General features: G+C 40.1%; 3 protein-coding genes across 13 annotated transcripts; 1 reads left to right on the forward strand and 2 right to left on the reverse strand.

Annotated features, from left to right (window-relative positions):
- Positions 1-44,392: 44,392 nt before the first annotated feature.
- On the reverse strand, positions 44,393-77,047 carry ANAPC10 (anaphase promoting complex subunit 10). Of its 5 annotated transcripts, none has more exons than XM_058802937.1 (5): positions 76,872-77,047; positions 70,585-70,701; positions 69,194-69,284; positions 68,335-68,455; positions 44,393-44,771 (listed from the first exon to the last, which is right to left on the reverse strand). In XM_058802937.1, the coding sequence occupies exons 2-5, from the start codon at positions 70,697-70,699 to the stop codon at positions 44,541-44,543; spliced, it is 558 nt and encodes a 185-aa protein (XP_058658920.1). In that variant the 5' UTR covers positions 70,700-70,701; positions 76,872-77,047; the 3' UTR covers positions 44,393-44,540. The 5 variants fall into 5 exon arrangements, with proteins under 5 accessions (XP_058658920.1, XP_058658921.1, XP_058658923.1 ...); XM_058802938.1 differs by lacking the exon at positions 76,872-77,047 and adding an exon at positions 76,313-76,373; XM_058802940.1 differs by lacking the exon at positions 76,872-77,047 and adding an exon at positions 76,079-76,312 and having other exon boundaries at positions 44,393-44,768.
- A 231-nt stretch (positions 77,048-77,278) lies between these two features.
- Positions 77,279-94,331, forward strand: ABCE1 (ATP binding cassette subfamily E member 1). The gene is made up of 18 exons (XM_058802935.1): positions 77,279-77,456; positions 83,452-83,619; positions 83,930-84,015; positions 84,526-84,623; positions 85,014-85,131; positions 86,981-87,118; positions 87,263-87,332; positions 88,398-88,494; positions 89,467-89,556; positions 90,149-90,270; positions 90,915-91,136; positions 91,545-91,604; positions 91,688-91,746; positions 91,916-92,026; positions 92,116-92,258; positions 92,355-92,477; positions 93,439-93,550; positions 93,798-94,331. The coding sequence occupies exons 2-18, from the start codon at positions 83,517-83,519 to the stop codon at positions 93,843-93,845; spliced, it is 1,800 nt and encodes a 599-aa protein (XP_058658918.1). The 5' UTR covers positions 77,279-77,456; positions 83,452-83,516; the 3' UTR covers positions 93,846-94,331.
- Positions 94,332-95,973: 1,642 nt separating this feature from the next.
- Positions 95,974-121,221, reverse strand: OTUD4 (OTU deubiquitinase 4). 7 transcript variants are annotated; one of them, XM_058803691.1, is made up of 22 exons: positions 121,027-121,221; positions 119,410-119,493; positions 116,474-116,524; positions 116,122-116,168; positions 114,339-114,411; positions 113,801-113,882; positions 113,429-113,573; positions 111,516-111,573; positions 111,012-111,129; positions 110,720-110,784; positions 108,928-109,028; positions 107,389-107,513; positions 107,092-107,272; positions 106,172-106,340; positions 105,259-105,379; positions 103,561-103,616; positions 102,931-103,014; positions 102,218-102,356; positions 101,165-101,244; positions 100,975-101,089; positions 100,240-100,280; positions 95,974-98,599 (listed from the first exon to the last, which is right to left on the reverse strand). In XM_058803691.1, the coding sequence occupies exons 1-22, from the start codon at positions 121,189-121,191 to the stop codon at positions 97,382-97,384; spliced, it is 3,318 nt and encodes a 1,105-aa protein (XP_058659674.1). In that variant the 5' UTR covers positions 121,192-121,221; the 3' UTR covers positions 95,974-97,381. The 7 variants fall into 7 exon arrangements, with proteins under 7 accessions (XP_058659674.1, XP_058659672.1, XP_058659673.1 ...); XM_058803689.1 differs by having other exon boundaries at positions 102,856-103,014; XM_058803690.1 differs by having other exon boundaries at positions 100,975-101,244; positions 102,931-103,011.
- Between the last annotated feature and the right edge of the window lie 8,191 nt (positions 121,222-129,412).

Here is a 129,412-nt window from a genome sequence, read left to right on the forward strand (position 1 = left end):
AGCCTGGCCTTGAACACTCCAAGGATGGATTGTTCACACACCCACAGCTTCTCTGGGCAACCTGTGCCAGTGCCTCACCAACCTCACAGCAAATAATTTCTTCCTATTATCTAATCTAAACCTGCCCTGTTTCAGTTTGAAGCCATTGCCCCTCTCTCTGTCGTTCCATGCCCTTTTCAAAAGTCCCTCTCCAGCTCTCTTGCAGCCTCCTTTAGGTGTTGGAAGCTGCACTCAGGTCCCTCCAGAGCCTTCTCTTCTCCAGGCTTAATAGCCCCAGTTCTTACCATTAATTTAACTATATATCTCTTATTTAACTACATTAATTGAATTAAACATATAAAAATATTTAATGACTCACTCCAACCTCTTGAGAATATCTTAAATCTTCAGAATTACTTTGAACTCGCTCACAAAGAGAGAAAAAGTGATGCACATCAAATTAAATATCCCACAAGAAGAATTAATTTAGCAACGGTCAAGGTATGTTGCAACTTCCTCAGTTTAGATTGCATTCCTGCCCCGAGTTAACATTACATCAATTCTGGATCAATTCCTGCCTTGCAAGATAATCTGACACAAGAGTTCTTGTCTTTGCTAGAGGTGTGCCACCAATGCTTTATCCTGATCTGTCTCAGCCTTTCCAGACTGTTCTCTATTGCAGGAAAGGCATTTGGCAAAGCAAGAAATGTTTCTTGTTAGATAAATATTTAAGAAAGCAATAATTGTGAAACAAAAGTACTCCAAACCTCACACAATACTCACCACACTTGGATGCTTTTTTCCCCCAGCAATATCCAGATTTATCGCATTTCAAGTCTAAGAATAAAATTCCAATTTTCTTGATGCCTGGCTAACAATCTTCACTAAACTGCTGAACCCTGTAGGCCTCTTTTTGTACTAAAGCTACAATTTTTTAAGAATTCATTAGACCCAAGCATGATGGTACATCTGCGGTCAATCATTTCAGCTAAAGGTGGACCCAAACCCACTAGTGAATTAGTTACTTAATCCCAGGCTCTGTAAAAACTTGGATCCATCATGAAAACAACTGGTAGAACAAATCAAGAATACATACACTTCAGGAAAACATTAAACTGAAAATTTTGTCCACAAGAATGACAATTACAGAAACTGGCTGCAGCCTTAGCCTTGCAAATCAGGAACCACTGATGGTTTCAAGCTGAAAGAGAGGGCAGGTTTAGATTAGATATTAGGAAAGCATTCTTGACTGTGAGGGTGGTGAGGCACTGGATAAGATTGCCAGAGAAGCTGTGGCTGCTCCATCCCTGAAAGTGCTCAAAGCCACCTTGGATGGGGCTTTGAACAACCTGGTCGAGTGGAAGATGTCCCTGCCCAAGGCAGGGGGTTGGAAGTGGATGGTCTTTAAGGTCCCTTCCAATCCAAGCCATTCTACGATTGATTCTGTGTTCTATTCCATTCCAAATGATACTGAAGGATTTTGAAGGCTTAGATTCCTTTTAATGTTTTAAAAACATTAAGATTTATATGCTTTATGAGACACTTATCAAATTACTCACATAAGAAATAATGCAAGAGCTATTCTGAGCCAGGTTTCCCTCTCAAAAGTTCACTGATACATGGAGAATGAAATCTACAGCTGGAATTTTGTCTTTCCACAGTCTTTATGCTTCCCCTGCAGCAAAATAATGTTCTGGTTCGAAAAATATACACTAAAATATGTGATCAACAGATGTGGAAAAAACATGATTTGTATTATCCAACAGCTCCTTCTTTCTCTGCATTGTCTCAATCATTACTCTGTCCTCAGTTCTGTATGAACATCCATCCCTCCCAGACATATTTTGTGGCACAACCTCTCTTTACCTGAAAACAAACCCTGCTCTTTGCAGAAGCCTGTCTCGCTCCCCTCTGCAGATTCCCCTGAGCACAAATGCATGACTTACAGAAATGAGATATTTATTCACTTGTGCTGCACACCTGACCACACTTCTCAGTAAGTTTAATACAAAACCCCAGGTGAAGCAGAAGGCTTTTCTAAACATGTGGGAGTCTGTCATACCCATGCCCACAAACTATTTGCCCGTTGAGATATCCAAAATCTGTCACGGTCTTTAAAAAGTCAGCCTCTCCTGAAACAGAATCCTTCTCTAAACAGAGTGGGAGGTTAACTGATTTCATTCTATCTGCTTCTATTCTTTGATTTTATCTTTTAATATTAATATCCTTGAGACCACCCATCAGCTAACCTGCTTAACAAAACTTACTGCCCAGTTATCTGATCAACAATTGCAGTGAGGCAGAACTCCCTAAAAAGATCCATAAGGTAATTATTTAATTACATTCTTATATCATGGATAATTCAATTTAATTTTTTTATCTAAATATTCAAAACAATGTAGTGGATATAGGTTGATATTTAATATGGTGGGACACTTTAGCACTGAGATTTGATTCAACAAGAATCTTACTTAAGCCAAGTAGTTCTACTCAGATTAGTTTGCAAATAGTAAGCCCCAAATTTCTTACCTTTAGAACTTAGTAAAAAAAATTCATTCTCTTTAAATTTTGAAAACTTGATGTTTGTGATATAAATATAATTCCCATGCAATATACAAGATTTACTGAATGACCTAAAGTTAAAGGAGAATGAGAGGACTATTTTTGGTGGACTTGGTAGTGTTGATGTTTGAGCTTGATGATCCTAAGGGTCCTTTCCAATCTAAATGGTTCCATGATGCTATTTTTAAAAACTCTAAGGGGAAAACAAACCAAGAACCATTGTTGTATCTCTTTCTCCTATATTGCATATGCCATTTGTTTCAAACAGATTCTAAATGAAGGAAAGCTAAAATGGAGCATTGCTAAAGTTCTATGAAGCCTCATAATATTGTAAAGCAAAGGAGGCTTACATTACAGACATTAAAATAGCTGACTTTTCCATTTGGAGAGCATATTACAGTCCAAAGCATAGGAACACGTTCTGAATGCATGTCTGCTCTGGAAATGCAGCTCGGTTGCAGGGCAGGAAATATGGGACTAATCATGTTTGCTTCGAGAGCAGGATTTATGGCTTGTAAAAGCACAGAATACATGCTATATATTGATTAAAGAAAAAAAGGCCCATCTAGTTGCATTGATGTGTTGTCAACACCCATGTCACCAAGTCCAGAAAACGTGCCACCTAGTGGAGCCTGTGCCCACCTCCTGCAATCCAGGGGCAGCCAGATCTGCTCTGGTGCCTCCTGCTACCTTGCCTGGGAGAACTGCTCTGCATTTTCCATTCCTCTCACTGCAAAGCATCCATCCTCCTCTGCCCTCCCTGCAAAACTTGCTCTGCTTACAATTTAACCAGAAGATTTCTAGGATATCTACTACTCGTGACTAAAAACACCTAAATAAACCCTGAACCAATACCAAAATTTAGCGGAGCACAGAAAATTGCAAACAGGAAAAATCAAACACAGCACTCTCTCTGCTGTCTGCCTAAGAGTGGAATCTGCATGAGACATTATTCTAGTATAAGAAAATTTTTTCAGTATAAGATATTCCTGATTCTTTTCCCCTAACCAGAAGTAAAGGATTGAGATGATGAGGAAAGAGCCTTTCACTGCTAAACAGGAAAACAGACACATAATTCACATGCCTGGGGAAACAGCTGGGAAAATTAACCCGGAGGCTGAAGAAGGCAGATGAGACCAAATAACATCCAACTTCAGCTACCTAGAAGAGAGTAACTTCTGAGTCTAAATTCTACACTAATATGCAATATTCCACAGGATGACCTTATTTTCCAAAGATCCCAAGCATTTCTGATGGCAATACTATAATTGCTCCTATAAATTTATAGCACAAAACCAATCACCTCCATCTTTCACCAAAAGCTGATTGATTTTTTTTCCTGAATTTGAATACCAAAATATGTGGATTCTTTCAATCTTATGTTAAAATTAAAGAGTGGAATTGTTTTTTTATTAAGCATAATTGTATTAGTTATAGGAATAGTCCATGACAGAAGGCACTATGTCAGGGCCCTAGCTTGTAGATTGGAAAGGTAAAATGCTTGCACCTTAGGCAGGTGCAAAGATTAATAAATTATTCTATGATATCATGGAAACAAAAATTTCATTACTTCAAAAATATGCAAGTTAGGAGTTGTATACAATATTCAGTTAAATGTATGAAGTTCTCGGCGCTGAATTTCTCATGGAAGAATAATACTAGACATGTTCATAGATCCTAAAATACTCTGAAAGTTGTTTGGCGCCCTTTTCTCTAATTGCAGGAAACCATGAGGGTACTAAAATAACAAATAACTGACAGTGAGGGGTCATTTCACTGCACATTTGTCTTGTGCATGAAATTTCCTGAGTTTAAGGATCTTTGCTTCATGTAGTGGAAGGTACAGTAGGCAATAAACATAAGAAATGTCAGTAGAAATAGAAAAATGTCCAGAGAAATACAAAATACATTTACATACTGAGATTCTCTGACAGCTGCACCAACGTGCATTTCTAACAAGACCAGACCCACACAGATCTTAGAAGAATCACCTACAGACCATTTTCCCTTTATTCTTCAAAATTAGTTGTAAGTAAATACAACAGTGAGGAAGCAAAGGAACATAACCCAGCCCCCAGATAGCTCTGCATGGAACCATTGGGACTCTGGTCCAACGCACTACAAGCACAATTATGTGTTTCTGAAAAATGTGTAAGTATAGGCATTGCTTTAGCAGTCAGGGATTTATGGCAGTGCACAGGTTTCTAACACAGATCCAGCCAGGGCTCTGTTAAACTCTCTGTTTGTGCTTGGAGAAGGAGCAGTGTGTCCAGAGGAAACAGACTGGGTTTGGTGATAACAGGGGAATGCAGGCATTTCAGAAAACATCCATGAGTTAAGATCACAGGGATGGATATTAAGCATCTGCTCAGGAAAATGAACATCAGCTAGATTTTTATCATGTTGCCCTCTATGCTATGGTAAGGCCCAAATGCTCCACTTGAGTTGCAGCTGCTTTATTTGAGCAAACAAAAAATCAACCAAAGGTAAATTCCTGCCATGTATCCAGTCTGAAAAACTCAATGGGACAAGAAGCTACAGAATGCTTTCACATTCTGAAATAAGAAAAAAAACCTGGAAAAGAAGGTTGGTTTTCTTAGGTGAGACACAAAGACACACCTCCTCACCCCAAGATACAGCATGTTCTGGGGAACAAAAATAGGCTATATTTGTCATTTCTAGTAAAAAATAATTTCAGGTGGTTATTTTTTTCCCCTGCTGTCCCCAAGCCTACGTGCTTCTGCTGCCAGGACCCTAGCTTGCAGATTGTAAAGGTAAAATGCTTTCACCTTAGGCAGGTGCAACGATTAATAAGTTATTCTATAATATTGGCAGCTGCAAATTGCCCAACTAGTCTAGTGAAGATTAATTTCCTTTGCTCCCACATTGTCAAATGGTGATTTCCTCTTCTTGTAAGAATATTTGTTGTTCTGGTCAAAGTATAAGCAGAGCCACATTATTTCAGACTTTTGTGCAACTCAGTTTTCTCTCATGAGAAATGACAGATTCCTCAAGTTTGTGTCAGCTGAGAAAAAAAAATCTAATCTAAAATGAAGAGCCTATTTCAAGGAGAAAGAATAAGCAAATTAGTTATCACACCTCTAATGTTTCCCCACAGATGTATTCCCTGTGCTGCCCAGCACTGCCCATGCTCACAGCCAGCCTGTGCTGACACACAGAGCTCCAGCAGCGAGCCTGGACCAGAGCATCCATCAGGAATTAACGAGGGATGAGAAAAGCAACTGGTAACAGTTAAAGCAAGTGTTCACAGGCTGCTTTGAATGGGTTGCTCTGCATTCTTTTGCAATGAACAGGGAAAGCTGTGATTGGCTCCATATGACTGGCAAAGGTGATGATTACATGACTTATGAGCAACCTGCCACAAAAAGCATTTATCTTGCAACATATGAGGTGTGTAGGAGGAAAGATGCTCCTCTAGAGGCACATCACACAGTAGTTACACACACAATTTAGTGAGGTGATTTTATAATCACCTCAATACTCATGTAAGCAAAGAACTTTTGCAGCCACAAGGCCATTGCAGGTATCAGAACTGCGGAGAAAGTAATGGATTTTATACTCAATTCCTGCTTTTAGAAACAAATTCCTATTAAATAATCTCACACCTTGGAACCAGCACAACGTGCCCAACTAATGACACAGGGATCCCACTTAGAGAAAGTGACAGAACTTTCCAAGTCAAAAGGAACAATCATGTTTGCTTCCTGCTGTGTGACACATTACCACAAAGGTCTCCTCTTGGCTTCTTCTGCTCTTTTCCAATCTATTGTAGTCTGGATTCCCTCTTACATTACAATTTTGGTTGTTTCCTCTTTCAAGTTAGGTTTCCAGATGTTGCTTACCCAATTTTTCCCTGCCACACAGCATCCTTTGCCTGAACTTCTCCACCATTCCCATCTGTATTTCCCCCCACTATTCAACTCACAATCTAAGTCAAGATTTTGAAACATGTTGTAAATTACATTAATTGGCAGTCCTTTCCTGCAGCTGTGTGCATTTCTTAAGACCACATACTTACAGGGCTTGGGGGCTGGTTCTTTTTTACCTTCTTTGGACACATTTTATACTAAACCAAATTGCACCTGGTTCCAGCACCACCTGAATAATCACACTGGTACCTTTCAGGGGTCCTAGCAGGGACAATTTTATAATAATTTTGTTCAGTATACAAATGGGAGAGAGTTGGATCAGAAACTTATGAGGAAAACTGGATTATGCAGAACAGACTTGAATACTTCATGTTATCATAGGTAACTCATCTATTTTTTCCTATGTGCTAAATACAAAAATACATTAATGAATAAAGAGCTTAAAAAAGGTGAGTTATGAGGTTCCCTGGTAAAAAAGTGAGGCTGCATGAGTATAGGCAAAGAGTTTTATTAGCCCTGCTAATAAGGAAAGTTTCTATTTTTATTTAGAATCAATTTAACCCACATAGCTTAGAAAATAATTATTTAGAAAATAATTTAGGTTAGCTTAAAATTATAATATTAATTTCAACAGTTCATTTTATAATACAGCCTCATAAATTAAAAGGAAAATCCTGAAATTATTCAAAGAAAATATGAATAAAACCTACAAGTCAGACCACAGCACTGTAGCATGCCAAAATAACACCCTGAATCTGTGCAATATCTTTGAGTCCTAAAACAAATCATTCAAGAAAAGATATAGTTTCTTTGCATATGCACTAGAAAAGAAAAGATATTGTGTCTTTGCATATGCCCTAGAAAATCAGTAAGGAAAAAGTAACTAGGAAGAGAAAATTAGAGGGAAACATGTTTGAGTTCAGGTATTATTGAGACTTTTCCATTTAAAACCAGGGGAAAAAAATCCCCTAGCTCTGTTGAAAAAATGAAAGAGTGCCATCTATATATGTGATTTATAGACATATCTGAACCAGAAAGCTCAAAGCCACTGTGGCAGAATACCTGTCACCAGTAAGGTTGTCTGCAGAAGACACATTTACTCTGACCTCCAACACCTCTTTCCCAGTACAGTTGAGTCTAAAATCTTGATTGCAAATCCAAGACACACCTGGAGTCACACAGGGAAACCAAAATTGCCTCCATCAGACATATCTGAGCTCCAGCAGTGATGCATCCTCCCCTGTTCAGTGATCAGTGCTGCAAATGAAGCCTGCTCATTCCCAGCTCTGTGTCCCTGTCCCTGCTGCCCTTTCCCTACACTCTGTAGTACCCTGGCTCTCCCCTGTACCCTTTTTCCTCTTTCCTTCATCACTTTCTTCTCACCAAATAATACAAATAATGACAACTGAGCTCAAACAAATGCTGTTCCTTCAAGGAGAGTAACTGCATGGTGGTCTCCATGCAGTTACCAATCTCCCCAATGATTGGAGGAACAAGGTATCCCTCAAATCTCTCTCCTCCTGCCAAACAGATTTTAAATTAGTCAGTGTTTTAAAAAATATCACATGTCAAATTGTGAGTAGAGTGGAAAATGTAGTAAGTAATGCCTGTCTTCATGCATAGAAAAATAAATTTCAAATACTTGGTGGCTGCATTTCAATTTCTGTTGGCCGTACTGGACACTGGAGGGTAAAGAGGTTGACAAACAGCTTTCTTTTCATGTCTAGTAGAAAAATGATGCCACCTACTCCAAATCCTACAGCTTTTTGAGCTGTGAGACTCTATGGGCAACTTTTGAATGGCAGCATACTGACCAATTTACAGATGAATACTTGAATTCATGAAAAATAAAATAAGTTAATCTTATTTGTTTTCATCTGTTTTAGCAACAGATTTTGTTCACTTTTCCTCCAAGAATATACATTATTAAATCAGGTCTACAACTGCACTATCAAAAGAAGTACACGTCACTGATTTAAATTTTCCTACATATTTTTCTGTATCTTGCTGTGCTGCCAGGTTTCTAATACAGAGTTTCTGAAAACAAGGAGCTTGGTCAAGGTTTAAATTGATGAATATTTGAATGCAGTGAAGCTCCACAGCATTAGACCAGCAGGTCTGGTGATGTTGTGCACAAAGTAATGTTCTCTAGAAGTAACCCTGTTACAATTAAATTAACATGTAATCATACAGAAATTACATGCATTTTTTAGGATTACATACAAAACCCTGACAAGCCAAACTTATCTGAGGTTTGTCAGTGCCCCAACATGGCTTTACAGTGATTCACCAGCCTGCTGGCCAATCTATAATGAATTAAGAGAGCTTCAGCTGCATCCAGGGGTCAAAACCACTTGGGTTCAATTATCATCCAATCAACTAATAAAAATATAAATATTTTTATTTTAAAAAACAAACTTGCACTATCGATTGGGCTGTGTGGTTTAAATCAGCTATGGAATTTGGACAAACAAGAACCATTTTACATAGCCAGCTGCACATCAAAAGTAATTTTGCAACACAAAAATTTTCTGGCCAGACCTGCCTTTCAGACAGTTATAGATCCCAGTGGAGGCATGGGAAGACCAGAGTTCAAATTCAGTTTACTATGGCAGTTCTCCCAGCTCTGAATCTCAGCCATGTGACTGGCAATGCTTACTGTCACCACAGGGGAGTCTTAAAAGGGAAAAGTGGTAGCTCTGACATTCAAAGAAAAAGCAAATACTACCACACAAAACTCGTGTAAGAGTAGAATGCTTCTCAGCAGAATTTCAAGCTGTTTCTCAGCATTGCGCTGGTATCTCATTGTTGCTTGAGAATGACTGCAGACATAGAATAAATTCTATTAACCCAGAAAAGTGCATTTGCCACCTTATCTGCCTCACTGAGCACACCCTGAATAAAGTGGATACACCATGAGGAGAAGGTAGGAGACACAATAACTGCATGTACATCAGCAAGCAGTGGTACTGAAGTCACTGCCCTGCTGACAGAGCAGTTACTACACTGGCAGCCTGGGGAACCAGACATGCTTGTACAAATACACTTCTTGAGACTTTCTCCTTCAGAATTGCTTTAGCTTGGGGCTGTGGATAGAACAGCAGTAGAGTATGGAGCATGCACTCCTGAAGTACAAGTTTCTCTTGGGAGGAATCCAGGTTTTGTCCTCAGGGACTTCACTGTGACACAAACCAAAAAGGCAGCAAGTGGAGACTACTGTGAGGTTTGTTTCAAAAGCACACCCATGATCTGTAATAAACATATACCTGAGGTTTAAAAGCATGGAAAAGTGTTTCAGGGGAAACAAAACAGTGCCTATTATGATCATCCTCAAATCAAAAATATTATCATCACAGCAACATATCCAGGCAATGGATTTAATACTTCTGTGCCTATCTTAGTGCAAATGCAATATTTGGAATGAATAGGTGGCATTTAAAATTTTGTTTTGCAAACTTTTCAAGTCCCTTCTTCCCAAATCCAACATTATACCTGTCTACCAATCACTATTCTTTTGTATTTTTCACATTAATGGGGGTTGGAAGGGACCTCTGGAGATCATCCAGTCCAACCCCCCTGCCAAGGCAGAGGCACCTGGAACAGGTGACACAGGAACACATGCAGGTAGCTTTGAAATGGCTCTATAGAGGCAGACTCCACAACCTCCCTGGGCAACCTCCCTGTTCCAGTGGTCTGCCACCCACAATATAAAGAGGTTCTTCCTCAGGTTTAGGTGGAACTTGTCGTGTTTTGGTTTGTGGCCATTGCTCCTTGTCCTGTCACTGGGCAGCACTGAAAATCACCATCCTCTTGGCACCTGCCTTTGAGATATTGATGTGCATGGTGAGATCCCCTTCAGCCTTCTCCAGACCAAACAGGCCCAGCTCCCACAGTCTCTCCTCATGAGAGAGAAGCTCCAGCCCCCATCATCTTTGTGGCCCTTCAGTGGAGCCTCTGCAGGAGCCCCTGGCCTTTCTTGTGCTGAGGGGCCCAGACACAGCACTGCAGGTGTGACCTCCCTAGGGCCGAGCAGAGGGGCAGGATCACCTCCCCCAGCTGCTGGCCATGGTCTTCCTGATGCTCCCCAGGACAGCAGGATCCCTCCTGGCTGCAAGGACACACTGCCAGCTCCTGGTCAGCTTGTCATCCATCAGGACTCCCAGATCCTTTCCTGCAGAAATGCTCTCTTCTTATTTTCTTCTTCTTCTGTTAGTTTCTTTCAGTGAATTATTTATACTGAGTTCAGCACCATGAACTTAAGCACACAAACTACATGTTTATATCAATATAACTTGAGTATTGTTAATCAATCTGGAGACAAATAAGAAAAGGGAGCCCAGGCATTGTAACTTACACCTACAAAACATTTCTTATATCCCTATACACCCAGAAGCAACTGTAACACAGAGACTGAGAATTTTAAGGGACCAGGCACAGACACAGCATCTCTTCACTACTGAGAAGTATCAGAGATGAGAAGTGACAGTAAATCTAAATTCGGGATACTGACATTTTTCAAACTGTGCTGCTTGTTTGTGACATCAGCTAGACTATGTAAATAGAGTACCTAATTCTGGCCAGTGCACAATAATAGCCAAGATGTGTATAAATGCTATTATCATAGAAGCTTGTTGAGAAATCAAAATACAGCATAATAACGCAAACAGTGTAGCTTGTGAGGAAAACCTACGCAACTGTGTAGTTGATTTATATTTCAATATTTGAACTAAGTGTCCAGCTTTCTATGCCAAAAGCACATCAAATATGATCAGATTGACAAGATACTTATTTTGGGGAGCAGTTTTGGAGAGCAGTCACCAGTACTGACACAAACAACCTCTCCTTAGAGGCCTTGGTTTTACTCATTTGTATAACTGGCAGTAATGACCTCCTCTCAGTTGTAGCATAATGGTGATTAAGCATTTAATCCAAACCTCTGGCAAGCTAATAAGCATTGCTAATCACAGACTGGAGGAACTGAGGAACAGGCTGACCCTGCAAAAAGAAACATTGTGTTTTACCTCTTCTGTCACTTCTGAAAATCTGTAAACTCATAAATGCAAAGTCATAAACTATAAAAGAAGATTACTGTTAGCGAACAAGAAAGATCCTTTCCATCCAAAATATTATTAAGATTTTGTGCAGGTCTTCTCGTTGCCAATTTTTCTCTGGGTAATTTAAAAGCAACTGGAAATAATGTTGTCATATAGCTGCCAATTTATACAGCATACACACAGATTTGAAAAACTTTCCCTGCAACTATCTTCAGCTTTGTCATTTTTCAATAATTCAGCATCATTCTCCACCAACAATAAAAATGCCACTGACACATCTTTTTGTAAAATGTGTCCCCAACTCTGTATTATAGAGACAGTGACAGCTATGACAATATGGCTTTGGCATTTAAACCATTTGGCATGGTTTTGCTATCAAAAGTGCATAGTGGAACAAAATGGTTCAAGAGTATCAAACAATACAGGAATTTTTCATCTTTAGATCATGTGTGACCTCCAGCCAGGCCATCCCTAGCTGGTGTGACAGTGACTCCCATAGAACAGACTGGTGTTTTAACAGTAACTATCACATAATCAACCATATCAATAGAATTACTGCAATAGTTGCAAACTTCTCTGAAAAAGCCAATCAAGAGTTCAAAAACCACATGGGCATTAAAAACCTACCAGACATTTGTACTCTTTTCAAATTACTTTCATAATTTCTTTTCAATCTTACCTGCTGACAGCACTACAGCTTAAGGATAAGAACATTTAAACTTGTTTCAACAAGCTAACTCCAGGAGGAGAAACAATTCTGTGGAGGTATCAGCAAGATTAATTTGGTTAATTATCCTGCCAAAAAGCCAAGTGATTAGCTTAGCTAAGTGCCAAATGCAGGGAACATTGCACAAACACTGCTATGTGTGCTGAGCCTGTGCTGTACAATCACCAGATTGCCGGGCTGAACTGGGTTTGGGTGGCAAGGCTTTGGCACAGGGGTGCCTTCTGTGAGGAGCTGCTGTGTGATGCAGCCCATGCCAGCCTGGCTTTGGGATGACCCAGCTGCTGGCCAAGGCTGCCATGGTGGTAATGCCTCTGGGAGAATGCATTTGAGAAGGGGAAGGAGCCACTGAGCAGAAGCAAACAGCAGCCAGGAGAGAGGAGTGAGAATATGTGAGAGGAGCAGGCCTGCAGACAGCCAGGCCAGGGCAGAAGGAGGGGCAGGAGGTGCTCCAGGTGCCAGAGCTGAGGTTCCCCTGCAGCTCCTGGTGCAGCCCATGGTGAGGCAGCTGTGCTCCTGCAGGACCATGGTGGAGCAGAGATCCACCTGCAGCCCATGGAGAAACCCAACTGGAGCAGGTGGGTGCCTGAAGGAAGATGTGACTCTGGGACAAGGCTGCACTGGAGCAGGCTCCTGGCAGGTCCTGTGCACAGAGGAGCCCACCTGGAGCAGGTTTGCTGGCAGGGGGGACCCACACTGGAGCAGTTCTTGAACAACTGCAGCTTGTAAGAAGGATTCAAGCTGGAAAACCACCCTCTGTGGGAGGAACCCCACACTGAAGCAGAGGAGTAGGAGTCCATCCCTGATCAGGAAGCAGTGGCAGAGACAACAGCCTGCAATGCCCCTTTCCTGTCCCTCTACGCTGCTGGATGGAGGGGAAGTTGGGAATCGGGAATCAAGTTAAGCCCAAGACAGAAGGAAGGTTGGGTTGAAGGTGTTTCTAAGATTTTATTTATCCTACTCTGATTTGCTTGGCAATAAATTGAATTAACTTGGCAGTTAATTAACCCAGGCCTTGTCTGTTTTGTCTGTGACAGCAGTGGGTGAGCAACCTCTCCCTGTCCTGATCACCACTCACGAAGCTTTTGTTATATTTTCTGTCCCCTGTCCTGCTGATGGAGTGGCTTTGGTGGGCATCTGGCATCCAGCCAGGGTCAACCCACCACAAGAGCCTAAATTCAAATGCCAAATGCTGGAAAACTGGTCTACACAAGATATGTGCACAGAACAAAATAATGAAATGAAGGACATAATTCAATTGCTGAGTCAAACTTGTAGTCATACTTTTTAAAATCATTTAGGAGATATATTTCTGATACATAGCTTATAGCTAAAATAATTATTAAGTTATTGCTCTCTCTGCATTATTGTCAGTTATTTTTAAAACAGCTGCAGAATTTCTTTTCAAAGAGAAAAGCAGTGTGCCATTTTTACCCTTCAGATTGGCAAAGTTCTGAAGAATACTACAAACATATCAAATGGTTTCTTTGCATGTTTTTCATCTAAATGAAATTTTCAACATACAAAAATTGCAAAATTTAGAAGGCGGTAGTTCACTTGAAGGCTTCTTCAAGTGCTTCCTAGCTCCAGCTACTTGGATTCCATGCAGTACCAATTTTTATCTCTGACAAGACTGTATTTCAATGATAAAGCCTAGCAACTGCACATAGAAAAAACAATAAAGATAAGAATATATGTCACAAGATGTAGCCCTCAGAAGGAATGGGACTATTATTCTACCATAAGTAGACAACTACCAATCTGATTGCAAAATAAAGTATTTCTGTTATGTTGAACAAATCAAAAATGGCCCACTGCAAGTGATTTTTTTTAACTTTCTTGTTAGAGTATGTAAAGAAAAAAATTATATATAGAGAAAAGACATTTTCATTCACAAGCTATAAAGAGTATCTCATTCTCCACATTATTTTAAATTTTGTTTTTAATGGGCAAAAAAATAGCTTGTATAGAGTGTACTTAATACTCTTTTAAATTAGGAAAGTCCTTCCTTGGAAAAGGGTCTTCCTAGTACAATTGCAACAGTCAAGCTGAGCCTCCATGGGAGCAATCAGGCTCACCAAGTTATTCATAAAGGCAGGAAAGACAAACTTGTTAAAAGGCTAACAAAGTTATGAGGAGGAGAACATGTTCTGATTCATGGCCCTGGCTGCAGTACAGCCAAAGGCACTGCTGTCCTCATGGGGAGAGTCAAAAGACACCAGGCTTTTAAAAGCCCAGAGGGCTAAAAGCGGATAACAACCAAAAGTAATGGCTTGAAGCCATCAGTACATTTCCTTCATTTGCAAAAAGGACTTCAATATGTGCTTGAAATGCTTTGTTTTAATTTGTTAGCTGTTCTGCAAAGGTCTCTTGATAATACAGAATTTTTCCACAATAAATGTTGGCCAGAACAAGTTTACTCTAGAGTTTTACTCTATCATTGAGCATTTACAAAATAAAATAAATTTAAATAAGTCAGGTTGGCCAAATGCAAACCACAAATCAAAAAAAACCACCAAGTAGGACCATCCTCCCTGCCAAAGCTTAATGTGACCTAATGGGAGAGCTGTAAGAGGTTAGAGTTGGTTTTTTATGTAGCTTCATGTAATATTTGGCAAACCAAACGGGCTGGGTCAGGACTCCTGATCCTTAAGCAAACATTTGATGTAATTTTTTTTCACTTTTTCACTATAATAATACTCTGCATTCTGCCCTCCTATGACCTCAGCCCCTTTTCCCCAGGGTGGGTCAGATTTAGAACCTCCTTCTTCACTTACGAGTGCCATTTGAATCAGTCCCTTCCAGATGTGCTTCACCTCCACCCACAGCAGGGCCTGCAGGTCCAGCAAAGTGCAGAGAGGGAAGGGAGCACAGGGAGCAGGAGCTGTGCCCTGGCAGCACATCAGTTGGCTCCCAGCTTCTGCCTGAGTTTATTATTCATAGCACTGGTGGGAGGGCAGGGGGCAGGGTGACTCACACAACATCTTGTCTAAATTGAAAACCAACACCAACCCACACCCCTGCAGCCGAGCTGTGGTGGGTCACTGTGGTCAGCTCTGCTTCCAGGGGGTGTCTGGGCCCCAGGGATTTTCTGCTCCAGGCTGAGCAGGTCACTCAATATCACTGAAATGGGAGAGGACAGCAAGTTTCCCTTTCCCTCCAACCCCTCCAGAGAAGTGACCTCCACTGCCTGTTCTCTCTGAGAGAAGTTACTTAACGCTTGTGACAAAAGTCAGCGTGAAGTTATTCAAAATATTTTATAACTTGCAGGAAATAGATAGGGGACAGTATAAAGACCCACCCCAGCACTCCAACTTAGTGCTACCCTAAAAATATATAAAATTAAATAACCATATTAACCAGAGTCCATCCAAGTAGAAAAAGGAATGTTATTTAGCCTGAACTCCACAATATTTCAAATACAAGTGGACGAGAAAATTATGATCCTAACTACAGATTGAAAGAGTAATGTAGCATGGCAGAAGTAAAGAGCTGTGTTCTGTCAGGCACTGCTGTTGAGAAAACAATAGTTCAGCTGTGTAGGATTCAATAGCAACGTGTTTGCCTAGCAAAGAAAAAGTTAACATGTGTTCCAATGATATTTTAAACCAAAAATTCCAGTGTTTCTGCCACCATGAGATAACTACCTAAGGATATGTGTGTATCTTCAACAATGACAATATGACTTCTCTCACTTGCACTGCTGCCCAGGATTTCACTGTTTAACAGTTCTCTATCATCTCACCTTCTGCTTGCCTCTTTGTGCTATTTTTGATGACCAAATGCCTAATCCTGTTGTCAACACACCCTGCCCTGGAGAGGGTAAGGGCAAAGTGAAAAACCACAAAACCCCAGCACCTGGAACAGGTGCTCCCAATGAACAGGGAGCTGGGATGGGGATCCATCAGCACTAGCCCGGGGCTGCCAGGGACCTGTTCACTTGAGGAGTGATAGGAAGCTCCTGGGATGCTCGGGGTTGTTTCAGCACCTGGAGAGAAGCAAAGGCAGTGAGGACAATAGGGAATGTCCTGCCTGTGTGCTGCTGCAACCTCTACCTCCCAAGAGCTCCTTCTGCCTAGGATCCAACAGGGAGGAGATGCCCCATGTTTCCTGCTCAAGAGGGCCACAGTGGCCCCAAGTGGTAAGCAAGGAAAACTTCAAGCAGGAACCTGCAGGTCTTCCCACGGCGGAGCCAAGTCCAGAATTGAAGGAATGTGTGACAAAGCTGCCAAAAGTGTGACACTTGGCAGCTCTCCCAGCTGCCTTCCACTACTTCGCTTCTAGCCCCCAAAGTATCTGTGATGTGAGTAAGGGGCACTCTTAAGTAGCTGTTGGCCCTTTCCCACTGCAACTGCTTGGAAGGACTCTCGGCTTCTTCAGGCGTCACTGGGTTAAGGTGGAGAATGTGGCTCCTGGGCCCTCTGCCCACTCCTATTCAGATGGTGGAAAGCAGCACAGGAGATGGCTGGCCCCTCCTGAATTGAGGAAAGCTCATAGCAAAATTAGGCTCCCTTCTCCTCAAAGCTGCACAGAAGAAAATAAGGCAACAGCCAAAAATCTCTGCCCTCTCTTTCTCTGAACCCCGATGTCAATTGGAGTTAACTCCCACTGAGCTATGTTCCAGCTAAGGAGGGGAATAGTTCACTCTGTTCCACGAGCCAGTGTCCCCCCTGAGGTACAGACTGTGCCCTCACAATCTTCTTTCAGTACCTTCAATCCTGGCACCTTGGAAGTGAGAAACGTTGGCTTTAGCCCTTTTCCTTGTAGGTAGGATACTTGCACTCCAATGAAGTCACAAAAGCCATAACTATAGAAAAATCTCTCTCACCCTTGCTTATAAACTCTTTTCCTCTGGCTAAAATTAAATTTAAATTATTTCTTCTCAGTTTGTATTGATATTTCTAATATTTCATCTCCAGAGGGGGTAAAAACCCATCAAATTACCAAAGTGTTTCATATTAGGTTACGCTCTCCATTGAACTGAACAGCTCATTCACTCCTATCCATGTAAGGATAATTTTGTTTCACTGGTTAACATTAAAAAGTAATTATGTGTCATCTTTTACCCCAGAAGTTGAGCTTTGTACAAATATGCAGGTATTCAACCAACACAGCTAGCTACAAACCAAGGGAAAAGGACTGTTTGCATGCACTCAAAAGAACTCACAGAGGAGCAGAATAAAAATGGAAATATACTACACCTAGGTTATCACAAGAATAATTTAATTATTCAAATTATAATTTCAGTTGGCACAGATATATACACAATATTTATGAAATGTTTGAAATGTGTGAGCAACACTTTCATATCTCACTGATAATTTGGAGGGCACAGGCATGCAATTAATTATGCAATTATCCAGAGGAAAAAGCAGCACTGCATTGTTTCAAGTGAACTCTTGCAGTTCTTTGGAACATTCCATCCTGCTACCCATCTGACATTACTGAGTTGAAATTGAGATATCTGACAAACAAGGTACATGCCACAGCTGGCTATTTTGTCATTTCTTTACAGCCCAAAAGATACAGCCTGATGCAGGGATTTATGTTCTTAGCCCTCCTGAGTCATTGGCTAATTGTGTGAAATCAGCAAAGTCTATTAATCCCTGTAGTAATCCCTGCTGGTAAAAAACTACCTTTTGTGATCTCTGAATGAAATGTAAGATATTGCCATTGCTTAGCTGACATGCGGAATTTAAAAGTAAGTTTTAAAACTGACAGGGCTATGTTAGGAAAACAACTTATATTTCCAAACTATAGACAGGTATTAATATAGAAGATATAGATGAAATATATTGAGGCCCAAATCCCTTCTCTGATTATCCCTCAGGAAGCTGTAGGCCAAAGTAAGACCATTTGTTTTACATGACCAATGTCTGACATTTGGACACTTCAAATTTAAATGTGTTCCCATATGGAATTTTTAATTGCATCTTGTCAGTGTGCTTTTAGTAGAAGTTGTCTTAACAGGGAACCATGAGGAATTTAGTTTAGTATGGAAGATAGTAATTTCTGCTGGAAAGCCCATGTAAGAATAACTGTGAAAAACCATACCTTTCCTTTTCTAGAATTCTGGGGTTGCATTTGGGCCTGAATGCCAGAAACCTAATGTTCCTTTTCCTACTGTCATCCCTAAAGAAGCAATCATATATATTAAAAAAAAAGTACAGAATTTTTATATTCCCACAATTTCTGTAAATGCAGCCACTTTCCATCTTCCTAAATTGAAAAACTTCACTCAAAAGTTAAGACTGCTCTTTTTTAAGATCCTTTCTCCATATTTATCTCCCTCTCAGCAGCACAAGTTCCTCAGGAGCATAACTCCACTCAAACACTCAAGCTCTATTTTCTCATCTGCTTCTGCATCTCAGGAGCCATTTCCTTCTGAGAGGAATTTCAAAATGGAAAATTGATTTTTTCAGTCAAGATCTGATGACTGAACCCTCCGTACAGTGTTCAGAGCATGGCAGGAAGTTGCCTTGCTTGAACTGGAAACTGTAAAGAGGGAATAATTTTCTTTAAATGTGCATCTCTTCCCTTGGTTCTCTTTGAGTTACTTAAAAATAATCTGTGTAAACAGATGGCAATTTTAAGTTAAGTATAGGGTTGAGGTTTTTGTCTTTCACAAATTTAATTTCCCCCATTTTAAAAAGAACTAGAATTTTTTTTTGAAGGAATGGGCTACTTGAGCACTGCCTTAATGTACAGGGAAGACTCCACTGGCCTGTTCTTATGTCTCTCATGAGTTTGTGTTTGATATTCAGTGGTCTCCAATAGAAACTTTATTGTATGGGTGAAAAGTAGCATGTCAGCACACAGCAGAGATGCTGCCCAAGAATTCAGTTTGCTTCAGAGCCCTGAAAAACACCACAGTGATTTTCAAGAAGTTGCTACTTTCACCACAAATCAAGGAGGTGATCCCAAGGGAGTATGGAAGCTCTGGTCATCATTCCACAGCCTGCTATTGTATCACAGGAGATAGGGACACAGAACAGTAATTCTTAACAAGTGTACAGAACTTCCAAATCTGCTTAAACACAGGGATTTTGTAGAACAGGATTAGTGAACTAAACCTGCTGTTCTAAACATCCAAACAAAAGTAGTTCAGCAACACAGTGGTACCATAATTGCATCAGGGGGCCTGTCAGAAAATTATTGAATAGCTGAAGCATTAGGTATTTTAAAATTTATTATATTTTGTGACCAAACTGGCAACTGCAGAGGGGTTGGGACTATATTACAGCGCAATAAAAACCTCATAAAACATTTAAACAAACTCACACATCTGCAGAGAGATGGGAGGTATTATGTAATGCAAGTCATTGCTAAAGTCACCTCTCACCCTATGAGCTGCTGCAGGAGCAATGCTCAGTATAAAGTACCTCTGTGGTTTCTCACTCTGTCTCACTCTCTCCAGCCCCCAAAACACACTCAAACATTCTTCTGCATGGATATTATTTACAAAAAGGACACCTTGGGTTTTTGAAAATTACAATTTTAAAAAAAAGTTGAAAATAAAAACTGAAAAAATCTGGAATTATTTTAGTTTAAAACAAACAAGTGTAGAGGCAGAGGAGATCCAAATCTCATTTCATCTTAATCCCCATACTAAGGAGGTCTTGGATACAGGTCTTTCCTTTAACTCATATCTAACAACCTCCAGAGGATTTCACTGGATTTAATAAAGAATATTCCGTGGACAAATTCTTGACCTACTTCCTAGGCTGGCATTCCTATTGTGTTTGTTCTTAGAAAATTTAACAAGAGCTCTACAGCATTCCTTTTGCAGATTGCCAGAGAGCTTATGTCTCAATTATATGCAAATGCAGATGATAATGTGTGAGGTAGGATCCACAATTTCACTCAGGGGACTACCTCAAAACCATTCCAACAATCAACAATACTCCATCCAAACCACAAAAGACAATGAGAGATGAGTGCTTGGAATGTTTTAAAAAATTATGGCCGCCAAATTGTTTGAAGGCAGTCAGGAATGTATACTGAGTTCTCATTAGAGTTCCTCCCTGGCTGCTCTCTTCACTGCAACATATTCAGATCAGCTCCCCAAAGACCCTTGATGAAATATTAAGTTACTGAGCTGGAAAAAACAAATATCTTCAAAGTTTCATTTCTTTCATTCTTGATTTTGTACTGACCTACTCTGAGACATGACCCAACATGGGATAAGAACACTCTGCAATGCAAAACAGCATAACCACCACCTTTCCTACTATTGAAAATAGCATTCTTTTTGCCAGCTGGAAGCTGAGAAGAAGCTTTGTAAAATGCTGAAATCCTTTGTAGCCTGGTGGTTTATATGAACAGATATTATCATAGAATACTGAAAACTTCCATCCACTTTGTTGTTAGCTTGTTTCTTTTCAGCTTTTATTTTCTAACTTAAAAATCACATTTTCACATATAAAGGTGCAGACCAACAGCATCTATAACCCAAACTGTTAGCAGTAAAACCACTATAAGTAGCATGATATGCTTTATCTTTCTCTAGTCATTAGTAAGAATATTCCAACACAGGATAAAGGAATGAATAAGTGGGAAAAAATTCTACTTATAATGATGATTTCTAGGCTGTTAAATTGTTCCCAAAGAACAACTCAAGCACAACAATCTCTTTCCAGTTTTAAAAACATTTTTCAGAGCTATCATGAGCTAAAACATACTTCAAAAAAAGCTGCCAAAGTCTGCTAAACTCTAAATAACTTTAGAACATCTCTCCTATATATTATTTGAATTATATATCAAAAGGTAAATTTACACAGTGTCTCTTGTTTACCAACCTACCATAAAATCATGCTGTGATCATGGATTGGAGAAGTTTTGAACTTTTTAATATTTTGGGAGAGACCTTGAAAGAGTTCCAGCTTTACCATCTTATCTGACGAAACCAGCTTAGCTCTCCTATGAGACTCTTCCTCTCAAATCCCATACAGGGTAATGGAAAGCTGTTCAGTGAAGCACAGAACCCACCTGGCTTTGGGAAAAGCAATCTATAGGGGATATTCGGGTTGTAATGCCTCCATGACACCACAGAGTGGTGGGTGCAACAGTGTTTAAGCAGGAGAGGCATTCACTACCCAACCTACTTTTGGACTTCTGACTCAAGACTTTTCAAAGTCTGTGATTGGTAAAGCTCAAATTCTCCTCCAGTGGTTTTGAAAGATCAACATTACCCTGTAAGACCTCATAAAACAAGCTCCTGGTCTTACAGTTTTGGGAGCTAGCCTAGCTGGACTCTGTAGGGAATGGGTTATCTCTGCTTAATCCTTCAGGCAGATCACTGCCAGCATGGTTCCCGCAAGAATTTAAAATAGTTCAGGACTAGTCATAGTTTATAAGGGCATTCAGGAACCACTGTGCTGGTTTGGGAGTGCAAAAGCTCAGCACTACTGTTGCTATCTTTCCTAACCATCTCTTGGTATGGCTGCTAACAGAGTGCTTTGTGTCAGTATTTTATGACTGTCTTTCGGCAGTCCTGCAGCTCCAAATTAGGCTTCTGGCCAAAAGGAAGGCTATGTGTTCAAAACAAAAACATTTAAATTACCTTTGCTGACATGAAAAAATCTGGAATGCCAGTGATGACTTAGATACATTCTAGGGTCCATGCAATTTTTGAACTGAAAACTTTAAATATGGATATAGATGCATGTTCTATAGCTCAGTATCAGAAAGTAGTTGTGATGAATGTTTATGGAGAAAGAGAAATAAGAAACATGCAAGCATAAACGACACTTCCATTGTCCCACATCTAGCCATGTGTGAATTAAGAAAGTTTCTGGGCTATTCATGTTATCCTTCATCCTCTGAATTCAGCAGAGATCATGAAATTATGATGGTCCCAAAAAGGAAATATATTGAAACTAAATAAAGTTTTAAAAATTGAGAAGTATAGCTCCAAATTTTCAATCCACAACAACTTAATCTAGAATCTACTGTCTAGAAGTGTGTTAGCTTCAGTGTGAGACAGAGCAGGCCCTAAGTTTGCGTAGCCAATGCACAACACAAATGTTACAGCTTAATTATTCTACAGTAATGTATGTTCAAGTTATCTCAAAGAATTGCTGACATTCCTAATAGACAACAATCGTGGTATGTTACTTATCAATGAATAAACTCATATCATTAAAATGAAGTTAACTGCTCCTTGACTTCCACTTTCTGTTGGAAAAGGGACTTTTTAAAACCTTCAGTGCAACCTCAGTAAGTTCTTCATATCCCAAGTAAGTAAAATGGCATCTTTACTAAAGTTGCTCTTGTTGTCTTATATATCAATGTTGTCTTCTATATCAAGAGCTCTATTACCATTATAGTGCAAGGATTCCACATCACCAGAGTTTGGTACCTCCTCGATGTTTCTCACAGGCAGCTCCTCTAAGCACTGACTGTCACTGGTCCTTGCAGCAGCCATCTGACTCCAGATCCCACCAATCCACTCTTTTATAACACTGTTCTTATTGGCTACAGGTGTGGCCTGTTAACATCAGGCCTGCTCCTGATCTTTAGTGATTGGTTCAGCTGCAACTCATTTGGGGATAAGATTACATTCCATACCACCTTCATTTACCCATACCCATGCATCCCCCTATATCCTCTGATGGAACTGTTCCTATATTTTTCTAATGTAGAAACAAATCCTAACTTAAAATTCTCCCAAGAGTGCAAAAGCACAAGTCATTTGATATTTGTGTACATTCTAAAATATGATTAACAAATATTTATCAATAAAAATTGAGTTTGTTTTCCTAGGACAGACTATCAAGGAGTTAGTTGCATCTTAGAGCAATGCACAGTCCAAAGTTTCACAGTAGCACAGTATTGAAAAATGTATAAATAGCACTTGTTAATCATGAAACATCAGTGGAACTGCCAGAATGAAAAAACCCCAACCCTGAGAAGTAAAATGACATCACATATTAAAAAAATACATAGATATTCAAGGAAAATGCACTTTTCTTTAAGGAGCTTAATCTCCATTAAGTGAGGGATTTTGCAGCTTATTAAGACTGCAGAACTCCTAAATACAGAGCACAGACTAGCTGCAGCTTTCTTTCAAACTAAGTAACACAAGCTGCATATAGAAAATTGGTCAGCCATGGTTTTTATTGTGCACTGAAGAACAGAGAGAATTCAAGCTCAAATAACAGTGTCTTACTGTTAAAGCAAATGCCATTTACAAGACTGTGTTTTACTAAGTGTAGAAATCACAAAATGTAGTTTAAAGGCTATTTTACAGTATTCCTGGAGGAAATAAATCACTGTTCTCAGTAACCAGTCTTATTCCTGTGATGTGCAATAAGCAGCAGGACAATGCAAGACTGCTGTACCTGATGTCCTTGGCTGCTGCAAATGACAGTAATTCTGGGTCAGTCAGTGAAGACTCTTCCATTGATATAACAGTGTAAATCTAGCATCAACTATGAGAAGTTTAGTCTAGCTTAATATTCCTTCAACTACGTATGAACTGATAACTAAATTAGTACATATAAAATAGTACATATAAATTTAATTTAATTTAATTTATTTTTTATTATAAATATTTAATTTAAATTATATTTTATTATAAATAACATTTTATTTAATTTAATTTTTAATTTAAATTAGTACATATAAAATTAATATACTTCTATAGGCATATATAAGAAGGAAGTATAGACATGATGACTTAAAGTGTCATCAATCCTGTATCTCTATCATCACCTCTCAAAAAAAAAAAAGTTTTCATGACTGTGATTGTCAAATGAAATGTAACAATGTTAGTTTGTTTGTGAATCAGCAGTATAGAGGAAAAATAGGAATAAATTGAATTATGAATTCTAATTTTTGGTCTGCTTGTTTGAGAACTGGGCAATTGGAAGGATGCTACAAAAATATTTTTGAAATTATCTGGAGACTGATATTCCTTCAGAGTATGGAAGGAAAGTAAGTATCCCATAGAATAATATACTAATCTATTCCATTTTACAGCTTGAAAAAACTTTAAAATACTAGATATTTCTATTGAAATGGTTTGTTGGATTTTTTTAAATCACTTTCTTCCTTCATTTTCGACGCAGTAGAAAGTCTAGAAATTCTAGACTTAATGACAGTATGTCAGAGGACACGCCCTCTTGGGAGAAAATGAGCTCTGGAGGCATCACCAGCTAAGTCTTACACTTTCAACAAGTGCTCATTACTACAGTTCATCCAGATCCTGAATTCTGACCTGCCAGAGAACAGCACATCACACATCTGAGGAGGAGATGAACATTCAGTTTTAAATACAAAGAATTCAGTCTCAGCCCATGTGCCAGCAGTAACTGGAGCTGTTTCACACAGCAGCTAGTGGCTGCTGAGCCTGTGTCCCCACACCATCTCAGTTTTCACAAATCTTACTGAAATTCAAGCAGAAGTGAGGCAGGGGCCACTCTGGTACACACACAGGAGGAATTAACTTCTATCTGGCTTTTATGCCTGCACCAATATGCCACAGTAGTGCCTGGCAGCTTATCAGCAGGCCTAGCGCCTGCTGAGTGTGTAAGGAAAGTAACACCTGGAAATTCTCCAGCTATTCGTAATATTGCTCCTCTGTCAGAGGAGGCCTGACTAAAGATTTGGAACAATTGTCTTGAAAGTGGACATGAGAAAAGTCTGCAACCAGAGACACTTGTCCAAATGACAATTATGATTCAAATATCATTAATATTAGATACACTCATAAATGAAGAAAATCTAAGTCCACATTCTGACTTCTTCATTCCTGTCAATTAGACTAAGAAGTATCAACACACCAAATTCTGGGTGAGTGATGTGGCTAAATCCCCACTGACTCCAGCCTTATCATCTCAGTCAGCCTGGTCTCCTGGAGCAAGAAAGTGTGATTTTTTAATTATTGAGAGACTTGTTCTATTTGTACATAAAAGATACAGGACAGATGATAAGTTGGTAAGTACAGGCTTATTGAGCCCATTTGGTCCAAGAAAAACCCATCTGCACAAAAAACTCTTCTAACAAGGGACTTTAAAACTCTTAGTTGTGGATTAAATGGCTAACTGTATTCCCATTGCCCTTTAGAAGCATGAGAAATCCAGGAAAAGAGGGTGGAGTAAGCTGAAAAGAAGTTAGTTACTCAAGAACAGTTTACGCCAATTCAAAAGAAAAATCAGAATTCTTTCCAAAAACTGAGAGTTTAAGTGAAAGTCACAATCTGTGTTTAGACCATTTGTGTGGGATTTCATATTGAGGAATGTATTTGTTTACTTTTCAGGAGAAGCAGCCATACTTACTGTAATCCCACAAATATATGAACTCTGTTAAAACACATTTCAGTAGCACAGTCCAGGAATTACCACTCCACAGTGCAATTTTTTACAGAGCCACATTATAATGGGGCTTTCCTTCTTCTCTTTGAACATTTCTTTCTCCTACAAGGAGGGCTGTGGGCACCATCCCCAAGATCCATCCTTGAGAAGGGTTTTCTGTGCTTAGGCTTCTGTTCATTTATAGATGACATCTCACTTGTCACTTTAATAATGTCATGGCTCTAAATAAAGAAAGGGTCCAAACATTCAAATTTGTTCTCCCTTTCCCAGAGAGGGAATATCTTACCATTTGCAAGATAATAACATTGAGCTTGAGTCTCAATAAACATAAAGATGTTGCCACAGAGAATCAGCACTATATCACAGAAGGTATTCCCTGAAACAGCTCCCAAAGATTTGCTGTTTTGCCAGCCAGTGGAAACCAGAGTTCCAGGCTGGCTCAGCTCCCTTGGCAGTGTTTGGTGAGAGACTCCAGGAAAGAGTCCTCAAAGGGAACAAGTTGAGCATGGAGCCATGTAAGACTCATCTACAGCAAATGTCTTGGAGATGGATTTGCTTTACAACTGGAGTGTGTTAACATGACACAAATGGAATTACACCACAAATAGAATTGCAGCCAGTAAACCTACACCAGCAATGTGTGTGCTGTGATTTCCAGCAGGGATACCTCAGGACTGGGGTGCAGACACAGCCAGCCCAGAGTCTGAGATGGTGGTGTAGACGTGCACCTAAACACCTCCCTCTGCACTATGGAGGAAAGAGGAATTCCCTCACCCTCACCCACCCATGTGCAGGGCCAGAGCTCACCAGCCTTTCTGATCCCGTGGTTTCAACCCACATCTTCAGAAAGGATGCAAGAATGAAGGAAATTAAAAAGAGGAAAACATTTTATTGATTTTTCATGTTAAGCTGATCCACTTGAAGGGAATGTTCATCAGGCCAGCAGAGGGAAGAGAACACAATTTTTCCTAATTCCTAGAGACGTGCCGAAACAACCAGACCAGAGTATTTTCCTCTGCTGGTTCATAAACACACACACCAGTGACTCATAACTCCTAATTAAAATCAGATGTGGGTGATTCCATAGATAGCCAGAGGAAATGAAGCAGTGAAAACACAGGTCCTATGGTTTTCTGGCATAGTCAGATAACAAAGTGGGCATTTGGAGATTTAAAAACTGTATTAAGAAACGAAAGATGGCTTTTATTTAAGCCTTTAAAAGATGACTTTGTGACCTAGGCCAGAGCTGACATAGACACAGGAATACATGAAATTCCTGGGGCTGCTCAGGACTCAGAGGAGCCCAGGGGAAAGACCACTGCAAGTTTTCTGGTGCAGGTATCTCTTGGGATTTTGCACAGCTAAAGTCCATTCCAAAAGATGGAGAAATTTATCCTTATTGTTACACCTACTTCATACAACATTTCTGCCAAGCTCTAAATTATCACAGGGGAAGAGAAAGCTTCAACTAAAGTGCCTGAAGTGCCATCAAAAATGTAGCAAAACAGAGCATTTTTCTGGAGTTCTTAGGTTCACCTCCCATGCACAAATACACCTAAAAAAGCATCTCTGATCAATTGAACAAAATCAATGTGACATTAATAGAAACTCAGCTTTTTCCCATCTTCTGGAGGCAAAAGAGCATTGTCCCCTCTCTTCAAGACAAACTGTCATAAACTAGACTGGCAATGGCAGGGCCTTCAGAGTATAAACGTTTAAGTATTTATGTTAAATATGTCAATATTGCTTTTATCACTAATTATATTTTTGTATTGCAGATCTTTTCTTTTTCTCTCAGATTCTTATTTCCCATAAATAACTTTAAGTTAAAAGCTTCGTATATGCTAACTAACAGAACAATGGGTGACTCACTCCTTTTCTGTCACTAGATTACAACAGATTCAGCATTTCATGTCAGGAGAGGAGTTGATTTAGTGCAATTTGACAGCATCAATCTCTTTTCTTACTTGGAGTTTGCTATCATAGTCCCTGCCTCACCTTGTACCTTGAGATCTGGGATATAGCAGGTAGAAGAGAAGGTATCATTTGTTAGCTTTCTGCCACACAGGGAATATTTTTTCCCCATGAAAACTCCTACTCCTAAGTGCTCTTGATACTGAAAACCTCCTCAGCAGGACGGAAAATACAGACTCAGGTTTTGCTACAGATTTGTTTCTTCAAATTTTGACTGTACATCAGTTTTGATTGTCCATAAATGTCAAAACTAAGCACCTGTAACTTTCTGCACGTTTTATACTCTCTGAACATTTTTACTTCAGAAAATCTGACACCATTTTATGACATATAATAGTTATTTCCAGAGCAATAAAAAGAATTTTATACTCAATAGCCACCTCTGACGCATGGAATAAGCCTTGAGCAAAATTAGGTCTCTGATGTGTCAATACAATATATTAAGTAGAGATTAATGAGCTTCATCTTAGTCCTTAAGTTAAATAATTGATGCACTTGTAACAGTCCTTTGAGACAGCTCTGACAAATATTGTATTTTATTCAATGTTAATTTTAGTTGCACTACTGACTTTTAGGAGATTGATTCTGCTAAACATATATGAGAAACAAAAAGTGCAAACTGTCATTATTTAGATTAGTGTGCCAAGACTAAGCTGTTTTAAGCATAAACTGAAGCATTCAGTATCACAATGCCTTCTGCATGGTCCTGCAAAGTTCTTTGGAAGAATTAGACACAAAACAATCACACAAATCCCAAAGTTGTAATTTGTGATTAGAAGCAAAGTGCTACAAAAACAGGAGTCTGTTTGATTTTGCCTCCCTATAATAAGAGGAAATGTGTGTGTTTAGGGAAGATTAAAAACTAAAGGTCTGCTGAGTTTCTTCAGCAGTCACAAAGGTATTTCAACAACTATTTCAACTTTCTATTATTTTATATTACATTATAAATAACCTAAAAAAACACTGTGTTTGGAGTTTTAATGAATAAACCACTGTAGAAAGTGCTGTTCATCATCAAACATAATTTTCACTACGCACATCTCTTGTAACTTCCTGTGTCTCAGCCAGCATATCCCTTTACTACTATTCACACTGAATTTTTTGAGAATGATAAAGTACAATGGTATCATGCTGCCTCATCCACTCATAGAGTTAAGAAAATGTTAATGTTGTAGCAGTTTTAAAAAAACCCAAGCTTTGGTCCTAACCCTTTGAGTGGAAGTATCCTCAAGCACACTGTCATTGACAAAACCCCCTGATTTTCAAAGTTATTTTTCTCTCGTTAGCAAAGTATAGCCTAACAGTGCCTTTACTGTAGTCTTGCATAAATAATAATCATTTTTCTGTACTTTTCCTATGACAAATTTATTTTCCTATATGCTTTTACTGGCTGGTGCAGTTGGCATGGCTTGACTGACAATGAGCCAGAAAGATGTTGAGTGTAGGGAAAACTCACAGCTCTCTCAGCTGCCGGCACAGGGGAGGGGAAGAGCACAGCAGAAGTGATGCATTCAAGCACAGCCCTGTGAGTTAGCATTCCCTGCCTGCCAGCTTGGGAACACTGCTGCCAGTGCATGCGAATGCAGATTATCCACACCCCTGTAAAATAAGAGAAGGTGTTGGAAACTAACTGCACAGAAAAACACAGCAAAATGTTTTAAATATTCATCAATTGTATGAGCAAGTGAGTGCTGTTATTTGAGCCCAGGATTTTAAGAGGTGAAGCTGATTTGCAAACTAAAATGTGCTATCATGCTTAAAACAAAACCTGCTAAGGATGTTTACAGCACCTGTCATGTTTTACTGTGGTTTATTGCCAGAACAGAATTATAGCCCTATTAGGGCACCAATCTGATGTATTCTTATCCTTTATGAGAACACCACTGCATCACAACACTGTAGTTGAGTATTAGGGAGAGCACCTTAATAATTCTATGTGGTGAGTCTATCAGGTGATACAATGCCAAAGGAACCAGTGAAGTTGGTGGTACTGAAAAATAAATTTGTATGGCAACAACTCATTAAATCTCCAGAGTCCCAATTCACTACAAGCTGGGCATGAATGATTTGAAGGTATCACTATCTATGATTTCAGTTTTAAGATAACATTCAAATAAATTTTATGAATTTTCATCTGCACATATGAAGAGGAAACACCAAAATATCTCTCTGGTAAACAGGTTCCTCTGATTTTTAAACAAATCCTAGTTACGCACGTGCCTTCAGAAAAGTAAATTAGAAAAAGTTCAGGAAGTGACAAGAATTAAAGAATTTACACACACACATATTAAAGAATTATTATCATGCTTTGCAAAAAACAGAGGAAAATCCCATTGTCAGATGAGAAAAAAATAGTTCTGAATCAGTGACGTTGAATAATAATGAACACGTGGTTTTTCTGATCTAAGAAAGTTCAGCAGACCTAATAAAGACACAAGACAACATTATAGGTGATAACACAAACATACAAGCAAGATGAGCTAATAATCCAGTCTCACAAATGCCCATAAATTCTTTTTCTTCTTAACTTCCGTGGAGCTCAATAAGCTATGAAATCCAGGAGAAAAACAAAAGCATACTCTAATGAGAAGCAGATGCCAATTAAAAAAGAGTTTATCTCAATAAATTCTAAAACAGACATGGACAAAAGAACACATACATTAGGAGCTAAAGCACTTTCTTTCTGAAATCTGTGATGGCAGAAACCAAGATGAATATGACACTCTCTGACTGGCCTAGGTTTACTTGTAAGCAGTGTTGACCAAAAAGTGCATCTCATAGAGTACAGCTAAGATCCAGTTCTGCATATGTTTGAAAAGGAATGGCAGGGAGGAATACAAAGAGATTTTCTGCAAACACAATCAAGTAGATACCAGAGCTAGAAGTGGAAAAGCTTTAGAAGCTAGAGTACTTGATATTTTTGAGAAGCAGGAAATGACAAGTTCTGTAGCAAGGAGTTTATTTTAGTGGAACAGCAGTAAAAGGAATGACACAGTGGAAGCGTTTTGTGTGGTCTGTTCATATTTTCACTGGATGGACAGAGTGCTGATTCCACCATAAGCTTTTATTAACAGCCAAATCCGACAAGATGTGATTTTAAGCTAAAATATATACATATATAAATTGTTTATTATTTAAATTTCAAAACAAGCCTAGCATTCAGACTAAGAACTAAGCTCTTGCCAATTTTGTAGTACATAACACTACAGAGGTTATGTATCAGTCTAAACATTTTCTCAGTGTACTGTGATGAGAAAACAGTTAGGGTCTTTTTCCTCCTCCTTTCTTAAACATACTCCTCCTCAAAATTTTGCTTTTTCCTGTTACTGAAATGCAATATTTAATTATCAAATCATAATGTTTCTACTCTCAGTTGGCTTTACATTCTACACAAGTTTTGCCAACAGCAAAATGCTGAAGGACTTAATAACTGAAAAATGTACAAATGGCAGCAAGAAATAAATCCATAAGGTCCATTTGATTCAACAACCTGTCCCTGACAGGAGCCCAGGGAAGTATCCACTGGGTTATTTGATATTTTCAAGCACTTTCTAGTGCTATGGAGGCTACTCTGAACAGCAGAGAAAAATCTTCACCTTTGAACCTAACACACACACATTCCTTTTCCCACATTTGTTGTTCCCTGTAGTCACTTTGTTTCTCCAAATTCTTGTTTCCCTTATCCTTTTCCAAGCAAAAGTTGTTTGTTCTTGTTAGGACTTGACACCATCCTGCTCCTAGAAAGGCACTGGGGTATTCCAATGCCAGCAAGCAATTCCCAAGGGAACAGTGTAAGAGGACAAGCATGTAATGGTATTTCACACAATACTCCAGAAATCTCTAACAATTTATGGTCTTTCTTTTGGATTTCATAATCTTCAAAGGATTCTTCTTCCATGAATTTGTTCAGTCCTGTCTAGAAACTATGAAGAAGCTTAAAATGTCTCCAACCTGCTTAACAGATTTAAGCCACCCAGCTTAAATACAGCTTTAAGAACAATATGCTTTTATTTATTTTGAACTTCTGCTGACATAACCTGATATCCTCTCATTTATGTACTGAAAAGTCACAGGGAGTGGGAATCAAATCAATCTCTACTCACTCCACAGCATTCATGATTTTAATCAGTTCATTTGACAGTGCTCAGTTTTTAGCAGGCTGCTTTTGAACAGGTGTGTGAAACAAGGAATTACATTCAGAGAATGGATTTGTTTTGAGTAGCAGCACTCCTTTCTACCCCAATTCACCCACCCTGATGGTAATAGGAGCTACCATGAATTATGTGGGGAAAGACTTTGTATGCCTTAATTATCTACCAGGATGAACAGACTGGCTTGGGTTGGTTTTTTTCTTTGGCTTAGGTTGTTTTTTCCTTTGGCTGCTCTTATTTTGGGTTGAGTGCTTCAGGACCACCAGAGCACAAAAAGGCTCCATATGATCCAAATTGTCTTTGTCAAGTACTTTCTTGCCCTCAGCAGAGCTTTTGCATTTAGGAGGTGGAGATTAGAAACTCCTGGTAGCCCAGATGTGCCCTGGTATTTCAAGGCCAGTACTTTGAGACAGTAAAGATGCTTGAAAGGTCTATCTAGCAAAGAGAAGCTTGCATGACAGAAAATACTGGCTTTTGAACACTTTTTAATAGATTGGGCATGTTACAGCCTCACACCAGGAATCAGTGTGCCCAAAGAGCCCAAAAAAGCCTGCAGTAATGAAAGTGTGCCTGGGTGGAAACCCAGTGCAAATCTAAGGGGAAGGGGGAAAGAAAGAAGGAAAGTTTAATAATGCCAGAGCTTGAAAAACAAGAGTGTGAATAAGCCTGGCTCACAGGAGCAGTTCAGGAGAACTGGGCAGGAGGAGTTACTCTGCTCCTTTTATTACCATACAGATGCAGGCTGGGGAAGATTCACAGCAGGGGCCTGCAGACAGTGCCGGGTTAAAACCCTCTCAGAGCTCACCCTGGGACACTGCTTCTCCAGAACAAATTCCCCCTGGAAGCTATGAAAAAGGACAAAAGAACAGAGATATTTGCAGTACAAATACCCTTGGCAGGCTAGACCTATACAGAAAGATACTTCAACTACACTGGGGAAGCAAATAAATTATGTTAAAAACTCTGAATCTATAAACTCCAAATAAAAATAGCTATTCTAATATACTGAAGCTTAGCTAGTTTCTGTAGAGAATGAATTTTATACCAAGTGGGAAGGTCCACACAAAGTGACAAAGCACACTGCCCAGAAGATGCTATTTGGTGAAATGTGAAACATTACCCAGGGTTCACCCCCTCACAAATCTCTTCCGAGTTTCTCAAAACTTAGCCAAATTGCAACTCTGTTAGCTGAAATTTCCCATACCAGCTGTCTGCCTCAGGCTGAATTTATTTTTGAAAACTCCAGCCAAAACTATTCAGCCATTTCAGAGAAATGCTCTCACAATCTTTTATTTGGAAACCTTTAGCACTCAAATGCTTTAGAGATTCTGAAATTAGATGGGAACAGAGAGAGAGTAGGAGATGTACACAGAACCATTTATGAAAGTCTGCTCAATTTTGGCCAAGCCTAAAAAGGCAAACCCCACAGAACAATCCTGAACATGATCTGGTGTGAAGCTGCAGGGCAAAGTCAACCTTTTGCTGTAATAGCTGCTTTCAGGTACTGTATCCTTGGGCTGAGTATTATAACCAAAACCAGGAAAGTTTCTCCCCTGTGCTCTCAGTAATCTCATCATCTGTGACTTCAGCAGGATGGGAAGAGAGCTGACAGGCAGAATATGCATTATGCAATGTGGGAAGGAAGCATGTGGTATTAGTTGGGACTAGCTGGGAAAGAGAGGAAAATTTGCAGGATTAGTGGAGGGAAAATGGAAAATTAGGGGATTCGGGGGGAATATCGAGAAAATGAGTAGTGGGTGAGAAAATGTATGACTAAATAGGATACAAAAGGCTGCCACAGTGACTGAGAAAGGGACAGAGAGTTCAGGGGAAGGAAAATGGGGGTGAGGGTAAAACTAAAAAAGCACTCTGACTTGGAGATGAGACTGGGGCCAGTTTGAAGACTGGGTAGGAGGCAAGCACTGCAAATTAACAAAGCAGGGTCCAGACACAATGATTTCTAGAGGAAAAAAAATAAGGGCCATCAGAAACCGGAGAAATCAACTAATTGAATGCAAACTTTTGTCCCCAATAAGTGAATGACATTGTTTTTAATGGAAAGATTTTTTTTTTCAGGTTATCTCTTGAGCTGAAAAGAATGAATGATGCAAGCAAGCCTCTGCCCTCAGTGACATCTGAGAATGCCAGGTATTTTCACTAATACTTCAGAAAATCTGAACCAGATCTCTCAGAGTAAATCCTCCAAGAAACAGACAATGAGTGATCACCTATGAAAATATTCAAGTGACTTTGTTAGAGTCATTGTGTGGGAAAATAAAGATGGAGTCCAACTTTCCAAACAGCAATTTGTCTTAATCAAAAAACCATGTCCTCCCTTTCTGCAAGACTTCACCTCATTCACTCCTTACTTTTCAAATTTCCAGAAGTAATGGACTCCTTCCTCTATGTTATTTTGATTCACTGCTAAAATAAGGTGGGGAAAAAGAACACACAATCATATAAAAAAGACAGCATAAATTATGGGAACAGGACAATTGTACAAACTATTAACATAGATAAACCTGTCATTGCAAACTTCCTAAGACATGTATATCAATCTTTTTCCATTTAGTGTGCAAGAACTGACTCTCTCCTGACTTGCACTGGTTTAATGAAGTTGCCTTTGCTTCATGTTAACAAGAGAACACAGTTATTAATTCTTCTATCTAGAAGAAATGAAAACTGCAGTATCTGGAGAAAAGCAGTCTAAATAGCCATTTATATACTGAAAAAATATTTCTGAGAGATCCAGGGATGACACAAACACTTTGTTGGTAAATATAATAGACATATAATTTCCTGTTTTTTCAGGTATATTCAGATGAACTTATCTCCTTTTAGAAGTAAAACTACTTGATAAAAAACCTTCATAAAATATGAAAATGAAAGAAATAAAAAAAAAAAAAACTCATCACACATAGGGAAGAATTAAAAGTAAATTGTTACTGCAGGTAGAAAAATTAGGCTAAGGAAGAATTAAAAAAAAAGACCAGAAAACGAAAAGAAACAATATTTTTTATTACCTACCTCACTGCTTTACTGTAAGGCCTTAAAAAACTACACTGAATAATCAGAGGATATAAATACAGTAGGATTGGGAATGTGGGATACAGCAACATCAGAGCACAGGTACTCCCACTGAGATTTACATCTCTACCTACGAGGAAGGTTTAGAAAACTTGGGACTTAGCTGAGAAGAGACAAGAACATAGACTGGTTTTTCTATAAATCAATGAAAAAAATCCAACAGAATGAAGATACACATAACTTGTACTGAGAAGGATAGACTGCTAGAAGATTAACAATAGCCTGGAAGCTTTCAGTAAGATTTCAGTTTAAACCTTTACCTCACTAGCATTCCCACTGGTTTTCCAAAGGAAAAATGCACCTCTAGAAAGTGCTGTAATTGTCCCCTCTCAACTGCCAAATAATGGGAAATAGTAGAAGACAGAACAGATAAAGAAGAATAACATCTGAAATACTTAAGAGTAGTCTCAACTAAAACTAGAATAAGCTTTAATACTGAGTACAAGAGGTCACAAGATCCTGGCCTATATTAAAAATCACACTGATAAAGATAAAAACACTGTAAAAAACCAAAAATCACACCAAAGAAAACATGAGGATTCAATTAAATACAATTGAAATATTAGATTGTATGAGTTTATTTGTTCCTAATAGAAATTCTCTTCAGAGATGTGTGCCCCAGATTAAAGATTCTACTCTGAAGTGCCAGAATGAACACTTTATTTTATACCAATTTCAATGGCAACAGGAGAGCAAACTGAAGTAGTTGTGTAGACAAGCAGGTAAAATCTTGGCAAGAGATAGTAAGCTCACCTTTTACTTGAAATTTCTAATCAGTTTAAGCAAAGAGAGAAACACAACTTTAAAGGAAACGGACAAATACAGAGAACAAGAAAATTCCTGTCCTGAGGTGTTTTCTAATTAAACTGCCCAGACATTACTTTGTCATAAATTATTTGCTTGTCATGGCAGTATTTTTGTAGGGTGAATGAGACTTGTTTATAGAAGCTTTCCTCTCTGTTGCTTCACACCACAGATTATATACCAGTACAAAAATATGGTAAATACAGAAATGAAACAGCCATTGGGAATTTTGTTTAGATCATTCTGCAAGCTAGACATTGTCACCTGCACAATATCAGTCATATACTCAAGAACATTAAATATTCCAAAAGTGAAGTGTTACAGAGCAACACTGATGCTTTCATCTTATACACGGATTTTTTACCTTCTAATTGTAAAAGATTTCCATAAATTACATGTTCATGCTACATTGCATGTGTATGGAATTTACTCCTAATTTTGTATATTGAAAGAAGCATCTGAGAAAGAAACTTCCAAAACTGCTCCAGGTTTGCCTCTTTTTATCCATATAACTGGGGAGTCACTGATCCCACTTAATTTCCTTAAATTAGAGTATTAAATATTGGCTAAACTGTTCCCCTACAGTTATTTCTAATTATTATTATAATCATATAGTTATTTATAATTAACAGCAGTAATTCAGTTCATTGGGATCAGAGTTCAGGTATTTAATGTTTCCAACAATCCCAAACTTACTTTCTCACTTCATATATAATTACATCTGGATTATATCTTCTAGATGCATCAAGCATTAGCATAATTTTCATTACCTGGGCTTTGGGGTTGGGGATTTTTTTTTTCCATTCTTCCATTAAACTAAACCATGCTAATACTGTTGACTGCTGCAAGAGAGGTTTATTCTTTGGTGCAAATGGAGAAACTGTCACAGGCAATTGTTAGGCTGACGTAAAACAGCTCGTTGAAATGTCAGCCTGGAGTTACAGCAAGTATGGCACATGAAGGATGACTTTCAATTTGCTTCCATGAACAATGTGTAATGATGCTTTATGCAGCTTTATAAAAGCACCTTAACACCTTTCTGATCTAAACCAGAACACTTAAGTATTCCAAACCAACAGCAGACCACCCAATACCTTTGCCTGGAAGCCTCAGCAATCCCATCTTTAGAGGGATATACTCTTAATATTATGAACATTTTAATTGCATTTCGATTTTTATCTCATGCTCCAGCAAAAAACTACTGCATTTAATTAAATAAGTAATGTGGTAGTTAAATAGTAAATAAACATCTATTTTTGTGTATACATACAAAGGAATGCAAAGCATTTTTGTAATCAATGCATCAATGTTAATTAACCATTAACACAGAGCGACAAAACTTAGGAATAAGAGCACAAAGGTTACCAGGAATTAAACAAGTCAGGCTCTGAAAGCACAGCACTGCACTGCTTGTCAAAACCATGGGCTCTTCAGAGCCCAAACCTCCACTTCCCCCATGCAGGCAAGCACATGCTGAGGTCAGTCTGGGTGATCCAGTGATCCCAAAGAATTCAGATAGATTCTCCTAATGCTGCAGAGCTTACTAGTAAATTCCATAAAAATATCCACTAAAAATCATCTCCATAATTCATTTACACAGCAAAACACAGTAATACTATGATGAGCATTTATGCTTTCATTTAGGCCTGGCAGAGCAATGAACTCTTCTTTTGTGTATTACTAAGCAGACCCATCCTGAAAATACAGTTTATATACACTCACCCTTTTTGAAGCAAAGACACATATTTATGGTTGACAAATGGCTGAAGTGTTTGGAGCTTCCTGAGAAGTTTACTAGAGCAGCTTCTGACTCTCCTCCTTTCTTTACAGGATGTTGTACAATTCAGCTCTAATTACAAGGTCCAGTCTTATCACCCTGACTCACTTCAGCTGACATGAATTGCCTGAGCACCTGTTTCACTTGCAGTTTTTGAGTCCAGGCAATTACAATTACTGCTGCCTACTGCTGTGTGAAAGGTGGGGATTTTTCAAGCAATGACCTAATGCCTGGAGCTCTGGCTTGCCCTATGAGGTGAGGCAACAATTTGCCTTCCCAGTACACGGCAGCTCTCCATGGTCCTTCAGTCTCTTCCATCACTTCATCCATTATGCCCAAATTCATGAGGTTTTGCTAATCAGTACTGGCAATCTCAGTATCTGTCTCTCTCTAACTTGTAAACAGATTTCAAACCTAAATAATGTTTCATCTTAAACTATTTTAACACAGGTGAAGAAAAACAACTACCAACAGTAAGACTCACTTCAGGGAGGTAAGAACAAGCACCAAGGCTCAGCTGAAGAGTTTCAGCGGTGCATCTGTAGTCAGAGTGCTGGCAAAAGGACTACAGACTAAACCAGAACAGTGAAACCCAAAATACAGTTTAAACTTTTAAATAGAATCACATACAGAAATTGCATTACTGAAAACTTTGTCTTGGAAGCAGGATCATTATCTGAAAATCAGCTTCACAGTGAAAGGAGAAGATAGTGATGATATGGCTTCAACATCCAGCTCTGCCAGAGATTCCCTATGTGAATTTAAACAAAACAGAAATGTTTTGCTGTTCTCCATTTTAGAAACCAGGAGCAGCAAATACCTCTTTCCTCCCTCTCCTGCCATCTGCCTTTTTTATTTACACAGTGGTGCTAAGAAGACACACAGACACCACTTAGTCAAAACACAGGTATAGTCCTTCATTTCAACAGGAGTTCAAGATCTGGTGACTCAGTCACCTCCCTCTCTTAGCATCCCCAAAGGAAATAAGCTAAAGCTGAATTAAAAGGAAAGTTTTTACACTTACACTGGGAACCAAATTTGTTTTCTGTGAGGCAAAAAGGCCTAGTGACCTTCCAAGAAAAGGTTTTAAAACCCCTAAATTACTACTATTTGAAGTGATGAGTCAGATCACTGCCAAGTCATGATTTTTCAGGACAAATACATCTTCCATTTCATCTGTCATTTATTCCAGTATTACTTGTACTACTCGATATTCATCAGGCGCTTCTTATACAAGAGAAAAGAAGAAAGTGATAAGATTCCAGGCAAGTGCATGCCTGAAAACAGTGAGCAAGGAAAAGAAGCAGCAGCTAAACACAATGTATGTGTAAGTAACTTCCTGAATGACTTGGCAGCCCAGTTTGTTTATCCCAATTCAAATACTAAGTACCATATTCATACACAAAAGGCAGCAACTTGCTGTATTTTCAGACACACTGATCTAGGATCTCATCACTTAAAAATCAGCAGCCTTATGTGACCAAGTGCCAAAAGTGTTAAAAACCAAATGTACTTCTATTACAGCGACCTGAGTGGGCCGCTGCTGGTGAGAGAGAGACGGTGAATCTTGTATCTTGATCAGAAGGCTTGATTTATTAATATATGATATAATACATTATAGTTATACTAAAAAGAATATAGAGAGAGGTTTGCAGAGCAGCTAGCTAAGCTAAGAAGAGATAGAAAAGAACCCACAACAAAGTTGTGGCCAAGGACTCAGTCCCCTGGCTTGAACTGATGATTGGCCCTTAATTATAAACATAGAAAATGAGCCAATCAAGGTGAATCCTATTGCATTCCACAGCAGCTGATAATAATTGTTTACCTTCTCTTCGGGGGCCCCTGGCCTCCCGAAGATGGAGAAATCCAAAAGGAAGGATTTCTGTGGAGAAATGTCTGCGACATCTCACCTTTCTAAATTGTATAAAAATAAAAGAAAAATGCTGATGTGGAATGAACAGGAAATTCCTTCACCTATAAAATATAAAATACTAATAATTCACTAAAACAATCCTACAGTATAAGAAAATTGCAAGAAACAATGCAAAGAGAATTCAAGTCCATGCAGCTGAGTTTCAGGAACAGTCCATCAGCTGAAGTTGTTTCTTTTGGACATCTGAGAGTCCTTTTTGGTCCTGAAACAGCATAACACAATTTTAAACAATTTGAAACAATTTGAACAATTTTTAGAATGTCCTTTTCTGGCCCTTCAGTGCTTCAGCACTTCAGAGCTGCTGCCCGCCTATTTTCAATCTTTTTTATTTAATTTTTAAATTTTTTTTTTTTTTTTTTTTTTTTTTTTTTGATTGAAAAGCAAAAGAGCAGCAGCCAAGCAAAGCAATGCCAGAGAAAGAAAAGGCCCTGGGGGCCCTGGCCCATACTGGACCAGGAACCCCAAAACTGGCTCACACAGGGGGACCCGGACCGGTAGGACAAACCAGAACCCCTAGAAACATCAAGAGGCCTCGCAGCGGGCCCGGCCCAGGAATTTCCTGAGCCCAGCATCCCAGGCCAAACCCATGAGGAAGGCTCTGCATTCCTACGGGCCTGAGCCTTGCTGCCAGCACAATGGCAGCACGGGTAGTGAGACGCTTCCTTTTCCCTAAACCACTGAGGCATGCCAGCAGCAGGGAAATAGAAGCTGCCCCGAGAATCTTCATCTCGGGTCTGGGAATGTTTGTTTCCCACAGCAAACCAGCTATGGTCTCCTCCAACTGTGCCCTCTCCCTCTGCAATACATCGGGTTTGTCTCTCATCCGCCCCCTGGCTTCATCCCCATCCCCTCCGGGCTGGGGATCAGAGGCAGAACTCTCTGGATGCACCTGCCCCCCCATGCCACTAGGACACAAGAGAGGCGGTGGCCTCCATGGGACAATCCCCGAAAAACCACCCCCCAAACCGCCGAGAATGCTGATCTTAAAAACAGGCAGCTGGACTGCCACAACAGTGAGCTGGCGGGCAGCCCCCGCTCCACGGAAGGAGAGACCCCCTGCCGGAGCGACTGCTGGGACGTCCGGTGGAAGCATCGGGGAGGGAGCCGAAACTGGGGAGGGAATCGCGCTGAGAGTGGGATCCGCCGCGGGCTGCTCCGAGGGTCCCGCGGGCTCAACTCCGTTTTCTGCTGCTGACTCTGGGGTCTGCTGTGGAGGCGGCGGGGACACGCGGGAACACGCTGGTGCTGCGTCCTTGGGCTCTGAAAACGGCGGCGGGCACGGCACGGGCACCAGCGGATCCTGGAGAAGCGGCGGAGCGTCGCCGTTGCTTAGCAACAGGTCAATCGCCGGAAGTGCTGTCTCTTCGGCCTTCTCCGACACAGGCTCTGGCGGGGGCAGGGAGGCCGGTGCAACCGCGGGCGGGACCTCCTGGAGAGGCGGAGACGGGATCTCCTGGAGTGACGGCTCTAGCAGGGCCGTGGAGGAAACCTCGGAGACCGGTGCCGCCCCCGTTTCTGAAGGCGGAGTCTGAGAGGCCGGCGCTGGCTTGAGCGGCCGCTCCCATCCCCCTGGAGAGAGAGAAGGGGGGGAAGGAGGAGGCTCCATCTGAGCATGCTCCGGAGCAAGAGTAAAAAAAACTTCTTCGCGCCGCGAAGTTTCGCCCCCCCCCGCCGTGAAGCAGGGGGGGGAAAAAAACCCAAAGTCGTCCCCCATCGGGTCTTCTGCCAAGGGCGGTGGAAACGGAGCCTGGCCATAACAGTTAGAAATCCATTGAAAACAAGCTGCTCTGCGCTTCAGGACTGGGAAAAGCTTTATAAATGCTGGGTAGATGGAAGGCAACACGCGTCCCTCCAGGTAGACGCACTGGATAATCGAGTCCATGCACTCCCAGACAAAAACATCCAAAGCATACAGAATATCAGCAAAGAACCCAAAAAGCTTTGCCCATCGAAAGAACCCATAGATACCTGTTTTTGACAAAAAGCAACCATCTTCTCTGCACCAATGTTTCCAGAGGGCTATGATTTTTTCCTCTGCAGGAGAGAATGGAATCTCTTCTGGCAAGGCATGGGTCTGCCATACGAACAGCCACAAGCTACGAAGGGCTGGTTCATCAGGGATAGAAAAGTGAACAGTACCTTTTGAAAGAGTCCAGCTTGCTCTGGCCAGCTCCACAGGTCTGCTGCTCTTTTCCATCATCTTTCCTGATGGTTTTCCAGAAGAAAGATTCTCTTTGTGGTCAGCCTTGGCTGTGAACTCTGTCCAAATCAGGATCTTCGGTTCTTTAGCTCCTGGCTTGAATCCACTTTCTGAGGTCACTTCAAAGCAACCCTCAAATGCTACACATACAGGATTTTTACCCAGTGCAGCAATTTTGCTCCTCTGGTCTTATCAGATTAATTTTTGCTCTGACACGAGGGGTCACCAGATATTACAGCGACCTGAGTGGGCCGCTGCTGGTGAGAGAGAGACGGTGAATCTTGTATCTTGATCAGAAGGCTTGATTTATTAATATATGATATAATACATTATAGTTATACTAAAAAGAATATAGAGAGAGGTTTGCAGAGCAGCTAGCTAAGCTAAGAAGAGATAGAAAAGAACCCACAACAAAGTTGTGGCCAAGGACTCAGTCCCCTGGCTTGAACTGATGATTGGCCCTTAATTATAAACATAGAAAATGAGCCAATCAAGGTGAATCCTATTGCATTCCACAGCAGCTGATAATAATTGTTTACCTTCTCTTCGGGGGCCCCTGGCCTCCCGAAGATGCAGAAATCCAAAAGGAAGGATTTCTGTGGAGAAATGTCTGCGACATACTTCCACAGATGTTAAACACCAGTGCAATGCAATGTATCTACAATTGCTACAAAGCAACACAGAAAAGATTTCATTTGGATTCAGAATGGCCACTGCACTTGTTTCCAAGTGAGTACAGATTCCTTCTCCAACAGTAAAGCTTGACATAACCCAGCTTACCATGGGTATCATGGATTCTTAAAACCACTTGAACACAATCTGTCATTTCAGAAGAGCAAGATAAGTAGTCAAGCTATATTTCAGCTTATTCAACGACACTGCCAGAAATAACAATTCCAAATTTTTGACACAAATGTTGGCCACTATCCTGCATGAGCATCCATGTCCTGAAAAAAAGTCAATAAAAGCTAGAATACCTCTCTAAAGATCCAAAAATTATGGCTACTGATGGAAGGACAGAAATAAGAACAAGGCTGTGCTGACTGGCTTGTTCCTAGCTTACTGGATAATGTTTGGCACAGAGCAGTATTAGTCTAGATATAACATTTGCAGAGTGACATGTATGAAAACATAAATGTTACTGACCAAAGCATAAAATTACCAGAGAATTATCTGTGGTAGAATCCTTAATCAGGAAACAGTGGCTTGACAAGGCAAAGCTAGGATGGATAACTGCCATCCTAACTTCTGGGAGAAAACCAGGGAAATTCCATGCAAAACAATCCATAACTTAGCAAAAGTAACTAGATAAATCCAGGAGAGGTATATTGTTGTTTTTTTAAGCAGAAGACTATGAAGTGGACATCAAAAGTACATAATTTGCTTTAATTAAGTGAATAGGAATGCACAGCTCTCTGACATAAGAAAATCCATAGAAGTGACAGACTTGGTGAAAGGCACAAGTTCAGCCAGCTTCTGCTGAACAGGAATTCTGCACTTGATCCATCCTCTAAAGGGAAAGGTAAAGTTCCATTAAGGTCCTTCTGAAATGATTGAATCCACATTTAAATAGAACCCCAAACTAGTCATGCACTTCTCTACAAGATTCCCTACCAAGAAATGCCCTGCTTAATGACTCTCCTAACTACTGTGGAATTCTGCCACAAATAAAACTTTTCAATAAACAACAACTTCATCAAGTATATAAAACAAATTTCAATGGTTAAATCTTCCTCCTTCTTCAACAACCTTCCCATTTTGCCCTATTTCACCTCCTTTCTCCTCTGCAGGATGATGCACAATTGTTTGATGAGTCTCCACTATTATTAGCCTTTCCTTGCTCACAAATAAGAAGAGTGACAAAAGTTTTCCTTGGCTGAGATTAGTCTAGATTGACCATCAACTTTCCTGGTGCTATGAGGAAGAATGGGTTTGATCAGTACCAAACCCTTTAAAGGAAACCTTTGTACTTCAACAACGCCTCTTTCTAAATCTACCCACTTTTTAAAAAGCTTAAATTACTAATGATTAGATTATGAGACATTAGTAGAGGTGCTAAATATTCCTAGTTACAGCAAGCAGACAGAGCACACATTTTCCTTGCAATGCCCTTTATTTAAAACACACATTAAAAGAATTCTGTGCTCTGAACATGAGATTACTTGTGTTACACTCAAGTTCCCAGTACTTTAGAAGGTGCATTGAACCACCAGATTTATTCCTACATAGCTGTAGGATGCCAGAGCATGCCTAAATCACCTATTTTCAACAGCTATCATGTTCTAGATGACCTACACTCAATGGATCTATATTAATGCATGTACTAAGTTGAATAATTTGGAAAGGTTTGGTTTTCTCCATATCATTGTCATCCTCACTGCATTATCAGTCACTAGAACAGACTCCCCAGGAAAATGGTTATGACACCATGCCTGTTACAGTTCAGGGAGCATCTGGACAACATTTAGTCATATGGATTAGTTTTAGGTAGTCCTGCAAGAAGCAGCAAATTAGACTCTATGATCTTTCTACGTCCCTCCCAGATATTCTGCAATTCTATCATTTACTTTGTAGTTACAAGAAGGCTAAATCCATGCACACAGCCACTGACAGAAACAACCCTCTAAAGAAAAGGATACAACAAATTAGCATAAGCAATACTGGGAAAATACTACTGGTAATGTCTTTAGATCATGGCTGTTCAAGAAGAGGAGCAACTTTTTAAAGAGTTCATTTTTAGGTAAAGGAATGAACTATTTCCATGCATGATCATTAGGGGAAGAAATCCTCCCCCAAAATTATATCAAATAAATTATTGATTCCTACCCAGTCAAACACATTCTTTAAAGAGTGCCTGGATTGTTTTTTCTCTCTCAGAGAGTACAAGAGCACTCAGACTCCTAGAAAAAGAAATAAAATTACAGATTCCAGCATACTGTAACACAAGATTATCTTTATTTCAAAACTGTACAAAGTATAAACAAAAAGATATAATTACACTGAAGTAAACTCTGCTCTTTAAGTATCTGAATACTTCAGCAATGATATGGTCATGAAAAAATACCTTTATTGTTCCTCATGAGGAAATTTTATCTGATGGAGCGATACATCATGAAATCTATTGTGGTACATCTGGGGAATTTCCCAATGGAGCTCTCCTCCACAGGGGTGTACACTTTGATTTGCCTCATGTGAGTGTCTCTCCCATTCTGGTGGTTTGCCAGAACGGCAATCTGGATCATAAAGGTGCGAATGGGCTTCTTGTGGGTGTCTGTCAGAGGAACATGGATCCAGCCACTGGGTTCCACTAATTCCAGCTGCTGCCAAAAAACAAGACAGAAGAGCAAAACATTCAGAAACAGTTCACATACTTCATATAAATCACCACATATTAAACCCATTTAATAAAGTAATCTTGTTAATGACATTTTAGTTAATTTTCAAAATAATTTGAAGTAACAGAGTTGAATACTCATAGCGGATTTACTGCTCATGTAAATGTATACAAATTAATTTGGTTGTCTGCAGTTGTGTTTGCTTTTGCCTTTCAGAATCTGCTCCTCATTTTGTGCCCTAATCCTAAAATAAAAATCAATATAAAAGAATACAGAGTTCAGTATAAATTTAAGAAAGTAAAAGTGTAGCATTTGGACCTTCTTACTGAAGAACAATGCTCAAACATGACAAAATATGCATTTAAAATTGTTTTATCTAGGCACTCTGAAGTACAATTGAGTGACTTATGTAGGAAACTAAATGAACACAAAGTTCTGGATTATCAGAAATTCCTTAGATTATTAGGAGGACTGGGGCAGAGGAAAAGGAAGGTGACAGAGGAAAAAATAGAGGATACCTCAAACTTCATCTAATGTATCATGACCAATTAATGATTGCTGCACATTTAACTTGCCTTTTATACAACATACCCAGTGTGACATGATGATTTTATCTTTGTCCATTTTAATCCTACACAAACCAATGTTAAGGCAAGTAAAGAACAGCATTTTTTTAACTCTAAACCACATCACTGACACAACAGATTGTTGAAACAAACTGGATGCTACACAGAGCATGGCAACAGCTTTTGTTTAAAACTAGCTGCACAACTTCAAAGCACAGCTCAAAACACACATGGAAGAGCACACAAGTAAATAAAAGTCCTGGGGGGGAAAGAAAACAAAACACAAAACAATTGTCCACCAGCAAGTGGATTCACACAGCTAAGCAAATAAGAGTGCTGTTCTTAGCAGCTGAGTTCCCCTAAGGAAGATGTATGTGCTTTGAGCTGCTCAAAATTCCCATCTTTCTCCCAAAAATACTGCATGACACAAGCTGTCAAATGCCTTGTTTATGCTGAAGCTTTCACAAGACCCATCTGAGAGCTACTGGTTCAGAGCAAACATCTTGAGAAAACAACCCAAGAAACAAGTAAAAAAGTTTGATGAGCACTTCAGTTTAAAGTAGCAGACAAAAAAATCTTCTACACCTCCACCTTAAAAGTAAGAACAAGGAAAAAAACCCAACAAATAACCGCAATCCAAAACTCTCCACTGCTGCAGACTCTCCAACAAATTATTTCCAAAGCATTAAATTCACTAAACCTTAGCAGCAAATCATTTCACTCTGGGAGCTAGACATTTCCACAAACACAGTCACTTATTTGCTGTAGCACTGTCCCTTTCAAAAAAGTTGATTTTTTTTTCCACAGGAAACTTCAGGTCATGGCTGACTTTACAAGGGGATTAAAAAAAAAGATGTCTTGCTGAAGCAGCTTTACAAAGGAGAAATTTATCATGGTGAGGTGGCAGCAAACAGCTTAAACAAGGATGCTTTCCATCTTCATAGAAAACAGAGGAGGAGGATCCTCCTAAGACTTTATTCAACTACTACTAAGGTAAAGTGACTGTGATTTTGAAGAGAATTACAAGGCTACTGCTAATTAAACTTGCATTTTAATATTATCCTCAGCGTTTACAAATTTTGACTGCTAATTCAAAGTAGAAAATTTGAGTTCAAGAGCTAAGATACTGAGATTTTTATGCTTAGGTCAGTATGAAACAGATTAGTTAACACTAAGTAACTTTAAAAAAAAAGGTAGGAAAGCTAAAAGTATGGCATACTTCCCAATGCTTTGTTTCATCCCTGATCAAGGGAGGTAGTTCTATGTTCTATTCACAGCATGTTATTTTCCAGTGCTGCTACAAAGGCAACCAGTTTGTCCCCAAGTCTTTCTACAGGGATGGGACAAGTCATTCCTTCACGTGTAAAACTGGCAACTGAGGCGTTAGGCTAATCAGACTAAAAGGTTCCCTGGCTCCAGGTGTCAAACTTCACGTACTCTGAGCTGGTTTTTACTGTTGTGAGTGGAATACAAGATTTTACAGGAGGTTTAGCTCCCACTGAGCTCACTTGCAGTTCTGCATTTCTGCAAATAGATACAAGTTCTCAAGCTAGCTACAACACAGAGTCTGAGCAGCCCCCTAGGAGCAGCCACTTGAGTGCCTCTTGTAGAAACACCAAGACTGAGCACAGACAGCACACAATTCATCAAGCACCACTGATCTGTCTTGGCCACAAAGACTTTTTTTTATTTCCCCAAATCTCAGCTTCCCTTACTCCACATTTCTCAACTTTCCTAACAGATGAATACACAACCTTTACTTGTACAAATCCTGGACTCATCCTCAGAATAGGCCCCTTTCCCCATTCCAGTCAAACAGTTGCCTCTTGGACAAAACACACAACACTTGTGATGAAGTTGAAGGCTAGAGTGTAATAAATGCAAATGTCAGACTTCAATGGTTGAAAAAAGTAAGCTCTTGATTTCTGCCCTCTAACATTGCTGTACTGACATTTGAGACTAACTTTTTTTTTTTAATTGATGCTCACATAGCTCATTAAAACCCTGATACCCGCTCAACTACTGAGGTTCAAATGCAACAAAACCAAACTAAACACTCAGTAGAAAAGGAAGTATTGTTTTGCCAATATGATACACACATTTTTTGTGACCAAAGGAATGGTATAAACCAGACACACACACTCTCCCAAATTCTTCTCCTCCACATCTGTCATGCTCTTTCAGATGAGTGAAACATTTTGTGTTTCCAGAGGGCCCAGGTCCGTCACCAGGGAGAAGGAGCAGGACATGGGAAGAGGCAGGGGTGATACAAGACACAAACTGCCCACTCCTAGCTCCATGTCAGCACCCAGACCCAGCCACCACAACTCAGAGCAGAAGTGGGATGAAATATGTGGCTCTACTCTGCCTGGAGCATTCCCAGTGTGAACAGAATCTAAAGGAAGCTTACTGTGAAGTTTTAAGAAATTCCTATTAAGCCCATGCAAATGGCAATCTTTCAAAGCCTTGTAAACTGGTCTGGAAATTTGGGTGGATTTTTACAGGGAGGCAAAAGGCACATCCTCAACACAAAGGCTGAACTATTGCCAAATTTCAAATCCTTGCTTTAGAGCTTGGGGGCACTGGAGCATCAAAGAAGGACACCAGAATATTCTCACACAAGCAAAACAGCATACTTTTCACTAGCCTTGTTCTTGGAACAGAACTGCCTTGGCTGAAACTTTCCAAAAAATTCAACCCAAAGCAGCTATCTCACAAGGAAAAATCTGTCTGAACTGAACTTTGGCAAAAGTCAAAGTAACCAAGAGTTAAGCCTTAAAATGGAAAAGGTCACACAACCTTAAGTACAGGTGGTATTGGCAGCTCCACTCAAAATAAAATACTATACTTGAAATCCATTTCAGTTGACTTTGCTCAAAGTCAAGGTTGTTCTTTAAAAGCACAGACCACTGTATGTACATACAGACACACACATATACAGATATATTTACATTTCACCTCAACTCTATAGCATCAGTCCACTACAAGCAAATACTATATTATGTTGCCTCCTGTATTTTTAATCTTATGCAGATCATTAAGACTCAATCATAGTAAAAAACTGTCTTCCAAGAATTTTTTTAAAATCAGCTTTATTACTAATCATCTGAGCAAAATTAAAAATTCAAAATTTCTTTCTGTTGTGTTTTTCTAGAAAAGTCTTTTTTTCAAAAAAAAAAGAAAATGTAGGAATGAATCAGTGCAAGCTAAGTATTGGTAACTCAGGACACTTCCTGCAGCTCTAGACTAATCTTGCTGTACAATATACTAAAAGCCCAGGGTTTGTGGCTTTTTTATATTTGCTTCTAACACTATAAATTTTGTGACAATTGGAAAACAAGAAGACCATGAAAGTCAAAATAAAAGAACAAAGGGATAAAAATTGAAAAGGAAAAATCACTCACTTGTCCTCGCTGCTGTTATACTCTAGCTCTTCTCCTGCTTTCTCTCCATTGCTTTCTTATTTTTCCTGTCCTCTGCATGCTACAGCTTCACCTTGGGACATATATTCCCAACTCCAGGAATCCACATTATTTGGAAAGCCAAAGGAAAATTAATGTTCCCATTGGAATTCTCCTCTCCAGCCACTTTAACAGCCCTTTTTCTTCATTTTATTGTACAGTCCAGAGGTTCTACAGAATTCCATACATATTTGGCAAGGCTACTATTGCAACTAATGGGTGCCCTACCATAGAAGAGGCAAACCACACAACAAAATAAAAATTAAAAAAAGAAAATAAGACCAAGGCAACTTGAGGATACTCTTCAGAGAGATGACTGAACACAAGACCAGAGCTTTTAGGAGGAAACTTCTTCTATAGTCACTAGCCTCCTTTTAGGCTATGAAGTTACTTACCCAAAGAATACTTTTCTATAGTATTCTATACTTTATACTAATACTTTTCTATAGTATTAATCCTACCTAAATTGAATATTGACCTCTTTTCCATACTCAGTGATATTCTGTTTATATTCTGTGGTGTCTCCAAATAGCATATAACTTTAACTGCTATTCCTACTAGGGTTACAAATGCAACCCAAGTTTTTGGCTATATTTACAATAGGCTAACATCCTTGAAATGAGACTTGTTTTTTCGTGCCCTTTAAGGGTATCTTTTGTGAAAATATATAGAGAAAAAACTCACTGTAAGTAGTTTTACATTTAGTGTAATTACAAACCCATCCCAGATGTACGCTAGACAGGGCTCCCAGCTCAGGGGAACAGGAAGAAAAAGCAGCTCATTTTTTCCCCCTGGGCAGTGTGTGCAGATGTACTGACAGAGAGCTGAGAATTCTTCCTGCCATCACAGCTTTAGCATGAAACATTATTCTGAGATGTTTGTACCTCATCAAATTTCCATTTCATCAACTTTACTACTAGATTCAAATGGCTGTTAAATCAAACAGCATTTAATTTTACTCCTCCTACTTTTCTCATAAAACTGTTAAAGCTGCTTTTTGTTTTAGTGACTCAGCCAACTATGAAATTAAAAGTAGTGGCTAGACTCTTCACACATATAATTTTGTCTATGTGCATAGCTAGCTCTTACAATACAGTTATTATAAAAACCTAAGCTTTTCAAAGCAGGTGTTCTCAATAAATAATGTATTCTTCCAAGCAGCAGATTATAAAACTAAGTTTCAGGGAAAAGAAACGCTATGTTCAGAAATTAAATATTTATCGGTACATGAACTTTCCCATGTAGGAAAAGGCTTTTTCCTGTTTAGCCATTGTTTTGTACAGCTATCCAAATATGTTTTCACAACAACTGGCAAGGAGAAAGAAGGCTGGCTTAACTTCCAAAATCCTGTTTCCATAACGGCCATGTCCTACCATTTAGTTACCAGGACTGAGAATCTGTGTGTTTCTGCATAATTCCAAGTATTGGAACTGTCAACACACGAAGTAGCAGAGCTTGGGCTTCAGCCATCACTTCACTTAGGAAGGAAGAGAACCAGTTAATAGCAGTGATGCCCCAGTTCCAGCAGAAAAAATGAAGCATGTCCAAAAGAAACTTGGTGAGTTCCAAGTGAGCCAAAGGAGGGACACCACATTAGCAACTTAACAGGGAACACAGCAACAGGCTCAAAGGACCCACTGTGAACAGCACGCTTGTGTGCTCGGATGAAGCAACGACCACCTAGGGAGGTGCTCTGTGGTCTTAATCAGCCACCTCCTTAAACAGTCAAGAAATCTCATTTCAGTCCATTAGGCAAGAGAAGTTTTCCATTCTTTTAAACAGCAGTTCCTGAAGAGGCTAAAGGAGCACAGCCCATCCCCTCAGGAAGAGTCAGCTGTGGACTTGGGTAGACACAAGATCAGTTGCAGAATAAGCTATATTAGAGAGTGAAACCTGCAAAGTTCTTATCTTTTAGTATCCTATAAGCTCTTTGTTCAAATAAAGTGAAAGAAATTACCTTTGGGAAGATTGGGAAAGTTGAAAAAGGTCCAGATGATCCTTGCAAGAAGTTTTATAGAACCTCCTTCAGACTATTTTGCTACAGATTAAAACACTAATAATTAATCAATGCCCAGGTGTTAGAAAGTTGTATGCAATAAAGACAAATAAACACTCAAACCAAGCTATAAAGAATATGTAGGAAAGTAAGAAAAGTAAATCTAGAAAAGCAAATCTTTGGTGGGTCAAGGATTAGTATTCACAATGCTCAAATACAGATTGTTATAGTGCCTTTCTAAATTTCCTGTTTGGATTACTTGAGCAGCACAAATATGTTGGACAACATCAGTGGGTTGTGCCACATTGCTGCTTTCCGAAGGGAGCAGATGATGTCAATTGAGCCATGTATGATGCAACCTAAACTTCATTTGGCAGAATGACTCACCAGCAAATTCATGAAATGGCCTTAGTGACTGGTCCATTTTGATATTCTTTAGAATTGGGTGCCCTGATTATCATTTCCCCATACAGTTAAAAAGGAACCCTTTATTTGGTTCTGCTGAGAAACCAATGCAATATCTTCCAAGACGCACACAGTTGATGCAGGCAGAATTTCAATATTACACCAGGAATAAAGTTAGGAAGAGCTGAAATTTAATCCATGGAACGGTTAACAGGGAAAGTCAGCTTTATGAATGTCCTTATGGTCTGTCTTTGAATTCTGCTGAAGGCAGATGAAGAACACATAAGAGGACAACAGCTAAGTCTCAGACACGATAGAGAGCCTCTGGTGAGGAAGCATGCACATAAGCCTCCTGTCCAATGGAGGAAAGGGGTACAGTGGCACTCGCTGTGGAACACCAAGAGCTTTGGGACATGGATTCACAGAAAAACAGCTCTTTCAAAAGCTCCAAGTGACAAAGAATCCCAAATAATGATGCCTGTAAAGGGTGAAGTCTGTGCTGAAGTGCCCACATACAAAGCTCCTGACAGATGAAGTCATGGATGGTCGGGACACGTGTGGAGGAGCCCCTGTCCGTGGTACTTAAACAACCACCACCCTCCCATCAGTCCCACCTCTGCATCTGCTCACAGCACTTGCACAGTCAGGTACATCCAGCCTGACAGACAAATAAATAACCTGCCAAATGCTCAACCTCTGTGAAATTGTCAGCCACAACTGTCTGACTCGACTGTAATTTCAGAAAATATTGTCTGCTTAACTCTGGGTGGCAGGAAAAAAAAAAAAAGGAAAGGGGAAAAAAATTTACAACAGTCTTTGAATACTTCATTCTCTAGAATGGGGCGGAAAACAGCTCTTCATTCTAGAAAATTTACCTGCAGAAACCATCAGGAATTTGTCACAAACTGTTTACTAGGAAAGTCTCTGGAAGAACGAAACACTGTTCTCCCATTTGCTGTGCAATATGCACTTTTTTTTAATATGTTCTACTGTGAAGAACGAGAGGCAGCTCAACATTCATTACAAAAATACATACTTCAAGAGGTATATACTGCTTCAGAGGACAAAAATGTTGAATAGTCTTGGACAGTTTGCTTTTTAGTCTTACCTTTTTGAAGTCCTATTTTTAAGTGAGGTCATTTGAACTTTCACATAACACTTTATGCTGGACACATCCATAAATTAAAACTCGTTAGAGAAGGATTGCTAGGCTGTGTATGCTTTAAGTGGCAACCATCCACTGGAACTTCAGAAAAAAATAAAACCCTTCTCCCTGTCCCTTTGAAAAGCAGAATGATCCAACCAGCAAATAGAGAATGACAATGCAGTCTAGAATGGAGTTTCATATGTGCAAGTATGGGATTAAGGCCTAAAACTCCAACACAAACCTTCTACCCACAGCAGGAAGCTACCTAAGTTTAGTTTGGTATCAGCTTAAAGAGATTCCATCTTAACAGGAATCTGTTGCTCCAGAAGGAATACTGCCTCCAATTGAAATCAACCATAACAGCTGTAAAATTTTGGATCTCTGATTTAAGAAAAACTTAATGAAAAGTTAAAAACTTAAAGAAAAGCTTTCATAACTCATTTAAGAAGCAGTCAAGAGTAGAAAAAGGGAAGGCAAACACACTCGAAGTGCAGCAGTACTCTCCTGCAGGGACCTAATCTCACTGCACAGCTGTCACAAGCCCCAGGAATGCCATACCTTTGCAAGGCCACTGCAACACTGAGAAGATTCCTGGTATACGGGGAATTCCTTCACACCTACAGGAACGTGACTCCAGTGTGAACCTGTTACTTCCCCTGAGCTTGGCACACAGTACACTGAAGATGAAAAACCTACAAAAATATTCTTGGCTGACAGTATCAAAAAACAGGTAATGCAGCCCAAAACAAGCTTTCTGCCTCAGTTTGTCTATTTCTGGTAGCTAAGATGGATAAAATTTTAGTTGCAGACATACTGGAACAGACTACATTTGGACAGTCTGGCCTTAAAAATGAATGGCAGAAAATCCACGGTTTGCTGCAAGTATTTTTGAAATTCCAGCACTTTGAAAGAAGAATGGGGGACTTTTAAAATGTTTTTTTTTTTTTTTAAATCAGGGTACTTAACAATTCAAATTATCAGTAGCTTCAACTACTGATAATTATTATAGATGCAGATGTGAGAAAAGAAACAGTACATTTAAAAAACCAACCAAAAAGTTACTATAAAATAAATGGCCAACGCTGCCCATAGCATATTTAGAAAGAACTGCAAATCTCCTTTAGTAAAAACAAATGTTTTCTATCTTTAGGGAAGCACTTCAAATTGAAGGTTACCTCACTGCAATATTGTCACAGACATGTTTTATGAAAAATCTTTTTGCTAGGATGTTTTCTCCTGAGAAGCTGAGAGGCCTCAGGAACAAAATGTAAACAATGATTATCTGCTGCTGTGGAATGCAGCAGGTGGATCTGTGATTGGTCTCATGTGGTTGTTTCTATTAATGGCCAATCACAGCCCAGCTGTCCGGACTGTCTCTGTCAGTCACAAGCCTTTGTTATCATTCCTTTTCTATTCTTAGCTAGCCTTCTGACGAAATCCTTTCTTCTATTCTTTTAGTATAGTTTTAATATAATATTATCATAAAATAATAAATCAAGCATTCTGAAACATGGAGTCAACATTCTCGTCTCTTCCCTCATCCTAAGAGCCCTGCGAACACAACCACACAATATTTCTTTTTTTTATGGACAAGTAAGTAACTAAGGAGAAGTCCCCATGAGTACAAGGTAACTGTGTAGGGATCCTTCTAAGTAGGAATCTGGCAGATGATGACCAACCTGCTTTTGAAAACCCTCAGTAACTTTTACCTGATCAGAAGCTTGGGAAAAAACCCAACTATCAAACATAACAAAAGCCACTACAACTTCCCATGCTCACTCAAACAAATAGTACCATCTGCATTCAAAAGTTTGTAGTTGTAACACAAAATAGTGACAAAAGTATAAAACAAAATCCCATCTGGTTAAGTATGTGGACTAAAGTTTTCATAACAACAGAAATAGGGCACACAGTTCTTAAAGACAATACATTACTAGCACTTTTATTTAAGTTTGTATCTTAGTCATAAATTTGAATTCTCACCCCCAAGCACTGAAAAGCCCTAAGAGTTCCCTCTAGTGAGATAGCAAAATCTTTGTCCCTCCCTTCAGAGCAGCATTCACCCAAAGCAAAGACATCATCTCCTACAACTTCCAGGTGAGTCAGGCTGCTCTACTGAGGAGAGGCAGGGGAAACCAGCAATGGAAGAGGAGACAGCTACACAAACAGAACAGAATCAGATTGAACTGGGGTAGTGGAACATTCTACTGCAAAGTCTGAACATATATTTAAAAAAACATTCTGAAGCTCAGGTGAATTTGCATTACAAATGGAACTGCTGACTGAAGAATAGGACAAAGCAGCTGCCTTATATGAAAGGCAACAGAACAGGCTGAACTTGATGATCTTAGAGGTCTTTTCCAACTTAAATGATTCTATGTTTAATACCACAGAATCTTCCAAGAAAGGGAGTATACACAGAATTTTCTATGAGCAAGAAACAAGTGCTTTGAACAATGGCCTTATGCAAGAGGACCTTAAGGCAAATAGAATAAACACATTAAAACCTAGAAAACAGCAAAGCATAAAGGGAGAAGTCCTATGAATTCTTTTCAAACTAGAACTGCCGGGGACAAGCAGGAACAATATAAATGTATTCTATGGGTGCACTACACAAATTGTTTGAAAATGAAAGTAAAGGCTGGAAAACACTTCTGGGAAATAACTAATTTTACCAAGGGGCAGAATTTTGCAAATTCGATGAAAACTGTATTGCAGATGTCTGCAGTTCCCATTTCTCCTACATACATAATGGAATGATACTATGTTTGTGTGAAAGTGCAAAAAAAAACCCCAGGTCATAATTTACCTTGAAAATTGTTTAGCCATATCCAGGAAATATGTCTAGACATAGCTACAGTTAAATTATACAAAGAAAGTATTTGAAAAAAAAAATTGTGCAGGGAATATTAAAGATGTAAGTGCCTGAAAACAGGCCACACTGAGTTAATTCTGTATCAAACCATCTCAAATAACTTAGTGGCAATAACCTAGTGAACACATTTCATGCCATGCACTTTGCATCTGAGAGAATGCAGAAAATTAATATGGGAAAGGAACAAATGTCAAAAAATGGGAATATCATGGTATTTACAGAAAGTCCACAGTAGTAGCAGCCAGCTGCTAGCTCTCAAGCACTCTTTATAGGTGAGGGGAAGAAAGTACATCAAAACCAAAACAAACCTCATTCCACTCATTGAGAAGGGCTATTACTACACACTGAAGAGAACTAGATTTCTTATCTTCTACTAGAAGACAGGCCCATAAAACTGCATGGCTCTAACTTTTTACCTGTTACACAAGATTGTAGGTCCTGAGCTACTTCATTTGTCAGGAAAAGACTGGAACAAATTATACCTGAGTGCTACCAAATTAAAAAACCCCTACTCATTCTTTACCAGCAAGAGGAGAAGTTGTTGATTTAAGACATGAAAAGCACTGGGGTTAAGAGAAAGCATTTCTCCTGGTTTCAAAGGAGTGGCTTGTTTCTGAGAATTACAGAGGGCTATCTCTCCCAAAAATCAAGGAATTTAAAGGTCCTAAACCTCTGTAAATAATCCCCAAATCCTGCAGAAGTACAGTATGCAAACATTTCTGTGTCTGGATAAAGAGTCCATGGATGCTCAGTAAAGGCAAGTGGGGCAAAACCTGATGAACTTGAAGATTACTCAAATGTGTTGTAGCACACAATAAGTAAATGCAGAGTAGCATTTCACAGGACCCAGAGAGTAATGCTCAGCTCAAGGAATATTTACTCATTGGAAACAAATCCAAAAGACTGTTGTGAAAACTATTTTGTGCAAATTTAAAATGCAATGCAGAGTCTCATCTCAGAAGATCCCAAATTCATAAACATGCCTCACTGGAGATATATTTTCATACAAATGAACTTTAAAAGAGAAGAAATATATCTGTCAGAGGTTCAGCTGGATGGTTTTATGTGAGCCAGAATACACTTCCATAAATTTGCAAAGCTGGAATCAGAACTGTTGACCAATGGAAGCATTTAATTTTACATCTAAACAGAATTTCTTTAATGTACTGGAACAAATGCAGTAGAGCTTTTATTTTTGCTTGTGTTTTCTTACAAATCAATAAGAAGGCGTGTCCAAAAAAAAACCACAAGGCTTTTATCTGTTATTTTATGTGGAGGTCAGACTTGAGACTCTGCTTCTTTCAATTTATGTGAATTTTATTTCTTGACTTCCTCAAGAATTTTATTTCTTGACTCCCTCAAGTCACCATTCACTCAAAAAATATACAATTTTTAAAAGGTATTCAGTGGTGCTATGCACTGTCCCTTGCTGCAACAGCATGTCTGCTACAAACAGCATCTGGAATAGCCTCAGTGCCACATCCTACAGACCAAGAACATGAGTTCTTCACCATGACCTGTAGAAGAATCAAAATAAAATTACATCCTAAGTAGGCTCCTGAAAAATGAGGGGGCAGTGGAAAACAAAGCATGAGAATGAGTTAATTAAAAACTTGTTTACCAACAGGCCTGCTATGTGCTCTAGAGCTACTGTGGGGTGTCATCTTACTGCTTAGCAAAGTGCAGTCAACAACAAGAAGAGGGAATTGGATTGCAAATCTATGTGACTTACTGTACATCTACTGTGGCTACACATGCTCCTCTGCTTAATTTATTTCTGCTATGCAAGTAAATCTTTTAACTCCTCATGACACGATAAAGAAATAGAAGAAAGCCCAGTAATTCCATAATAGAAGTTCCTGCCCCAGCAGTGCCAGATCTACTAAGAGCTGATTTATGAAAACCTCTGTTACAAATGGTGACCATCATAATCACAACAGAGACCTGGTCAAGGAGAGGGAAGCCTACTTTGAATTTTTACTACATCGTTTCCTCTGTTACTGAATTGCAACTCTTTTTGAAACAATGAAAAAATAAAACACGTTTTGATTTTTACCTTATTAAGGTAAAAATGATGTGCAGCAACATCATCTTCCTAAGTAACAGATTAATCTCAAGTAAGAGAAACACATTAAAGTTTTCTGCATTTGCTAGTAGAAATAATCCAAAATATTCTTCACACTCACAGTTGAATTTGACCTCTGACAAATACAGAGTGGGGGAAATAATAATTTAAAAAGATGTATTAGGGGCTATGCCACATGATCCACTCAAAAACTGTGACTGTAAACAGCATTCATAAAAAGCTTCAATAAAAACTGTATTTGATAACATTCCTTTGACATGAGACATAAAACACTCCAGAATTCATTCTGAAATAAAATAGGACTGTTAGATAAACCTACTTTAGGAACTGAATGAAGGCAGATAGAGAGCACAGGCCCCCAAGCCAGACACATATGATACATTACCATTCTCACTCCACCCTCTCCTGTGTGTTTGCACGGAAAATGGAAAAAGCATGGGAAAGGTTTTTCCGATTCAAACACATGATCTTGGTTATCTTATGACAGATTAAGACACAAAACAGCCCTCAGAAAGAAATAAATTTATGCTTCATATCTCTAGAAACATTTCCATGCACTACTTGAGATAAGGAACAGGATAACAGCACATTCAATCCCTTCCCACCCAATAAAGCTCAGCAAAGAATTGAATGTAGACTCTGTGTAGCAGTGTTCTCATCAAAGCTACACACAGACATGTGATCCCTGACCAAAATAACATGGCAGTAATCACAGGAGCAAGACCTCCCTCTGGAAAGAGCTGCCATGGTGGCAGCTCTGAAGCAGCTGAGTCTTACAGTCCAGAACCCTGGATTTGTTCTAGATCTCTACCACCTGCCAGGTAGCATTTTCTTCTGAACACTGAGGATTGCTTGAATTTACCACATCAACAGAAATCCTTTCAGCACTATCTACACAGAATACACTTGTTCCTTTATTTCTACCTGAATTAATGGAAATTTTTTGGTTGCTGACCTGACAAAGCATGGCACATCCTGTGCATTTAATGGATTTGGTTTGGATTTTTTTAAATCCTAATTAATAGCAATACCTGATAACATTGCCACAAGGCAGTATGCACTATAAATAGCCAAGTGTGACCACATTTCTATGGATGCAAATAAAGGTATTATAACGGGGAAGCCACACATACAGAGAATAACTGGTGGGCAAATTTGCTCCTATATTCTTTTCAATTGGGGCCACTTCCTCCCTCCAGCCTGCTGCCAAACTGCTGGTTTGGCAAAGGGTGGTGAACACAGTCACAGGAGGTTTCCAGCTGCTGGTGCCTACAAGTAATTCAAGTGAAACAGAAAATGAGGTGTGCTGTGCCAGCTGACCAGCACCAGTTGAGATGACAGCATAAAACTTTCTTAGATACCCAAGAAAATTCCCATTCCTTTCATATCCTTTCTTCTGCTTAAACCAAATTAAATGTTGACTGCTGGCTTTACTCCTTGGAGGATTTTAATACTATGTTAGTAGGAGCACCCAGAGGGATCAGAATCAGTCTTGGATTTGACCTTACTGGATGTATTTAGCACCTCTAAATTTTTGAAAATATCTAGTGCTCCCTCCAAGGATTACTCTCCACAGTTAAGTCTATGAAGGCAATCAGGCACATCAAAGATGTTTGTTTATAATTCACTGACTTTATCCTCCCAATCCTATTTCACAGTGTAGAAAAAAATTGTTTGAAGGGGAGAAGTTTCCCAATGGTGAGCAACCTCTCAGAAAGAGGAAAGCAGGAGTGAGTGAGCAGCATCTTACTGTCAGCTTTGACACAAATTTAAGGATGTTTTTTACAACCTTTAAGCAAAAGATGGTGGTGTGACTCCCACAATGTCTTCACATTTGGAATCCAAAACTAGGAGATAATTTTGGAGTACTCAGGCCTAGGGAACTGATAGAATGGGAAAGAGCATGACTATAGAATGTGGTAGGGTAGAAGAAGAAGAAAAATGAGACTGAGAAACAGCTCTTTATTTAACAACTCCAATGCAGGGCCCTTTACTACAGAAGAATATAATTTCCCTTCCAAATACAGGTCTGCTGCACTTTTCCAAGATCTCCCTCCTAACATGCTGCCTTCCTGAGATCAAAGAAGCATCCCTTGTTTCACACAGTTTCCTCAATGGTCCCCACCTCTTGCTCTGCTAAGTAACTGCAAGGTCAGATATCTAGAGTCCACTTCCCCAAGAGCCAATAAATGATACAGCCAGCCAACAAATATTTTCATTTTCCCTAGTTCAAACCTTGAAACCTTATGTGACCAGGAACTCCTTCAAACACCCAAGTAAAAAGCTGCATTAAACAGTTTGCCTAGCAGGATCTCCATCCTTCTATCCAAGTGCAGAGAGATCAAACACAAGAGATAAAGTGGATGTTGCTACATGCTCCAGTTTGCAAGTGCACAGTATCACATGTTTTATAAACCACAGTTCAAATTAATTCTGATCAGCTGAGGGGGTTCACCTGACTGAGCACCATGAAGATGTTCTAGATGAGCATCACACTGACACCCACCATAAGCTGGAATGCTGGAGGCGCTTGGATGTTTGAAAACGTCAACTAGACACCACACTTGCATTGAAAAAGGAGGGAGAAGGAAGGGAAGGAGTTAAATATTGAAGTAGGGATACCAAGTATGAGAGTGTCTTCTGTCATGCTGTCACCTCCCCCTCCATCCACCCACCCACCTTATTCCTCACTCCCATGTTCAGTCTCAGAGAGAAGCTTAAAGGAAGAGAAGAGCACCCAGATCTTTCTTGTTACAGCTTTTATGTTGCCAAATCCCTGCTTGCTTCTCTTACTTCTGAAACATTAATGATTATCTGCAAGAAGTATCTAGTGAGCCTACACTGGTAAACTGTAATTAGAAATCCCTACAAACTTTGAAAAACCATTGACCAACAAGTATCCCTGTGCACTCTCCAAACACAGAACCTTTACTCCAACAGGAACTTCCAGTAAAAAATGATGTGTGAACAGCAGACACTGATGTTCACACAAGCTTACTGCATACAACCCAGCAGGCGATTTTTCTGGGTTTTTTGGATTATGCCCCAAAGGTGCTGGCACAATGGAATTTCAATACCATAACTGCTTATTTCTCTGTGTGCCAGCCTCTGAAATAACAGGTAAAAAGGAAATAAAATACACATAAAATAAACCTTCTCTTTTTTAAAATTACAGGAATCACAAAACGAAATGTTTTTAATTCTCTAGTTCAAACGATGTAATTTATAACCATGACACAAATAGAGAAGAAGCACAAAAGAAGGGAAAATACAGAAATAACATAACGTTCCCAAGGTTCAGTTTACAAGGACCTCACACAAAGTTTTTTTTTTGCAACTCTTACTAGAAACAGTATTATTTGCTAAAAATGCAGTAGCTGCCAAAAGCTATGATCCATCTAAAGCAAACATGTTTAAGATGGAAATAGAGTGTTAATGCTGAAGAAAGACAGAATTGAGTATACAAGTTTTCTTTTTAAATTGTGGAAGCAACTGCAGTACAAAGTTAAGTTTGTTTTTCATCTTCCTGAGCAAAAATTGATTGCATTTGCAGATAAGCACCTAAATTAGAGAGAAGTTCATTAAGACAATAACAGAAGTAATCAAATTTCAAACTTTCTAATTAAACCTCTTTTTCCTGCAGAAGGTTATTGGGAATTCAACACTAGCCTTGGTTCACATGATAGAACAATGGGAAAATTTTCCGAATGGTTGAACGCTAACCCTGACAAGTGTGGAGAGCCAACTACAATACATTATATGGTAGCATAACCTGCCACCCACGTTGCTGAGAGAACAGCTTTCAAACACATGCACCGAGCTGTAAAACCACAAAATCCCTTATTACACATTGTCCCTTACTTAAGGTGAAATACACTATTCCCCCCCGCCTCCTTTTACAAATCTTGGTGGGTTTTTTTAAATCTTCATCTCTGAAGTTTATTTAGCAGCTAACTGGACCATTTTTCAGACTTTATTTTCCAAATGCCATTTTTCCTGTTTTGTTTTCTAACCAAAATAAAATCATGTTTTTATAGTACACAGTGAAGCCTGTTGTGTCTTTCACTGTTGTTTTTTTCATACTACTTCCACCTGTGTGACATTATCCAAACTTTTAAAAGGAAATGTCTGATATATGACTAATTCACTTGTGAAGACTTATTTCTGGAGTGAAATATTTTCCTTTTATTAATGGGAAGATGCATGACTCATCACTGGGTAAAGTAAAAAAATGGTTCCATCGTGCTTTTTATTGGAAGATCAGATATTCTAATATTTACTGTGATTCTTTTCCACTGTTATGCAATCTGAATATATTCAAAAAGATAAACTGCCACAGCCTGTGTGGTTATAGACCCTGGCATTCATGGAAGTCAACCATTGCTGCAGAATGACAAACACACTCCACCCTCATTACAACATGCTGTGGTTACCAGCCAAACACCTTTGCCTTTTCTGAAAAGGCTACATTATAATCAAAGCAGACCAGCAAAACAAATCATACAGGGGGACCCAAGGGATGGTAAAAGTAGTAACAACTGGTAGAAAGCATAACTCTGAATATGGAAAGTGAGCTACTTAATGGCCTGAGGAATGCACACAGCCTCACGCTGCAAAAGGAGCCCACTGCAAACTGCTGGTATGTACAACTTTCCTGGTTAATTATTCCCCCTCCTGCCCCCTCCCGCTGCACATGTCTGCTGCCTGAATCACTGCATTCCAAGATAGTTAGAGGATATACACAGTTTCTTCAGGGGTTTTCAGTTGCAACTTTGCTGGCAATGGGAATTTTATTTGCAAGTGTTTCTATTCTACTGACAAGGTCAATTAGTCCAAGGAACTATTGGTTGTTCTGTCTGATAGCTCTGTGTATTCATTCAAGCAAGCACTTTTATAACCCACAATTGAATGCAGACAGTTACCCTTGTAAACACGACTATCCACTGGGATTTTCACTACATTTTGAGCATGTAAAAGAAAAACATGCTTTTCTTCCCTCAGCCTGATAGCACATAAGTTTGATTACAACTTGGAAATTTCAGGCAGTGAAGGGCATGGGGGCTACTGTTTTAAATAGATATGATCTACAATCATATCTACATATCATCAATATGCATATTTGGACCAATTCCTAGAAGCTAAAGAACACACAAATTTGACTGATCACTCTAAGAGCTCTATAAATTTGGTAATGCTATCAAAGGGAGAAAGATCAGCATCTCTGCTGTATCCACGCATTAAAAAGAAAAAGCCATGGTTTAAAAGAAACAAAGCTATATGTAGCACTAAGGGCTAAAGGCTACAAAAAGTGTTTTCACAAAAGCCAGAAGCACAGTGTGTGTGTAAATCAGCTGCAGAAGCTGGTAGAGTTAAAAATAAAATTAGGAAAAAAACTCAAGACTATTTCACAGCTCTAGCCAGAACTCTTGTACATGAGCAGCATGGCCATGCCACTAGCAAAATGTGCAAAAAGCAAAAATGACAGACCCTACTCTCACAGAACTTTTATTAACATATACATGTGCTCCCTTCACCATACAGGTAACTCCCTTTCATAACAGGATCTTCTTGTGAAAAAGAGATCCTTCATTTATACTAATTAGGAATGGTAAAGGTGTTGGCCTATTGGTACAACGATCTCCATTATTGAAAACTTCCCTGCATAAATCTTTCAGGTATATAAAGAAGGTAAGAAACTATCACAGAAAACCAGCAATTTTCCCCCAACTAATACAATTACTACTCTACAACAGTATTACTACACTACATACTTCAAAAGAGTGCTAGAGAATATGTTCACCAAAATTTGCAGTTGGTTTTCCATATAAAAAGTTCAAGCATCTGGCTCCTTCCACTCACACACACAGCACTACATGCAACCTGTTCATGTCCACTAGAAGATTTGTTTAAAGTATTGTAATTAGAATACAATAGTGAAAGCTTGCATCAAAGCCAATGAAAAATCCCCCCATTATGCTGGAGGACAGTTTACCTGCACTGATAACACACAATTTTAAAAATCTGAATTTTTAAGCCGCTAGTACCAGAAAGATTTTTACAGAAGTAAAATATTTAAAAACCAAAGATTTAGGGGAAATCTTTGTAAATCCTCCTACAAGAACTTCATGCACAGAAGAGATGAAACAAGGTAATCAAACACTTGCTACAGGAAGAGAAGGTGGAGGTGTGACCTAATTGTGGCCTTCCAGTACTTAAGGGAGCCTACAAAAAAGAGGAAGAGAGGCATTTTACAAGGGCATGTAATGATAGGACAAGGGGGAATGGCCTTAAACTAAAATTTAGATTAGATCTTAGCAAGAAATTCTTTACTGTGAGGGTGTTGATTTTCCAATTTCTTTTCCACAGTGGAATTTGAATGAATAATCACAAAAAAGGTTGTAAGTGCAGGAGAGGTTTTCACACATATGTAACACTCAATGCTTCCATCAGGTCCTAGGCTCTCTGTACTTGAGCTCCCTCGAGGAAAGCTCTGTACTTCATCAACTTCCTGCCTTCCATAGAGCTGCTGCCACATTGTTTCACATGGCTTTTCCTCTGCTTCAGAGAGTAAAGTCAGACTGACAGAATTAAAAATACAGGGCCTCTTTAAGGTACCCTTGCCTAATTGAGCCCTTCTGGGGCAAGAAAAGGTTCCTTCATAGATTTGTTACTGAACACTCAGACAGAAAAGAAAAAATATCTTTTATATGTACCACAGCATAAAAGCCATGTTCAGTTTTGCTCTATAGAAGAGATGCTTATTTCTCTTAAAATACTCCTTCATAACAAGGTAAAATAAAAATGCTTAACAATTTTATAGTGTGTGGGCCAAAATAATCTTCCAGTGTTCTACTAGCTCTCACGTGGCCTCCCTATTTGTATACACACATCTCATATGCATAAAAGGCTATTTCAATACCTGCACTTTTCATGATTGCACAGTAAGCTCTGATCTGATGTCTTACCATTCCACAGTATCAAAGGGCAGGAAAATTGTAATCCTGTTCATAATTTCCACAGTCTGAAGCATATATTAGTTATTTCCACAAATACATGATGAAAAGGTCATATCACCTACAGTGATGATGATATTGGCAGGGAACAGTGATGTTACATCATTTAATTTGCCTTCTTTTCGTAAAGATGAGTTCATATGAACATCTCAGCTGGGGATTCACTAAATATCCTCTGCTGGGAGGTGGAAATTTGCAGAGTACAAATGGAAATAACCTTTTTTCTGAAATTTGATTCCTACCCATGACAAGGCTTAATAAGTAACCAGTACCAGTGGAGCATTCTACTCCCCTGCTTTGCAGATTTCCACCACCAGTAAACTTCAGATGAACAGAACAGTGCATCTGTGTGCATCCTGAAGAAACAAATCCATACTCAGCCAGCATTAACAGCAAGATAATCAAAATTAACAACTCGTGTGATGATTGTGCTTACAGAACATCCTACAGACAGGAAAGATTGAAATTCTATAAAACTGAAGTTTACTCAGTCTTTTCTTAGCATGAAGAGTACTTTGCAGAAAGCAGACTGACTATTTTTAATTGACATTCTGAACCCAAAGGTCAGAATTAAGGGTCAGAAATGCCTCTTTTCGTGAGTGGAACATAGATCACAGAGGAATGGTTTCTAACCAAAGTACCTGAAGCTTAGTCAGGAATCTAAAGGAGTAACAGCTCCTTCAGAGTTGTTCCACCTTCAGTGGAAAGCAGTTTAAAATGCACCTTAGAGATGTTTGAATAAAGACCCACAAGAATACATTTTCTTGGCTGATTACCTTGCAGCAGCCCTATGATGAGCCAGGATGTCCTCACTCCTCAGGATCTCAGTCTACTCCATGTACAGAAAACAGGTGAAGATTGCTCACTGCTGCATTTCAGAACATGTCTGGCTAAGTCGAACCTCTTCCCTACAGCCACTGGACAGCAGAGGAGTAAAGGCATAACACTGGGGTCACTTCCTTAACTATCCCCTGGAAAAGCCTCCCAGCTGGGCATCCCTCCAGTTGGTAATCCCCTCTCTAGTGCAGAATTTCCTCAAACAGTGAAGAAGGAGCCCTGTCCGTGGTGCTCAGGCACAAGCCCATGGCACCAGGGAGGCTGCTGGGCTTGCACCTGCTTACAGAACACCAGGCAAGGCCAAAAGGGATAGAAGAGAAACTGAAAACAAACCAGACAGCAGTCCAAAGGAAAAGCAAACAAACAAACAAAAAACTCCAACTAAAACCTAAAACAAAGGCCTCATACTGCTGCCAACAAAGGTGTATTAAGATTAAAGGGCTTTTACCTGAGTCTGTGTAAAGATCCTACTTTATAGGCTGACAGCAGAAAGCACTATTAACTACAACATGTGTGTGTATATATATTATATATGGATTGAGACTATACCCTTAAATACCACCTGCACTTAGCATCAAAACACTTAATCTCCTTACAGCACAATGAACTGCTGAACATCTGAATGTTCTGGAGAGGTAAAATGCAATAAACAGGTGAGCATCAGCACAAGACCAGAGATCTCTCATGGACAGCATTTCACTCATATCCTTTGCAATAGGTTATTTTCATATCATGAAAAAGTGTAATAACTTATGTCCTGAGGAGTCTGGATGCTGTTCCAAAAATGCCTCTACAGACTATCTGGTCCATCCAGACTGTTTGTACCATCATGTAGGAAAGCTCCATGACGGCAAATGAGAAAATATTTGCTCTCCAAGCTTGAAGCTGTGATACAATGGCACTTAAGTGCCAGAGGAGAAGGCTGGGTGCATACACCTTAACTGCAGTGAGCAAGGAATAATTCTGCCAGATTGCAAGGGCTGTTTTCACCCTTACAATGGGGTACAAACGAGGGGGAAGAAACCTCTTTTTCTGAAAATAAATTCATTTTAGGTTCCAAACAAGATATGCCTATATACTAGAATACAAACTAAAGCTGATCTTGTATTTGTGACAAACTTTAGCTCAACAGCATATTGCATTGTGTTGAAAATTAGACCATTAGGAAAGAAAACACATTCATTACACACTATGAGTTGGGCAAGCATCCATGGAAAAATATAAAATGCTTTAGCCTGATTTTCCACCCAGTTAATCAGTACTGAAGCCAATAGAATCACTGTATAATTAAGCAGATTTCTCTAAAGAGCTCATAACAGTTCACACTGCTTTAATAACCTCCCCATGTGTCAGAGAAGCTGAAGCAAGTTTCAAGACTGAAGGAAAATTCAAGAACCAGTATCAAGCAGTTTAGAAAATATGAAAATTGATAGCAACATGTAACATCATGGTGATGACAGTCACAAGCATTTTACAGCATCAGAATATTGTATCTCATTAATAAGAAGCGTGACCATATTTTCTCCTCAGTTTGGAAGTAAAAAAAGCACAAGAGCATGTGGCATGCATAAGAATTACTCTGTCATGCATCATGTTATAGTCACATTCATATACCACAAAAAATGCTAGTAACTTGGTTCATATAGAAGCACCATTTTTAACTACATACATTATGCATAGAATCCCGTGTTTGGCAAGAAAAGAGCTAAAGAAATCCTGCCTGAGACACTGGAGAAAATTAATACACTTGCTATACATTTTATTCCTCTACAGATCTTTAATACATTCATCACACACATACCCTCAAGAGCAGGAGTTTACCACTGTATGAGAAATTTAAGTTAGGCAGCAAGATGTACAGTGCTGTACTAAGCATGACTACAGAAAGGACAATAATCATTTAGTTATTGAAAGGGCAGATAAAAGTGCAAAAATCAAAGTGATCATTAAGGACAACAATGACATCTAGTGGATACTCGGGAAACTGACCCACAGCCTAACAGGTGAAAAGATCCAGCTGCCCTTCCTCAGACACTGGGCAGCTCCCAAACTGCTGTGATACAATTAAGAAGATGGAGAGAATTTACCACTGATCAAAGTCAAAGTAACGTGAAGATTTATTTCTTCCAAAAGAATGTTTAATTATTTAAAGAAAAATAAAACATGTCAAGAGCCTTCCATTTGATATTTAGGATAAAAGTGTAAGTCAAAACTTGAGAGAACATCACAAATCATTGAAAGGATATAGACAGATACATAATGCTAACAGACATCTCTACTACACTATTTTTTACTCCCACAGCATCTGCAGCTTTGTACTTACAACTTCCTCTGGGACTTAGGTTTTCAGTCCCAACAATCCCAAGTGAAAAAAATAAAAATCCCAGAAGTAAAACATCAAGCCACCATTTAGCACCACCCTTTTCTAATCATCCCAATCCTTCTGTTATTGTAACACTTGCCATATAAGGCTGCTAAGTTAAACCTTCCCAAAATACCAGCAAGTGCTGAGCTCCAGAGAAGAGGAATTTGAAACATGAGGCTACCCTGACCCAGAATGAGCAAAGATACCTGCTCATAAGTACCCCAATTAGTTTCCAAGGTGGACATCTACCAAGATCATGGATTATTTCAAATCTGCTTTTACTGTTAACCAAAAGGTAGGCAAACCAAGCACTTAAAGCAATTCAAATCTTATCACAGTTCTGACTAGAAGCATCACCATAAAAAATACTAAATTTGATCTTTTTAAAAATAAAACACTAACAAATCTGTCTCATTCAAAATCTTAAGCTGATCTGAAGAACAGAAAATTGGATTTTGTTTCATATTGTTAAAAAACCTCATCCCATCCAAAATTTTTGCATCTTAATAACTGTTGAGCATTAAAAAGAAAAATAATGAAAACAATACTCAAAAGTAAAAATTTATGAACATATTCAATTACAATCATGTTTGGTAAAAAGAATCTGAAAAAAAATAACAGAAACCAATCTACTAAATTTACAAGATAAAAACTAAAAGCAAATATCAAAATAAACCCAGCCATTTTCCCCCTTCAACACAATGCCATATTTTACCACCACAAGCTGTTTTATTACATCAGATGTCCTAACAAGAGAGAATTGTTTTAAGATAGAATGCAAAGCATCATTGACCTACCCGGATTTCCTGGAGATTATGAAAATTATTTCCTACTCTGACAGAGATCTTGCTTGGAGTGTAACTTTCATCAGATTTGTAGTCTGCATAAATACATAAGGTCTTCACTGTTGTTTTTCTTCTGCAAGAAGCAACACAAGCTATGTAAGCATCATAAAGAAAAATATTTGGGATGAGTTTGTTGCTATCTTGCTATAACTAAGGATTTAAATGTTCTGGAAATGAATATATGTGTGCCTAGTGATTCATAAGAAACTTGCTGTTGAAGAACTAGGTGATTTTCCACATTACATTATGCACACAGTTGATTTTCACCATTCTCCTTTGCCTGCCTTCAGGAATGTCAGTATACCAAGAAACAGATGCCAAAAAAGCACTTGTACATAACGAAGCTTAAGTTAGGCTTTTCAAATATGGGCTCTCTTATTACACCAAGGCCTTTTAAAAAAGTAAATTTAAAAGGGGGACAAACATCTCTTCTCAAGTTTTGTTAAAGAAAAAATACTGAAAGCATCCTAAACAGGATGGAATAAAAAAAAGTTTCTCAAACTCATTTGTTAGGTTACATAGGAGCCATCTACCCTCCAAATGACACTCACAGACACAAAATAAGGACATAAGTCACCTTACATGAGTAAATGTGATGCTGTCACAACTGACATACCAATAAACATTCATTTTCATAGCTTATTTAGATATTTAGTGATCATAACATTTGAATATCTCATTTTTGGAAATGCTATCGGACTTCTTACCAGTTGGGTAACAGAACTAACCCATGAGTTCTTGCACTTGCTGAATTCCTATCTTATCTGAGCAGTACAAAGCACCCTAACCCACAGGGAGTATACTTCAATACCTAAATTGGATGTTCACCAAATGAGGCTGTGATCCATCTGACTGCCAGTAAGTTTCTAGATTATCATCTCGTAACTGATCCACTCCAAACCCTAAGAAAAAGAAAATGTGATAATCTTGAACATCCCATTTCTGTGATGCAAATGTAGCTCTTCTTCAACTGTCACAAATTAATGTCTTCCAGGTTGCAACATATTAGGAAATATATCTAGACATCCAAGGTGCACCTATGCTTTTCTGACACAAAACTGAAATAGGGGAATCTGCAGAGGTTCAACACTGTTGAGGTCTGTGGGGTGCAAATCCATGCCAACATGTCCTGGAATTTCAAGTGGTTAAGTAGTAATTCATAGTGGTTGCCAAAGCAATAATTAACAGTTAGACTTTTCCACATCTTCTGTAACTTAACTGCTGAACTAAAGCAAAATCATTAGCAGAGACCATTCACTATAACATTTTAGCCAAATGCAACATTTTCTCTTCAAGTCATGTCCCAAAATATTTTTGCTTTTTCAAGTACTAGCTAGAACAGGCAATACATGGCAAAACCAGTATTCCTAAAGGTTAATGCCATCACATTTGAAGAAGCAACTCCAGCCTTCTATTTTCTATTCCCTCATTATCCTTTTACTAATTACATCCTTTTATTGATTGTCCACACTAGCTACAGTTTCAATATAGCAGCAGAAGTTTAATAAAAAATTTCCTTCACCCTGTTTAAGCAACAAAACCACAAGATTTTTTTCTCCAATATTCCAGGATTTCAGACCAAAGTCATTCAGCCTGAGCAAAATATTGTGACATAAAGAGATCACTAACCCTAGGGTGCAGCAAGACAGCTGATCAATTCCCAACAGATATTTCTGAAATAGCAACTCAAGCACCCCAAGGGGAAAGAATATAGATTTTCAGGTATTTTGAGCAGGTATAACAAACTGCCCCTCAGGACCACATGTTTATTTTATTTGCAGGGTTTCAGGGCCACCCTGTAATGACTGAGCCCACACAAAGTTTCAAAGTTCAGGCAGAACATTTAGGTCTCCCAGCTGCACAGTCATCCTTAGTTAAAAATGGAAGACACCCAGACAAATTGCTAAAGCACAGAAACAATTTCACTGTGCTGGGTGTGATTCTGCTTACATTGCTTAGTTTGTTCACCATGGAAATGAAAAGAAAAATTAATATAAAATATGTAAGAGTTCTGTTTAGTTCATATCAGATAGTTCCTCATAGAAGGATTTCTGATACAGTTAGAACTTTCATATTGTATCACATATAGAGAGGGCCAACATTATTCATAGTAACTACAGCCTACACTACAGCATTTTTACTGCTTTTTACTGCCAAAACATAAATGTACATTCAACTTTTTACATCATTGTTGTGATTTACCTGGCTTACAGGATGAGAGAGACCAAACTGCTTGTGAGCCTATTTCTCTAACAGTACCAGTCCTCTCCAACTGCTTTGGATCAGCACCAGGTGGGGTCTTGTTTGGGGTGGTCATTTCTAGTGAGAGAAAACAAGGGAGTTAGTTGACATGTTTTTAGCTTGATGGGAAAATTAAAGGATTTTGTTCACATAGTCAGTTTAATTCTTTGGCTTCACACTTTTAGAACAGCCTACAGACTTTATACATATTCACACAAATATTTTTGCATGTCTATTGAACATTTCATTTATATCTATAAAGTAATATGTATAAATATATAGAATATATATGTGCAATATATGTAAGGGGTTGCATATATGTGTAAATTTTGTGTCCTTAAGAACTCAATACATGCTTGCAACATCCATAAGACATACTTTACTTGTATCATGCTCATTTATGCATACAGAGTTAGGGTTTCAGAGTTTGGTTTTTACAGTTCTGTTTTTTAAGAAATTAAAATTGCAAATGTTAATTTAAAGGCTAGCAGCACAACTTCATTTTCTCCCACAGATACACTTAAAAGTTCTCTTAATCTACAAATTCAGAAACTAGAGCAAGAGATACTTCTCCCCTAAAATAGGAAACAGGAGCTTAAACAAATTGTATGATTTGTAGTAATTGGTTATAGCCACATTTATTTATGGCCCATTTCCTGAATTTTATAACTTCATCTGGAATCATTAACTTGTGACTTGCACTGTCCAAGTAATCACACTCACCCTCAACACCCAGACCATCACCACATACAGGACAACTTAATTAAGCTGGGCTTTGTAAAGCACAGAGCACTTGACTATTTCCTAGGAAGTAGCTTAAAATATTCTTTTAAAAATTCCAAAGAAACATAAGTTGCATGAAAAGAACTACATTAAAGCTTCAAATTACCATAGAGCACTAAAGAGTCAGAGAGTTAGAGCTGACCTGCCATCCTTTGCTGACATGCATGACATCACATCATGCTCTGCTAATCTCTCTTCCAGTGCCTCTCCCAGACAGCAGACAGGGACTGAGCCAGGCTGGGACCCACAAGATCCACTCCTCACCCACTACAGAACTGACACCAGGCACAGACAACATTGTCTATGCACCAGTGACACTGCAGCTACAATGTCCCACAGGACATCTGACTTCCCTAGTGCACAAAACACTTTCTATTGGCCCCTGAGTATTTTCTTTTAATTTTGCAAACATAAGGCTTGACACAGACATTTTACCTGCTTTCTCATATACAAGATTGCAGTCCTAACTGCCATAAACAAAATCTGAAGAGATAATTGCATGTGTAGAAAAATCTAAATACTGACAACAGCAACTGTCACAAAAGGCTTCAGACAAAATCCTTGTTCAAACACCATCCTCTCAAAAGATGTTGGACACCACATAGCTAATCCTACAGATATCACATATATATTCACAAACATATTAATTCTAATGCCATGTAAATAAAAAAAATTACAAATATATAGTTCGTAGCTACTTGAAAAACAAACATTCTTCACAAAATGGTTTGTAGTGGTGGAAGGGACCTTCAAAAATCAACTAGTCCACCCCCATGCTGCACCAAAATTCAAACTATGTTTATTAGGCATTGGGGAGACTATTATCTCAGACTTGGGAATTTTAAAGCTCAACTGACCTTCTAATCCAAACTCTGAGCAATTTTTTTTTTTACTTTTGTGACTGAACTAAGAGAGGTTGAGTTGCATTCATTTTAATTCACAGATTTACACAGACACCAAAAATACTGCTCTTCCAACCTCTAAAAAGATACAAAGAAATTTCAACCTCACAAAGTAAAGCTAAATTGTTCACTTGTAATTCAAGTGATCACATCTCAAAAACATCATAGAAAACATCTTTTCAATATTATCACCAGCAAGACTAGACACTCTTTTGACTTAAAGAGAAAATGAATGAAAAACTCCAAATGCCACCCTTAAGACACAAGGACTATGCAAGCATCCCATCAAAACAAGGTAAATCACAGAAATTACATTGCTTACTCAGATTATACCACAAACTTGACTATATATGCTTTTAGAAAAAAATTACTGGAATATTCAAAGTATGCAGAACACCTTAAATAATGATGTTGAGCTTTCTTATAAGGGTCAGCACACAGAACAAAGTTCTAAATAACCTAATAATGCAACACTTGTATTGCACTGGTTCTCAAATATTGGAGGCATTACATTTTGGAAGTCTGAAATACACAGCAAGAAACATTATTCCAGTTCCCTACAGTTTTAAACTGAGCTTACTTCTTTTTATCTAACAGGAAAAGATTCTCAAACCCCAAAATCTCAACTCCAAACCACTGCTGGCAAATAAATCAGCCACATATTGTGTACTAGTGATGGGACAGACTGAAAATTTTCAATGGCTGAACTAAATGAGTCAGATTTTCATGAGGGAAGTTCTGCTCAAGAACAAACATTCTGGAGAGAATGTAGCTCCCCAATACTCAGAACTTTAAAACCTGAACGCTGAGAGAAGTACTAAGGAAAAACAATATAGCAACAGGCCAGCTCACTCAAGTAACACTTCTGGACATTTTACTAGCAGAAGTAAATGTACCTCATTTTAAATGAGACATCAATACTTAGCTCTAAAAGGAATTTAAGTCACCTACTAAATTTTTTCTTTGCTTTTTTAAGCTGCATAAAAATAAGTAATTTTTGTAGAAGGCCTTCTCCTTGACATGTGCTGAAAAATGGAAAGACACACTGCACCTCTAGAAGCATTGGCTGGAAACATCTCTGAATTTCAATTCAGTTATTCCAAAAGATCATTAACAAGCTGCTGTTTCCTTATTAACAGCATGAATATATGAATGTCTTCATGACACGATAAAGGCCACACTTGCATTTTGCCATTTTCCCTTCTGTGGGGTTTGCACATCCTTTGCTCAAGACAAAGCAGCAGCTTTTCCCCCCATTCTTGATCTCTTTATCCCTTATCTTTCTCACAGAAGTTCTCTCATTCCAGCCCTGTAACAGCCAATTGAAGATGTTTCAGCAAGCAGAGTTTATGAAGAGAGTGAAATGGATTTAAATGGTTGGCCAGTCTGCCTTCCCCAGTCAAAGCAGCAGGAGGCACCTGGAAAAGCTGCACACCTGGAAGCAAACCCTTGTGTAAGCACCACACAGCCAAGAGGAGATACTGAGGCATTCACCATGGGCCTTTCCTACTAAAGCTCCATAAAAATCCAGGCTCAAGGAAACTTGCAGGTTCCAAAGCAGTTTTCCCCTATTAAAACCTGCAATTCCACCACACTGTGTGCACAGAACTGTTTAAATACACACCTGGAAGGGCCCTTGAGAGACCTGACTGTGCCTGAGAGATCTGAGAGAAGTAAATGTCCAGATATTTACTTCTCCAGCAAGAGATCTGTGGACACCCAGCTTCAGGTTTCATCAACCTGAAAGCTAAAGATTTTCCTTTAGCATCCAAATCAAGTATCACCACCTAAAAACAAGCATCTCTTGATCTACAGGGAACTCAAAGACTTGTTAATCACTGGTCTTTACACAGCAACCCTTCTACTGATGTGAAGGCACTCAGCAAATTTGCTCTGAGTTTCCTCTTTTCTAGAGTGTCTATGCCTTTCAAGTTCCCCTCATAAAGTTTAATAAACCTAATATTCTTGCAGAGTCTAGATTTCCACCACTGTTGTTTAAAAAAATAACCAGACCATTTTAGCTAAGGCCTTTTATCATCTGAGTAATCTCTTCCCTTGCCTTTATATTTACTCACACTTGTTACTGTGACAAAGCAACACCTGGGTAGTTGAAAGAACATAATTCTCAATTAATACTGGTTTTATGTGCATTACAGTGCTCAAATGCAGTATAAATGCCCAGTGTTTTCTGGGATACTGTTTGCTGTTCACTGACACCCTTTCCACTAACCAGGCCTTTGATATTTTTATTCCTGTGCTCTCCTCCTCCCTCAGTTCCTGTGAATTGAGCTCAGTTACACTGATTTCCAACCTGCTACCAAGCTTCTCAAGGTGGCCTTTAATTCCAACCCTTGCACAGTGCTTGCAATCCTTTCAACTTGTATTCCACACTCCAGGCAACAGTGAAAATACCCTCAAAACTGAACTCTCCAGGAGCACATTTCATGACCACTGTTTAAAAGAGTCATTTACAAGTCAAATTCAAAATCTCTTAAAAAAAAATCTTTAAAAATAATTATTTTCAGAGCACACTTCAGTAGCTTGAACAATGGCAGAAATCCTGTAAAACTCAAGGCAGACTCCTCGTATTCCCCCCTTATTAAGTGCATTGGCTACTGTAAAACATAAAGTTTAATCCTGACTACTTTCAACAAGCCACACTGGAATATTTCCTGTGTGCACACTGATTTTAATTGTCCTCTACTTATTGACAAATTCCCTTCCCAAACCAACTCCTCAGAATCATTCAGGAGATCAGAGATCATGTGGCTTTTCTCTCTTTTTTTATTCTTTTAAGAAGTAATACTCTGATTGCATTCCAATCATATAATTTTATTTAGTTTTAGCAAATATCTGACTATAGCCTTTCCAGGAAAACTGAACAAAGGCTGCACTGACTGCTTCAGCATTTTTACAACATCCATAAGACTGTTTTTCTTGTTCTTAACAGAAGGGAATTTCATACCTAAGATTCCCTGATTTTCTTAACTGCACTACTCATTTACAAGCTCTTGTCCCTGCTCTCATTTCTTTGGCTGGACCCTTGCTCTTTAAAAATCTCAAGATATACCTGAAAACCAGCCTCTCACTATGCCTCCTATTTTTTTAATTAGGTGGAAGATAATTAATTAATAATTAATAATCATAATTAATTAATATTTAATAATCATAGTAACTGTTCAGCAGCACCTTATTTTAACTGGCTCACCTGTACATTTGATCCCTCAGATTATTCTTTCAATACAACTTCAATAAACTTATTATTTTTACCCTGCCTCCAGTGCATAGCTTTAAGCCTATTAGTGAAAATTACCAGACTTTCATTGTCAAAAATAATTCCATTATAAGGAAACATAACTAAAAGAATTAAATTAGCAGTTTTATACATATATTTCTAAGCAATCTAAAAAATAATTTTTAATACGTTTTTGGGAAAGCCCAGACTTTCCAAAGTTACCTGGTAGAGCTACAAGCAGTTCCTCAAAGAAGGCAAGCACATCTTTACAAGGAGTGTAAAGTGTAAATATTAGGTGCAAGCTGTCGTGAAAACCAAGAGCAACCAGAGGATGAAGCCGCTTTGAAAAACCAACCGGGAGCCATCCCCTCACGACTTGGCTGCAGGACTTTCGATTAACATTATTAGTTATAACTGTAACAATTATGAATAAACAAAACGAAAAGTAACCAGATTACAACACTATGCTGAGGCCGTGGCCCTCAGGCCTACAAACCGCTTTGGTATCGGAAACGAAGCAGCAGCAGCTACTCACGGCTCGGGCCCGCCGGATCCCGGCCCGGCTCCGCTCCCCGCCCGCGGGGGCGACGCCAGAGCCCCGCACGCACGGCGGGAGGCGCCCGGCCGGGCAGCCCCACACCCGGCGCGAACACAGCCCCTCAGCCAGCCCGGCTTCTGCCCGGGCTGCACCTTCTTCCTCTTCCTCTTCCTCTTCCTCCTCCTCCTCCCCTCACGGCCCCAGCAGAGCCGCAGCTCGCGCCTTTCCCACCTGATCCCGCCGGGAGCAGCCACAGCCGCCGCCGCCGCAGCGGAGGGAGCGCAGTGCGCGCGCGCCGCCCCGCCCGCTCCCCTCAGGCGCCGGGGCCGCCCCTCACACGGCGCCATGGGCGGGGCGGGGCCGGCGGGAGCGCCGCGTCCCGGCTCCTCCGGTGCGGGAGCGAGCCTGGGACGTGCTCGGTGCTGGGCATGGACCCCGAGCTCCCGAGGCGCCTCCTGGAGATGCTTCCCCACGGGAAGGAAAGCGCGTAGTCCAAGTGTTTCAGATGCAGATGACGCGCTGCCCAGGGCCGGTAAAGGCCAGCAAGACCCGGGTGTCGTCCCTTGTGTGGGAGCAATCCGTGGGCACGATCACTACTGGAGGTGGTATTCTTAGTGAGGTGATGGGCTCCCAAAGAGAGTGACAGTTCTTCCCGATGGGAATGAAAGCACGTAGCCCCAGTGTTCCCGGTGCAGAAGACACGCTGCCCAGGGCAGGTAAAGGCTAGCAGGTTCAGAAGACACGCTGCCCAGGGCAGGTAAAGGCTAGCGGGACCATTCTGTATTGGTACCTTTCGCGTTGTATCAATCCCCGGACGTATCCGATATTGGAGCTCGCTTCCTAATGCCGAAACCGCGGTCGTGAAAGGGAACGAACACCTTTCCTTGAGAAGAGAAGCACCAGTCTTAACTGTTGCTGCTGCCTGTCACCACCTGCCCGGCAGAGGCCAGCGAGACCTTTCTGTCCCGGGAGCTCCCCTCAGAGCGCGGCCGCCGCTCGCAGGGCGGGCTCGGGGAGCTCGGGCGCCCCGACCCGCCCCGGGAGGCTGCGCTCCCTACGCACGGCCGCGCTCTAGGTCTCCATGGTGAGGACGGCCGCCCCTCCCTCCCCTGCTGTCCGCGGCGAGAGCCGCCCTTCCTTCCCTTCCCTTCCCTTCCTTCCCTTCCCTTCCCTCCTCTCCGTGGCGCGCGCCAGGCCCCGCCCCCCGGGCCCGACGGCCATCTTGGCCGGGTGGCGGCGGCGGCGCGAGCACGTTGCGCGCGCGGGCCCGCGCGCGGGATCACCGGACGCCGTTTCCCGGCCGCGGCGCGAGGGCGCCGCGCGCGCTCCCACCCCCGCTGCCCCCGGCCCCGCCGCACCCCCCTCACAGCTCCCGGTAAGCAGCGCCGGGGGGAACTCCCGCCTTCCCGCACGGGAACGGAGGCGGTGGGGAAAGGGCCCCGCTCCTCGTGGTGTGCTGCCGGCCTGGGCTCGGCCTGGGCGGCGGCCTCGCCCGCAGCACCGTGGGAGAAGGGTCGGCTCGACCGCGCCCCGCCCGGGCCTCAGGGCCGGAGGCTCCCGGGGCTCGGGGCTCGCTGCCGGCGTGGGCACGGCCCGGGCCGGCACTGCCTGCACACGCGGCACGTCATCCCCCGCGCCTCGGGTTCTGTGGCAGCGGGGTCAGAGCGCCGGCCCTGCTGTGGGTATGGCTCCCTGTGGAGGCAGCGCGGGATCCTCGCCTGGCGGCGCTGGCCTGGCTCTGGGAAAGGCAACGCCGGCATTTTGCTCCTAGGAAAACTGGGAACTTCCTCCTCGGGCTGGGGGGGAAGGCCGTATTTTGCCTTCTTTTGAGGGAAGCTGATATCCACGTGGGTGCTTGTGAGGTGGTGAGGAGATCAAGCCTTCCTGCAGGTGCGATAAGATAGCGGGGTAAGGCTGTTTTCTGCGAGGTATGTGTAAAAAAAAAAAAACAAAAGAAGAAGCCGGCAGGGCTTTTCTCAAGGACCATGGTGGTGTTTCCTGCCTGGAATGCACTTGGATACTTCACCTGCAAGTTCCTGTGACAGTTTTCACGCCCTAATTTAAGTTTCCCTGCTTTGGTTCCTTCCGTAAACTGCAGTCCTAAACCAGTGGTCATGAAATACTTCCATTAGTTTCATTAGGTTGCTAATTTACAGGTTCGTTCTCACGCATTTCACTTCATGTTAAGGGGAAATGTTAAAGATTGAGTGATAATTAATACTGCTCAGCACAAGCTAAACACACCCACTCGTTCTGCAGCGTCAGTATACTTGACCATATGCTTTCATGTTAACATATTTTCTTATTCATGACGTGTCTTATGAGTAACATAGTGATTTAATACAGTAGGGAAATCTGGGGCATGTCTAAACTACTTTTTTTACATTGCCTCGGTTTCTTAAATGAGAAAACCTTAAGCATAGACTAGTTCTTGTATCATTTAATGTTTTACCTATAATTTCAATTTTCTTTGGGTATTCTAATTCTTGGCTTTATTGTCCTTGTTATGGTGTGCCTGTATGTAGCCCATTGGCAGTGGAGTTGAGAGGCAGTTCTCAGTTGCTTGTTTTCAGTGGCAGCTGGAGATGCTGCTCATCCTCACTTCTTTCCACAGCCCTTCTCTCTGAGGTCTCATGCACTGTAATTTTGTGAAGTGTTCACTGGTTTTGTGCAAAGTAACCAAAGATGGCACAATTCTGAACCCAGGCCTTCCCTTCACATCTTTCAATGAATGGTCTCTGGTTCTGTTTCAGTCTTCATTTACTTTTAATGTTTAAATTTTTCTTTGTTTAAGTCTGAATAATTCAGTGGAATTACAAATTCTTCTCAGTCATAATTGCCTTGACTTAGTAAATTATAATTTTGCTCTAATGCATGAGAAAGAAATATTATTAATGCAAGCACATTGCACATGTTCTACAGATTGTACATTGCTGTTGCCTTCTGTGACAGATAGCAAGGTCTGCACGTGGGCAACTTCTTTTTTTTTTTTTTTTTTTTGTAATCTGGTGTGTCAGGGTGTGCAGCAGCTGTACCAGACAGCCTAAGAATGCTGGCTTAGAAGGCTTGTGATAACATGTTTGGTGTCTTATTTTTAGACAGGTTTCATTTTTTGTACTAAATTATATAATTGAATGTAATGGGCAGCTTTTGGCTTTAATGAATGATACTGACAGGGCCTTTACAACATTTTCTTTTTTGTCTAGCCAGCAGTTTTTAGTCATTCCCTCCTTCCTTCACCTGTGTTGTCAGCCCATGCTGGGAAGATTTTCTGCTGCCACACCATCATCATTCAATAACTCAAATAGCTCTTTACCCTGGTAGTTAGTTGCAAATTAGTATTTTCATACTCTGTTTTTTATTCTGTTCTTCTTGATATGGAAAGGAGAAGCACAGTCATGAAGTCAAATGCTTCTGAGTACCAGTTTGTCCTGCCCCTGAAGTGCTGACTGCCCTGCTGGGTTACTGGTGTGCTGTAACATTGCTGATCTGTGTTCAGTCTCCTGAGAGTTCTACATCTGTTCCCTGCAGTCAGACCATCCTATTCCATATGTTAATTTAAATGCCACTCAGCTACCTGGGTGGAAATATAGAACTTGAGTTCAGTCTGGTTTTGGACAGTTTGTTTATTTGTTTCTGAGTTCTAAGTAGATATTATTATTTTCTTTTGTGGGCAGTTGTCATTATAGATATCAGCACAGTCCTGGAAATAATACAGAAGTTCACAATTTTTTTTTTTCTGAAGATGGTTAAGACCACTAGAGAGTTTTGGATAAACTGACACTTGTGTCACATAGGTGGGAGCAGAGGGGGAGGAGTGTGAGATGTGTGTCTCCATGCTGCTTCATTACTTCTGTTTCCCCCCTGCCCCCACATACTCTAATAAATGCTTAGTGTACATACTTAGTTCACTGACCCCTTCAAAACTGTTCACCACAGATTGGGCATTTTTGTGTAAGTTAGAATTAGCTGTAAGTTAGAATGGAACTTACATGGGCATTTTCCCAAGTAAGTTAGAATTAGAAAAATTCCCAAACTCGGGCTGTTTTATTGCTCACCAGCCACAGTCTGATTCAGCAGCGAGTGCAAACTTCAGTGTGATTATCCTGCCAAGAGTGAGGAAAGCTTGCTGAGGAGCTCGGCAGGAATTGTGTGTTTCAGGCCGTGTTTGCCGTGGTGCCTGGGAGCAGCCCCGTCCCACTCGTGCTGTGAGCTGCAGGCTGAACCCCGCCCGGAGGGTGGGTGGCTGAGCAGGGTTTGGGGGCTGGGGAGGGAGCTTTGCTTCTGGGGCACCCACAGGGCTGGCTCACTGCTGCCTGCAGCTCAGGGGGCAGATCCACCGTGCCCTGTCTGCTCAGGCCGTGGAGAAAGGGCCCCTTGGCACTTCCCTTGGGAAAACAGAGAGGGAATCATTCACCCCCAAATACTCTCTGTAAACTGCAGGATTTTAGTGAAAGGCACTGGGATGTCTTCCCAAGGAATGGATCTTTATTTGAAGTCATGACAACATCCAGTATCTGTCCCCAAGAAAATTACCCTGACTAAAGCACCTTTATAGTCTTCAAAAATACGGTTTTCAGTTTGTTGTTTCCTGCTGTATTAAAGTGAGAACTGCAGACTCATTATTCCATGCCTGTTTGCCTGGTCTATGGATGCAATTTCAGTGTCCAGCCCTACTTTGTCAGTCTGGTCTGACAACACAGAACTGTTGAATCACTTTTAATTTTTTTTCGTATATTCAGTCATTTATTTGAAAACATCAGCTGTGTTAATAGGTCTTCCTGGCTTAGGAAATTTAAATTAGTAAAGGAAAAAAAAAAGAAATGTAAGTATAAACTGCCACAATATGGTTGGCAGTGTGAATAGTTACATTCATTTATAGGTGATGAAGAATATCTTCTGACATTAGTTTTAAAATACTTTGGAATCTGAATAAAGGAATAAGACTACCACTTTTTAAAGGAGCCACTTAAAATGTTGGTACCTATGGTAGTAATGGATTTAAGGATACAATAACATCAGCTTTTCTGACCTTTGCTGTTGGATGTCCATCTTCCAGATGTTGCAGTAGTAGCTGGAGGATTCCTTCCAACTGAAGTTTATAGAATTTAACATGATGTGTGCCATACACCCATTTTATTCTTGCTTCCTTCATGAGTCTGCAAGTCACAACCTTTCTTCCTCCAACAGCCATATGTAGTAAATATAGTCTGTAAACCATTGGAGGAGGCTTTGGTTTGGTGAAGCAAAGATGAGCTGGGCATCCAAAAAAACCTTTCCTTAATTAGAGATGTTGGAATCCTTTGGATGCAGCTGCATCTTTGCACTGTGTGGAAACCTGAAGTATTTCCAGACTTCTTCCCAATTATATCATTGAATACTGATACTGCATTGAAATGATTTTGAACATGCATCATCTGTAGGGCTGCCATCCCTTTATTTGGTGAGATGGAAATGCTTTGTACTTTATGGCATTTCTTTTTACAAAAAAAAAAAATAATTTGCAATATCTTAAAATCTTCCAAGGGCCTCATAAGTTGGTCGTCTTTGTTCTGGAGCTGGAGGGAGTTGTCCTTAGGTGTGTCTTGTTCATAGGAAAATAAAAGTCATTATTATTGTTATTTTAATTATTATGAATTAATATAGTAAAGGAAATACAAATGTACTTTAAAGCACATTTAAAGTACAAGATTACATTTAAAATTCTCTGCCCTTCCCTCCATTTGCTGCAGCTGTACAAAGTCCCATTACAATCCTATGTACATTACAAAGAACAAAGAGGGGCTTATAGAGAGGAAAACAAGTCATAATTTCACTTCTTTGCATGCATTTAGTTGTGATTTCAGGAATATTTAATCATCTTGTACTCCACAGAATTATGGAGTTTTTTATGTTGGAAAAGACCTCCAAGATTATTGAGTCCAACCATTAACCCAGCTCTGGCTCCTGCCCTGTGTCCCTGAGGGCCACATCTACATGTCTTTTAAATACCTGCAGGGATGGTGACTCAGCCACTTCCCTGGGCTGCCTGTGCACTGCTTGTCCCCCTTTCAGCAAAGTTTTCCTGACATCCAATCTGAACCTCCCCTGGTGAGATCTGGGGCTGGTTCCTCCTGTCCTGTGCTGTGTTATTTTGCAGAAGAGCCCGACCCCCCTGCTGTCTGTACCCTCTTTTCAGACAGGTGTAGAGGGTGAGGAGGGCTCTCCTGAGCCTCCCTTCCTGGGCTAAACATGCCCAGCTCCCCCAGCCTCCCTCAGAGCGGGGCTCCAGACCCTTCCCAGCCCCACTGCCCTGCCTGGGCTCGCTCCAGCCCCTCTGTGACTTTCTGTAGTGAGGGGCCCAGAGCAGGACACAGCGCTCAGGGGATGGTGCCCCCAAGTCCAGGGGGACAATCCCTGCCCTGCTCCTGCTGGCCACACTGCTGCTCATCCAGGCCAGGATGCCACTGGCCTTCTTGGCCACCTGGGCACAGCTGGCTTGTGGCCAGTCACTGTCACCAGCCAGCCCCAGGTCCTTTTCCAAAACCAGGCAATTTTCCTTACACTCTTCCCAGCCTGTGGCACTGCCTGGGGTGGCTGTGACCCAAGGGCAGGACCCAGCACTTGGCCTCACTGATCCTCATGATCCCCATGGATCCAGCTTGGCCAGATCCCTTTGCAGAGCCTTTCTATGTTCCTTATAAAGAATTTTACTTATTTTTATTTCAATCTATTATAGGCATTGATACCATATTAGGAAATTAAGCAGGTAACTGTAATTATTCAGATACTAATGGAACTCAAGATTAAAGAACCAAACATCATCATGAATGTCTGTTCATATTGCCTGGTTTACTTTTTATACTCAGTTAAAATTTTTCACTTTGAAAACTGGTTTACATTTTACACTGTTTTAATCCTTTAATACAGAATATTAGCATACAGTTTGTAAATGTATATTCAATCATATCATTAGAGTAATAGTTGTAGTCACAATTTGTCAATGTGGACAAGGGTGCTTTATACCAGGTAACTTGTAAAACTAAAATTTGGAGCTGTATAGATTCTTATGTTCTTACTACAGCGTGCTTTTTTGGAAACAAATCCATTTTCAGATAAATCACAATTTTATTTCTACACTGGAAAAATAGTAATGGGACAGAAAGGTGATGTTAAAAATTTGTGCAGTTATCTACACATCAGTACCCTTGTTATTTGTATCTCTAACTTTGCTGTTTGTCATGTTGCTTAAAGGAGGGGAAAAATAAAATAATTTTGCATTTTTGATCTCTGCACTCCACTGGCAATAACTTAGGTTAGAGTCTGTTCTCTGTGCTGTTAGTGACCTGATCTCTTACAGTGTTTTTTGCTTTTGTTTTTTTTTCTTTAAGATCTGGAAGACTCCCACTACTCCTTCTTATAATTGGTATATGTGTTTAACCCTAAATTGTGCATTATGGCCGACAAATTAACAAGAATTGCTATAGTCAACCATGACAAATGTAAGCCAAAGAAATGTCGTCAGGAATGCAAGAAGAGTTGTCCTGTGGTTCGAATGGGTAAGAGATACAGTGTAACAAAGTGTTGGAGCAGTTGGAGGCCTTTTAAATCACTTCTACTCCATAGAATGAGCTTTTTGTAACTGATAGATTTTTGTGTATCATTCAAGCTTTTTTTTTTTTCATAAAGCTTTTAGAAGTATCACTAAAAGCTTAAACAATTCTTAGTAATAATGACACTTTTCAAGCCTTTGCATAATTGAAGCTTCAGTGAGCGTTCATCAGTTACAAGGTCCTCTGTGAACTTTAGTAGGCAGGAATTCTGATTCACCAGAAACTGGATTGATCTTATCTTACTTTTTTTCACCAGGAAAACTTTGCATAGAAGTCACATCACAGAACAAAATAGCATGGATTTCAGAAACACTTTGTATTGGTTGTGGTATTTGCATCAAGGTAAAAATTAAACTGCTTTATTTAAAGTGCTACATTTTCCTTATTTTGTTATTATATTTAGCAATGCATACTGTAACTTCAAAAAGCAGTTTTCTTTCCTGGATTAATCAGACCAAGTTAACTTACTGTTTATAGAAAGTGAAGAACTGTGTCTCTTGACTGAACTGGTTGGGTTGCAAGGTGTGGGTTTTGTTTGTGGCTTTGTTTTTGCTTGGCCTGGTTTGGGTTTTTTGTTTGTGTCTGTAGACACCTAGCAGCAGACAGATGTTTTTTGTGAAAGGTGTAGAATATATGCAGTGTGCCTTATTTGTATTGTAGACTGACAGTCTAAACTGCAGACTACTAATTTGTAAAATGTGGCACAGAACTTCCTTGGCAGGTTGACCATGTAAAGGAAATTTGGTAGAGGTCCATTTAAAAATATAAATGCACAGCTGGGTGTAGTACAACACATAGGCTTTTGTTAATAAATTGTGTGCACTAATAACCTATAATTTATTTCAATTCCAGAAATGTCCTTTTGGAGCCTTGTCAATTGTTAACTTACCTAGCAACCTGGAGAAAGAAACAACACATAGATACTGTGCCAATGCCTTCAAACTTCACAGGTATTTTATTTTTCAAATATCAAAGAGACAAAAATATCCAAGTTTTTGATAGTGTAAACATAGTGCACATCAAAGTGTTCTTGGTTCTTACCCCAGTAGCTTCCTTTTAGAATGTTAGTTAAATTTTTCTTATTAAAAAGTATTATAATGAAATAAATTAGTGATAGGGATTATTTTACAGAGCCCCTATTTTAAAACACACTGCCCTTAAGTATTTCTTATGCTCTTCTATTTTTAAGGAACTTGATATGATTTGGGTTAGATATTTGCAAGTTAACAAAAGCTGTAATAATCAGAAGGTCTGAAAATGGCTTGCAGCATTTACTTGCCCACTGAGTGTTGGTGTGTGATGGCATAAATGTAACACAAACTTACCAATGTTTTGTACAGGTTGCCTATCCCTCGTCCAGGTGAAGTGCTGGGATTGGTTGGAACCAATGGTATTGGAAAATCAACTGCCTTGAAAATTTTAGCAGGAAAACAGAAGCCAAATCTTGGAAAATATGATGTATGTATCAGCAATAAAAAAGAGTTAGCATTTTAGGTAGCTGTTTATTTTTTTGGACTGAGTGTTTGTATCTGTGAATGTGATAGATTTGTAAGGTTGTTGGCACTTTGATATTGACAGCCAGTGACCTACTCCACACAGGACCAGTAGTAGGAGGTTATTGCTAACAATTTGCCTTCTTGCAAATTGTGTATATCTCTCAAGAAAGAAAAGGGTACTAATTGTAATTGTAACTCACAAAAGATAAAAATCAGAGGTAGGTTTCTTGAAGTTGTACTTATGGGCTTGGGGATTTTTTAATCCCAGTCTTTAAAAAAGTCACGTTTTTCTCCCTGCATAATTTACCTGTTCCCATCAGGAATTTCCATAGCTCAAGTGTTGGAGTTTCTTCTAAGTTTCCTTTGTTTTTTATCTGAACAGCTCAAGTGTCTGTGAGCACTTACTGTGTATCCTTGGGATCTCTTAGGCATTTTTATCTTTGATTCTTTTGAGGAAGATTTCTCATAAAGTATGTTGTTATTGTAAGTTGTGGTTGAAGGTATTTCCCACTGTACACTTCAATGCTGAGCTCTGAAAAATCCTTAGTTTCTTCATATTGCTAGTTACTTAGAAATAAGACTTTTTGAGAGTGAGACTTAAAACTTGTAATCTGCTGGTATTCATGGGAATTCATAATCCATTTTCCTTTGTGTTTGCTCCAAGTCCAACTGCAGCCAGTAAGCAAAACATTTTACAAGGGCTTTTTTACCTAACTCTACTCCAAAGAGTGAATACATTAGAGAAAGGGCATAAGTAATAACTATTAGGACTCCTCTTATCAGTATTTCAGATGTTACTTTCTTACCTTCAGACTGCATGGGGATAATTGAATTCTGATGCACAGTTTTGTCCTTCAGGAAGCACTTGTAAGAACAAGTGTGCTGATACTTTCTTCAGCAGTTTCTTTACCTGAAAGAGTAATGTTTTATTAAACTGTTCAGTCATGGCTGCTACCTAAAGCTGCAAAGAAATAGTAATTTCCCAGCTACATTTTACATTCTCTTTCAAGTTTGGTTTATATTCTTTTGTGGACTTCTTGTTTCAGGTGGTAGTATTGCAGGAATAGCAAAACTTTTGACTTTCTGAATGTGTACTTAATTGAATTACCATGCTTCCAAAATCAGACTTTGCTGTGAAGGAGCCATATCAGTATGACCACAGAAACACGTGGTATGAATTGAATCTTCCATGTTGCTTCTGCTCTAAAACTGATGAAGCATTTCCTCTGTGTATTTGCTTGGTTTGGAAATATGACTGTGCCAGTCTGATCCATACTGTTTATCATCAAAGAAATAAACTCACCACCCCTCAGAGTAGTACAGTGTGCAAGGGGGAACTTTTTCCTGGGTGATTGCTCTGAACAGTTCCTTTTATTTTCAATGTGTCATTTTTCCTTTCTTTTTTTCCCTTCTGTTCCTTGGAAATGTTTGCTAGAACCAGAGAAGATTACCAGATTTGTTGCATTTTCTGTGCTGGTTCGTGCTTTTACCATTCCAGTCCTTTTTCTTTGGATTGGCTGTATCAGATAGCTAATAAGTGTGGTTACATGAATCCATGCTGTCATTTTCCCCATGAAGTTGTTTCAGTTCAGTAGCTTCTTAGCTGTGCAAATTTAATTTTTTTGGAAGATTAGTGAAACCTGGAAAAAGAAGGTCTCTCTGAACTTTGTTCTTAGAAGGCTTTTGCAGATTTTTTTGGTTTGTTCTCTTACAAGCATATTCTATTTGCCTTATTGATTGGAATTTGAAATTAGGGTTCCTTACTATGTTTTTAAATGGTATAAGTAAACCCAGGCTTTAATTTTTCACAGGATCCACCTGACTGGCAAGAAATTTTGACTTACTTCCGAGGATCTGAATTACAGAACTATTTTACCAAGATCCTGGAAGATGACCTTAAAGCTATCATTAAACCTCAGTACGTGGACCAGATCCCTAAAGCTGCAAAGGTGAGACATTTCATGAGTTAATAGAAAGCTGGGAGCTTCTTCTGTAGTACTTCTTATGTGTTTGAAAGTTTTATTTAGCAGCGTAACTCAGAACTGTTTGAAATTTTTAATGTTGGTTGGGGGTTTTTATTATTTATCACACAGGGAACAGTGGGATCAATTCTGGATAGGAAGGATGAAACCAAGACACAAACTGTTGTGTGTCAGCAGCTCGGTAAGTAATTTTGTACAGTCAAATTTTAAAGCATTTGAGAAGTTCATATTTACTGAAACAATCAAGTTACCACAATATGATAGAGCATGTAAATTATACCAACTCAAAGAGAGAAAAAGTGCTTTAGTGTAAAGCCCAGGGCATGCTGTAATATAAATAACACAAATAATCCTTTCTGGTGGCAAACTAGTTGATACATTCTAGTTAACAGAATGTGATGCAGCTTCTGTTTCATAGTAGAAAGTGCTTATTTTTAAATCCAGAAAAATCCCACTTAACATCTGCTGCTCTTGCTTGCTCACAAATATGGCAAAGAGTGAGCATCCCCCTTTTTACACTGCATGTAAAAAATGTTATCTTAATATTCCACACTCTCCCCAAAGCTTGTAGGTATCTAATTTTAGTGGGAGTAACACTGACTTCTGAGATTAATACAATTAATAAGAACATCTGCATAGTCCAGCCCTAGTAATGTTTTGTAGGTGTTCTGTATTTAGTTGTTACTAAGTTTAGTTGTTGCTAAATTCACTGTGGGATTGTTTTTGGTAGAGCTGGGTAGTGAAGGTGAGGCTGCCATTGTGTCACCAAGAATGTGGTCTTTGAGTCCCACTTAATTTATTAATGACACAACCTATTCTTGAAATGTGTTCGTTAAGCTGCTTAGAAAATACCTGCTTCACCCCTCTCCTGTAAGGTTTGAGGGACTTGATTTTCAAGAAAATCAGAACTCTCCAGGCAAGCCTGACAAGAAGCACTGTCAGAACTGGTATAGTTTCTTTTTAGGGCCAGAATCTTCACCAGTGTGGTGGAAAAAGAAATAGAAATACAATTCTTCGGCACGACAGGAAGCAGCCATGCAGCTAATGCTGCAGAGAAGCCAGAGCTTGCTGTGACTTAGTATTAGCAGTATGATACTGATGCTGTGTAAAATGAAAGCTTATTGTCCTTCTGTTTTCTTTCCTTCTCTGTAGAATGTTTGCTATGTTTATACATGTTTTGTAGGTAATAAACATATGGATTGTTCTGTTGGTTATCACATACCTAAAATTAATCACTTATTTGCAGACTTAACACATCTGAAAGAAAGAAATGTTGAGGACCTTTCAGGAGGAGAACTTCAGAGATTTGCTTGTGCAGTTGTTTGCATTCAGAAGGCTGATATGTATGTTTAATTTACTTCTGCTACACATTGCTTCTAATAATCTGTCTCAGAATATGGTCCTCAAATTTACTCTTATTCTTAACAATAATATTTTCTATGAAGTAGTGAAGAATATTTTAAAATTATTAAATAATGTTTAAAAATTATTTTTAGAAATTTTGCCAGCTCATCAGCTGAAAGCCATTCTTACTTCATGTTTAATCTCTGGATTCTGTATACTTTCATTTATTGAGTGGAAATAGCTGATTTCAGAAGGCAGTGTTAGATTTCAGTATCCCAACCTCATAACCTCTCCCTAATCCCACCTAAATGTATCCTGTTGGACGGCACACCTCCCTTAGCCTCTCCGAATGAGAAAAGTACAGCTGCTTCCCCACCTCTTAGAACTTGAGTCCCTCCTCTCCTGTCTTTGCAAGCAGGAAATTACTGTCTGATCTTTGTTGTTTCCTGACTCCTTGGGACCATGAGAGCAAGATCAGAAGAGTTACAGGGTTTTGGTTTTTTTGCTTTTATGAATTGTTGATTGGTTGGTTTTGTTCACTTGGGCTGCTGTTTTTTGTTCAGTTGATGTGAATTTCAAGTGGGTTTCCTTGTTCAGTTTTCTCTTTTTAGAAAATGTCCTTCTTCCAGTCTTCTAAAGTATTTTTGCACTTTTTAGTTCATTTAGTTAAATTTAAGGTAACCTTTATTTAAGTTAGTGCATGGGAATCCTAACTGCTGATTTTTGTAACTTTTGATAACTTGGATAACTTTGTCAGAACTTTTGGGAAAGTAATACTTAACTCACTTTCACGTGGCAGTCTACAGAGAATAAAGGCAGGTGTGCACAATGCTCATTTTTTTCTCCCTTTCTCAATATAAATAATGATTCTTTTTTATTTCTATTTACTTAATGGTTGTAATGTTAATATTATGTTTGAATAAGTAGAAAGCTTGCATTCACTAAGACTTCCCTCTTCCTTTTGGGATTAGCTTCATGTTTGATGAACCTTCCAGCTACTTGGATGTCAAGCAGCGCTTGAAGGCTGCCATCACTATCCGGTCCCTCATAAACCCTGACAGGTAAATACAAGTTCAGCTGTTTCACCAGGCTGTTATAGTGCATGACTGCTTACAGAGGGAAGAAGAAGTCCATCCCCTCAGAAGTGCTCACTCCTCAGTATGACACACTAACAGATGTTCCAGATATTCCAAGTCTGTAATATTCTATTCTTTCGCATTTTGGAAACTTACTTCCTGTAGTTTCTGGTCCCATTTCAAAATCCTGTAATAAGGATAGGAAAACCGTGGTGATTACTTTTCACCAAAGGGATGAATATTGCATCCCTTTCTCACAAAGATTTTTATTTTCTTAAAATGTGCTAAATATTTTTCACTCAAATCAATCAACATCCTTCCACTTAATGTACATAAAGAATCTGCCAGTTCATGCTGAAGATGGACTTGAAATTTATCATTCACGAGCTTTTTGGCAGTTTAAAAAATGCTGGTGAGAGATATGAACTCTCTCCTTCTTTAGTATAAAGTGAAGAAATCATATTAACTAAAGATCATGTTGATAGCTCTTGTTTATGCAAGACTAGATTAAGAAAAAAAGAAAGAAAAATATTTTGCATTGAGATAAAAAAAGCATCTCTCTGGCTTTGTTTTTCAGGTACATTATTGTTGTAGAGCATGATCTAAGTGTATTAGATTATCTCTCTGACTTTATCTGCTGCCTGTATGGAGTGCCAAGTGCTTATGGTGTTGTTACCATGCCTTTCAGCGTAAGAGAAGGTAACTCTTGCCATATTTCTCTTTTTAAACTTTCCCAAAAAAAGACAGCAAAATGCCAGTTGTCTGCTATATAAACATGTCCTCATCCTGTCACAGTTCAGCAATGAAAAATCTGTTTGATTTTTTGCAGAATTTCTGTGTTAAATGATACTTAATTTGTAACTCAACCCAAAAGCCTTCATTTTCACTTGCTATGGACATAATTTTGATACTTGCAGGTGTTTTGTAAACAGTGGAGTTACACAAAAGGCCCTGTAAGTAGTAGAGAAAGGGCAGGAGAGAGGTTCACAGTACAGAGGTATGTAGTGTTCAACTGAATTGACCCCACTTGTGGTACTGAGACTCAGTAAAAACTGGCTTTAAGAGAGTGGGCCCAACAGCAGGAGTTCCTTTAAACCCCACACACATCACTAACAGTGGCTTTTCAGGAAGAGCTGCTCCAGCCATTCTGTAGTTTAGTAAGGCTCTTCTTCATTCAGTTTGCAATGTGCATGCCTTAAAAGAGGAGGTCTTGTTGCTTCTTTTAAAGCATTAAAAATCCAGCATTCTCATTATCAGAATGAAATTTGCAGCCAGGAATTGAAATTCATCTTGTTTTACTTTGTTGCAGACCTTTCTAATGATCTTTTTTCCTCCAACCATAGGCATAAATATTTTCCTAGATGGCTATGTTCCAACAGAAAATCTAAGGTTTCGAGATGCATCTCTGGTATTTAAAGTAGCTGAGACAGCTAATGAAGAAGAGGTTAAAAAGATGTGTATGTACAAATATCCAGGAATGAAGAAAAAGATGGGAGAATTCGAACTATCCATAGTAGCTGGAGAATTCACCGATTCTGAAATTATGGTGATGTTAGGAGAAAATGGTAAGTGCAATTTATGTTGGAAACTACTTCTCCAGCCCTGGATATGCTCCTAAAGCCCTTCTTCCCTTTGGGAGCCAGGCTTCAGAATTACTGGGTTTGAGTCAGGTTGAACTGCTTGTTGTCTGGTGAAGATAGCACAGAATGAGCCCCCTGAGTAGGAAGAATGTGAAGTTACTGAGTGTTAACAGTGCCACTGTGTTGTGTTTGTTACCTACCCTGTTTTACAAACTTAGGTGGTAGTTTTAAGATAGTGCTATCCATTGCTGGAAGATAATATAGGAATTCTCAAAGCAATCTAATTTTAAAATGTATTCTTTATTACTTAGTTGTTGTTGTATCAGTGACTTGTTAGAGGTCTAAATTACTAAAAAGTGATTAATGTGTAACTTGTATTTTATTTTATTTTAGGAACTGGCAAAACAACATTTATCCGAATGCTTGCAGGAAGACTTACACCTGATGAAGGAGGTAATGTGTTACACCCAAGATGAAACCTTTTTAAGGATACTGGAAATTCTCTTGCTTACATTATTAATTTTGTCTTTTTATAGGTGAGGTCCCAGTCCTAAATGTCAGCTACAAACCACAGAAAATCAGCCCTAAATCTACGGTACATTTCAGCCTTATTTATTATCGTGTTTGCTACAAAACACACATACAGAAATTATTTTATGCCTATTTTGTAGCTGTATCTATTTAGATAGATTTTTTTATTATTCTGTTTCTGCTTGTTTTCTTGTGATGCATAAAACTGAATGGCAACATTTTCCTTTTGCTAGGGAAGTGTCCGTCAGCTGCTGCACGAGAAGATCAGAGATGCCTATACACACCCCCAGTTTGTAACTGACGTGATGAAACCTCTTCAGATAGAAAACATCATTGACCAGGAGGTATTAATTGCTTGAATCAACATCCTCATTGCCTTAACTCTGAGCCTGTACCTGAACTAAGCCCAGCCTTGTTTCCCCCGCCCCACCAGGTTCAGACGCTGTCTGGTGGTGAGCTGCAGCGTGTGGCGTTGGCGCTTTGTCTGGGTAAACCTGCAGATGTGTATCTGATTGATGAGCCCTCGGCTTACCTGGACTCTGAGCAGCGTCTGATGGCTGCCAGAGTCATCAAACGGTGAGTGCACGTGCTGGCCAAGGAGCCATTATTTGCACTAGTATTACAATGAGCTCACATTACTCTCTCTTCTTTTCTTCTTTGCCCTCATTTCAGTTTCATTCTCCATGCTAAAAAAACAGCTTTTGTGGTAGAACATGATTTTATCATGGCTACATATCTTGCTGATCGTGTGATTGTTTTTGATGGCATTCCTTCCAAGAACACACTGGCAAACAGGTAAGAGATTTGTTGGGATTACTAAACAAGATTGTCATCCCTGCCTGTGGAAATTAAAGCTGCATCCAGGACTGTCCTGAGGGTTCTGACATTTGTTTTGAATCATGGAACAGAAAATGGGATTGATCCTTTCCTACAGGCTGCCTAAACCATAGTTGGAGCAGGGTTGAGGAACATAACCAAACCCTCAAAACTAGACCAGCCTTAAGCAATTGCATGATGGCTAAATAACAATCAGAAGAGATCAAGGAATGAAAAAAGTACCAACTGTAAACTACCCTTCTGAAAATAACTTCCAGCTGCAGTAGAAGAAAGCAGTGTACTAATGGTACCTGTATGCAGATGTAGTGAAGGGCAAGTCTTAATGCCATCATGCAGTGTGCATTGATTTACTCTTTCAGAGCTGTCCCTTTTGATGTCTACTTTTGTTCCTGTTAGTAATTTCATGTAGATCACAGAGACTTTTCAATGAGCAGCCTTATCAGAAAACAGGCTTTTAGAACACTGAGTACTTGGCACACAAGCTAGACGAAGTAATAAACACACTGTCTGCCATGGCAATCTACCCTGGCTGGGGTAGCCAGGTGCTATTCCTTCCAAGAACACCCATGTTGAAATTCAAAAATCAAATTCATTCATGGATATTGAGAAAGTTATGTTATGATCTTTGCTAGATTTTGGGTTAGGTTTTTTGTTTCCTTGAATGTAAGTGTGCCAGCACACACATGTAGATACAAAATAATAAGAAAGAAAAGGTCACAGCTGGAAGCCACAATGAGACACTACTGTCATCTTTCAGCAGCATCTGAGATAGGGTTTGAATAAAAAGGTAGCATGTCAAATACAGCTTACATTTGCAGTTCCAGACCTGAGTGAGCTCAGGATGGAGATCAAAGTTGCCTGTAATCATATGATATAAAACTTCTGAAAATATAGCTAAAATATTATTCTCTCTCAACAGTCCACAGACTCTCTTGGCTGGAATGAATAAGTTTTTATCTCAGCTTGAAATCACTTTTAGAAGAGACCCCAACAATTACAGACCAAGAATAAATAAACTCAATTCCATCAAGGTAAGAGAAGACTACCTTTGCAGTACAGGAGCTATGATTGTTTGATACGAAGCCAGATTTTAAAATATGGAACAAAATGAAGATTGACAGGGTAGTTCTACTGTGCTGGAAAAACAGCATGTGAAACTAGTAAGATTTTGTAATAAGGGAAGCAGAAAGGAGTTTAGATAAGTGTCTTTTATTTCAGTTATGTTCAAGTCTGCCAAAGACTGCTTCAAGTAATGGTGACCTTTTTTCTCTTCCCAAGGATGTGGAACAGAAGAAGAGTGGAAACTACTTCTTCCTGGATGACTAAATATTGAATCCCAGCATCTTTTTAACTGGCATCTAGACATGCGTATTGGAATCTAAACAGCTGTGATGAGATGGCTCAGATCAGGTTTTAGAACAATTAATCTTTTGGAGCTTAAAATCTCTTGCTGCATTTAACATCTGAGATAGTAGCAGTAAACATCCTAGTCTGAGTAAAACTGCCACTTTCTATATTTTGGTGACACAGCCCTATTTTCAGTGTAATAATTTCAAAATAGACCACGTTGAAATTGTGCAAATGGGTCTCCTGATTTTTCAAAATTTAAGGGAAGTTTTCAATTGAATATATCCTACTCATGTACCAAGTACTGACTGAACTTCCTCATTTTAAAATAAATCTTTGAAGCTGTTTTCTGTATAAGAGGGAAGTTTACTAAGAATGTCATGCTACAAGAGTGACTCCTCTTTTAAAAAGGTTGAATCTCTCGGGCTTAGGGTTTCAGAAATAAAATACCCACGTAACTTGTGACACTGCAGAATTTCTTCAATTACTAATTCAGAAGTGTGTATATTTATATAATGTCACACACCCTTTTCTCACACTGAAGGTCACTATGCCTTTTTTTAGTCATCTGTCCCTGTGCATGTTCTCAGACCTAGGGAGATGAAAATAATCAGTGAAATAATCCTAAAGAATATAAACATTCTTTCCATCTATCCAACTCACTCTTCCATTAAGTTTTCTTAAGGGTAAGATGCAGGAATTACTTTTCCCTAAAGTAAAAATCTTTGATCCTTACTATGACAAAAAAGAAAAATAATTGAATAAACATTGTTTAAAAATTTCCCTATGCACTAAGGTCCTTCAGGGAACAAGAAGGAAAACTTGAATATTCCTGCTTACTTAAGCAGACATGCAAAAAACAACTTTCAGGTATGTGTCTTAGAGGAAGGAAGGGTATTTTCCATTCAACAGTTCTCTGCCTTCACTGGCATGTGAAAAACATGATGAGAAAACATGGCTTTGTTCCTTGTTTACATTTTTGCCTCAGAAGCTACAGAAAGGAGTGGAGGTAATTTGTGGGTTTTTGCCATTCTGTGTGTTAGTAACATGTTTATTTCATAACCTTGGCAGTACTGAGCATTATATCCACACTGCCTCTCTCTGTCTGTAACAGCAGTGCACCTGTACTGCAGCAGCACAGGGACTCTGAAGTGCAGGTACTGAGTACAGCCCTACACAACCATGCTGGTCAGACAAAACTTCCACAGGCTGACTAAACTTGTTCTCCTCTGCACAGCCTAACTCCCTGTGGACTGGAGTTGTGCAATCTTCTCTGAATCAGTTGTGATAAGGATAAGGTAAAGATGTGGTTCAGCTGTGTGTCACGCAGCTGAATATTACATGTATTAACAGGAGGATCCTCCAATTAAAACATCTTGCCGCAGGCCAGAGGTTGGGCCAGTCAGTCTACTACTACTCCTTCAGCAAGAGAGGAAACCAGACTTACTTGATCAGCACTGGAGAAAATACACCTACACCTTCCAGTCCTTCACTGTCCTAGAGTAGCAAGGCAGTGTAGGCCCAGGTGAAAGAAGTTGTTTTTTTAAATGCAAATACTAAAAGCACATCCCTCCCAGTTACTGCCATGCATCTCTTCCCCAGTGTTTCCCAACAGATTTCTGTGAGAAGTGTTCCTGGCTTCATTCTTGCAACAAAGCTTGTGATGAACTACCTGCTCTAGGACAGAATGAGTAGTTCAGTGACTGCTGCACAAATTTGGGGTAGAGCTAGAGTTTCAAATTCACCAGTAAACTCAACATGTGGCCCTCTTTATGATTTTGAAAGGAGTTGAAATAAACAGAGAATCTCAATGGTAACAACAGTTAAATGCTTCAGTGCTTGCTTTGTTCTCCACCTGAAAAAGTGAAGATTGCCTCTTTTGAAATCCTGAATGGAAAAGTATTTAGATTAAAAAAAAAAAACAAAAAGCCTCCAGCATGACCCGTAAGAACAAAAACCCCAAACTCATTATGGCTGCTTTTTGTTTGCTGCCTGCCATCTGCTGGTCATCATTCTACTGCTTACTACAACTGGCCCTGTAAGAACAACATTTCATTTCATGCCATTGCAACAGGTTTAAATACATACATATAATTTAAAAAGCAAGTGAAAAGACAAAACATTTATTTTAATTAGGGTTTTATACATAGCATGCATCTGAAAACAAACTCTTTATCATGTAACTATCACTCTGGTATCTGCACCAAGGGTGTACAATCTCAGACACAATGAATGGGTACCGTCACCTACACTACTGTATACAGAGATATAAAAATATACACAACAGTTCAATTTTACAGAGCAACAGAGCTGAGTGAATACTGTGCACACTGCACTCTCCGAGCCTGGACAGCTGAACATCCAGGCTGCAAAGGCAACAGGAACACTGCGGAGATCGTAACTGGGCTCAGAAGAAACAGCATCAGAACTCTGACACAGTGTAAAAATATAAGGCAGAAGCCACTTTCTTCTGAATTGTAGGGAAGAGCAGAGCACACTGAGACTCTCCATTCTTGCTTTTAAAAGTAGTTCCAGCAAGGAGTTGTACATGCAAAACATCAACAGTGCAACAACAAAAGAATACTGAACAGTAGCTCAATCGTACAAACTTAAAAAAATGTAACATGTACTTTATGCATCTCCTCACAAAATATCTAGGATTTGTCAGTGCATTAGTGTTAAAGTGGCATTAAAAAAACTTCTGCTATTATAACAGATGCAGAATTATTTTGGAAATGCATAGCATCTACATTTTTATTGTCTTTGTAATTATTCAGTTGGCATAGGCACCATTCTAGTCACACCAGCATTAAGAAGAATTCATGGTGGAAACAGCCATTCTTATCAGTTCATACACAGGTATTCTTGACCGCTTGTCTTGATTTTGATTTCAACAAATAAATGCTTTTTTAAATTCAAAAATATACCCTATGATTATGAAAAGAACTATATACAACATACCTAAGACACAGGGTTAGCTGGCTGCCATACGTGTAACACACAAGAGAAACATTCAAGTTTGACAGATACTTTTTTCTTTTTGAGATGAAAGGCCTTTGGGTTGGAAGCATATCAGAGACAACAGTGCAGTAGGCTGAGAATTCCTTTAGCTCAGTTCAGAACTAAGGCATTGTATGATAAAATATACATTTATATTTGGTGCAATGTTACTGTCAATTTTAGGATCTAGATCACATCAAATGCTGTCATTTGTCACTCTAGTAAACGCACATACCATTTTCTATCACAAACGGAAACCTTTGTGGGGAAAAAAATTATCAAACACTAAACCTATTTTTTTTCCTAATTTGACATTGAAGAAAAACTGCTAAGCCAAACAAATTCTAGAATCCCCCCCAAGAACCCTATGGTAGGACTTGACATCCTCCTAAGTCTTTACTTGCGAAAAATTAGCCCAAAATTAAACATCATTGAACTTCACTAAAAAGAAATTAGGATTTTAAACTGCTACTTCAAATTACTTTTTGCTTAAATTTTCCAATTATCCACTCATTTTATGCTTGCTGCCCCCTCTGATTATCTCCCAATGCTGCCCTTCTCCTGTCATTTCTATATGGCTGCCCTCTAAAGTTTCTCTGATACTGGTAGCTGTCATCTCTGCTTCTGCTGGGTGGTCCTTTCCAGGCCTCCTCATTTCTTTGGAACTGGTATCCTCCCCTGCTGGAATAACCCCTGTCAGGTCTGGGCCTTCTGCCTCCTCCGTAAGTCTGGTTATAGAACTGCTTGGACCTGCCGCTCCTCAGCATGTCGGAAACCTCCGTGTCGTCCTCAGAGCTCTCCTCCCTTGTTCTCTGGGCCCTGCTGTCCGGCTGCGCGTTCCCAGCGCCCTTGGACTCTCTCCCTTTAGCAGGCCTCTCCTTCCGGCTGGGAGTGCCGGCTTTCAGTTCGTTTTTGGGAGGTTCTGCCAGCAGTGCCTGCGTGCTGGGCCCTGCCGTCGGCCTCTCTGGGCCCTGCGTCTGCGGAGGGCGATGCTGCTGCCCGGCTGCTTTCTGCTTAGGAGCAGCAGGACTGGTTTGCTCCAGCTGAGGTGCCCTGGCTGAAGTGTCTTTTGGGGTCCCTGCAGCAGCCACTGGGAATGGGACTGTATTGGAGCCACTGTTGGTCTTCTGGAGCTGCTCTGCACAGTTCACTCCAGGAACTGGAGGGCTGCACTCTTTGCCCACGTACATGCTGGCAGAGGTGCCAGCTGCTGCCTCTTTGTCCTCAGGAGACAAGACAACGTTAGGTCTCGCTACTGAATTCTCAATGAAACCCTGAACTGGGTACCCATACCAGAAGTGAGGAAAGAAAGGAGGTGCTATTGGAACGGCTCCTAGGAAGTGATTGTGTCCAAAGGGAGGCTGCGGGAACATATTTTTCCCTCTCAGGGACTCCTCATAGTTGGCATGAAGAGCCTGCGCTGGATTCTCCGGTTCGACACAGACCTGTCCTTGACTTTCCGTCACCTGAGCTGAAGGTATGATCAGAGGCAGTGATGGAGATCTGTCAACCTGTGGAATCTGACCATTGGACCTGGCCTCGGTCTGGACAGCAAAGTGCCTGTTTGGTCGTGCAGTGTCGTTTTCGTTCTGAGCGGGAGCAGCCTCCTGGAACCAGGGGTTGTGCGGATACACAGGAAGGGACACGTTTGGGTACATTCTACAAGCAGCTAAATAGGCCTGGTGCAGGGGGTACAGGTAAGAATGGGGTGCCCACATGGGACAACTGTATGCCTGCAAGACAGCAGGGAAGAAAAAAGATTTCAATCAGTTATTTGGTCTTTTGAATGTTCAGGGAGACATAAAAGCACATCAGTCATTTACCATTTCAAAACAATATAGGAGATAAAGAAAAAGAATTTTCTTTACAGTGACTGCCCTCCATTCTAAATCATACGACTCTAGGATGGTGTTCTTATTTTTTGTTTTCCTTCCAAATGCAGTTGAAATGGGCAACAGTTATGACCAGTAAGAAAACTTAGTATCAATTTTTATATGGTTAAAGACCTAAAGCTTGACTTAGTAAGTCATACTCCAGCTATGTTTTTGAAGAGAAACATTTCAAACTCATTTTCCAGAATCACATTTACTAATTGGCAATTTCTTCTACTAGACCTCACTTTGCAAAGGCCACTACAATGAAGTTGTCCAACTCAGGTGGTGACCCTTTCCCTTTTCTCTACTTCCATGTCAATGAACTGGACTCTGTAGAGACAGTTCCTGGAGCAAACCATCCTGGAAAGCCTATGCAGAACTCCTCTGCAGGAGCCCCTTCCCTCTCAATGGGCAGGGGAAGGGTGTGGGCAGGGTCTGGAGCAGAGCTGCAGACAGACAATGCAGAGGGCATTTCCCGGGCCTGCTGTGCCCTGGGACACCAGCAGAGCAGCACAGCCACTAGAACGTGGGCTGGGACCAGCAGATGGTGCTGAAGCACCAAACAACAGGCGAGAACCTCAATAATCCACAGCAGCAGTAAGGAGAGTCCCAAGCATGTCAGCTTAGGAAACTCAGGCTGTTTGAATGCAATGGAGTGACAACTTGCTAATTAACGACTTAGGGATTTCCTATTAAGCACAGAGACTTCTATTAGGCAGAGGAATCAAATTGACATTGGAAACTGTGCTGAATATTCCCTTTCCATGCCCAGACACGAAACAATATCGTTGCTATGGCCAAAGTCCCATGAAATAAGCCCAAGAGCTCTCAGCACCTTGCCTGACAGAAGGAGTAAGAAGGTAAAAAAGGAACATTATTTTGTGCAGAAGGGAGAAAGAAAGCAAACAACTTTGCCTTGCCAAGCAATGGAAAATGTTGGGTTTTAGCTAAGCCTCTTCCCCAACCTCACCACAGATGTGCACCACATTTACACATACACACTACTATAATTACTGAAAGGATAGAATACTATTTTCATTAACCTGAGCCAAAAGAACAGACATGCAGGGTACTTAAGGGAGTGGCCCCAGGGAAAGATTTTGGGATCTGCACCCAGTGGCTTTGCCAGTACACAGCCATGGTTGAAGTCCAAGGGCATTTTCTCATTCCCTGTATGTGCCATCCAAAAGAACCATCTTCACATTCACAATTTATCTGTGACTTTGTAAAGCACAATTTGCTGGCTGTGCAGCCACAGTTGGAAGCCAGGTCTCACTATGCTACTGATATGAATTTGAATTCTGCTGACTTGAAGTGTACTGTGGACAACTGCTGGAATCCCAGTTAACAGAACACAAAATAAGGAAGTATTTCAATCTGAAAGATGGACTTGAAATGTACACCTGCAGCAACAAATTTTCTGCACTCTGAGTGCCAACAATTATTCACAAGTGGTTTTTGTAACAAAAATGAAAACATAAGGAAGTTTGAAGAGTTACCTTCACACCAAGATTGAAGAAAAATCTAAGAATATTCTTATCTAAAAAAAAAATGGAAGAATATTTATAAGGACCTAAAATATTTCATCTGATACAAAAACTTCATGAAGTTCCATTACAGTAGAGAACACCAATATTAAGTTACTACTTGCATGTCTTCAATTGATTAAGTTGGGGTTTTTTGCCACAGTAAGGTATCTAGAACACAACAGCAGTTTAAATTTCAGTTTTAACAGTTTGTGAACTTCTAGTTGTTAAAGAAACCCTTCACTAAAGAAACACCACTGTGCAGTCAGACATGAGATGTTCTTTATGGACATACCTTGCATTCATAGTATGCCAAAACCTGTATTTTCCCAGGTCAGTAAGGAAATGCTCAACAGCTTCCAAGCTTTTAAAAGACATGAGCAAACCTATTACTCTGACAGGAGCACTTCTCCAAAGATAATTCTTTACATGCATAAAACCTCAAGTTATGATGGTGCAATCTAAGAGCTACAAAGTGATCCTACCAGATTTCCAGGTGTAACAACTTGAAACAGTCACAGTGTTGGCAATACAAACTAAAGAGTTACAACTCTATTCAATATTCCCTCCCACATCTTAAATCACAGAATGACAACTATTGGATCTTTGGACAAAGAATGACAACAGGACCAAAAACAATTGTGTTTATGTACATTTTAAGAAAAGAAGACCTATTAGAAAAAATAGTGTCAAATTCAGACTTCTCACCTTTAGGTAAGTCATCCCCAGTACTGCACAGGGAGTAAGGAGGTGCAACTGCTCTTTCTCCCTTTTCATTAAAAGGGAATCCTGGGTAGAGTGGATCCTGGTAGGGATTCAGAGTCTGAGGCAAAGGCATTAAAGGCTGGTTAACTGCTTGTAGCCACACAGGAACTCCAGCACCTGAAGCAGATGTTACCTGAGCCTGTGATACAATAGAGTCAGGTCCTGTGGCTGGTCCTGGCATCAGTGAAGAAGCAGGTATTTGAGTTGGAATACCTAGAGGGAAAAAATCCCAAAACAGATACATATATATGTATAGAAAGAGAACAGGTATCAATGCATATCTATAGATATGTATATATAGATAAATAATCACAAACCAAAAGACATCAGAAAAGCAGGATTCAAAATGCAGAGAATAGTTTTCAGAAAGATTGAAACAATTTAGCTAAGCTTTCCAGAAATAGCTAAATTGATCTCATGTTTCTTTTTTAAAATTATGAATGCCAGAAGGAAATAGGAAGGAGGGAAGAATGGGTGAACTGAAACTTTCATGTGAATCCCTGAAGTTCTCATTCTGACTAGTCATTTAGAGTCAACTCTGAATCTGAGTTTAGATCAACTGGGCTGCACATCTTCTGTCACAGACACGGTCAAGTGAGATAGGATTGTGACTGTCTCATGTGAACAAAGCAGGCTGATCTGAAAGCTGGCTCTTGTACAGAAGCAGCAGTGTGAGAGAAAATGCAGGTCCTGATCTAACGAGCACTACTGATTCTAACTCCACAGACCACAAGATATGCACAGCACACCAAAACCCTTTACACTGGCTTTGCAGCTCAGGTCCAAATGGATCTCATTAGTTTCAGACATACAAGTCCCAAGCTGAGTCCTCAGGAGTAAACCAAGGAGCCTACTCTTCATGGGACACAGAGCACAAACACTTACCAGGTTTCAACATGCTGACAATATGTTCTACCTTAAGCAGATCCTCAAAACTCAATGCTATCCCACTCAAGAGGAAAAAAGGCCAATGAAGTACACAACCCTCTTGTACCTTTCAGGTTGGGAGTCAAGCAAACTGTACATACAGGCAATCAAAGATGTGTTAAAACTCCTATGAATGCCTGCCTTTGGAATGTGAAATTATACAAGACACTGTCTCCTGGGTCTATCTTCAACTTAGTAAGAGAGTTAAAGTATTTTCCAGGGTTAGTAATTTCTAATTTATGTTAGTATTTCTGCAAACCTGCTGGTCCATATGTTGCTGGCTCACTTGGCCAAGCTGGCACAATGGCTGGTACAGAAGGCACTGCTGGAGGTAAATGCACCTCAGAGAAGACTGGAGAGGGTGTCGGAGTGACGCTGGGCAAGCACTCGGTCAGGTTCTGGAAAAACAAACAAATCTGAATCCCATCATGGCTGGTGACCCTGAAGAACTCACAGCCTTATCTGGACTAGCACCACACCCACAGGGAAGTGCTAACTAGGAACATACCCAAAGAGACCTGAGCTGCATCACTGTGTGCAGATCTCTGAGCTCTGTCCAGCCATGCCTGTACCACAGAGCCATCAGTGCTAGAACCACCTCCTCAAGCTTTACATTTCAGTATCTCCCACCCAAAATAAAAGCCACCCTCACAAGCAATTATCAATAACCTCAGAGAAACCTGAAAAGGAAAAGCTAAAGAATTTAAATTTCTACCTTGGTAGAAAGATATGAAACAACCCCTCTCTCAGAAAATAACAGATCTACTTTTCTATCAGGGGTTGTCCTTTTACAATCTATATGCTGGACATAACAGATTCCTAACTGTAAATATGAAATTTTAGCATTATCACCATAGAAATGACTGTGTAATTAAAAGCCAGTATTGTGATACATACGTGGCTGTGATGGAGCTCCCCTTTGTCTGAAGTCTCCTGACTGGAAAACTTTGAAATCAAACAAACATTTCTTACTTGCTCAGCAAGAATCGGAGAATCTGTTTTGACTTGTTCCAAAGGAGATGAAGCTTTTGGATAACTCTCATCTTGACTATTCTTCTAAAGCAAAGTTAGAAACAACATACACAGCTAGTCTAATAGTAAGATCAACTTTACAAAGAGTTATTCACAAACAGTAAACCACACTCCATACAAAGTGGGCTAAGCACCCATCACATATTATACTAGTGTGACATTTTGCTCATTGAAAGGACAGCAAAGGTTAAAAGCCAACAAGAGGCCATAAATCTTCGCTGAACTTCAGAGCTCATGGTCTGTTAGCACAATAGCTATTAGCAAACATCAAATCTTCTGTGGTCCCATTATACTGGAAGTACAGACTGTACTAAGCAATTACAAATCCAGATTTGTAAGTGCTCTCAATAGCCCAGGTTGGAGGACTCTGATTGCAGAGAAAGACTAAGTATAGGTTACAGGGCTGAGGAAAGCTGACAGAAATACAAGCCTCCAGCCTTAGGAGTATTTCACTAAAAGCTGTAAAGCAGCAGCAGCAATCACAGCTCTAAAGGCAGCTATTGCTCTGCTAATCATGTATCAGAGAAGCAATAACATTAAAAAAAAATTTGGTCTTTTCTTTAAGATTACCTCAGATGAATTTGGCTCAAGCTTCTGACTTAAGTGGATCTGCCTGGAATTTGACTCTGCAACACCAAGACATAACCTAGTAAATGAACCATTACACCACTTATGGCTAGCAAAACTTAAGCCAGTTAGTTTGTCTTTCCAAAATTAAACTTTCAAAACTAAACCTATACCTTAGTATATAACTACTTCAGAAAACTTAAATTTCTATTTTTACCAAAGATCAAAGCATCCTAAAACAAACACTTATTTGGATAGTAACAGAGCAGCTACTTCAATCTGGGTTCTGCAACTCTACAGGAGTTCTTTAGTGATGTTTGGAAACCATTTCAGTGATGCTTGGGGAAAGCAGGAATGAAATGCAGCTGTCCCTTTAAATATATTTATCCTAAAGTGCTCCTAATGAAACAAAAGTCTGTACTTTTCCTAAAGGGAAAGTGCTCCGATTGGCATTTTCATATTGAAGTGCTAAGATAAAAGAAGCTCAAAGTCTTGTCTACTTTTGACTGATTAAAAAAAAATTTAGAATGTTGCAGTGGATTAAAAGATCAAAAAAAGTTTTCAGACTGCTGCAAAAAGTTTCATTCCTCAAGCACCAGCAAACACTTTGGTGGGGAAGACAGTTAAAAAACAGGTGTGACATAATAGGATCTGAACAAGCTCTTCACATTCTGGCTTATGTTCAGACCTGGCTACCACTGCTTGTCAATCAAACTCATGCCCAGATTATTCAGTAGTAGATACAGACTTTTTAAAAGCTTGTTATATACTCTGTCACAACTAGACAGCAGTATAAATGGAAACAGCATTGATTTTGAGAATTACTGCCAAATCCCCAAGCAGCAATAGAAATCCCTAAACACTCAGAAGGAAGCATACTTGATTCCCATAGGATTGTTAACCTAGTTTCACAAGAGGCAATGCAAATGTAAGTGTCACAAAAAGCAGAGAAAGCTGGACATGCCATGCCCTTCAGCCAAATTCATCATGACAGTGGAGTCTTTACTTTTTCTCCAGCTTTCCCTACGTGAACATTTCTTTAAAAATGTGAACGTTCCTTAAAAAATTCCTTTGCAATTAGCAGAGATTTACTAACTACCTCCTCCTGGCACCTACAGCTTTCTTCTATTACTGCCATGTTCCACTTCCTCACAGAGGAGGAAAAGCTTTAAGTCCATGAAGAGAAGCTGAAGTGTTGTAACCGACTGGGGGGAGAGAGAAAACCCAAACAAAATTTTGACCATGTGACCAGAGATTTTTACTGTAAACAGGTTTGTTTTTCCAACCCTTCTGTACCCTTCTTCTCCACCTCCTGTACCAAGGTATGCTAATTCTTAACCATGCCACAGTAAATACTTTTACCTGCTTCATAAATTACTCTTAAGGCTCTTCCCACTGGCACTTTCTGCCACACACTCTAGAATTTCAAAAGGATCTAATTTAGGGTAGCTTTGACAAGTCTTAGTTTTTCTCATTTCTCTTCCCATTTACTACAAAAATTCCAGCCAGGAGTCTACTCTCTCAGCCACATTCACAAAGCAGGGAAATGTACTTTCTTCACAAACCACACCCTCCAGCCCAGTTTAGTTTGGCACTGCTACTTAGGATAACTTTCCCCTCATTGCCTAAACAGATGCCCCATCTTGAATAAATTCAAATGCTGGTAACAAAACCAAGCAAATAAAACCCATTTAGTTTTACCTTTCTCCTTCTGCTCTTCCACCTCTGCTGTCCACTTGCTGTTTCTTCTTTCACTATTGGAGAACTTTTTCTGGTTTACATTATCCACAGTTTGTGTAGCAGCCTGACAGACTAACTGGTTCTGAAGAAGTTGACAAAAGCAGAAATATCACTTCATGTAATCAGTCCAGCGACACCTTACGATCATCTGCTATGATACTATTATGCCTTCATGACAAATAATATCTATGTCTGTAATAGGCAGAAAGGGGAAGGGGGGGAGTCTCTGCAGGATACTGAGCCATTCATCTGCTCTTTCACATGCACTGCTACGTTTTGCCAAGTGCCCTTTAAGAGCATTCGTGTCACTAGCTGACGTGACAAAATCTGTTTCACTCAAACAATAAAGCACATCCTCCTCCTGCAGGTGAGCAAATACAGCAAACTGTTACTGCCCAGGAGAGAGCAACCTCTGTCTTTCACTAGGAGAAAGACTGAAGCCTTTCTTCCCATCCTTGTTTCTGTTTGCCCTAGGATTTACACCCAAAAAGCCCCACACATCTCTGGAAGAATGTGGAGAGTAGCTCTTTACCCACAGGATCTGCTCGCTTCCCTGATGTACTGACACTCCCACCCACTTTCATTAAAATTGCATCAGTAGAATGATCTCTCTAAAATCCTACAAATACAGATGCTCACGTGTCTCCCATATTTACACACCTAAAGCACTGTGTGGTGGACACAAATTATTATATACTAGGCGTATTTTCTTATCTTTAACATATAAAGCATTGTAGATACCTGTGCTTCTATTTACAAAGCAAGTGCAAAACAAATATCCCTCATTTCTGAATTGCAGTGTGATTCAAGGACATCAAACCAACGGCTAATGAAAGGTTCACAGGCAAGGTTAATGACAAGGAATGCAGCATACATTGCAAAGAGCAGGAAAAGCTTGTTCATCCCTCTGCTGGATCTCGTAGAGGGAGCGGGACTCCTCTATGGCCTGCTTCTCCCTGCGCTCCTCGGGGGACAGCCCAAAGTAGTGACAGTCCCTGCTGCTGTGGTGGCTCAGCTCCTCGCCGCGCTCGCGCTCTGCCTTCCTGCGCACGGGAAACAGAGAGCATCGCTCACACCGAGAAACTCTGCAGCAAACCAACACTAACTCCTGCCTCAGGAGAAAGGAGGATGCAAGTATGGAAATAGAACTGCTGCAGCAGCCCAAGGAATCAAAATGCACTACCAACAAATGCAGGTGAAACACTCTTTTAATACTCCTTTCAAATGTTAAGTCAGAACACAAAGCAGTCCCCTATGACAGGTTCAGCAGAAGCTGAGGGAAGATCTTAGCCATGGCCAAGAAACACTTGCAGCATTATTTCAGCCCCAACCAAAACACCCCAACAAACAAAAAACCCCACCCCACACAACCAAAACCATCAAATCCACAACCCACAACATCAACTTCAAACACTTTTTGCCCCAGGTAGGGCAAAGATGATGCTGATCTAAAGAGCAACTCGGCACCCTCTGTATGAAATCAGGCAGAGCTACTCAACCACCAGAAGAGCTCAGTGCTTAAATGCACCTTTCAAGAACAACAACTACAACATAATCTAATATCCACTTTCCAAGAAAAAAAAAAGTGGCTTTGTAGGCAGTTTCTGCCATGCACAAAAAAAAAAAAAATTTTTCCCCTGCTTGTGTGTATTCTTAAGGACTTGGGGCACTTCCTAAGCATTCAATGGCAATGTATTTCAGAAGAGTATGCTGGAAGCACCTGAAGCAGATACCCGGGCTGGCAGAAGCTCAGTTAAGAGCTCAAGCCAGGGAAGATGCTGTTTGCAGGTTTACCTTGCAGACTGGGAAGGAGTCCTGCCCGGAGCTTTCTGCTCAGTTGAGGTCTGATGAGGTTGGGGCCCAGAACATAAAAACTGGTGCTGCCTGGTTCCCACAGTATGCTGAAGTCGAGGAGGTAGTGCTGACTGGGGTTTGATTGACTTGCTCTGATTCTTTGGCCCTCTGCACTCTGCATCTGTGATAACAACATGAAAACAGGTAAGACTTTTGTTTTCATCATACTTTTAAGCTCTTTGGGACAAAACATCTGACAAAGGAGGTTCTGCCACACAAAGACAGGTACAGTCCTACCAGGCTGAGCATTCTGCCCCCATGTTGGGTAAAACTTTTTTATCTTCTTCCCTGGCACAGTGTTCCAGCCCTCCATAGGAGAGGTCTGTGGAAGAGGTTTAAGGCTCTTCAGTGAGACAGCATGCCTACAAAACAAGGAATTATGGAGGGAATAATATCTTAAAAGACCAGACTAGGGCTTGCATACATTAATACCACACGTTCACTAATACTGACAGATCTTTCCATTTTTGAGAACATTGTTTTCAAAGTTATTTGCCTTTATGACTACACTCAAGCAATGTGTAGAACAGCAAACCCTTTTTTATTCCTTTTTACATAAAACTAGCAAGTTGACACAAACTTAGTAAAGAATGATCAGCCATTTGTGAAGTGCCTGCAGGGCAGACAGAAAAAGAGAATGATCCCAAAAAGCAATATAATTAGGTAAAAGCAATATACTTAGATAAATTTATTACCAATGTTGCAATAGGTTCCAAGATTAAAAGATGTTACATTGATGGTGTATATCCCAGAACAATTACTGCCTTTTTAATTGAGGATGCTAGAGATGGTCCAAGCAACTGTTTGCATTATTTGAAAGGTTATTTATTTATATATTTATTCTATAGTAATATAATAGTATAGTATATGCTATACTATATAGTAATATAATATATAACTATAATGTAATATATTCTATATTCATAAATAATGTAAATATATAACTAGTATAATATATTCATTATATATTTACTTTATTCAAACAGGTTAAATTTCAATTTAAAAAGGATTCAAACTGCAAGATAATCTTCAGATCATCATAATTATTTTTTTAATGGTGACCAAATGAGATAAATGGGCATTTTTCCCATTTACCTTGACTGAAAGTGTTTCCTCTTCCCAAACTACAATCAGTGTGGGGTTTTTTGACAGGTTTTTTGATAAATCACAGGACTTCTAGCAGAGCTCAAGATATCTCAAACTGCTCTCTCCCTGCCCCCTCCCCACCAAAACACATCAACAAACAAAAAACCCCACCCCACACAACCAAAACCATCAAATCCACAGCCCACAACATCAACTTCAAACACTTTTTTGCCCCAGGTAGCGCAAAGATGATGCTGATCTAAAGAGCAGCTTGGCACCCTGTATGAAATCAGGCAGAGCTACTCAACCACCAGAGGAGCTCTAATGGATCTTTTCATATTGAAAGCTTGTCACAAATCCAGCATCTAATTATTAAGTCTAAGCAACACCTTATTAGCCTGCTGTCAATCTGTTTAGGAATGAATCTTGTGCATAAAAATTAAAATACTATTGATGTAACTACTATTCTACTCTACAAATAATACCCAGACTACTTGGCACTACAGAAAGAAGTATGAAATGATAATCAATTTTTCCTTGTTTAAATAGTATGATGCTTTCTTAACAAATCTGTGGTAGTACTGCTCCAAGCAAAGAAACAGATACATTTCAGGGGCTGAAGTTAACTCTGAACCAAAGTAATGCTTTCTTCACTTTGTTGCTCCCTTCTAAAAGAGATTAAGCACTCACTTTGCTCCAAGCTCTTCTACAAATACAACAACTGGCCCATTCTCTGAACAAACTTCTTGAATATGGGCATTATAAAATTTCCCATTATGATCTAAGCGCACCTGCAAAGAACAAGAGCGAGAAAAAAAAAGTGGATTAGCTCCACAGACAACTGTGAGAGGAGCTAGCTCTTTAAAATATAAACAATAAGAAACAGAAATTTTCCTCTGGGCAACAGAAGACCTAAAAAATACACATCACAGTTCAATAAATGAATCAAAAGCCAATCTTCAACCCCTATTGCTTCTTCAAAACAAAATAAAAATACTATTAAAACAAACACACACACACAACACTAAACAAACAGCCCACAAACAGCTTGCTGAGGAACCCTACTTAATGAAATATGCTTTTCAAAACCACATGAGAAAGTTAAAAGCAATCAGTTCAGTCAGGCTTTTCAGCTTTACTGAAAACACTCTCTCTCACAATAAAACTCAAAGCTTTTCCCTATTAAAATCCACTTCACTTCAGTGAAACGTAGTCTAATTAGGAACATAATGAACATCAATTACTTCAGGAGTTACTCTTCAGAAGGTTTTTTTAAGAACAATCAAAAAAAGTGCTATAGACATGATCATAGTGTTAGTTGTCTGACTGACGTTCTATGTTCTTAAAACTCTTCTGTTGTATAAAAAATAAATTCCTTAATGTTTCACTACAGTATTTGGCTTTAAAGTTGTATTAATTTGGTCAACTCTAATTTTCACTATTCACTTCATGTTTTCTTCCCATGTTTTTATACTATATATTTACTGTCTTGCCACATACACAGAAATTTTGACAGATAGAGCATGTAATTACCAGAGTGTTTTCTCCTAATAATATCTATAAATAAATACCACACAAGACAGCCTTAGGGTTTTAAATGCACATTTTAAGCCTGTACTATGAAGCAATAAATAATCAACTCAGCATTAGTTTGGTTTGGTTTGGGAGCCAGGGGGTTTGAGGCCTTGTGGCTTTGTCGAGTATTTTGTGGCTGGGGTGCTTTTTAGGTTTGGAGATGTGTTTTCCCTGCAGTTTAGTCACTATGGTTGATTCCATCACACAAATAAAAAAGTACAAACTGAAAGAGCCCCTGTGCTGCATGATTAACCCAACTGAATATTTTGTCATTAATATTAATAACTTTAATAGATGGTCAAATGCCCTGGAAAGGAACACGTTCAGCTGAGTACCACCAGTTTAATTAACACACTTAAGGAGACTAATCTACAAATTCAGAATTTAATGGCAAACCTTGATTGTTCTTAAGCAGCAACACTTAATACAAATCTTAATAGAATTTGAAGACCAATTGTGTAACACACTTGCAACACCCTGAGAAGAAGAAGTGCCCAAAACTTCAGGATCTGCAGTGACTAAAGCAAGCTGTACTTCATTACTTGGAAGTGCTGAGATTTTTATCAAAGCTAATATACACAGAGCAATCACTATTTCCAGTGTCAAACCAACACATGGACATACAGTTCCATGCTTAATGTTAAGGCTCCCAGTCACCCTACTACATATACTCTCAAGAGTTAACCTTGTGATTTTTTTAATGGAGCAAGATTGCACTGATCAGTTGTACACCATGCTGTAAGTCATGAACACAGCCAACAATTAAAGGACAAGTACATCCTCAGCTGAAGACACAAGCTAAAAGTATTTATAAAGTAGCAATATCAAAATAGTTAACAAAGAGGGAAAATTGACATCTTGAGCAAAATGTTAATGTGTCTATAAACTACAATTCAATGTTACTTACTTTACATTTATCTCCAATGGAGTATTGCATGCCAGCAGCAATAGAAAAATCTTGTTTTTGCTGATCTGGAAATAGAGAAGCAGTAATATACTGTTAGTTTAAATATACCAAAAGGATTACTTTTGTAATGCAGTAAAAATGCAAACCAGGTGTTCAGGCCCCAGATCTGCCCAGTGACCCATGTGAGGAAAACCAAACTAAAAACCCAAAGTGCCACTTGCATCAGTTCTTCAGGAGGGCTTCACTTCCCACAGCTGCAAAAGCTGCAGCTTTCAAGTATTCTGTTACTCACCCCATCTGGATCGGAGCCAAACATCGTATTCAATGTTTCTGTAAACCAAGGGATCAAGTGATTTCAGAACCTTTTTAGGCAACACCAGCGAGGTGGGACTCCCATTGCTCTCAAGGTGCTGCATGGAACACAACAAAGTGCTGAAAGGTCAACTACACAGACATGTCCAGCTTGGCATATTTCAGTCACAGGGCTCAAGCCTTGTACTGACACACAGAAATGCTGAAAATATATAGAGCATAAAGAGCTTTGAAAAAAAGAACTAAACTGTGTTCTTTCAACCATGCCAGAACAAATCTAAGAACTAAGCAGCACTAAAAAAGGACACTTACCCACCTCGGAGCACATCAAAAATACCCATTACTTTCCAAAGAAACAGGTAGTTTTTAGGATATTACATGTTAGGAAAGCTATTAACTCAAGAGTCTCTCATGAACATTAAATACCAAAAATATAGCCAAGTACAAGTTATTGGAAAGAAAATAAATCAAAATGGATAAATACCTTGTTGCCAGAAAGAGACTTCATGCCATTCATATCACTGACTGTTGTAGCTTTACTTCTGTAATAGGACAGAGGCAAGTTATGTTTTCATAATGAGCTACAGCATTACTAAGCCCTGAAAATCAGGTAAGACATCTAAAGAGGATAAAAAAGTGACACTACCATTCTCTATATATTTTCCTGACAATAAGCCTATCACAGAATATTTTCACCTCTTGAAGTGAAAAAGCTGCCTAAAACAGAAACTGTAGCTTTCTTTGATAAAGAAGTATGATTTTGGGTTTAAGTACAAATTTTAGGAAGTCTATCTTATGTGTGCTTTGCTGTCACTTAGGGGAAAAAAAAGCAAGGGGTGGAAGACCAGGGAAACAAAAGTCCTCTTAAAATTTTTGCAACTACATGAGGAAAACCTTGCAAACGTAGACATTTAAAAAACCCCTCAAAACCAAAACCTACTCTGTTAGTTAACTTCCATCAGGCATTCTAATTTACTCTTATTTTCTACACCTGACATCACTAGAAAAAAACTTTCCACTGAGAAAGTTCCAAGTATTTTTCCTACAACAGTTGTAGGCAACTGTCAGCATTAACTTCTCCCAAAACTATTGCACTTAATAACAACATAATTGAAAAGTTTATAAAATGAAAAGAATCTTCTGGAAAACTAGCTTATGAAACATGCTGAAATCAACTTTAGGATAAGCAAAAGATTTAGGACTTCATAAACTCAGCAAAGTGTCTGTAATTTGTGTTAACTGGGTCAAGAGTCACATACACACACGCCAGCCCCTGCATTATAGGACATGTGGTTTAAATCAAAAACATTGAGTTCCACAGTCTCCAGTGAGCACATGACCTTATTTCCAAAGGTGCTAAGGAGGTTAGCAGGATATTTTCTTAGGAATCCCAAAGATACAGAGTAAGGCTACTGCATTTGAATCCCAGGAAAGCTCCAAGAACAGAAAGGAATAAAGATTTCCATTAGCTGACATTTAGCTATAATAATTGTTTCCTCAGGCAGAAATATTTTGTATTTTAATTGGCAACATTCCCTAGTATTTTTTTTCACACAAGCTAAACCCTTTCCCAGATCTTTTTTTTTTAACTTGTGATGATTTCCATTATCTTCCTTTCTGTTGTTTTCAACCTGTGGGGGAAACCATCTCCCAAAAGCTCAAAGAACTTCTGCTGCCACATGCCACACACCAGAGCCCTAGGGAAAGACTGTGACAATCAGTAGGAGGGGATGTGATCTCTGATGCAGCACCAACTCTGCAGTTTCAGTGGAATTTCACACAAGCCAGAGTTAAGGATCTTATTAAACAGAAGAAAAACTGCCAATAAGTAAGATTGCAAAAATGGCACTGTGAAGGACAGACTGTGCAAAAGGAGTCAGGTCTAAATCTCAAAGCTTGCTGGAGCATCCAGCAAAAAGAATATAAACCCAGATCAAAATGGAGCAAGCTGTATCGTTATGTCTGCATCAGCTTCACCTCAAGCAGGTATTCCAGCCCCCAGATGTGGAAGGCACACAAGTTGGATCAGATTCCTGTAACTCTACTCAGTTGCAGAGTAAGCCAAGTCATTCTCAGAGACACTGGCACCCTGACAGCTCTCCCAGGGAATTCTGCTACTCTAAACAGGAAGAGGCACATGTTGCAATGGCAAGAATCCATTTATGTAAAGAGACTCAAAGCTAGACTGCAGGAAGAACAGAGGAAGGCCAGAAGCCTGTCCTTAGGTAAGTGAAGATATACATTGCATTCTTTCACACTTCTAACCCTACCTCTTCCTCCTTCTTTTCTTAGTAATTTTAAATGTTTCCAATCCTTACTATTGGATTCTACTACCCACCAGAAATTCAGAAAATTCATTTAATGTGTGTTCACAGGCAACTTTTCAATTTCATTTACCTGTAGCTGTCATCCTCCGAATCCGAAGCAGACACCTCACTGCTCCCATTACTTTCCTCTGCCACACCAACAGCACTAAGCTCTGCCATGATTTTCTTTACATCCACATCAAACACTTTCTCATAGAGCAACTCATACAGGAGAGCTGGGGAAGAGAAGGAGAAAGTGGAAGAGCAAAATCAGTTACCAGCTGAATCAGTTCTCATTCCACCACTTCAGACGGTAATCACACACTGACAACTCAAACTGAAAACCAAGCTACTGAAAATGACTACAATAAACTTCCAAACAAAGCCTTTTCCTGAAGCCTAACAATGATAGCTTCAATATCTTTGGTAAAAAGATGTTTTTAACTAACAGCTTGATACTTACACTGGCACAGAGCAGCCTTCTCTGCATACTCTATGGGATACACAATATCATAGTGGTTTCCATTTGAGAAACACAGCAATACCTATTAAAAAAATCACACAGATATTTCAGGCATCTCAATTATTCATAAGTACTACCTTTAAATTCAATTTAAGGCACCCATGTGCTTTGTTATCTTTCAGGATCTCAATGTGTCAATACAACAATCAACATGTTTGGTGGATGTCCTTTAAACAAAACAGAATTTGAACAAAAGCCCAAAAAAATTTACAACAGAGATTAGTGTCTGAAAATTGATTTTTACAGAATTTTGTATTAGTAGGAAGATATGCCACACCCTAAATACCTCACATTTATTTAAAAAGAAGATTGACAGCACAACTGCCTTAAACATGTACAAAATAAACTGCTAAAACTGAATTCTCAGAACTTCTCATTGTGTTGAATAATGAAAGTCACACACAACTACTTGCTGTTATAAGTAGTCTTACTTCAGCCTGTCACAATAGCCATGACTTTTATTTTTTTTTCCTTTTACCTTATCAGAAAAGCCATTTTCAGTTACACGTGAAGGAGAAGCATTTGGCTCCTGGTATATTATGAAATCTTTCCTGGAAAAAAAAAGTAACAGTGAAGAATTTATTTTAAAAGTAGTATCAATCAAAATTTGAGCACTGAAGTCAAATTCAAAGGAGATACATAACCAGAGGAAACACCTAGTGGTTTCTCTGCTACAATTAATCTCTATTGTGATTTTTAAACTTAAATATTTTCCCTCTCTCCCTTTCATCCATAATTTTCTCTTAGAATTTGAAGGAGGTGACAGGCTGCTAAGCAAAGAACTCTTTCTCACATAGGCAAAAATGTTATCAGTCATGCAAAATAATTGAGTATCTTAACAGTTTCTGGATTAAAAAAAAACCATTTTACAACTACTCAGAAAAAAAGCAATTCTGAAAGGAAAAGAAGACCCACCCACTTCAGGGAGCAAAGAAAAATTTACTAGATAACCAACCTACATTTGTGAGAGGTCTGAGGAGTGAAAGGGAAATCAAACCTATTTGTACCGAATTTCTAGGCTATGCCTGAAAAGTCTGAAAGTCACTTACTGGAACAGAAGAGGAAATTCTTACTTCCCTTAAGTCTGCCAGCACACAGGAGAAGGAGCAGCTCTTTCCCCCTACCTCCACCACTATTCCTACTTTCCCTGAGACTCTAAATTGCCTTTTCAATAGAAGCCTGTCTTCCCAAAACAAGCTCAGCAATAACTACTCCGGTGTGCTCACCTCTGCAGTGAAATACTTGATAAGAGCTGCATCTGTGCCACAAAACCCTCCTGATGCTTTCAATGGATATTTTTAAAACCCACTGTTATTAACCAGGATTTGTCTCTTTTCATTTATCAGCTGTGGCCCTGGATACCAGTGTGGCACGACTGCAAAATAAACTGCTCCTGCTTATGAGAATACATTTCTCATGGCCAGAAATACAACAGGTCATGACCATCCAGTTTCTGATCTGATTAAGCATCCAGTTCTGCTGACTTAAATTGAGTTATATCCCTCCACAACCTGGCTCAGTGTAACCATCAGCCCTTCTCACTAAGCCTCTTGAGCCAAGCTTTGCTCTGACTTTCAGCTCAGTCCTCCCCCATCCAGGCAGGACACGCAATTCTGAGCTGGCCCCTTCACCTCACAAATGCAAAGACAGAATTCCATACAGTTTCCCACATGTAGCACTCAAAGTGCCCAAAGGTAATATTTAACTAGTCTGATTCTTTCCTCTTATCAGCTGTCTCATCAATAGACAAAGCCATTAATTTACAGTAAACATTTTGAAATTCTGAATTGTTAATGAGTTTATAAACAGCAGACAGTGAAGATGCTGTGGATTACTCACTCCCTTGCACAATAATTAGAAAGCAGTTATAAATACTCAGCATATTGTTTCTCACTACTTTGTGAAGAAAGATTTAGTATATAGGAAATGGGTACAGCTCACATATGAGCAATAGGGTTAGTACTAAAACCTTGGTGAGTAACAGGAAGAAAAGCAATCTTCACAGAAGAACCAGGATATTGAAATTAACAAAGTAATAACTGTATGAGATTACTCACATCTGGCTGTGCAGGTGAGATACATGGCATTATTGCAAACTCACTTTTCTATTTTTATTTAAGCTATTGACAGCTGCAATTCTCAAATATATTTATAATTTTACAGAGTATGGTATAACATAATTCTATCTTTGCTGTTCCAACTGATTTACTAACAAAACAACAGAAATTATCTCAGCAAAACATATTGAAAGGTTTTCTTACTTGTACATAAGAGAAAGGGCACTTATTTCTACTTGTCCAACCCATTCCTGTATTGAAAGCAAAAGAAAATTAAGTTCAAACAAACACACAATTATACCTCCTTATAAGCAGATCAAGAGATGCAAGAAATCATTGTTGAAAATAAATATATGAACATTAAATCTGTTCAGCAAGACATAAAAACACAATTCCCCAAATCATTTTACAGTAGAGAGTACATACATAAAACTATATATTCACGTAATTCAAAGACCTCAGTTCAATCAAAAACGCTTCAGAGGAAAAAAAATCCAATTAGCCATCAACTTCAACAAAAGTACTTGCATGCTATCATAAATCAGGTCTAACATACCTGCGGATTTTCCAAACTTTTTAAATAATCTTCAAATGGCCCCTCTATGAACTGCATTAAAAAAAAAGAAAAAACAACCATCAGTATTTAGTGACTTTTAATAGTGCAGCATATGAATCCCCAACATGTGACCCACTGTACCAATGGGAATGTACCACTGGAAATGGAAGTCTCCCCTGTCCTCACAAAGCTCACAATGTAAATATAAAGGGGTGTAGAGATGAAGGAATGAACAGCCAAACACACAGGTCTGCCTTGCAGAAAATAACCACATAAACAGCTGTAAAATAAACCAAACAAAACCCCCAAAAAAGAAACTCAAATGGGGAATCTGGAAGAAAGAAGAGATGATGTGATGCAGATGTTTATAGGCAATTCATCTAAGGCATGCAGAGCATCACTGAAGAGAGAATTGTGGACTTGAACTCCAACATCTTGTTAAATAAACAGCAATGGACAACCAGAAACAGGAGTCCCATTTCTGCAGTACAGAAGCAGTGGTGAGATCTAGTACAGCCACCTCACACAGCACTTCTTCCTCTGTTCTGTATCACCTCAAACTGCTTTTACTTTCAGCAAAGGATGCAAACAATCAGGCTGCACTTCAAGTGCCAGCTCAAGAAAGTGATCCTTCAACTGCACTCCCCACCACACATGAGGAGGCCAAATTCACATCTGCCAAGAGCAGAGACACAAAGATGCTGCAGTAGCTGAGACATCTTAACTGCAAAGTGTTTCAGCCACACAGGCCACCGAGAGGCTGCTTTTAAAAATTGCTCTTTAGTCTCTATCTTCTTGATTCACCTGAAATAAAGATCTGCAGAGGTATAAACCAAGAAGGAAATATCTCAATGAACTCGAGTACAAGCTGGATGGCCTCTTTACCCACACTGATTAAGAAACAAGATAATAAGGAGAACTGAGTGGAGCAATGAGATTCAACGTTCTGCTTTAGCCATTTGGAAGTGAGAACAACTAACCAGCCTGGCCCAAAGTTTTAATTTAGATAGAAACAATCAGGTGTGAAGTTAAAAAAGGTGGATCAGCCAAATATGATCACAGACAGCAGTTACTTTTTGTGTCAAAATTAAATGACATGAAGATAATGCACAGAGGAAGAAAGGAAGGACACCAAGAAGTTCCCATGGGAAACTGAAGAGTTAAGAGAATGAATGTAACACAGCAGCAATTCAAGATAACACTGCAAGAAAGGCTGAGGATGGAAATGAAGATGGTGGCTACACTCCTGAAATCTTGGTTATAACAGCATCAGTGGAAAGAAAGACACAAATTTAAGCTGAAATTATAACAACAGGCAGAGAGTGAAGGAACTCCAGGAAGCACCACCATGTCAATAGAGCATAACTACTGAGGAGACAGCAAGTAAACAGCTGAACCATGAGATTAGGGAAAGAGGCATTTGTTGTTTATGCTGTTTGGGTTTTTTAAAGAGATAACTGGTATATTTCAGGCACAAAACACAAAGCAGAGTGAGAGACAGAGGCAGCAAAGGAGATCAGCAGAGCTGAAGCAAGGTACCCGTGGGAGGAAGAACATTGGGAAATGAAAACAAATATGAAACACCTACTCTCACTTAACTTTAAAAGTTAAGTTTCTTAACTTTTAAAAAGGAGACTCTTGCAGAAGGACAGCAAAAACGGACAGAGGACACGTCATACCTGGGGATAATGTCTGAGAGGGAAAAAAGAACACTGGGACCAGGAGTTTGGATGAGAGAAACCAAAACAATACTAAAACTGTACTAAAACCAGCTAGGGCTAATAAAGCAGTGATGGTCAACAGCAATATGGCAAATAACACATATTTAAGAGTCAAAAAGGGCATGGAATTTCAAAACACTACACAATGGAAAAATAGAACAGAAGTAGAGAAGCAGATATTGGAATGAGCGGGGTAATTCTGGAAAGAAAGGGATTAAAAAGTCAGCAGTGAAAAAATGAAGTAAAAAGAGAGACATCCAAGAGTTAGAAACGACCAGAAGGAGTCAAGTCAGAGCAGCATTGTCCCAGAGAGATCTGCTGTATTTTATATCATTAATTTCTGGTAACTTCCACATTTATGTGATCACTCACATGAGAGCTGAGGGTACTATGTCAGAAATTACAGCACAAAGACACACCCTTATTCCTGCTTTCCTTCTCTTCCCTATGCCAGTGCATACCTAAAACAGTCTTTGCATTTTGGGTCTGGGTAAATTTAGAACAGAAAAATAGAGTAATAATCTTCTAGTAGCAAATCCTTACACATATTCACTCCCCTTCTGTCTGTCCTGGAAATCAGGTAACAGTACATACACTAGAACCCATACAAACAGAAGCATCATTATTGATTAATGATCTTTTAAAAGGAAGGGAAAAACGGGATTTGTAATGTTACACCAACAGCACTGACCAAGTATAATGAATATCAAAACATTTTACATCCATGGTTGATGAAAAGCTTAGTTACAGATGCTTAGGGGAAAAAAAACTACAGTGCCAATGCATAATAAACTGCAGACCCTGAAAAAAAATTCACTAATCTGATCAGTCAAATCCCTTATATACTGGAAAAGCTATTAATTAGCACAACAAGAACATTTTACAACTTTTATTAAAGTAGGCATTAGACCAAACTAAAATCCCAATTATAGTAGCTTCACTATAGACTACTGAAGATTAAGTTTGCTTCTCTTTCCTCATGAGCATTAAAAACTTCTCCCACACCACATCACTCCAGTCCAAGGAATACATAAGTCTCTCCAGGCTTATGAAAATGAGTTACTACCACACATGTGCTAATTAACTTAAATAGCACCAACTGGCATTTAGCTACGATGAATATTGCCACAAACATAGGGAAGTGCAGAATATACCAAAGTGGAAGGGATAAAGTAACTTTTCTGAAATGCTGGCAAAGAAAACAAAAATACTTACTGCTTCAAATTTCTCCCTATTCTTCCGAAGATAGTCTACACAAGCCATCCTAACATCAATGTGCCGAGACTGAGAGTGCAACACCTACAAAGGGAACAAGACAACAAGGTGACATTGGATCTCAGGAGTTTTGATGACAGGCCACAAATAATTAATGACTGCTGTCTAAATACAGGCTTGGAAATACTCTAGTTTTATTTTTAAGAATATTTAATATGCATACTCATTCAGCAGCAACATCTTCAGGCAAGTCAAATCTCAATTACTTAATAAAAAATTAAATAACTGCAGAATTCACAGGTTTGTTAAATTCAAACTTTCAATTTCATGAGGATTTACAAAGCAAATGAATAGCATTTATTGTTAATCTTTAACTGCCTCCTTTGTAAAGGGCTTCAGTTAACTGAAGGAAGTTACAGCAGGAATGGATGAGGAAGCCACCTACCAACATGCATTCGTTCAAACGAAATCCAAGCAAGTCTCACAGCACCTGTTTACCTTCCCTTCAAGAGGCCTGTTGGCCAAACACTTTTCTGGAAGCCAGGAATTCAGTTCCCTAAATATGACACCTGCCTTCTACCTCCTGTTCAAATCTTTACTGGAAAACTATTACTTTCATCACATTTTACAAGTTATCTCAGTACAACGTAGGGAAGCCCCAGACAATTTAAGTTGCAGCGTTTCTTGCAGTCCTTACAAACGACCCTGAAAATAAAATACTTCCAAATTCAGTTTTTCTGAATGAAGAGTACAAAAATGAGACCAAATCTGCAGATAAACACTTAATAACTCTGAATTAAAGACCTTACTTTCTTAGAGGCCATTTCCAATCTAAATGATTCCATAATAAGAATGGGATGTTAAAAACATAATAGCTGAAAAAAAGTTCTATCCAACAGTGAAGTGTGAAAGAAACTTTCTATGTATTAATGAAAAAGTCAGAATATCAATATATATTGTATATATATCTATTCCCTTGAGATAAAAAAAACACCCACTTCCAATACATAGTATTTGCTTGCTTGAACTTATCAATTCAGTGGGGAAAGGAATTTTATTAAAAAAGTGATCTGTGTATAATTAGCACAGGAACCTGGGTTCCCACAATCAGAAGCACCAGAGCTCCCACTGCTGTTTGCTTGTACTTAGGACAAGATGACGCTGTCGCTTTTTTCCTTTAACACTAACACTGAAATGGAGGAGGGGAATTCAACAGGAAGAACAGAAAATAAATTACTCACTTTCTCTAATTTTACAGTCAAGTAATTAACAAAACTAAGAACGTGGCTTTTCAGCTCTAAATTCCTTTTCCTGGACAATCTCATACCCAGCAGCTGTATTTCGATGTTGAGATCTTACACTGAAAAAAGCTCTGAGGAGGCGGTGGAAGGTCAAAAACAGATAAGGATTTCTTGGTGGCAGGAGGCAGCTGAACACACAGAACTTCCCTCACCTCGCAAGGTGGGAATTATTTTTAAAAAGTCACGTTTTTCACCGGCACACGACCACATAACCTTAACCTACACCTGTCTGCGTTTTAACACTAATTACCACCCACTAATGAGATCCACTTCCCATGCCTTCGTGAGAAGGAGCTTTGTTTATGTAACCGGTTACCTGTTCGGCCACAGCCCTGAAAAGGCAGGAGCCATCCTTGGCCACTTTCTTCCTGTACAAGCCCTGAGATCGCAGGTAGCGGTCCATGGACGTGTCCCCGGGGGCGTCCCTGCCGCTGCCGGGCTGGCTCTGCTCCCCTCCGCCGGCCCTGCCCGCCGCATCCATGTTCACCGAGGAGACCGCCGCACCCCTCCTAGTCCCACATGGCGAGGAGCGGCCGCGGCGCGGCTCCGGGGCCGGGCGCAGGTGCAGCGGCCGGAGCGGTGGGCAGCGCTGCGGGAGCAGCAGCGGGAGCGGCAGGAAGAGCAGCAGCCGGCTTCACGTTGTCCACTCGCATGTGGGGAGCGCGGGCAGAAGCGGCAAAGTTTCCTGCGCAGCCCGGACTCGCAGCTCCGTCACCGCCGCGCAGGGCCGGGGGCAGCTCCGGCGGGTCCCGGGCGCGCAGCCGGCCTGCGGGCGGAAAACAAAAGGGAAAGGAAGGACACGTGCGGCCCGCCGGGAGGGAGGGAACCAGGGAGGGAGGGAGAGAGAGGCGGAGGGCGCAAATAAGAGCGTAACCTGGCGCTTATTTTCACTTTCAGCCCGGGCGCTGCTGGGAGTCGTAGTCCCGGCGGAGGAGGAGGAAGAGGGAGGAGGCGGACACAGCGCCCGGGGCCGGGCTGTCAGCCTTGCTCCCGGCCAGGATCATTCCATTGCTTCTTAGCCTAAAACCAGCACCGGGGGGTGGCTGGTGAAAAACAGCATTAACCCTGTAGTGCGCGCTCGCAGCCCACAAAGCCAGATGTATCCTGGGCTGGATCCAGAGCAGCGTGGGCAGCAGGGCAAGCCGGAGGGGGGACTGTCTCCTCCTCCATTCCCCTCCGCTGAAATCCCACCTGCAATATTGTGGCCAGCTCTGGTGCCCCCAGCACAAGGAGAACACGGAACCGTTGGAGCAAGTCCAGAGGAGGCCACGAAGTTGATAATGGGACTGGGGCACCTCCCCTACAAAGTCTGGGCTGCTCAGCCTGGAGAAGAGAAGGCTGCATGGAAACAAACCTCCAGTATCTGAAGGAGACCTAACAGGAAGCAGAAAAGGGACTCGGAACTGTATCGATGGGACAAGAAATAACAGGTTCAAACTCACAGGGTGGAAATTTAGGTCAGCTATTAGGAAGAAATTCTCCACTGTGAGAATGGTGAGACGCTGGAGCAGGCTGCCCAGAGAAGCTGTGAATGCCCCATCCCTGGAAGTGTTCAGGCCAGGTTGGATAAGGCCTTGGGCATCCTGGTCTAGCGGGAGGTATCCCTGCACAGGGAAGTGGAGCTGGGACTAGATGATCTTTAAGGTCCATTCCAACCCCTTCATGTTCTATGATTTTGTATGAAATCTAATCCACAGTATGTGGGGTATGTGCATTTAGTTAGGCTTTGTTTGGCTTGGGGTTTCCCCCCAACAGATTAGATTTTTGAGATTATTTTTTAACTCCAAACACTTGCAGGAAGGAAGATGAAAATAAAACAGAGATAGTAAAAGAGGGCTTGATTGAAAATGAGATTTTAAAAAGCCACAGCCATTCAATACTTTTAATGTATTACTTTTCTTGTATGCCACTCCTAGTTGTAAGAAGCCCAAACATTCATATCACAATTGCATGATTAAATTTTGCTTGGCATTGTAAACGGGATTTGAAAGGTTTTGATGCACAAAACATGACAAAGAAAGGATGCTCTTCAAACTTGTAAGGCAGCTTGAATGGAAACCCTGATTTTTACTTTCAGCTGACAGTAGTAAGCCTAGGGAGGGTGTTGACTTGAGATCCCTAGGTAATAATAATAAGTAACTTATTAAATAAACACAAGTTACAAGGCAGCCTAATTCTAGTGCTCCAGCAGCATCACACCATCTTTCCTAACAGAAGCTCAGGTTTGCCAGAAAACAAGGAACAAGAAACAAATGCCAGTTCCTGATATCTCTGTATCTGTAGACAAGGAGAATAGAAAGTGAAAGAAGTGAAAGCAAAGCTCTACCCGCAGCCAAGCCTCCAAGACAGAGTGAGGCAGCACAGACATGGATGTTTCAGGCAAGGAAGGGGATAAAAATACCAGCAAGGGGCTGGAGGGAAAGCTCCAGCTTCTCCCCAGAAGATGGGAAACATCATCCAGAAAGACTGAACTATAAACAGTTGATGCCACTGACTCAGCTACCACATTCACTCAAGGAACTCGGGGCAGCAGAGTCCTGCACGTGAGAACTGCTTCTTCTGTAGATAAAAGTAATTTGGATGCTTTTGAAACCTATCAAACTGGTGTCCAGTTACAGACTTTCTTAGGAATATCCAATTTTTTTACTCACTCAATTTATCATGTTTAGAGGCAGTACTATGCTCTAATATTTAACAAATCTATCTTCTCATATATTTCAGCCTTTTGTCATTGTGATTCTATGGGCTGGTGAGGGGAAGGGCAAATGCCTTTCATCACATCTGTTAGGCTAAAGAATGCCTATACATACCAGGCCATTCAGTATGTGACAGGATGTAAATGTGGTTCTGATAAGTGAATACACAGAAAATTAGAGCATTAAAGTTGTCTAGTTATCAGTGTTCTAAAATCCTGCTCTTCCTGCAATCAGCCCCTGAGGCTGATGAAGTGATGATGACCCACAGAGCTTTTTCCAAGTACTGCTATACAAGAATCACTCAATTTCTAAAGAGGTTTAGTTCTCAACGAAGGAATCTACTCTGTACACATATTTACAAAGGCTCAAGGAGAAATACACCCACCCAAAGGCACCTGAAACACCTCAGCATTAAAATAAATGCTCCATCAAGATAAGAATGACCAAATTATAACTCAAGAGTCATTACAGATGTTGTAACTAGAGTTCCTGCAGATGCTCTAATTAGAGTTAATACAGATGTTCTAATTAGCCGGCAACTCTATTAACACTTTCGACCAGCACTTACACCACGTGCATCAGCTCCAGCCACGAGTTTCTCCTCTCGCTGCCCCTACCCTGAATCAGCCCAGGAAGCTGACTCAAGCTGAAAACATTTTTTCGGGGGGGGGGGGGAAATAAAAAATCTAACTTTATCTTTAAAACAAGATTGCTTTTGTGATCCAGGTCAGGGCCTGCCTGTGCTACACCTGGGCCAGCAACCTTGGGCAGAGCAGCCCGGCGTTCCCCGCCTCGCGCGCCCTTTCCCGGTTCGCCACGCGCCTTCTCCCACCCGCGGCTCGGCGGGCCAGGCCGGGGACGGACACCCGGGCAGGGCCGGACCCCCGGCCTCCCGGAGCCGCGGCCGCTGCCCTGCCAGCCCCCCCGGCACCGCCGCCGCCGGGGCCGCGCTCCCACTGCCGCCGGCCCATGGCACTTACCGGCCCCCTCCTCCTATTCTCCTCCCTACGCGCGACGCTGGCAGTGGCGGCAACGCCTCGCGCTCCTCGCCCCGCCGCGGCCCCGGCACTTCAATCTCCCGCGGCGGCCGCTCCGCCCGCTTCGCTCCCGGTGATGCGCCCGCTGCCAGCCCCGTCCCGTCCCGCCCTCCCGCCGCGCCGATCCCCCCCCGGCCGCCGTTGGTTTGTCCCGCCGGCCACACCTGCGGCTCGCACCATTCGCCGTGCGGGGGGGCGCCGGAGGGGGGAAAGAGGCGGGCGGGGAGCGGGCCCGGGCGCCAGGGCGGCGAGCGGGGTGTAGTGCCGGGATGCTGCGCTGGGATCCGGCCCTGGTCGGCTTGGAGGAGCCGGATGGTGCCGAGGCGAGCGGCAGTCGCCACTTGCCGGGCTCACCCTCAAGGCCCGCAGTGGTACAGCCGAGGAACCTTTCCTTCCCCTCACCCAGCAGGTCCCAGCGAGGGGCGGGAATTGCCATGTGCTGCGTCTGAGGGCAGCGGTGCGGCCCGGCCGGAGCGCCCCGCTCCACCTGAGGGGAGCGACGTGAAACGTTTCTAAGCGTGTTCCTGACGGGCCAATGCTTTCCTTAGTGAGGTAGCGGCCCTTACAATAGGTGTGGGGTAGGACAGGGGACACCCCGCGCCACGCTGGCCGCAGGGATCACCCCACAGCCAGAGAGAACGGAGGGGACGCCCCACAGCCACACGGGTTTGGAAGGGACGCCCTACAGCCACACAGATTGAAGGGGAGATGCCAAGCCACACAGGTTGGAGGGATCTCGCCACACCAAAAAGACTGGGGGGGACACCCCTCAGCCACACTGGTTGCGGAGATCAAGCCACAGCCACACAGATTGGAGGGATCACCCTACGGCCACACAGGTTGGGAGGATCACCCCACGGCCACGCAGTTTTGGGGGGTCACCCCTCAGCCACGCAGGTTGGAGGGCACATCCCCCAGCTGGCTGTGCTGCCAGAAGGAGAAGCTGCTGAGCTGTGCCCTCCGTACGTGCGTGCTACAAAGAGTGTGTTCTCCTATCCCATTGCTCTTCCTTGGAAATGCTCTAGCAGACATGAAGAAATATGTGAAATGCTTGTAAAGAAATAGTGGGAAGGTTGTGAGAAGAGTAAGCAAGTGTGTAGCAAATTCAAATTCGATTTTTTTTTTTCCCCTTGACTAAAAAGCTTATTCAGGCTGGGAACTCAAAAGCAACGTGGCCAGCAGGGCAAGGGAGAGAATTCTGCCCCTCTGCTCGGTGAGAACCCACCTGCAGTGCTGCACCAGCTCGGGGTCCCCAGCATTAAAAGGGTGTGGGACTGTTGGAGCAAGTCCAGGGGAGGACCATGGACAAGCTCAGAGGATTGGAGCACCTCTCATATCAAGACAGGCTCAGAGGATTGAGTTTTTCAGCCTGGAGAAGGTTCTGGGGAGACCTTACCTGCCGCCATTCAGTACCTAAAAGGGGCTACAAGAGAGCTGCACAGGGATTTTTTTTTTACAGGGGCCTGTAGCAATAGAACAAGGAGGCGTGGCTTTAAACTAAAAGAGGGTAGGTTTATATTAGACACTAGGAAGAAACTCTGGGATGGTGAGGCACTGGCACAAGTTCCCCAGAGAAGGTGTGGATGCCCCATCCCTGGAATTGTTCAAGGCCATGTTTGATGGGACTCTGAGCAACCTGATCCAGTGGAAGGTGTCCCTGCCTGTGGCAGAGGTGCTGGAACTAGAACCTTTCCAACCCAAACTGTTCTGTGATTCTGTGAGTCAGCTGTCCTGGCCAAGCTCCCTCCCAGCTTTTTGTGCACTTCCTCACTGGCAGAGCATGAGGCTCTGAAAAGTCCTTGACTAAGGGTAAGCACTACTTAGCAACAACCAAAACATCAGAGTATTTTTCTCATGCTGTATCCAAAACAGAGCACTGTACCAACTACTTTAAAAAAAAAATGAACTCTATCCCAGCCAAATGCAGGACATCATGGCAGAGGTGTTGGAACTAGGTGATCTTCAAGGTCACTTTCAACCCAAACCATTCCATGATTCTGTGATTCTCTGATCAGCACTCAAACACATGATCAAGCCAAAGAGTTTAGGGGGCATTAATAAATAAATACTTCAAGCTAGCTAGCATGAATATTAATAGTGGTGATAAAGCCTGATGCTTAAGGGAACACAGTTAAAAAAAAAAAAAAGAGGTGGATCTGGTTATAAAAAAATATTTTAAGTTGCCAATTTGCTTGGTGGTCCATGATGAGATTTGTGTCCTGTCAAACCCCAGCCTGAGAGACAAAGAATGTCAGAGTTTGAGTTGTCTCAACCCCTTCTGAACTGAATCTGAACAGCCTCTTAAAAGTTTTAGTTTAATTCTTGCATGATACCATTTTATTTATGGATGTCTGTGTGTGGACAAACTTGGATTTAATTCTGCTGATGAAGACTAGGCCTGGATTTCGTGTCCCTCAGGCAGAATAGAAGTTCAGTTATAGCAGAATATAGTAATGGTTGCATTATTCCTACATGCTATTTATAGCTGCCTGCATCTTTGTGCTTCATGTGTGAGCCAAAGGTTGTACACTCCCAGCATCTGCCAGCAATTCCTTCAGTGCATCTCAGGGAATTACAAAAAAATGCAGTCTGCTTGACTTTGAAATTTACAAAAATTTAGTAATCATATAACATTTTTCCTTCAGGAGAGCTTTGGTCAAGGCCAGAGTTTTAAAAGATTTAATGCCATATTGGATTCAAGGCGCTCAGCATTCAGGTGGACAGCACCCAAAAAATGGTGGGCTGATGGCACAGCAGCAGCTCAGTTTCTCAGCACAACAGAGCAAGCAAAAGAAGGGTTTGTGGAATGAATTCCTATGGGAACAACAAATTAATGCTGTCCCACATAGCATGAAAAAGACAGGATAAAAGGGCTGCGTGTGACACGAGGGTCACCCTTCTGAGTTATACCAGAAGTATTATTTATGCTGCTGTGAAAGGTGTGTCTTCAGATTCTGGGCAGAATATCCCATTGCAGGCTCTAATTTGGGGAGGAATATTTTCCTTGGTTGGATTTTTTTTTTTTTTCAGACAAATGGTTACCATTCAGTATAACACAAATGACAAAAAGCATGTTGTGGTAAAAGCTGTTCCTTCCACCCTTGAGGAACACTTCTTCATAAACTGTCTTGAAGATGTTGTTCTGAAGATTTGTAAAGTCAAGAACTGCTGAGAGTTGAGGCAAGAAGGTATTTGAGGTAAATGGATGCTCTAAAAGCTTTCAGAACTCCTGCATGGTGGTACTACAAGCACAGGAGGAAGATGGCAGAACCATAGCAATTAAAAGCAGCATTTTTAGTGGTGTAAGGGTAGAACATGAGCAATTGGCTGTGAATTGGGGGCTCTCACTTTAGGTAATGTGAATGGCTAGGTACATTGTACTAAAGAAGTCTCTTTTCACAGTTTCTTTATGCTACCAGAGCTTTGTACAGGGTTTGTGTGGCAAGGTTTTGGCAGAGGAGGCCCCCAGGGGTGGCTTCTGCAGGAGGCTGCCAGGAGCTTCCCACACGTCCGAGGGAGCCAATGCCATAATCCTGTTTACAGAAGTAACTGTGTGACTGCAGCTAGAAAAAGCCAGGAGTCTGGCAGCAGTGTTTGCAGAAAAAATATTTCCTGCAGCTTGGAATGAGTAAACAGTCACACTTTGGAGGAGTGCTTTAAATCAGTCGTCATGAAAATTAGTCCTAAGGCAGTGAACAGAAAAGTTTGATTGAAATGATTGTTTATATTAAATTACCGTTGTATTGTGTCTCAAAGACTGATTTTTCACTGTTTGGTAACCATTAAAATGTGCTGGTTATGGTCTTCATGCATAATTTACCGTTTCTTTTTGCTAGCAAAGAGAATGTGGTACAGTTACATACACCTGAGACATTTCAGACTTTAACATAACATCTTAATTTGAACGTACATTTCACTGTTTGGGAAGATGAGGACTGTTTAAGTTCTTTTTTTTTTCCCCTAGGTAGTTGTTACACTTTTAGTTGTGGCTTATACCAAACTTCTAGTGGATAAATATAGGAATTGAATATAGATTATAAAATATAGAATATAAAAAATATAGAATATAAAAATAATCTAGAATATAAAAAAGAAAATAATGAGGAAAATAAACCCTCATTATAGTTGCTTTTAGTTGAATAAGATAAATGTATTTGATCCTTCTTCTTAAGGAGATTCTCTAAATATGTTTTGCATTGAAAAAGCTTTTATTAAAAAATGGAAGTATACTTGCAGGAAGAGAATGTGACTGGTTGGATCTCTCAGTCATTCTAGTGTGTGGAACTAGTAGAGATCATGCTGCAATCTCCACCTCTTCTTTATTTATGGATGGAAAGAATGGAAAAAAATCAGCAGAGGCAATCCATTTCAGTGAGCTGATTGAATGAACAGAAATGAAGGAAATACTGCCACCTTGCTTGCAGAAAAAGGTGCTTGTCAGAAACTGGTTCAACCAAGATTAATCCTTCAGCAGCTTGAACAGAAAGTCCATACTGTTTAATAATGCTACTTCTGTAGTGTTAGTATTATTATTTTATTTTGCAAAGCAAGCATGTTTAAATTAAATTTTAAATCAACCAACCTGATTGATTTTATTCTTATTATTTTATTTTAGAGACCCAGAGAAGTTACCAGGGAAGAACCATTTTTTTGCCTTACATTTAAATCAGGCACAAAATCAGAGTCTTCCAGAATCGAGGTACTTTTCTTCATGCGTGTGGAGGCTGTATGTGATTGGGGGAGCCTGTCTTTTAACAAGGCAGGAAAAAATATCATTCAAATATATAAATCTCTAATATTGCAGCTGAATATTTATTCTTTGAAGTGTGTTGGAAGGGGCAGCAATTCGTAGCACTATCAATTTTGTTTAAAGTAAGTGCAAGTGCATGAAATTATATTCATTAATAAAATCAGAATGAGTCAGGTTAGTAATGGACGTCTAATGTAAATAGAAAAAAATACAAAGAGA

The sequence above is a fragment of the Ammospiza caudacuta genome, chromosome 4, assembly GCF_027887145.1.
Source record: "Ammospiza caudacuta isolate bAmmCau1 chromosome 4, bAmmCau1.pri, whole genome shotgun sequence".
In the NCBI taxonomy this organism is placed as follows: Eukaryota; Metazoa; Chordata; class Aves; order Passeriformes; family Passerellidae; genus Ammospiza; species Ammospiza caudacuta.

Excerpts from the sequence above, each read along its gene's own strand:
- OTUD4 (XM_058803686.1), bottom strand. The coding sequence starts at position 121,191 with ATGGATGCGGCGGGCAGGGCCGGCGGAGGGGAGCAGAGCCAGCCCGGC. Across the intron at positions 109,029-110,719 it reads CCATTGGAGATAAATGTAAA|GTGCGCTTAGATCATAATGG; the intron begins GTAAGTAACATT and ends TGTTCTTTGCAG. Across the intron at positions 107,514-108,927 it reads GTAGAAGAGCTTGGAGCAAA|GCATGCTGTCTCACTGAAGA; the intron begins GTGAGTGCTTAA and ends CTTGTTTTGTAG.
- ABCE1 (XM_058802935.1), top strand. The coding sequence starts at position 83,517 with ATGGCCGACAAATTAACAAGAATTGCTATAGTCAACCATGACAAATGT. Across the intron at positions 84,624-85,013 it reads AATGCCTTCAAACTTCACAG|GTTGCCTATCCCTCGTCCAG; the intron begins GTATTTTATTTT and ends TGTTTTGTACAG. Across the intron at positions 85,132-86,980 it reads CAAATCTTGGAAAATATGAT|GATCCACCTGACTGGCAAGA; the intron begins GTATGTATCAGC and ends AATTTTTCACAG.
- ANAPC10 (XM_058802937.1), bottom strand. The coding sequence starts at position 70,699 with ATGACCACCCCAAACAAGACCCCACCTGGTGCTGATCCAAAGCAGTTG. Across the intron at positions 68,456-69,193 it reads TTGGTGAACATCCAATTTAG|AAGAAAAACAACAGTGAAGA; the intron begins GTATTGAAGTAT and ends TGCTTCTTGCAG. Across the intron at positions 44,772-68,334 it reads ATAATCTCCAGGAAATCCGG|CAGCTGGAATTAGTGGAACC; the intron begins GTAGGTCAATGA and ends GTTTTTTGGCAG.